Source organism: Diuraphis noxia, unplaced genomic scaffold (genome assembly GCF_037042655.1).
Source record: "Diuraphis noxia isolate RWA-SAM2 unplaced genomic scaffold, SU_Dnox_SAM2 contig0003, whole genome shotgun sequence".
Lineage (NCBI taxonomy): Eukaryota > Metazoa > Arthropoda > Insecta > Hemiptera > Aphididae > Diuraphis > Diuraphis noxia.
Window position 1 is genome coordinate 31,173,503 of NW_028301713.1, and position 122,734 is coordinate 31,296,236.

Below are 122,734 nucleotides of genomic sequence, written 5' to 3' on the forward strand. Positions count from 1 at the left end.
CTGTTATCGTTTTAACAAGCATTAAAATAAACTACTATTGTATAAGTTGTATTCTCCAAAAACTTAATTAGATTTTCGACGATGAAAGTACCTATTGGTTTTACTTGATATGTATTTTTACGATTGAAATTGAAACATGTTGTAATTATTATTGTAGGTATAATTTAATGTTTCTATTTATTATTCAATATACTTCCTCATTAATATTACGCATTAATAGTATTTGATACAAACTTGTAACATGTCAACATATTGTGTTTAAAAGTTGTCAAATAAGAGTTTCATATGATTATTTACAATTCTAATTTTCTATTTAGTACGTCACAAAGTGGTTTTTGTACTAAATATATTGCATTGTTATTTTGAAAGTATTAAGATACCCTTTTAAATAATTATCAAATACATATTTGTAATACAAAACTGATTGTGCGTAAAAATTCCCGGTTTTTTTTTTTTTTTTTAATTTTTTTATCCCGATTATTTAGAAAAATATTGAAATTTTTTTACTTTTTACCCTCCAAAGTACCAACTAGATTCACTTTCTGATCTAACAATGTACTGAAGTCGAAAATCTAAGTATTTTTACTGCCCCAAAACGTGATGACAGACACAAAAAAAACACATCATGGTAAAATCAATACATTCCTCGCTCCGCTCAGAATCTAAAATTCATAACATAGAGGAACATTTGTAGTAAAGGTGATATGGATGGTGGATATTTTGAACTTCAATAACGAAAGTAAAAACAATTAATTCATGATAAAAATAATTTTTTATTTATTATTTATTTGAAGTACCTACCTACAAAACTCATATTTTAAATATTTGCACTGATTATAGCTATAATAATTTATTATAATTTTTTTATTTTTTTATGCTATAAAATAATTTAAGGAATTCAAAAACCATAAGAATACCATACAGTAAAAGCTCTCTATAACGGACCATCTATATTAAACGCAATAATTCTCCTTATAATGGAAAATGTCAATGGTCCCGATGCAAATAATATATAAAATGTCTATGACAGAAAACTCTTTATAACGGAAAAATGTTTGGTCCCATGCGATTCCGTTATTGGTTTCACTGTACAAATTGAAATAAACAATTATTCTTATTCATTAAATTCATCTCTAATTCATCAAAACTTTCCATAGCATTCTTTTATTATATCACTTCCTTTTTCACCAATCATTATTGAAGCTGCGTTAGTGTTTACAGAAACAATTTTGGGCATAATTGAACTATCAATCAACCGCAATCCCATTATGCCTTTTACTCTTAATTTAAGGTCAACAACAGAATGGTGATCGTTTTCTGGACCCATTTTACAAGTACCAACAACATGATAAAAAGGAACTGCTAAGTTCTGAATAAAACAAATCCAATAATCTCGGGTGTTCCAAACATAATCAATACAATTCGGTAATTTCAACTCTTCTAATATTAGCCCAGCATCAATCATACTTTTTGTTTTGGATAATTTTACAACAAAATCAATACCTTTTAATAGAGTTTCTATTTCTTTATCACAAGTTAAATAGTTCAAAAATATTTTTGGATTATCAAATGGATCATTTGAGTTCAACATAACTCTACCAGTGCTTAATGGTTGTAATATAATTGGAGTCATAACTATTAGGTCACTTAACAAGTTTAATTCATCATATAAATCTGTTACTTCTTTAGCATATCCAAACATGTTTGTAAATACGTTTAATTTATTTGGAAAAGTGTTTGTTGAGTTAAACGGAATTCTGAATTTTAATATTTGTATATCAGGATACTCTAAATCGTCGTTAGATTTATAAAAAGTCATAAGCTTACTAAGGCCAAGTGATGATATATTTTGTGAATATAAGTTTAAATCTTTTTTCAAAAAGTCATTACTCTCCTTTATTATGTCTTCAATTGGTCTACATTTTCGATCTGTAAATACTAATACTGGAAGTGACATATGATCCTGTAAATTATAACCAACTGGTAGGTCTTTAATGGTAGGAATACCGTGATAATTTAAATGTTCTTTTGGCCCTATTCCAGAAAGCATAAGAAGCTGAGGACTTTTTATAGAACCAGCACATATTATCACTTCTTTTGTACAAAAAACTGATTTAATATCATCTAATGAACATTTAAATTTCACTCCCACTGCCACATCATTTTTAATTAAGATCTTAGTAACAATTGTATTTTTTGCTACATACAGATTTGGACGATCACTAGCTGGTATTAAAAATGCTTTTAATGTACTACATCGAAGGCCACAACGAGTAGTTGAATCAAAATTACCATATCCGATAACTGGTTCTTTTCTGTTTAAATCATTCACCTTAAATACATTCATCGATTCCTCTGATTTAGCGATAACATTATAAGCTGGATCGAATGTTTCTAATGGTGTAACAGTCAGTGGTCCTCCTCGTGAATGAATTTCCGAATCATATCTACAAATATCAACAAAATTTTCGGACTTTTTAAAATACGGTAGAACATCTTCATAGTCCCACCCATGACAACTATATTTATTTTTCCACTGTCCAAAATCTTCTACAGTACCACGCAAGTATATCATTGCATTAATTGAAGAAGATCCGCCTAGAGCAAGACCTCTAGATATAATACACCTCTCTTCTTCCATTCCTTTAAATAGAAAAGGGTTTTTTTCCGAAAAAAATGCCCAATCAAATTTTGTCCTTAGATGGTGGGTCCATAAAAAAGGATTTTCAGTTGATTCTGGTGGATCACCTCCAGCTTCTAGTAGTAAGATATTCCATTCGCGTATTTCACTTAAACGTGCTGCTACAGTTGCGCCAGCACTTCCACCTCCGACCACTATAAAATCGAATGTTATTTTTGTAGGATCTTGGCATAACTTAGGCGCGTAGTTGAATGGATAGTTAAGTGCATAATATCCATTTAGTACCTAGATAAATTAACCATTGTTATTAAACACAAATTAAATTGAATAAGTATACAGTGAATGTGTGAAACCTCAATATAATGGACACCCATGGGGAATTAAAGAATATCAACTATAGACTATAGAGAGTTGTCCATTATTGAGAAAACCTCTACATAATGGGCATTTTCGAAAAATAACTAAATATTCATTATGAGGAGATGTTTTAAAGAATTTGTTATACATTTGATTAGTTTGTAATAAATGTATTTCATAAGTATCTATTTTTTTTTTTTTTTTTTTTTTAAATAATAACAATATAATTATTAACATAAGTATAACATATCCTAGACTAAAAAACCGTCTCCGCTCAGAATCGTTTTTCATATACAATGATATTATATCATTGAATTCAAATTTAATACCATCCATTACAGTAATACTACACTTGTAACCTATACTGTACAGCAGAGTGACATCCACTTACCCACTACTTTTTTTTTTTAAATGTCAATTTTATTAGTATAGCTGATGTATTCCAAACACTGGTTTGTATAATCTATTGTTATTGTAGAAATATTTTCACGCAAATCGCTTTCTCGTGAAGTAAAAAGTAATTGGCTATTTGTAAAATAACAATTAACTTATTTTAAATAATTTTTTTTTTAAATTAAACTAATAAACACGTACCATATATAACACAGCGATTGCAGTCGTCTTAATACTCATAATAAAAATTTAAAAAAACATGAAATTGAAATTGTGTGGATTTAAAAAAGTTATATACTTTTCAAAGAGCTTAATTTTAATTTGAAAATAATATATCGTCATCCATATAATATTATATACAAAATATCCTGAAAGGATTGAAGTTATAACATAGTTTGAACTATTTCATATTATCCTATAATATATATATTAATGCCATGTAAGTTTCTACTTTTAAATCATTATTCATTAGTCATTCTTTACTAATAATTATTTCACATGTGGGTTTGTGTTTAATAATTGTCAAATAAGATTTCATGTTTCTATTTGTTTATTTACGATACAAAATAAATTTTGGTTTTTAACTATTCATGATTTTTAATTTAATTTTTTTTTAACTGTAAACAAAGAAGAGATAAGTAGGTAACTGCTCTGCTGTACAGTAAAAGTCAAGTGTATTTCGTCGCTGAATAGGATACAGTAAAAAAAAATGTGATAAATTTGAATTCAATGATCATGAAAAACGGTTCTAAACGGAGATGATCTGTCATCGGCCTATTATCATACATATAGTATATATAAATACAATTTACAATTAGTTATTATTTATTTTACTATCTACAGTAGAAAAATTAGAAACCATAAATAGATAAAACCAAAAAATAATTTTAATGTTTTGAAAATATTAATGTGTATAAAAAAATAAAATAAAAATAAATAAGTAAAAGTTTCACAGAAAAAATTTTACTCGATAAATTAAAGATTAAAATTAACTTCACTTGACACTTAGTAAAAAAGAGAGATTAATTTTTTCAAGCAACAATAACAAAGATTATTATAATAAATTATTTAAAAAATAAATTACCAAAATCGAAGAGTCAACAAATCATCATTTTTTGTTGGGTCTGGATGATACGAAAAGAAAATTAACTCAATTGCAAGATAATGATGATTAACTAAAAATAGCTTTAGTATTTTAAATGAATAATTTAAAATACAAATAACTAACTAATTAAGTTTAAAATGCTTAAATAATTAATTTTCAACTTAACTTTAACTTCTTAAAAGATTAAGCCCACACTTTTATAGCACTCGGGTCATTATAATGTTAATTTTATAATTATGTATAACAATTATAGGTACACATAAATACATAATTTATACAGCATCTTTTAATCATTAATATTTTTTTTAATTAATTGAATTCTTACTTTTAGTTTTCTCCATAATTATTTGAAATTGTTCCTCTTGACTTGACGGTTTTTTCTTCAGCTTCGTAGCATAATATTCCAGTAACTTCTCATAAAGTTATAAAATAACATTTTTGCATATTATATAAAATAACATGTTACTAGTTTAACGAACAACTGGTTGAAGAAAGACTGACAGAGTATTGTCAACGGGGTCATATACACTGTATCTATAAAAAAATTGTATAATAATTTTCAATTATTAAATATTTTCTCTTGAAAGTAAACGATCGACTGAAAAACTAATTTATACAATATGTTTACAAGTTACATATTATATCAAACAACTTTTGTATTTATTTTATACACGATTACCAGCGGCATCTAGTACGACTCGCACGATTACCCAATACCAAAAATAATCGTTTATAACCAGTGGCGGACTGGACGACGGGGATACCGGGAAATTTCCTGGTGGCCCGCTGCTGGTATAAAATAGGTATATATTTATTAATATTATAATGGTGAAATAATAAATTAAAATATTATCTAATAAGTAATAAGTATGTAATATAAAATATTATTAAACATAAAAACCTAGATTTCTGATTAGGTATTGGTATTTTAAAATGCGGGACTGGCTTGTGTTCGGCCAGACCAGGCTTACAGTAGGTTACAATAATAGTAGGTCACTGTAATGAATGGTATTAAAGTTGAATTCAATGATATAATATTATTGTGTACGAAAAACGAGATTTTGAGACGGTATATCTATAATATTACTATAGGTAGGCAATAGACATATTTTATAATATTAGTTGTGATCAAAGTAATTAATTTTAGTATTAGGCATCTGGCATTAGTATTTTCTACAGTAGGTTAAATTCATTTTTCTCCAAAAAAATACATTTGAAAATGTCATTGTGTGTATAAAATACAATAATATGTCAATATATTCTTAAAAGTTTCTTATATCCACGAATAATATTTATTTTTAAATTACAACAAAATAACCAAAATCGATATTATCGGATTTAATATGTAATTTCATCCAAATTTTTGTTTAATAATAATAAATTTATTTATTGCTAGTAGTTGATAAATGTGAACAAAGTGTATGGTTAACATATGAATTTGCTAGCTTTGCTCTATACACTGAGGTAATACCTCTTATCGTATAGCAAGAATACTAATCTAGATGTAATTAAAAAAATTTATTTTATTTAAAATAAAGAAATAAAAATTCACAATTTGAATATAAAATGTCTTAAGAAATAACTGTGTTTATATATTTTTTAGATTTGTTGGCCATAATAAGAACAATTTATGAGAATCTAAATTTTTAATTTTTAATCCTTAATTATAAAAACTGAACATTTCATAATTTTTTAATTACAATGATTGATAATTTTCAAGATATTGATACATTTTGTCAAAGTTCAAACTTTAAATGATTATAAAAAAAATTGTGCCTATGCATTTTTAATATTTTTCAACCGCTATAGTAACAATATATGAGGAGCCTTTCATTACCTTTTCACGCACTTTGGGACAACAAATACAATTTTATTGATATTTATAGAAAAAAAATTAAAAAACATGAAATTTTAAATTGCCGTAAACAGTTCAAAACAAGTACAAATATTTTGAAAATGTTTTTGTGTATAAAAAATGCTAATATAAACATTCAGTCAAAATTGCATGTATCTATGGTCATTTGTTTTAGAGTTACAACAAAAAATAAAAATAATTTTTCTTTTGTTTTTCACGGCACTTATGAAAACTACTGGGAAAACTACCAACTAGATTCACTACTTTCCTATTAGAAAAGATAATGTTGAAAAAAATCTAAGCATTTTTACTGTCCTAAAAGGTGATGACAGACACAAAAAAAATTTAAAAAACACACATCATTATAAAAACAATACGAATAAATTCAACGCTCCGCTCAGAATCTATTAGGTATTGTATAGACCGTTATAGCATCCACATAACGTATAAAAATATATTATATATTTAAAGGGCCGTTAGTATATTGAGGGCCTCTACAATTATGATTTTTCCATATAAGTGCCCGTATTACAATAGTTGAACTCCGGTTAAACCACGGAATTCGGCCGTTAAAATCAGTGGTTCAAGTATAAACGAGGTTAAAACTATAATTGTAAAACGGGTCCTAAACTCCTAAGTAGTGTAGGAAAACGTTATTTTCCCCAAGTTGATATATAAATACTTCATGAAATGAGCGATTTCACTAAGCGACTAAGCGGATGCATTAATAATATTATATAAATTTTATGACGTCTGTTATTCCGCGCGAATTTTAAATAAAACAGTGTTGCCAATATAATTTGACAGCGACTGAGATAGTAGGGTTATCACATCATTCAAATGTCACATCGGATATTAATTAACACTGTCGCTGCGGTGTCCGTGTCAGACGCGGCCAGTTTCCCGCCAAATTGTTGCTTACCCACAAAGCAATTTAGATATGCTGGTATTCCACTTTCAGTGTCCAATCTACCATAGCCAATCGCCGTGCTTGTTTTATCCGTTATCTGGCTTTGATTATCCGAGTTCCGAACTTCTGAAACGATAGTCATCGAGTATTAGCTCGTTTGCCGCCGATTTTGTTTCGCTTCATTCACAAGTCGCCACAAACAACGTTATAATAATTAATAGTCTTCAATCTATCGCAAATCGAACCGTCAATATTAGTGTTAGAAATTTTACAAGTTACTACCGATATACGCTATCATGGCTAAAGCTGGCTTCAGGGACTACGAAGCCGACAAGGGTAAAAAAATATCTTCTCGATTTTACTGCGTGCAGAGTACTTAATATTCCCTGTATTATTTCCAGCGAAACTTACTGAATTCCTGCAAAACTACCAGACATTGGATACCGATAACCAAAAGTATGCCAAGTATGCCGTACAGTTAGCCAAACTTGCACATCGCGAACAGGTAACTAAACTGAGTAGCGTCGCAACTTTATGCATAATATTCTGAATCCTCTTGTTTCTCCTACAGGTGTCTCTGTTTATTGAACTCGACGATTTAGACCATTTCGACAACGAGTTGGCCGATGCTGTGTCTGCAAATTGTCGTCGATACACTACCATGGTTGCTGATATTGTGCAAGATCTATTGCCAAATTATAAAGATCATGAAGTAAGTATATTAGTGACCACTCAACTAAGAATTATTTCCTAAAGAATTTGTAACTCATCTATTTCTTCTTATTCAAGCCTGAAAACAATGATGCTTTGGATGTCTATATTGAACACAGAATATTGGCCCAGCAAAGACAAAGAATGAGACAAGCTGATGAGAATATCGCTCCTACAAATAGATATCCTCCAGATTTAATGCGAAGATTGTAAGAAAATGATGTCATTAATATTAAAATTTAAAAGTATTACTATTATATTCTTGTTATGTTATGCTTTAGTGAAATATACTTTAAAGATCTAAGCACTAGGAAAGAATTACCTATACGTGATGTGAAAGCTAATAGCATTGGTAGATTAATATCTGTACGTGGAATTGTTATGAGGAGTACAGAAGTAAAACCTATGGTCGTAGTTGCTACTTATTCTTGTGATCTGTGTGGTGGGGAAACATATCAACCAGTATGTATTTACTATTTTATTTTATTATAATTTGTCTACAAAAAAAAATTCATTCAATCATGTTTAATAGGTAAATTCACTAACTTTCAAACCTTTAGAATTCTGTCCAAGTTCAGAATGTTCAACAAACAAACCAGGAAGTCGCTTGTACTTGCAAACTAGAGGATCTAAATTCATTAAATTTCAAGAGCTCAAAATTCAAGAACTGGTAAAATAATGTTTATTAAAAGTTGATGTAATATTATAAATTAAGTTTATAAGTTAAATATATTTTATGGATTTATTTAGAGTGATCAAGTTCCAGTAGGTAATATTCCACGTTCAATAACAGTGTTATGTAGAGGTGAAGCTACACGGCAAGCTGTACCAGGGGACCACATATCAGTAACTGGTATATTTTTACCTTTGGTTCGTTCTGGATTCCGACAAATTCAGCAAGGTTTATTATCTGATACTTATCTTGAAGCCCACGTGAGTAGTCTAAATTTTAAATCATAACAATTTAAATTATATAATATATAATCTGAATCTTGTAAAGTGTAATATCATTTTAATCTCTTAAAAGCAATATTTTGTAATAAATTGCTGTGATATTAAAAATCCAAAAAATCCAAAAAGGCAATTTACAAATTAATATCATTTAACATAATTTCTTAGTTTATGTTATTATTTATTATAAACTATTTTTCAGCTAAAATCAACTTACACATTGATTTGTTTAAAATGTTTACTTAATAGTTAACTAGTATAAAATTGCTTAGCTTTGTTTATCTATATAAAGTTATACATTTTATTAGCTTCCTGTTATTCATTTTTTTTTTCTATCATTACTATTAGAGTTAATCCAGAATAATTCTTGTTATATTGAACAATCATTAGTAAAAAGAAAACTGTCAAAAATATAATAAAATTAAATGTTTATAATTATAAAGGTACTTTATCTTTTACTACTTCGATTGTGCCATTATATTTTTAAAATTTTAAACACCTAATATTATAAATATAAATATATTTGTGTTAACAATAAAATTTAATATCAATATTAAATGTTGTTATTTATGTAACTGCTATTAACTATTAATTTATTTAATTGTTATTTATGGATTTTAGAATATTGAATGTTTAAATAAACTAAATGAAGAAAAACTTGGAGAAGGCGAACTATCTGAAGAAGAAGTTTTGGAATTGGCTGGTGATGATTTTTATACGAAATTAGCTGCAAGTTTGGCACCAGAAATATATGGCCATGAAGATATCAAAAAAGCCTTGTTATTACTTTTAGTTGGCGGTGTAGACAGAACACCTGATGGAATGAAAATTAGAGGTAACAATTAATTGTGTTCATAATATTTTGTCAATTGTCATACATCATTAAATTGGTTATTTTTACTTATATTGCTTACATGTCCTTGAGTTTAAAAAACTTCAAACAGAAATTAAAAAAAACTTTTAATAGTTGAGTTTTGAGCATAATTAAGTTTTAAGTATGATGGCAGAATTATATTAATTTTTAGTATGTTGTATACAAATTATCTTACTATTGTTTTCATATTTTAAAATATATTATTGTAAAATCTTCAAAAGTTTAAATAATATTCTAGTTTGGTTTTAAAAAAAATATTATTATTTGCAGAGTTTGTGGAAACCTAGATTCTCATATAGTATGCTACCTACAAAAAAATATTATATATCTGCTCTTATATGTCATATTGTACTCGAGTTCTAAAGATAAACAGCATGTTATAACAGCCATACAATACTACATTAAGAAATAGCTATTATTTACTTATATCAATCCAAAATAACTTTCAGATATAAAATTACTTTGGTCAGTGTTGTGTTCTTCCTTTAAACACTTTTGTTAGCAAACTTGTATTTGGTTAAAATATAAAAATCTATCATATGTAAAATATTTTTAATCTAATAAATAAAAATAATCATAAAGTGGGTACCTATAATAAGACTTAACTATAGATTTAAAAAAACATATCTGCATAGGTATTATAATATTTGTTGCTAATTAATTTTGATTCTTATTAGGAAGCATCAATATTTGTTTAATGGGAGACCCTGGTGTAGCAAAATCTCAGTTGCTCTCCTATATTGAACGTCTTGCTCGTCGTAGTCAGTATACTACTGGTCGAGGTTCTTCGGGTGTAGGTCTTACTGCTGCTGTGATGAAGGATCCTTTAACCAACGAAATGGTCTTAGAAGGTGGCGCTCTTGTATTAGCTGATCAAGGTGTATGTTGCATTGATGAATTTGATAAAATGGCCGAGTCTGATCGAACTGCTATTCATGAAGTAATGGAACAACAAACCATCTCAATTGCCAAAGTATATTTTTTAAATATTATTTTAAAAAATCAATTTGCTTATTAAAATCATTAATTTAATTGTATATAGGCTGGAATAATGACACGCTTGAATGCTCGTGTTAGTATATTGGCTGCAGCCAATCCTGCTTATGGAAGATATGATCCTAAACGTTCAATTGAAGCCAATATCCAACTTCCAGCAGCTTTGCTTTCACGTTTTGATTTATTGTGGTTAATTCAAGACAAACCCAATCGTGAAAATGATCTTAAGTAATAATACTTGTACCCTTGGAATTAAAATAAATAATAATAATTTAAAATTATTAAATAACATTAATAAACTGTCCTTTATGTAGATTGGCTCATCATATAACATATGTTCATACGCATAGTTGCCAACCTGAAACTAAAGTACAAGCATTAGATATGAGCTTAATGCGTCGTTATATTGATTTGTGTAAGAAGAAGACTCCTACTGTTCCTGTAGAGCTTACAGAATTTCTTGTCAATTCATATGTCGAATTGCGTAGAGACTCACGTAACAAAAAAGATACAACATTTACTTCAGCAAGAAATCTTTTGGCTATACTTAGATTATCTACAGCTTTAGCTAAGCTTAGATTATCAGATTTGGTGGAACGCGAAGATGTAGTTGAAGCTATGAGACTTTTAGAAATGTCTAAAATGTCTTTAACTCATGCTGATGAAAAATCTGCAAGGTATAATGCACAAATAATTTAACCCTAATATTTTGATAAATTAAAAATTTTTTTTAGAACTCCAAGTGTTGTGGACCTTATATTCAACGTAATAAGAGAATTAGCTGGAGGACGAACTGTTGTCAAAATGTCTGACATTAGAGAATATTGTACAAGCAAAGGATTCAACACATTACAAGTCGATAATTGCATTGAAGAATATGAAATGCTGAATGTGTGGCAGGTGAATCAAGCTAAGACTACAATTACTTTTATTTAAGTATTTTTCTTATATTTAATTTTTTTTGTCTCATTTTATATAACTGTAATACAATTAAAAGATTAAACTAACTTTTTTAAATCAATCAATATGAAAGTTATGTTATGATTTGTATTCAAAGTTTGTGTTTTAGTAACTAAGTACAACTTTTTTTTGTTTATGTATAACTTAATTCTTATTTTGCATCTTAGAAAAAATTATGTAACTGATAAATAGAATGCAAAATTAGGTTTCAATATAAATTGTTTTTTACCGTTAACAAACAGGACTTAACTGTAGACTAATTTTTATTAAGAATTTTTGCATACTTTAATTAAATTATTTAAATAATAAAGTACTTTATCAGATTACTATTATTTAAAATTAGTTGATTCTAATTGATCAGTGTTCCTTGTAATACACGCATGTATATACAAACATACATATACAAGTTATATGTACCTACTGTATACCTTATGTAGGAATTTATAAGCACTCTTCAATAAGTGTAGTTTTAATGTTATTCACAGTATTTATTTTATTATTATTAACCTTGTACTCTTACTATTTAAAAATGTAGGCATTATAATTTAACAGAGTTTTGAAAATTTCAATAAGTATGGTAGATCAATGACATAAGAAATATTAACAATATAATAAACAAGTACTTAAATTGTAATCTTTTCAAATATTACACACCAGTTACCCTGATCATAATAATAATCAATCACTTTACAGTTATACATTTGTTCACATAATAATTTCAATTCAAATTCTTCAAATACATGATAATATCTTAGATGTGTTTTAGATTCATTTTGTTGTTCTTTCTTTTGATTCAACTTCCACGGAACTAGCAAGTCATTATGTACAAAACTGGAACGGTTTTTATGTATTGGTAGATTAACATCAATTGATTCTACATGAAATTCTTTATTTAGTTCAGGTGTTGACTCCGCCTTAGGTTTATTAACTTTGCCCTGTTTTAAATAAGTAGAAAGGTTTTGATTTCTGCACTGTTCTTTAGCCCACACATATACAAGTGCTTGGCCTCCGACAACTAGTACTCTGTTTATTTCCTTTAAAGCTTTTAAACGTCGATCATTTGTGGCCAAATGATGAAGAACTGCTATACTAATACACAAATCTATGCAATTCGAACGTATTGGTAATTGAAGGCAATCGCAGTTGAATACTTGATAGTTATGATTTTTACATATTTGAGCTAATTGAGTACTTCGGTCACAACCTAACTAATTGATTACATATAAGGTAAATAATAGAATAATTTAAAAATATTATATATACTAGGTATATACCTGAAAAATATCAGAAGTATTAGTAAAATATTTAGCATTTCCACAACCAACATCTAAAACAATTGCACCCGGTTTAGATTTGCTTAAAAACTTAACAACATTTGGCCAAGGTTTCTGTCGTGTTTCACTAAAATGTGATGCTATATTTTCATAAACCTATAAAAAAAAAAAATCAAGTATTAAATCACAAGTATTATAGCTATTGTTAAAAGTATAAATAACATCATAGGTAAATCTCTTTTTTAACCATTTTAATAATTTAGTAATTGCAGCAATAAATCTCTATTAATACTATAAATAACACTTGAGAGGATGTCGGCACACTATTTGCTTTCTCTCTTTGGCCCACGCTCATCATAGACAAAACACATTTATGTAGAATCATTATTTCTATGTCCCTTAAACATAATTAAATGGTCCATTATTGGTCCTTTAAATTATATCTTATCCGTTAAATTAATACTTCTTTCATCCAACCCAACATTAGTATTGTAAATTCTAATTCATGTTTAAACTGAGATATCTTTAAAAAATAACTTTACTCTACAAAATCACTAATATTAAATATATAATAAATGTGTTAATTATATTATGTACACACGTTATGAACATGTTGTAATTCAAGTTCTGAAGCATTATTTTCGTTCAAAGACATAATTTCATTAGTAATCAACAAGCGTAGTACTATAAATCACTAAGGTGAAGAAAGTTATGACTCTGTTGTGATATAATGTAGATGACGTTTGAAGAATTTATGAACACTAGATTAATCAAATTCAAAATAAACCTGGAAATAGAAATGATTTTTGAATTAAAATAATGAACATTTTAAAAGAAACTGTTGCTCAAATGCAGCTGATAACTGATTAGTTCATGTGAAATATTATGATTCCGTTCCGTTCCACCTATGATAACAAAAACAGTGTTGCAAGTTTAGTGAAAAAATTATATTCAAAATACCCATCATTATTATTATTTATAATGTACTTTTTTTTTGTAAGAAAAGAACAGTCCGCGGTAAATCACTCGGACACTCAGTAGTCAGTAGTTAGTAGTTCAGTTTTCAGTAGTTCTGAGTTCAGTACTCACTACTCACCTACTGTGGTCATTGGACGCACTATTACATTTCAACTATTATATTATATATGTTACCGGCAATATGTGTAATTCCGTCATTACATAAAATACCGGTTGATTTTAGGCAAATTATTAAAAAAAATGATTTTAGGATAAAATACCTGGGCAATATATATATTTCCTACATTCCTAGACATTTTATAGAGTACCTAAATAACTTTTGGCAAAGTATTAAAATAGTTGAGATTAATTTCATAACAGTACCTATACTATATTAACATTATCACATTTTAAATTATGATAATATTGTGTACTATTTTGTTACAACATGTTTAGCTAGAATGACAACGAGAGTTACACAATACTTCGTTATTAACTAGTGTGACCATAATTATTTTATCCTAATGGGGGGCACTTTAAAAAAAGAGGTACGTAAAAAATGTAAATACATAATAATAGCATAAATACATTACATTTCATTTGATTTAAAATTATTTTTTATTGATAAACAAATCAGACAAACATTAGATACTACATATTTTAAAATGTTAAAGTTTTTACTTAAACAAATTTTAATTTACAATCACAATTACAGTTTTAATACTTATCCTTAGATACAATTTTTTTATTATTATCAATTCATGATTGCAAGTCTGATACAACGTCCTTTAGAGTGTAGAGTGTGGAATCATGAATTCATGATGCACCACTTCAATTTTCATAAAGGCGGGACCAAAGTGGGACATCTAGATATGCGGGACGCAACTCTGAAAAACGGGACAATCCCCCCTAATGGGGGACGTCTGGTCACACTATTTTTAACACACAAACATTTTTCACTTTGGCACCTTGTTTTACATATACATTTTGTAAACCCCTGGCCGCTGCCTGTTGGCTGTTGACTAGCAACAGATCGCAATGCAATTTCTTCAGCTGGTACCTCATCTGAATGCAATAGATTTTTTTGACAAACAGTGAACTGTGACCTAGCATATGATTGTCTTAAAGTTCCATTCTTGGTACCCAGTCGATAGAAACCATCATCTGTAATCTTTTAAAAAAATTCACAGTTAATAATAATAAAAATTTAGTTTAAAATATTTTTAATAATATGTACCTCGGTTACAACTGCTAGTATGTTTCGAGCATCTAAACGGCCTTTATCGACATCCGGTACTGGAATCCGAACTGTTGAACCAATCTCAACTGCAAGAAGTTTTTTGTCTGATAGTTTTTTCATTTTATCAGCCTGAATTTCTAAATTTTTCGTTGCATTTTTTCGTAAGTTAAGAGCATTTTCGTTATTTGTTTTAATTTTTGTAATTGTTGTATTTAAATCCTCTAATTCAATAATATTTGTAGTTTTAGCATTTGTAGTTGTTTCACTTTCTGTAATTGCTGTTAAATCTCCTTTTGTTTTAATATTTTCTACGACTTCTTCAGGTAAATTTGACGTATTTAATCCGATTTTAATTTTACACCCAAATAATGCTTCATAGGGAGTAGTTTTGATACCTGAATGATAAGCACTATTCTTCATAAACTGAATGAAACCTTGACTCCATTATGAAGTATTTTGTTCTTGCATCCATGTAGTTAGCATATTGTCTATGTCTTGGTTGGCACGTTCCACACTAACCTGGCTCTGGCTATGTCTGGGCTTGCCATGTACTATTTTAAGTTCAGGCCAAAGATCTTTGAGGCTTGAAACAATTTGATCAGCAAATTCTCTACCATTATCTGATCCAATTAGTGTACAAATATCAATGATATTATAAGCAACTAATTCAGCTCGTTTGAATTCTAAAGGTTTCAATATGACAAATTTTGTCAGGTGGTCCTGATAGACCATTATAAATCGATATTTACCATCAGGGTGCGATTGGAAATCAATAAGATCCACTTGGCATCGTGAATTAAATTCGTTAAAAACCATTGGCTTAACAACTATACCTTTTTTAATCCCTTTTGCTTTTGTTGGCAAGGTTCACATAAGCTCAAAAATAATTCTATTACACTTCGAGCTATATTTTTATACTTATTGGAAAGTTCTTTAATCATACGATCTCGTCCACCGTGGCCAATCGAAGAGTGACTATTTTTTAATACATTATACAACTCGCTTTCACGAATATAATACAGGATATTTTCATTTTCATTGACAGGAAAAATTAGTTTCTTATTGTCTTGTACCATCAATACATCATATCTAAATTAGAATTAATGTTGTATTTTATTTAAGAACAATAATAATAGTTAATTATTGATTATTATCAAAATATTAACGAAATCCCGAAAAATGTCGTAATATTTTAAACATATCACTCCAATAATTATAGTATAAAATTAATTAACACTTGGGTATTTACTTACCTTTTTGCAACCAAAAATCAAGAGGATTTTTTTTCGTTTTCAAACATCTCAGCATCAAAACTTCCTTTACCAACTCGTCGTATATCGTTTATCAGATAATAAAGTGTTATTTTTACTTATATTTGCCTTTAGTACATTTAATTCTGCATAAAACTGTTCAATTATGAAATATCGTAATTTGTATTATGATATAATATTATTAAATAATGATATTAATTTAATAATTAACTGTAGTTATACACTGAACACTTTACGGGTATACGTTGTTAACCCGTACTGAAAATAATTTGAAATTTTGAACACAAGATCAAATACCGAATATTGAATAACCGACAAATGAAACGTATTACAGGCTAATATAATGAGAACGATTAATTCGTTAACTATCGGTTATCTTCGTCAATATCTGTGGGTATTTCTAATCTAACCGAGAAAGTATTATTATTACCTGATTATGATTGGGCATTATATATAATAACTAGGAAATATGTGTATTATACAATTCGCCTGGTAATTTCAGTCATTTTATTAAATTTTATAAAATACCTAGGCATTACATGTAATGACGGAATTACACATATTGCCGGTTTACTGTAATAGTAATGAAACAAACTAAAAAATAGACAAGGTTGAGTGTTATGATTAAATTAGCTAGTATAATCTGGTTTACTAGAAGAATATTATGTTGAGGACTGGCAGGTTTGGTTCCAGGCTTTCAAATATGTCTTCAGATAGTTGGTTGCGAGGAAAAAACGCAGTTTGGTTCCCATGTTCGATTTTTCCAAAATGAGTGTTTTTAAGCTAAGTTCAGAATATTTCTATAAACATATGATAATCAGACATACAGACATACATTATAGAAACTAGATAGTCGATTTGGCATAGAATATAACAATAACGGTGGCCAATTCTTTATGCAAGGTTCACAGAAGCACTTAAATTTAAAACGATTGATGCAAAATCTTTGCCTTATTTATTAAATGAGTGCTGTAAATATTATTCGATAAGTACAGCACAACTAGATGGCAACAAATAAAGAAAATACATTAGATGTATATAAATATTGTTAAGCTAAATAAAAAATTAAAAACGTCACAAAATAAAACGTTTCGACATAGATAATTCAGACTTATTTTAAGCATCAGGTGACATGTAACGTGATGTTTTATTTTTGTAGACATATACATTAGCTGAGGTTTACACAAAAATAATATTATTATAATATTAATATTGCACTAACCTGTTGATTCTATAATCTATTTAATATTTTATAAGCATGAAATTAATATGACATGCTAAAAATATTGATAAGATATTGACATATATTGTATAAATTATCATCAAACCAATAAAGACTAATGCCAGTATTTCTAAATGCAGAATGATATGCATTATAATATTTGAAACACTAGTGCATGCACGTTTTTAGATATTTTATCACTGTCAACAAGGCACTACTCTACATCATAAACATTTTAGTATTTCACTATAAATTTAATGTCATGTTTTGGTGCAAGAATTTATTATGTCCCCTGAAAGGTGGTCATAAATATGCCGCAATTCTGACACTACTACAGCTCTTATTCAATATTATTATTGCACAAGCCTTAGGGTACCTTTTCGTTATAAATTAATTTTTCTGTTAAAAATACCTATTAAATTTACGATTGTCACGGTAAGGAGTACTTAGTGTGTGACATGAAACATAAAATAATAAGAATAAAAAATTCTATAAAATCACCCGATGAGTTCCTTTGAGAATTAGTTGAATTGCTTTCATAACTCTTATTCTATCAAACATATTTCCACTCGGACAAATATTTGCATCACAAGAATATGGTTAAACAATGAAATGGTTGGATACAAAGATAGTGTCATTGTAATTGTAAGAGTACTAAGAGTAAGGAAAATATCTCTTCTTCGAAAAATATAAAGCATCTAAGTTTAACTTTCTGTAACTAAAATCTAAAATAGTTAGAATTCGCACCAAAAAGCACCCACAGTACCTATATATAACATTCTGGAATTTTCAAGCCACTTAATATCAAATAATGCAACATATCAACAACAAGAAAGTTAAAAAAAAAAACAAGAGGTTATTGACATTTTGTTTTCATTACTATCCAAAGAATAAGCCGTTAAAAAGTTATCAAACTTATATTGACCAATCTTATAAAAATTCCTTGTCAAAGGATTAATTTTAGATTCAGAAAAGTTATCAACGATCGAACAATATTTTTTTAAGCCCATTTTTACATAGGCTTTTAAAAACCACTTCATTGCAAGTTGATTCATTTTTACTATTCCTGGTGTTAATTTGATGAAGTGCATAATTGGATATTCCAGACAATGTCCATCCTTGTAATCTTTATTCATACAGTCTTTATTGCAGTAATAAACCTAATCAAATAATATTAATATATTAATATATTTTCTAAAATTCCCAAAACAGTTTTAGATACATAATAATAGGTATACATAATAAAAATATAATTTTTAATTCAAGATTTTTATGTTGGCAAATAAATAAAAAAAATCATGATCTAAAATGTAATCTAAAACACATAATAATAGGTATACATACAAAAAATGTAATTTTTAATTTAAGATATTTATATTGGAACATTGGTAGATACATAACAAATCATCAAGTAATCTATAGAAAATTATTATCATGTAAGTACTGTTAGATGATTAACATTTGTTTAGATTTACACATCCTAATATTAGTAATATTATTAGTTATTACTTGTATGAGGTATAAAATAAACATATCAACAAACATTTTGGACAAAGAATGAAATCCAAATCATCCATTCTCATGCAATCATTATAATGATAGACTTCTACAAAATCTGAAAAAGGCCCACAAATTTAAGGTTCGTCTATGGCCACAACAACACTTAAAAATGAATAGGTAAACATAAGGATAAATAAAGTTATGCCATTGCTCAGTGAGTAAACAGGAATTTAATATTGAGGAGGGTAATGATCCAATATGCGACCTACAAATGTTACTCGACCTACCAATAAGATTATGTGGATCAACAGGTTTCTTTATCCCGGTTATTGTCTTTATGGGCATTTTATTCTTGTTCTCCAATTCTTACAATCATTAATACTTGTATTCACTGTCCTCAGTCAGTATAGTTCCGATTTCATTCGAGTGTGTTCGTTTTGTGAATTTTCATGTGAGTTTTATTTTATGCATGTGAATTTTTATGTTTTGACTCAACATGACATCTACTATTGATCATCTACATATACAGTCACATTTTTAGAAATTAAGTTACATGTGTTCAATATTTAAAAGACGGTTATTACAGGCCGATAATCCGATGACATGTATAAAGGTGAAAGACGGTGTTGTATGTAATGACCTACTTGTGGAATATGTGAGAAATTCTGATGGAATTATGAAAAAAGTCGTAACATTATGATGTACAAAACGGGGTTGCCAGACTTAACAATCAATTTGAAAAGATTATGAGGTTTTACCTATATTATGGATCTTAACGGCCGTTGTAATAGTCAGCTATCATTATGTGAAATAATGGAAATAGTTTGGTTCTGGGTTAATTTAGTTCTTAATTTTAGTTATACTGAGAAGTGGAATAAAAAAAGATTGGTTAAAATTATTTGTATTTTACGTTTATGACGTAGGTCATATATTGAACCGTTACCTTGGGGAGGGGGGTTATCATAATAATTACATATTATAAAATAAATATATAATAAATAGATGCATTAAGAGGGATGTCAGCGCTCTATTCGTTTCTTCTCTGGCCCATGCTCAACATCATAGATAAAATGTATTCACACAGAATCATTTTTTTGCTATGTTTTAAGTATCTTTGGCCAGTTCTTACAATGTCCGGTTAAGTGTCCGTTAACTTTAACTGGACATTGTAAGAACGGCCCTTAGAAAAAATCACCCATTAAAAAAAATTAAAGAATAATATTTTTGAGATAATGACATAGGTATGTCATTTGTCTAAATATTTTCTCAAAATAATTTAAACATCATTTAAATTAACAAATATTTCATTTATAGAATGAATGACACTGTTTTTGACGTTTTGGTTAGGTGCGGTCTAAAAAATATATCACATAAATACATGGTATAAATTTAAATGTGCCACAGCCATATTATTATCATATATAAAAACATTGATAATGCTAGTAGATATTTTTTTTATGAAAATATCGTTTTTAACTTTGGTCATTATACAGGATGAGGTAGAGGTGATTCATTCATTGATATTAAACATATGACATTCCTATACCTATTAACTAAGCATACGATTTTTGGCCAACATATCGAAGAGAGAAATAGCGGTTCTCACTCACACAGAAGTTTCTGGGCGATAAAAATATTAACATTTAATGTTTAAACAAGAGTGAAAATATTATTCAATTATTTTAAAATCAACATTGGCATCACTTCTGTTAGCTAATTATTGGCACATTTTACTATGTTGCCTTAATAAGTTTAATATTAATTAGGTAATTATAATTACACGTTGGATTACAAGTCGCTTAATTATATAGCAAACCATGTATTTTGTGTACAGATCAAACCAGAACTTCATTGAATTTGAAAAACTGGACGAATTTTTTGAACCAAAACACGACAAGTTTAGGTCTTATCAGAAATCAAATAGTCAGTTCTAGGCGCTAGGAAATTGTAAATTTTGCCTGGGTATAAATATTTGTATTATTAAGTATATTATGTGATTATAAATTAACTGGTTTCAGCAATTGTTTTTACTTTAGAGCTCTATTTAATATTATCAAGAGTACACCATCATGGTTATTCCAATTTCCAACTATATCTTCTAATAAAGTGTTGCTTTTTAATTTTAATTAAATAATCACTAAAAATTCGTAATTTAGTAGACGGTTGATGATACCTATATATATTTATTTTTAAATATAACTGTATATTATTTGAAAATAATTTTTTTGTAAAGATGAAACAATATATATTCGAATAATAATCGTATAAGACATACGTAAGTTATTTTTATTATACTAACGTGTAAGCTAATAAGTAGGTATATAGTGAATATTTATTAATTTATATATTATACAATTTTTGTTTTTTCAATAGTTTTATTGTCAAAGAACTTTTACCATCGCAATACGCCATTGATAAATTATGTTTTGCTGGCAGATTAAATCAGGCTGTCAAACATTTTACTATTGGGGCTGAAATTAAAACCACCAACCTTTGACTTTTTTTATACTTGCTATTGGTAAGCACCTAGGCAAATTTTAAAACAATAATACTCATATAAGTACCTATAATCCCGGCACTTTGGTAGAGACTATGGTTTCTATTCAGTACCTACGTTTCACTTTTACAATTGGCTTAAACATATGCCATATGGTGATGTTTTGTAATAATATTTGCCACAAAAAAATAGTAATAGTATTAGTTTATATACTACAAAAAAGTGTGTTAATGAAGATTTATTATGACTTATTATATTGCCATTTAGAAAAAATTGAGTAGGTGGAATGTCAAAATTATTATTGTTTTTATTGGACATGTGCTGGCAATGTAAAAAAAATATATTGGTAGGTGATAGAATCATTATAATTTATAATGGGATTTTATTTATTATTTATATTATTGTTAGAAAAAATATTTAAGAGGACGCCACATCCCGATGTGTTGTATCCATCTTATGCCAACGTTTAACACGCACAATTTTACTCTAACAATAATAAAATTGGAGTGAATTGTCTCATGATATAATTTCAAACTTAAATTATTATCTAGAGCATCTCTGAAGATTTTATTGATGTACATTTTATTTTTAAACGTTGCGATCATTTGAAAATTACTACATACAAATAAAGTCAAAATGTGCATCGTTCAAAAAATGTCATACCTTGCTTCTCAATAAAAATATTATTAAAAGAATTTGAGATATCCTAAAATCTAGAAAAGTAGGGCATCATTATTATCTAGGGTCTAGATAATAATCTTACCTTTCAATTTTACAAGAGGTCAATTCAGTTTAATTTTAGAAATTACAGAATAGAATGTATTATTGTGAACGCACAATTTGGTATGTTGTACGTTTGTAAGATGTTATAGACAAAGACAATACATAAGTTAAATTTAACAACAAATTTTTGTATTTTGTTTTTTTATAATAAAATAATATATTATAATTTTGAGTTATTAGGTATGTTATGTTACTTATGTACGATACTTGGGATAAAATTACAGAAGTATAAATTCTCTTACATGATATAGATTATAATCTATTTAGATTTTGAAAAAAATTATTTACGGGTTTGAACCTCCCTACACTATGATTATAATATACAATATACACTCACTGACCGCATAGATATGAGTATGACTTCAATTTCAAAGACATTTTTATCAACTGCGTATTTTCTCTCATCCCCGCACCGCCGCCAACACTACCTATATAGAAAGCAGACGGTATTAATTCGCAATCGATGGCGCCATGCAGCATATATACATTGCAGGCACCATATTCATTTTAAAAACATTGAAAAATAAAAATTATCAATATTCGCTGATCGTCGAAAATGTATGTATTATTATACTATTATGTATAATTATTAATTAATAATATTTGTTCCATTAAAATTTAAAGTATAAACTATAAAGTAGGTACAAATATTCGTATATATTTCCCTTTATATGTATAAGTCGTATGTGATAAACTGACAATTATTAACTAAGTTTTAACTAAGTTTTAACTGCTTTCAGTTAAATTGATAGTAATACATATTTTTAATTGTGACACTTAATAAACAGGGGTGGTTTGTTAATTAGCTGTATTAATCATAAACATCAACTAAGAGAAAATAATACAGAAAATATAATTACAAAATTGTTGTCATATTGAAGCACAATCATAAAAAAATTCAAATACAGATATTTTGCAAAAACAATAAAATGTTTATAATCAGTAAATATATACCTATAATACTGCATTATTTAATCGATACAACAATGATATTTTAATATATTTAATTTTAAATATTTGTAATTATATACCATATTATACAAACATTGGCAAAAAAAGTGGGGAACACCCTCCCATTGCTATGTGATGCCCATGCTCCATTAACTTATATGTAAAGCTGTGTTAGATTTCTAATTTTTTAGAATTTGATGAGTTTTTCATGTGCAATTCAGATTAATTTTTTGCCCATACAATCGATTAAATCTGCAGTTAAAAAGGCTTTTATGGAATTTTTAAAAATTTTAATAATAAAACGCATTAAGTAGTTTATATTAAATCAAATATTTTTATATAATCTTAAGTGCTTATTTCTTGTTACACCTAAAATGGCTAAATAAAAAATTATTTAAAAGAAATGTGCCAAAAACGTGTTTAATCATGATCTATTAAAATTAAAAATTTGCCTGCCTAATTATGTCTGTTATAATTAGGGCAACTGTATATTATGTGCATTGTAAATAAGTTGAAAATGATTATTATAATTCAGTTATTTTTTTTTTAAATTTAAAAATATTATATAATTGTGTAACCAGATGAAGTAATATTAATATATTATTTTTGATTGAAAAAACCCCATACATCATATACCTAAATCATAATCCATAAGTTATCTGCTATATGGCTTCTGTAAAAAACGGAATTACTAATTTGGTAGTTATCCACTAAAATTGTGTTTTATTTTCATGCAACTGATTCAAACAGATTCTTTAATAAACAATTTATAATATTGTAATTAATAATAGGTATAATATTTATAATCATTTATAATCAAAATATATCATTATACACAAATGAAACTATGTAGGTGTCGGAAGTTGCAGTTATCTCCACCACAGTTATGTAGAAAACAATAGGAGGTATTGTTGAGTCCCAATAAATGAGTGAAAAGTATAATAATATATTCTTAATAATTTAAAATTTTGGACAGTAATAAAAACTGATTTTCTTAAATAATGTAACATAATATTAATTAATCTGATTTAAATAAAAAAAATAAGAGCAACAATAATTCATTTAAATCATAATAATATAACTAGAAACTATTTAATTATTAATGAAGCTAATATAAAAGTAAGATATCAATCGATATTCATGGATGTTCACAAAGGCTTATTGCGTTTGTACTTATGCTATGTGCATTAATTATCATTTTAAGACAATCCTCATATAATCTAAATGGTCGTTTTACATTAGCATACAAAAGTTTAATGAATGAGTATAAATAATTTAAATGCTGAAAATGATCTTTTGGTTCTATTGACTCTGAAAATTTCACAAACTTGATGCACTCGGATGCCACAGTACCTTCCATACTAGAGTTCAGTATAATTCTATAAATATATAATAATCATAATATATACATAGATCTTGATTATAAAATTTAAATATGTAACATACAATGTAGAGAGTTTATATTGTATAAAGTGAAATGTTGGCCAATTCTTTATGCAAGGTTCGCAGTAGCACTTAAAGTTAAAACGATTTTTGCAAACTCTTTGTCTTGATTCTTTATCATGTATTTTAAACATAATTCCATAAGTACAGTACAACTAGACGGTTACAAATAAAAAAATACAAAAATACAAAAGGTATTAATATATAGGTTAGGTAATAAGGTAATACGATATCAAAAATCATGTCTTCTTGATTGTAGGACTTATGCAATACCTAAAGAGTAAAGATCATACAAAAATAATATAATTTTATTTTATGGTAATATTAATATATTATACTAGGTATCTTATTGTTCTTATAACCAACCTAAATTAGGTATATATTTTAAGTAGACGTTTCATGATGTGCAAAATTTAAAAACCAGGGTAATCGTAATAGTGTACCTCGGCAAATGAGCACCGCTCTGCTATATATTATTTTCGAGTGGGCTACTGCGCCTAATAGATGTGTTATTTCTGAATTCAATGATGAATAACAAAAAAAATCATTAACTTATATCCTTTGACGAAAAAACTAAATTTGAATCAGTTGAAACACTCATAAAATAAATAATTTGAATTTTCGGTAAACTTTTTTTTTTTAATTTAAGAAAGTAAAAACTAATGAGAAATCTTGAATTAAATTTTAAAATAAAAGTTGTATGAATATCAAACTTAGTAGTGGTTACTGGCTTTGACAAATTTTGTAAAAATTCCATCTTCAGGTGCTCATTAAATATTATTGTGGATTTACTTACGCTTAATTTTTTTTCCAATTTGCACAAAAACTTATGAGGAACCTTGTACTTAATTTTTACAAATGTTCATCGACAATAGCCTAATAAAAACTAAAAAAAAATTAATTTTATAAATAGCTCCAAAAGAATCAAATATTTTGAAACTCGAATGGTGTACTCGTATGAAAAATGCTATTATAAGCATCCACTAAAAATTTAAAGTATCTACTATTCTATAGTCTATACAATTATTGAATTATTATTATTTTTAGAGTCACACCGAAACGCAAAAATCAAAGAAAAGATGCTGAAATAGAAAATTAAAGAATTTTTACTGTTTCAAAAAGTGATTGCAGACACAAAAAAATAGGGTAAGTGATGAGTTCAATGATAAATATGATTGTATACTAAAAACGATTTTGAACAGCTTGTAAAGATGAAATAAATTTTACATAAAAATTCCCATTTTTCCTTAATTTTTTTTTTTTGTTTTCTTCGAGACTTTTGAAAACTATAAATAATTTTAAACTTCAACATTCTGAATATACGAACTAGATTCAGTTTCCTATTGTAAAAGATACGGAAATTGAAAATCAAAGCATTATTTCAACTACTTAATCATAGACAAAAATAAAAACCTAACAACCTAATTTAAGAACGTTCTTCTGAGTCTAAAACACAATTTTCATATAATATTTGAAACTTCAACACATTTACATTTAGATATTTTATCGCTGTTAATACCTTACCTGGCTTACCCCTACACAAACATCTTTTAGAAATGTCATGCATTGATATTAATAGTTTATTATACACATTTGAGAGGCTGGTGAACCACACTCTACACCAACAGCCCTTAATCAATATTATTATAGCACGAGTTTTAGAGTGTTTTTAGGTTACGAATTTATTAACCTTTTTATTAGAAATACCTATTATAATGATTATTATAGTCACAGTAGGTACCAAAGTGATGTGTGACCAACAATGAATCATAAAAAAAAAAAAGAATAAATAAACTGTATAATAATATAATAATATAATCACCTGAGTGCCTTTAGGAATTGGTTGAACTGCTTTCATAACTCTAATTCTATCAGTTATTTCTCCACTTCGCATTATATTTGCATCACAAGAATGGTTAAACAATGAAATGGTTGGATACAAAGTTAATGCAAATGGAGTAGAAAGTTGGCGTTCTATTCGAAAAGATATAGAAGGGGCATTGACGTTTAACTTTCTGCTATTTAAATCTAAAACAGTTAGAATTCGCACCAAGGAAGCACCCACAGTACCTATATGACATTCTGGAATTTTCAAGCCACTTAATACCAAATAATGCAACATATCAACAGCAATACAGTTAAAAAAAAACAAGAGGTCTATTGACATTTTGTTTTCATTACTTTCCAAAGAATAAGCCGTTAAAAAATTATTAGACTTATATTGACCACTCTCATCAAAACCCCTTGTTAAAGAATCAATTTTAGATTCAGAAAAATTGTCAACGATCGAACAATATTTTTTTAAGCCCATTTTTGTATAGGCTTTTAAAAACCACTTCATTGCAAGTTGATTCATTTTTACTATTCCTGGTGTTAATTTGATGAAATGCATAATTGGACATTCCAGATAATGTCCATCTTTGTAATCTTTATTCATACAGTCTTTATTGCAGTAATAAACCTAATTAAATAATATTAATATATTAACATATTTTCTATAATTTCCAAAACAGTTTTAGATACATAATAATAGGTATACATACTAAAAATATAATTTTTAATTCAAGATTTTAATGTTTGCAAATAAATAAAAAAAAATCATCAAGTAATTTATAGCGAAATATTATATAAGTATATTTAGATAGTTTAGATTTGTTAAGCTTATTTTTAAATTTTAAACTAAGCAAACAGAGATAAATTTATTGTATTTTCGATGTATTTAACGCATACCTATTACTTAATATTTTCACTTGAAATATATATGAAAAAAACATACCAAGAAACATTTTGGACAGTGATAAAGAGCCACGTTCAACTTCAGACAACCATTATAATGACAAACGGATGTATTATTTGAAAAAGGCCCACAAATGTAAGGTTCGTCTATGGCCACAACATCACCTAAAAATTAATAGTTAATATAAATCATTTACAAATAATATTTTTTCATTAAAAAACTTATTTTTTATTTAATAAATGAAATTATTCACAGGTAAGTATATTAGTACTTAGGTAACCTAACCTAATATAAGTGCAATTACCCAGGAACACTCATTTTTATTTATTTATTTTGTAACGTTTCTCGAGTTCCAAAACTATATTAGTTTAAAAAATAAAACTTTATTTAATAACATTGCTGAATTTGGCTGTATAATCAAGCACACTGCTTCTCAACTTTTTTATTATAGGGCCCCCTAAATTTAATGTAAAACTGTCAAGGCCCCTAAACATTTTATTATTATTTAATAACAGTAACCTAACACTATGGTCGGTTATAATATAACTCAATAAATTAGCGTATTTTTTGTCCCGATAATTTTTGAGAATTACTATAATATGTTATAAGGGTAATAAAGAATGACTTACATAAATTAAACAGCTATTTAATATCATTATTTATTGTTAATTAATCTTACAAATGACTAAAAACTAAATAATTTTATAAATAGCAGGTAGGTATAGGTTTCCTAATATATAATAACAAAAATAAAATGTTGAAATTTACGCCAAAATAAAAAAAAGTATGTTTTGTCTGACCACAGATTTGCATCCAATTGTTACCTGCGTAAACATTTTACATTAATAAAGATTACTTGGTTAATTCATATACCTATGTATTTTAAAATCGTCGTGTCTGTAACTCTGTAACGTATAATAAACTTATTTTTATAAGTGAATTATTCGTTTTAATTACAATAAAGACTAAGATGATATGTTAAAAAAAATCTTTTTTTATATTTTATAATAATTTATAAACAATGTGTTAGTACTATTAATTATTATTATCTATATAGGACATAGGTAGCCTATAGTTTTTCTTTTTATGAACAATTTGTAACAATTCTGATGTTCAAAAAATAACAAAAAATGTCTGGTACTTTCGAGATTTTCGCAACCTTAACTTTTTTTTACCGTTTAGGTACTATAAAAAAAAAACGCTTATATATTCCGTTCGCATGATATGACCTAACCTACTCATAATTTCACTTACCGGGGTTAATGTCGCGGGTGGCATAAACACCACGTCCCATATTCTCAGACATCTTCAGTTCCACAAAGGCCGATAGTGCAGGAATGTTTTTGTTTTTTCCACCAACCAGGTGTTCGACGGGAGGTGTTTTCATCGTCCGTTTCCGCTCAGTCAGCAGTTCCTCGCACTCAGTCGCAGCCTTTTCTACCGCCGTTCTGAACTTCCGTTTATTCTCCACAGACAAGTCCGACTCGTCCAGTCGTGTCAGGCAAATGGCGTAGCTCTCCTTCGCCTGTTCGACGAGGTCCAACATGCGTTCTGCGTGGCCGGCCCGCTCGTACAGCTTGTACGCGAGCTTGGAGGGGTAATTATTGGACCCTAAGGCACAACGCGCGTCATTCAGGCACCGCTCGTACTGGCCCATGTGGAAGTGCGCGGCCGACCGATTGGCCATCGCGAGCGCGTAGTACTCGGTGCTCGGATCGCAGCCCGTCAAACTCTTGGTGTACATGTCGGCGGCGGCCGCGTACAATTTGGCCTTGAAGAACACGTTGCCATTTTGTCGGAGGCTCGTCGACATGATGGGATGATCGTACTCAATGTCGACGTCCAACGTCGGGACCAGAATTTTATGTTTGCGAAGCAGGGCCCGCGTGAACATGAACCGGCTGTTTGCCGACTTCTGCTTGGACAGTTCCACGTAGACGTCGCCCAACACGTCGGACATCAGCAGCCGAGTGGAGTAGTGCAAAAAGTTGTTGTATTCCATATCCATGTCTTACGCGTTGTTCGTGATGCTCAGATCTCGATTCGCACCGAGCGCAAAACGCGTTGTCGCTCTCCGTGAGATGAAACGCTGAAAATTCATTTCAGATTTCATAATAGATACAAAAGTCAATCAATCGCAATACTGTACAAATGTCTATTATGACGGACTACTATACCCGCATATAACCGAATAAGAACAGAACAATCTTCAACTATAATAGGTACCTATATGTATAGCATGTAGATAAACTTATTAACCACATATATTTTCATCGAAATTATAATATATTTATGCAGTGTCACCCTGGGACCTAAAGGGCCCATGAGGCAATTTTTTCAAAGGACCTCTCAAAAATACCCCTTTAACTTTTTAGTTAGCAGCTTCGCTGTAGTAAAAAATGTTCAAAATGTTAACAATATCTATATTTATACAATATGTAACCACAAAATGTGATATGCATAAAAATTAATTAAATAACTTAACAGAACTAGATTGTTGTATTGTTCAATTTATATTAGTAGTCCTTTTAATAAATTTGGTCAGTTAGCCACATTTTCAATCAATTTTTCTCAATATTTCTAAAAATAAATTATCAGTACTGACGTAATATTTATATTATGTTTGGGTGACGCAGCTGTAATCAATGGCTTGGGTAGTTGGGTATCAGCAAGCAGTACGCACACGATCGGTAAATGTACGTTTGATTATACACTTGTATATTTAAACATTTTCAACAAATGAAATAAGGCCTCATCTTGAATAATACATTTATACAGGTGATAAGGGGTTATGTGTTCGAAAATGATATGTTCGAATAAAATGTGTTCGAAAAAGCATATGTTTGGATGAATTTTTGTTCGAATAGTTAAGCTCAATCTTAAGAACAAGCATATTATATCAAAATATTATTTATATACTGAAAAAAATTATTAAATATATAGATAAAAACAAGCATATTATATTAAAATATTATTTATTTATTTATTATTTATATAGTGAAAAAAATTATTAAATGTATAGGTCTATGTATATCGTCAAATAAAATAAACAAATGTATATACGAGTATATTCAAGTTAAAAGTTTAAATTGTACGCAATTCGGTGCGTAAATAATGTTAATTGTTAAATTGTCTTAAATAACCGTCTTTCCCTGGTTAACGGTATAATAGTTGGAATATACTATAGATAATAGATATCTTAATATCTATAATTTCAAAATAATAAATACAAAGTTTTCGAACAAAAATTCATTCGAACAAAAATTCATCCGAACATATGCTTTTTCGAACATTTTTCATTCGAACACATTTTATTCGAACATATCATTTTCGAACACGTAACCCGACACCAATACAGGTCGGGGCCTCGGAGGCGATCGCCTCCTAGCCACCTGGGCCAGGCTGACACTGTATTTACGCTTCTACTTAGAACATCCTAAGGTAATAATATATTTTATGCGGGTATACTTATTTATTGAAATTACATGTAATTACATATTTATATTACTACATGTTTTTTTTTATTAAGAAATTATAATATTGGTTTAATTGATATAATTATGCCTATATTACATTTTATTATTAAGAACTTACACGATTATCTATTTAAAGATTTTATTGCATGGACTTGACAGGAGTGCTCCTCTACTTTCGTTCTCCTCGTACTACGTAAGTCGCTTTGGTTGTTGTCGTCGTTCTTCAAATACTTATATCAAATAGAGTTGGTTGGTTAACGGTGGACATCACGACTCGTATCGAATGTCCTGCTGTCGGCTGTATTTAAGTAATTAGAAATGCCCTTCCACGATGATAATCATGCACATACTTACGTTAGACGGATGGGAGATCTATGGCGTTCTTCATCATTAGAAGTGAAGACATTTTTACACTAAGGTGTAATGTGATGAAACGCAGCACACATATCTATGTCATTTTATCCTATTTACTGCTAACGAGCTGTTTTTACAACGTTTCAGACAATAACAATATTGATCACGTAATTTAGTAATTATGCCTCATTACATTTTAAATATGCTTATAATTAAAAATTAATTTAATACAATTATTACGATTACATTACGAGCTATATTATCATTAGGGCTCGGATGTTTATGCACTTAAAAATACTGTAATATATGCATGCATTTATGCGCTAAAAATTATAAAATATGCACTTTTAGCCGATAAATATGCACAAAGAAATTTATTAAAATTCATAAAACAAAAATATTACTTTTTATTACCCAGTATAGTTATTTTTATATATTATTTTTTACTACAATTTAAAATACATTTTAATTATTTATTAATTATTATTTATTACATTATTAGCGTTACACTGTGCTACTATGGTTTTTTTAATTTGCTCAAATTTGTAACTGTTTCTGTTATGGGTAAGTAAGTTTTTGTAGCGTTTAAAACTTCGTTCTACATCAAATGATGTTATTGGAGCATATTTGAAAAATGTAAGATCCTCAACCTTTAAATCTCTTCTTCTATTCCTTCCATAGTATCAACTTCACCGGAATGTATTTTTGAAATTTTTACCAAAGTTTTAAATCCCTTATTTTTTTCAATTACGAAATATTGTAGGTATTATTTACTTTGCGGAAAGGAATGTTGGCTGCTAGGAACGCTCCGCTCATAATCCATGTAAAATGATGATTTTTTACCGACCCCATTGGAAATTAGTTGCTATGACTGAATTTGTTTCTGTCGATCAGCTGTACGAATATGTTTAGCCATCTTTAAATGTTGTATAAAAATTGTGTAGTTAATTTTGTTGTTGGTTAATTTAAGTTGTTTTTAAAAAAAATTTACTAAAATAAGTATAGTTTTGTTTTTAAAATCCCAAAATATGCAATTAAAATACAAAACCATTAAATATGCAAAAATATGCAAAATAAAAATAATATTATTTGATTCAGTAGAACATGACTAAAATTTGTATCCAGGTCAGCATTAAATTAGACAAATAGAAAATAATGTGCAATTTCATAGACATCCGAACCCTAATTATCATCCTTCACATCCTTGCGAAGAGTATTTTAAATTTCATTAATTACCTATTTTGTTTTTTGTTTTTTGTTTTTGTTTTTATTTTTTATTAATATATTCTGATTATATCGATAAATTTGGTGTAGTATAAGATTTATCCTCATATTATTAATCGTCTCATGATAGGTAGCATTTTGGGTCACGTAAATCAGTATTTTTAGACTTTTTCATATGCATTGGTACATCGCTTTGATAACATACATATCTATCACTTTTAATAATATATAGTTCAGTGGATAATTATTATTTATCGAAATTAAACAATATAGTTTTATCTGTATATAAGTACCTAATACGTAGTGTAATTATTAATATAAACACTGAGTACACAATCACTCATCTGGATCGAATGGTATTGATTTTAGTGATATAATACCATAAAACTAGCACGGAGGGCTAGTTATACCATCATAATACGATAAAACTTCATTAACTTTAATGTGATAACATTAAATATGTCACTCCTGAGCAAATTAAAATAACTGTACTATGTACCATAATATAAATCAAAATTATGTATAACACTCCATATTGTTTACAGTTCAATAACATTTTGTAATTATATGCGCCCATTTGGATCTTAACAACAAATATGAAAGGTCAATAATATAAGTACTAAGTAGGAGTAAAGTAGAAGTAGGAAGTAGAACCCAATTTTGATACTTCAGACTTTCTGCTCTCAGCACTCCTAATATGTTCATACTTTCATAGCCAACTTAAGCGTTTATATAGATATAGATATTAGATAGTTATTAAAACAACTAAACTCTAACTTTATTGCATTACATGGCTATTTCTAGGTTCACGAACATTTTTATTCTTATTATTCCATTAATATGAAAAGTGTTGCAACCTTCGGTACACCCAGAGGTGTGCCCAAGAATTTGATATCGGGGAGGGGGGGGGGATGTCATAAATTAAAATGTATTATTTTCAATCTTTATTATTATTCTAAAAAAAAAAATTTATAGATCCAAAATTCAGTCATAATTTATATGAAGACTAAAAAAAAAGGCCATGGGGGATATATCCCCCATAATTCCCCCTTCCCACGCCACTAGGTAGTAGGTAAACCCTGTGTATAATATATATATATATATATATTAGGTATACTGGTATACACTTAATAAAGCTCTATAGGATTCAGTGGATTGACCATTACAAAATGCACACACTCAACACTTTTCGACCCATCCAAATTATTATTCATTATTAAAATGACAGTTAGTTCTATAGTAACCATCAACATGCGATGCATTTATTAACATCCATCTTCCAAGGCAGTTGAGTATACTAATATAACAATAAACAATATAAATAAATATTAAATCATCTTATAAAATGGCACATAACTCTATTGGTAACATTGGTAAAATAACCTACTATAATATAAAAGCTTTGAATTAAACCTTTTTTAAATAAGGTAAAAAAAGTTTACGTTCCAAGCCCTTTTAATTATAATTTATTAAAAATTATTCACTTTAGTTATTTATTTCTATAATATTTCAGTAAATATATTATTAATATAATGTTGTGTTTCATTTATACTATTGCTAACCGCTATTTTTGATTTATTATATTATGTTGAATCGATGAATTCTCTCAGACTCTAGGTGTTTGACAAGGTGTTCCCTGACTTTATTAATGATATTACAGCACTAAAAATATAATTTAAGAATTATAGGGGTTAAGGGATTAAGATCTTTAAGGGCCCTGGAACTGATACTTTATGGTCCCCCAATTCCCCAAAAAATTAATTTTTATTATTATACATTTATACCCGTTTGAACACTATATTATTGCTGTATTAGTGTTATAGAAAATAATAATATATAAGATTAATATTACAGTAAAAATTATATTAATAGAAAACTCTCAAAAGTAGATCTCTCCTAATAGTAGACACTTTTAAATTCCCTGGAAAAATGTATGTACCTACGTAATACTATTTCTCAATAGTAAACAACTCCTTATAGTATAGACATTTCTTAATTCCTCATGACCTCATGGCTGTCCACTACTAATAGATTTCACTGTATAATAAAATAATAAAGCTAAAATCTAATTATTATTATCTATTTATAATACTATAATGGCAATTTATATAACTGTTTTTCTTTTTTTTAATTTTTGAAGAAAATTCTTTTAATGCGTAGATATTCAAATTTAAAGTTCTCTAATAAGTTATTTTCTGTAGAAAAAATCGTTAAGGATATTATCAGATTATCTTGTAATAGCGAATGCAAATATCTATTCTTGATTTTAATTCTCAATAGCTTAAAAAATCCAATGCAGTAGGTACAATTATAGGTATTATGTTTACAGCAATACAGCCTACGATAAAATATATTCTGATTGCAATTTGATTATTGAGAAAAATAGCTAACAATATTCGGCCAGAATGTGTAAGGTTATAGCGGCTTAGCGAAGATCTGCCAGCTAAAATGTATGTATATTGCTACCACAAAAAGGTACAGGTATGCATAATAAATAAATTAAATTAAAATATTCAGATCTATTATTACAATATCACCATAATATTTTAATTTTAATAAGTAACAAAGATTTCACGAATAACACAATCAAGTTTTTTTGAAATTATGTAATTTGTAAAATTTAACACGTGCAAAAATTATAGCCTTGTCCTAAATATTGTTTGAAATACGAAAATGCCACACAAAATGAAACATACAACACTTTGAATGTTGCATTTACAACTTGGTACCAATCTAAATTTTTTAACGTTTCATGTACACGTAGGTATTTAGTTACCTATTAAAATTAAAATATTACCTACGTATACATGAAACGTTAAAAAATTTAGATTGGTACCAAATTGTAAATGCAACATTCAAAGTGTTGTATTTTTCATTTTGTGTGGCATTTTCGTATTTAAAAACAATATTTAGGACAAGGCTATAATTTTTGCACGTGTTAAATTTTACAAATTACATAATTTCAAAAAAACTTTATTGTGTTATTCGTGACATTTTTTATTTTATCATCTCATTTGATCATTGATATATTTATGAATATATTGTAAAATAAAAACATTTAAATTATAAACAAAACATGCACACAGCACACATACAGGATTTAAATTTTGAGAAGCATTACAGCCACTCACAGCAGGCTATATAATGAATATGAATTACTATTATAAATATACTTTATTTTAATATTCCGGAATGCTTCTCGTGGGAGTTAAAAAGTAATAATAAATTATTTATTCATATACCTGTATGTGATGCAAAATAAGTGGGTACTGTTGCACACGTTAAGTGATATATTCAACAATATCCAATTTACTATGTAAGGAGTTTAGTTATCAGACTGTTGACCTAAACTGTAAACCTAACCTAAGAATGGCACACACTTAAATTTTTTTTAAAACAGGAAGTTTATTAGATTCCTACAGGTATCAATACATTGATTTGCTTTTATATGTGGTTATATAATATTCCTCGTAATATTCATTATTGATACCTATACTCGGTACAAACAAATTAATTTAAAAATGGTAATTTTTGATTTATTACGTTGAAAAATACATAAAAACAAAAATTTCCCTTAAGTCGTATTGAGGAACAATATTGTAGACTGCAGTAGTTGAGTAACTTATCAATTTTTAAATTTTTTTTTAAACATGTTTTTGCATGATTAACGGGATGGTTGGTACTTCAAAAAAAGTTGGATAAACCTCATTTTGAAGTTTTTTAAACATATTTTTTCTTATTATGTACAGTTTAAAATGAAAACATATGTGAAGTTATAATAATACATATAACTTTTATGTAATACATTTTATATTTTATAAATATTATTTCAACCAGTAACAATAAGCGTTTAAGTATAAAAACATTTAACTAACCAATTCTATCATTTATTTTTACACAGATTACCGTCACAACACAATGATATAAGAACTCGATGAATAAGTAATCAATCAATATCATTTTCATTTTCATATTATAGTCTAATTTTAGCCATATATATTATATTTCCAATATAACAATTATGTATAGTGTATATAATTTGGAAATATAATATATATAACAATAATTAGACTATACCAATCTTCAATCATATACACAGACTCTCTCAGTGCCCTCACAAACTTAGCAAATCCACAAAAAAACAACCCAATAGGCAACCTAATATTAAACATTATATTCTTATCCAAAAAAGACATCAGATTTCTATGGGTACCTGGACACAACAACATACCTGGTAACGAAATTGCAGACGAAATAGCCAAAAGAGCAACGAAAGAACCAACTGATTTCTGGAATATAACAACACATTTAGATACAAAACTCCATATAAACCTAACCTTGACCAAATCTGCCTTCAAGAATAGAGATCAGTACGAAACAACAAGCTAAGAGAAATAAAATCATCCACCCTCCCTTGGTTGCCTAACACATCACTCCCGCGTAGACATCAAATCGTACTCAACAGATTACGAATTGGCCGCACACGTTACACTCATGAACATCTAATGAGCAAAAAAGAACAACCTATATGCACCTCATGCAACACCGTGACTACTGTCAAACACCTTCTAACAGAATGCCTCCTAACAAAGGATGCCAGAGAAAAACTCATGCTCCCCAACAACCTATATGAAATACTAGCACCAAACACGGAAAGAACATCTTCACTCCTAGAACTTCTCAAAGAAACGAACCTTCTACAAAAAATATAACTATATATTTATTGATATCATATTATTTATCTTATATACTTTTCTTCTTTATACTCTAATATCATTATGTAAATATAATTAAACTGTAACATGTATTTCTTAAACGCCAATAACCCTGGTAGTTGAGGCGTATTTCTAAATAAAAAAAAAAAAAAATTAGACTATAATATGAAAATAATAAAGGTATTGAGTGATAACTTAGACATTGAGTGCCTAAGTCACTGTGTAAATATGACGGATAATAGGTGTAAAAAGAAATTAAACAATTGGTTAATTTAATATTGTTTGTGTTCTTCGACGAATTCTCTTTAATAATTTTGGCGATGTCCATCCTTCTTGTTCTCCAAGGAAATGGTCACAACTGAAATTAAATAATGTTATGCATTTATTGATGAAAAAGATAGAAATTATTAAATATCGTAAATAATCATACCCATAAAATAATTTAGGGCCAGAATGCTGATTTTTACCTTTGCCTCTTTTTTTGTTGGTGCTGTAAAGTATAAATTCATACCAATAATAACTGATTATTTTATAAACATTTTATCTGAGTTTACATTATATGAAATATTTAAAGGAATGAAAAAAAGTATTAAAATATTAGTTGTTAATAGAAGTATGCTACAATATAAAAAATTACCTCGTGCAACAAGAGCTTTTTTATGTACCGTACTTACCGTACTTACCGTATTAACGGTTTAATTTTGCCCTTGGCGCCAAATCTTAACGGCACAGCCTGGTTACCATATATCTTCGGTGACATAGGCCATTGGGTGACAAAATTTAAATTATATTGGGTTGTATTTACATTGAAAACTATATATTATTTTGCAGTGTTCATATTTTATTTTGAAGTTCTGCCTAATAACTTAATTTATTATACTACTGTTATTAAATTGACTGCAATTCAAGTTTTATTCTACACAATTTACTTAATCATATTAAATTTTTCCACATACCATGATTTTTTTTATCAAAATGACAAAATGTGCTCAAGTGTCTACTTCTGTCATTTCAAATATTTCCATTAGATCAATTTTGATTTTTAACAGTTTCAATCGTATCAAAACCTATGACATTTTGAGAATTTTTAATAATAGTTAATTATTAAATATTCGATTTGTAAGTGTTATTAGTCAAACTTCGTTAAATAAACGTATTTTTTTCTTTCTGAATTTTTTATCAAATCGCATACGCAGAAATATAGAATGTACCATTGCACCGCACTGTAATTTTATTTAGGTACCTCCACATATCCGTTCAGCGATAATATTAAATTATTTATAAATTAATAATACTTATGTTATAATATACCAGGTGATTCTTTTATCATTGAACACTCATTATTTTAAAAATTATTAATGTTTTAGAAAATATTATTTTACATAGTTTCAAGTTGTTCAAAAACCAACGTTTTTATAAAAAAACATTATTTTTAAATATTTTTTATCCTTATCATTTTTTTTACTTTTTTGAATGACAACATAGAGTTTTAAATTCATATTCCAGAGCAGAATATTTTTCTAAGTATTTTGATTCATAAAAATTGAATTTAGGACGTGTAGTTTACTCAGCAAAATGTTTGTCCACTACTCCGCTTGTTTAAACATTAAATACTTATAACTCATAAACTACTCGTCCTAAATTCGATTTTTATGAATCAAAATACTTAGAAAAATATTCTGCATTAGAATATGAAATTAAAATTATATGTTGTCATTCAAAAAAGTAAAACACTTAAAAAATGATAACGATAAAAATTATTTTAAAATTATTTTTTTTTATAAAAACGTTGGTTTTTGAACAACTGTAAAATAATATTTTCTAAAACATTAATAATTTTTGAAATAATGAGTGTTTAATGATAAAAGAATCACCTGGTATAATACTTGTAGGATTTAAAACTTAAATACAATTATAAACGTACATTTCGCCAGCCCCCCCAAGTATGATTTTTGAATTTTTTGTTTTTTGCTAAACTTTAGTGTGCCTTTAGTGTGAATTTGTGTGACTAATTTCAGAATTTGTCACACAAATTTACACTAATGGTACACTAAAGTTTAGCAAAAAAAAAAATTCAAAAATCATACTGGTTGGGGAGGGGGCTGGCGAAATGTACGTCAATTAAAATATTTTTTACTGTACAATGAATCTAATATATTATTAAAATTACTGGATACTACCGTCTACCAATTACCAACACTACAATATCTAATTCTAGGCCGATGTCACCGAAGGTATATTTCGTTTAGTAAAAAAAAATAAAAAAAATATCTACTTCTAAAATCAGTCAAATAATATACATATAAAAGTTTATCAAACTTTGTTTCAGATTTACGATTTTAAAAGTAACTACGCACCGTCACTTATTATCTCCGCAAATCGAGTAGGTAACAAGATAAAACAAATGTAAGTATATGAGAAAAATTTATATTTAAAATAAAAAACAATGTACATGTGGTATTCGCTTACAGCACTGGGACGCTACGAGCCTACGATGAGATTATAGGTATTATAAGTAGGTATTTTTTTCGTAAATTTTAATAAAGCATGTGAAAAACAAATTTTGACAAAAAAAAATAAATATTCAAAAACATCGATAGGTTGCCAAATTAAAATTATACCCAACTATCTCATGTCTACTATTATGATAGAATACTATTTCTAAATATAAATGTTTGGAAAAGTATAAACCACTTACAAATTACAATTTTAAAACCACTTTACAAATTACAATATATAGGTAGGTATATATTTTTAGAGGTGCAATATACATAAGTTGACATATATTTTTAATTTGAAAGAATTTTTAATCATAAATATAATGGTATATATGTATAGGTTTTACACTTCTTTTCTAATTATTCAATGAGTTATGAGGAATTGGAAAAAGACGTGAGATGTCATTGTTCTGGTGTCTTAACTCATAAGTCTTGGGCCTATCTTACAAATGTAAATGCCACTTGCTTTACAGTTAAACTTTACATAACATTTACCTACCAACCTACCTTTAAAGTATATTTTTTAATTTTTGTCGTACGTGTGTGGTGAAAACGTTGATGGAATTAACATTTTACTAAAGTTTTTGGTTTTTTTTTTATATGTATTTAAAATATGTATCATAAAAATCGATGCATAACGTCGTTGTAGGTAACTATCAGATTATGTATGTGACAAAAATACCTCTTGTAGCATTTTTAATATTAATAACCAAACGTTATATTGAAATTTTCAGCTCTAAAAATCACAACTTATATTTTTACATAAATCATAACAAAATTTTTAGGAGGTACCTAAATTTGTTAAGCAAGCAACTTTTTACACGCGTAAAGATAGGAAATTGTGACGAACCCAAGCCAATGTCATCAAGTGGTTATTTTATAGATACTCCAATATTTCCTTATAAACAACATTTTTTTGGATTTTGACATAATTGTTTTCAGTGGTTGTAGCTACAATAATTGATTATTTAATAATATTTGAATGATTTTTTTTCGTGTACTCCTTTAATATAGCTTAAGATATTCGTATCGAATCAATACACAATATTATTGTAATATTGTATATTACACTTACTTATTAGATTAAAAATGTTGAAAATGAAACTTTAAAAATTACCTATTGATTGATAAATAAAATATTGTAACATTATCTTACTTCTAAATATTTTAATAATCAAATATATATATATATATTATATATTATTAAATAATACATGTGTATCTAATCTATTATTAACTAAATATTTGAAAAAAAAAAATACTATTACTTTTAGTAAAAATAATGTTTACAAATTATAATAAAACTAACTATTATTAGTATTATCAATTAAAAAAAATGTAATAAATTCAACTTTACAACATCAGGTGTTTCATTTTTGAAAACCGTTACAACAACTAAAAACAAATCTTTATAAAACTGTAACTGAAACTTATGAATTAAAAAAAACTCGTACACTATTATTAATTTTGGGAGGGGGGTTTAAACTTCCAACCATCTCGTATACGCGCATGTTTGAGTTAATGAATAAAAATTGCAGTGAGCTTTGCACTAACTTTTTTTATGACATATTTTTTAGTCCACCAAAAATCAAATATAATTTTTAATTTACCTAAGTGTTTTAAATCAGATATTGACTCAGTGTTATAAAAAAATTTCTATAGTTTTTCGTATCAAAAAATGTCAAAATGTTGTCTGACAATAAATTATAATCGACCGACAAACATTAAACATTGTTTACTATCTATACTACAAAAATAAGCAGAGCGCATAGCCTATTATAAACACTTGGTAAATGTAGGCTCTGCTTGTATATGTAGTGTAGCGAGAAAACGCATTGGTATTATGCTATCTACCCATATTATGTTGTTTAATATTTATCACTTCTGCAAGTTAACGATCGCTTGTAGGTCGTTGGGAATTTATTGACAACTCGTTATGTTATGATAATAAGAGAGCAACAAAATTAACACCCACCAAAATGGACAAAAATGTATATATAAATATTATACAATTTTATAACTTCATGGTTTTTAATTAAATTAAAGTTATTCAATTAGAATTGGGATGGAAAAATCCAAAAATATTAATTAAGTGGATTGTATTATATTGAGCTATTGCGAGCAAGTGGCTCACAATATTAATTTCAGGTCTTATTTAGTAAGGTATGCCGTGCGGGGAGAACAGTTTTATAGATTAGGTATTTTATTATTAATGTGCTTATACTCATACAGTCATACATGTTATATATTTTATATAAAGTGTAAAATATAAAACGTAACCCGTAACCAAAAAAAAAATAGGTACAGTAAAAGTACTAATAAATTACAGAAAACTAAATTTTCAGTAGCCATTTTTGTGAGCACTATGACGCACTTTGTGCTGCACGAAATCTCAAAACAGTAAAATAAAGCACTACAAAAAATTATAATGTGCATCTATCACTTAAGATTTTATAGATTAAGGCAAAGTTCCATGTTCAATCAAGCTTATTGTTTATATTATGTAGGTAAGAAAATATTACTATTTTTTAAATTAACTTTTTGAGAAGAAAAATGTGGAAATTGTGTTATTTGGATGTAACAGATAAAATTAATTAATAGAAATCATCTTTTCTATAACTGTGTGTGTATCTTAAATATTCATTTAAAACACTTAACAGCTAGAGTAATATACATTATACAAAGCAAAATATTATGATTATGTAATTTGTAGTTATGGACATACCGATTGTGTAGCCAGTGTAATATGGATTTTAATCCTATAATGTTTGTAACTTGTAAGTACTGATTTAATTTTTAATTGATCAGTTAATTTCTTAATATAATTATAATGGAAGAAACTTCAAACTATCATGGATTAGTACCTACAAAAAAAGGAAAAGGAAAATGTATTATATAAAATGTCAAAAACTATTGGTGTTACTATTACGCCGTTATGGTTTTTAAAACAATATCTCCAAATATTGTCTACAATTCCTGCTAACTTGTCGGTGGATATAACATTTGAATATTTGATATTATCTGCGGTGGGGCGAGTGCCTCATCGTCACAACAGAATGGATATTTGGGGCATTGTACGGAAACTTATATATATATTTATTTTTATTTTGGAGTGTTAAGTACTAACTTATTATTGGTAAATAATATAAGTATAAGTGTACAAAGTTCATAATATATTAGATTATTATAGATGGAAAAATATATAAAAATTCTAATTTTCAAGTGTAGTGAGGAAAATATTTTTTTTGTAATAACTCTATAATAATATAATACATTGATTAGGTATGTACTATATTGGTCTGTTAATTTTTTTTGGCACACAACTATTGTTTACATGCCTTTAAAGACCACCAATATCATACCACGATTTGTTGTTATAGTTCTCCAATCTCTACCACGGAGGCACGGACTAAGATTAACCGTGATCTCTATATTATTATAGTCTACCAGCATGCTGCAGGCTCGTGTATCATTATTACTAAAATATTATAATACCATTGTATTAACGTGATCCGTGGTCACACTGTTTATTATTATTTTTTATGTGATACAGAAGTACAGTTGAGATAACACAACATTGGAATTTGAAACTCGTCAAAGAGTGGAGTATAGTTGCAACTTGCAGTATACGTTACTTGTACGTCGTAGACTGTTGTCGTTAGAGTCGATGCTATCAATATTCAATTTTCAATACCTACGTCTGTTTGCTGCCGATTATTTTGACTGTTTTGTCGGTACCTACTTGTTCATTTAATTTCTTCGTTAATTTTCAGTCGAAATAGTAGATTCCTTATCACGAAACACGTGTGTAATTTTAATCGTAGTTCTGTGATTGTCATGAAATTAGCACTGGGACAATAATTCTTGGTACTTGTTAGTAATGAACTCTGTAAAAAATACAACTAAAAGGTTTGCCAATAGAAAGTTCTACGCATTGCCCGATGATTATGTTAAAGTGACAAAACCGATACAGAAGTCCGCTGATCCGGTGAAGCTTTTAAAGTATGTGGACGAAAATGTCATTGGCAAGAATTCTACATTCTCTGGACCATACGGAAGAAGAAAAGGTAATTAGCTTTGTATTTGCATGCCAACTTTTAATATATAATTTAAATTTCATATTAAGTATCAAACCAGCTTCCCGAATTGTTGACATATTGTTATTAATGCATTAATAACCTAAAATGTACTTATTAATGTTCTCAATAACATGCTATAATTTCTAATCTCTACTTATTCAATAATCTGTTTTCATCTTCTTAGAACATATTATTAAGTATGGATGAGTGTTTTCAAATAATTGGTAAATAGGTAATCCTATATTGCCTTGTATATTGCTTTCTGGGTATTCAAATCTTTTACAATATTGTATTTATAAGTCCATTTATTTTCTCTTTTGTCTCACATGAATAAACATTGTAAATCATAGGATCTACAACAAGCATCCACATATTCTTTATTTTATCATAATTTTTAGAATGTAGGTACTTACCTATTTAAATTAATTTAATAAATATAAAGTAGGTAGTAACATTATATTTAAAGCTAAAATAAATAAGTTTAAAAACCAAGTCTAAATTGTTGTATCTTGTATTTTACTTAGATTGATTAAAATTCACTAATTTATTTCTTATAAATTTTAACTGTTTAAATAAATAACCTGTTTAAAGTTGAGTATTATTTACCTAGTCAATAAAAATCACTATTTTTAATCAATTAAAATTTGTTTTCATTTTTAATAATGATATGCTTGGTTAGTAAATAAGGCACCTAGGTAATATATTAGATATTTATGTAAAATTTAATAATTTACAACAATATTTTCATTTAAAATATTTTTACTTATTAGGTAGGGTAGCGAGAATAAAAAATAATTGATAATATTTGTCATTGTGAGACTTCAAGTTTCAGTTTGTTAGATAGTAAAAAATATATATTGAGTTTATTTTATCACATTTATTTGCATTTACCCAATATGTATAACTACGTTCTACTTATTAGAGTTAAATAAAATTTAGGAATGTTTAGGTAGGTACCGAGGTAGGTACTAGATACTAAACAATTTAACCCTACTAAATATTTAGAATCTAAAAATACACAAATTTATCTCAAAATCAATTCTTGACAATATATTCTATGTCCTGAATTTATCAAAATATATTGTCCATATTATCTATATTAGGTACTGACGTTCTGTTAATGTTCATGTTCACTAATACCTTTTGGGATGTGGCTAGGCATTTATTTTTATTTTGAAGTACCTTGGTAAACAAATAATTGGTTTATTTTATAGGAATTATAATAATGTATAATACATATTATATATAAATATTTAATATTTTATAGCCATAATATTATTACTTTTTTAAACTAATGTTAGCCTACATTTTATGTATCTGTAACTTTAAAGTTTAAGTTTTAGTGTATACTCTATCTCAAAAGATAATCACTAATTCTACATCATAAATGATGGGATTGACAAGTCTAGAACCACATGCTCGCGGATTTTTCAGTTGTCAGATTGTAGATTCTTTTAACAGTGAACATTATCTTGATATCTTATGCCCCTTGTGTACATGCATACTACACCTGCATGTGTTGTATCCGTCTTACAAGTGTGTAACATAACAAATTATCTTTAATTTTTATAGGAGGTCAATTCACTCTAAATTTTAAACTAATGGAGCTAAATGTGATATGCTGAGCGTAAAATTTGCTAGGTTACACACTTGTAAGACAGAGACAACACATGTGGGTGTAGTTTCCATTTTATAAAAATCTTCTTCTTAATAACATAAAAAATTAATTCTGTTCTGTCCTAGTTCAAAAACTATGTGTTCTGGACCTGAAGCAACTTCCATCATAAAATAATACAGCCAAATTCAAAATTATAGGCACCTATTATATGAATAAATAAAGTGTTCACTTTCCGCAGAGAATAGATAAATCTCGAGATAAATTAATTTTGTAAAATATATTTTATTCGTCTCTTTCCTCAGAATATGAAAGTATCTTAGTATTACAAGATGTCTAATTTTTGTGTTCAAAATGTATTTCTTCAAAAAAAAAAAAACATCAATATAATATAATTAACCTATAAAAAAAAAGTGATTTATATAATTTTTATATACATATAAGTAAATACCTAATGGACATAAATTACCCAAAAAGGCAAAAATGATCTATTTAATATAAAAAGTTATAAGTTTTAATAAAAATCAATCAAATGTAAACAATTCAATACAATATAAACAAATTTTATCATTGAAACAATTAAAAAAGTTATTTTTAGTATTTACATATTCAAATGTTTGTTTTCTTTATGATTATCATAATTAATAACAAATAACAAGTGGTTTAATTGACAGTAAATAGGTACCTACTTATTAATCAAAGTGGCATACCACATACAGTTTATAATTGAGTCTTCATATATTGATAGAAATATGTGAAATATTTCTGTGATCTCCTGACTAAAAAAAATGTACTCAAAATAATTTGTGGTTTAACTATATCCCTTTTATCAACTGCCACTAATGGGTGTCTTCTATTCCAAAACTCTATGAATATTATTTTGTGCCATCACCATATACTCTTTTTTTTTTTTTTTTTTTTTTTATTTTATAATAAGACATTCCTAGCCTATAAGGCTATCTACATCTATGGATAAATAACATAATTTTTTTTTTTTTTGACTAATTTTAACATGATATAAGTATTTACAATTACAATTAAGAGCGATAATTACAGTAGTGACTAGTTATTTAATAGCATTATCGAATAAGATCGTGCGGGCGACCGCGTTTTAGTCGTCTTTGAGGTGGTTGACGTATGTGTAAGTTGAAGTATATTGAGCCAGTTGATTTTTGGAGTGAACTATGGAAATTTTCTGCTAGAGCTTTTATATGATCTTGAATTTTTATGATTCGGAGGTCTTTATGTAGATTTTCGTTGCGTATGAACCATGGTGCGTTTGTTATTATTCTTAATACTTTGTTTTGGAAAATTTGTATTTTTCTTAAGTGTGTCACTGAGCAGTTTCCCCAGATAGGACAAGCATAGGTAATTAGTGAGCGTAATAATTGCTTGTAAATTAATATTGAGCATTTTTTTTGTATAACTGATTTTTTGTTTAGGATAGGAAATAGCATTGAGAGGCGCTGTTATGCTTGTTGTAATTTAGAAGCTATGTGAGGCCCCCAGGACCATATACTCTTAATGTGCCAAATTTAGTACAAATTATGTATACCTATCTTATAAATAATAGTAGTAATAATAAAAACTCTATGTCCCTACACTAAAAGGCCTCTTCATTATGTGTTTTTGACGTATTTGTTTCTATTTTTATTTTCATGTACCTTGTACAATTTTTATTAATTCTAATTATATTTTTAAATACCTACTGAGCAAAGCATATTTTAGTATCAAAATTTACAACTATTGTGTTTTATTTTTCCTAAAAAAAATGTGTGCTCAAAAAATTGCTAGTAACCTAAAACTACTTGGATAATGCGTAAATTAGTATTATTATTTTATTATTAATTATTTAATTAGATATTATTATGATTAAGAGGTTGCCACACGGACATTTGTTATTTCTGTCTTACCTACATACAAAATGTCAAATTTTACATTCACAATAATACATTTTACTCTGTAATTTCTAAAATTAAGAATGTTATCTAGGGAATCTCTTAGAATTTTATTGATATTATTATTTTTAAGTAACTTATGGTCATTTTAAAATGTACAAAAAATAAAACATTTTAAGAATGGTCATAACTATTACTTAAAAATAATAATATCATTAAAATCCTCCGAGATGCCCTGAATAATATTCTTGTCTTAATATTTTATAAGAGGTAAATTCACTCTAATTTTAGAAATAACAGAGTGAAACTCTGTTTTACGGTTATTGTGAATATAAAATTGTCCACATTGCATGTTTATAAGTCGAAGACAACACATGCTGGAGGAGCTCCAGTATCTTAATAGTGATGTAGCTATAGTTAGTAAGTTATTATAGTTCTATAAACCTTTTTTAAAAACTATAATGTAAATAGTTACCTCAATATATAATGAAAACTAAACACCATATAAGGCAAACCATATATTAAATATACTATAATACTAAATAGTATGTTTATAGCTTGTGCAAAAATTAATATTAATATTAGCCATTTCTTAAAGAAATTCTTTGTATAAAAAATGTAATGATCAAATTAACAAATAATTTTGGAATTATCTTCAGTTTTATTGGTGAGAACTAAACTTGTTTGTTTAGATATATATATAGGTACAAACCATATTCTTCAAATCTTATTGCTAAAAGATTTAAAGTTATGTAATTATTCAGCATGGTTTTCCAAAAAAATTTAGAGAAATCTTTTGATTTATATAATAAATAATCCCAATATCTAATCAATCAAATTATTTGCGCATTTAAGGTTTCATTATAGCAACATTACGGACACTACCATAAATTAATTTTTAACATCTGGATTCTAATCTTTTAGTTGAAACAATTAAATTACCTATCCAATAGCAAATTTAAATAATTACATTTTATGAATTTTGATAGATGAATAGTTTAATTATTAAAAAATGTATTTATTTCATAGCTTAGATTTTTTTTATTTGAAATTAATTTGATTATTTCATTGGATTTAATTTAACATTTTATATTTTAAAAATCTAAAATTATTTACACAAATTTTCTTTTAAATCAATGGGTTATTCTTTTTTTGTTTTTGTTTTTAAGGATGTTTTTTGTAAACCTGTTAATTGTCTGTAAATGTAATTTAAATGACTACATCCAGTTTTTTTTTAAAACTAGTTTTTTTGTTGACAAATTTAAATTATTGCTTATATTGAACAATATTTGTATTTATTTTGTTTGTTTTTTTTATAATAAGAATGTATTTACTTTTAAAAGTATCTTATATTTGTTTTTCTTATTTCAGTATTTTGTAAAAAATGTCAATGTTTTAATCAAATTTTGTTTTAAATATTTGAAATAAAATATATTAAATACCTATTTTAGGTATTATAGTTTCATATAAATTTCTTGCTTAATTGCTTGTAATCTTTAAATTGACTCTGATTTCAAACTTTTTTTAATAATATATGTATGATGTAGGTATAGTGAATAATATAAATAAACAAAATGTTAATAGTTAGGTAGGAATAAAATAATAAAAATGGTATAGGTACAATTTTAATTTTCTAGTAATCAAATTTCTTACCATATATAAGTTATTCTTATCATGATGGAATTCTTATTTTTAAAGAAAAATACATCTAAAAATATGTTAACCAAGCATCTATTAAAATTCTATCATGAATGAAATATCACCTGGGAATCCTGACTTAAAATATTCGTATAAAATTTAATATAAGTTTTAATTTATCTAGTGTAAAAGTGAATGCCTACTTTATAATTTATACATTCACTCTAAATCTCTCACCGTCTCACTTATTTTCTAAATACATATTTGTACATAATTAAATGTATTGTATAATTTTATACTTGTTAGTATTAAGAGGATATCAACGCACTATTTGTTTTCTCTCTCTGAACCAGTTCAACATAGACAAAACGCATTTACACTAAATCGTTTTTTCTATATTTTTAAGTAATTTTAGAGTAAAATCACCTATTACAAAAAATATAGAAAATAAAATTTTTGAAGATTTAAACATAATTTAAGTTTACAACATTCTTTTGTTCATTTTGAAAGTCGAATAAAAAATCAAATAACAATAAAAAAATATAATATTGATATGTCATTCCCTCAAAAATATTATTCTCTATATTTTTGTGATGAGTGATTTTACTCTAAGTTTAAGATTACTTAAAAACATAGAAAAAACGATTCTGCATAAAAATGTGTTTTGCCTATGTTGCGTGTAGGCCAGAAAAAGGAAATAAATAACAAATAGTGCGCTGATATTCTCTTAAATAATAATAATAATTCGTTTTAGAGAAGCAGATTCTCCACTGAATGATGCAATTAACAACCGAGAACTTCTCTAGCCTTTATGTGTAATAATAGTTTAATATTATATTTAATATTTATCTGTTATATTGGTCCTTTATCTTTTTCTAAACTATATATTGAGCACTAGCCCTTTATGTAAAGTAAATTAAAATAAATATGATATCATACTTTGTGCTAAAATCTTATAAGTTCAATAAGTACCTGCCATAATATGGCATATGGTATATTATAATATTATATCCATGTTTAAAAATAACTACCTATTAAATTGTTTCATAATATTTTTACAATTAATAGTTTATAAATGTAATACTTTAAAATGTGGTTTTTATTAACTTTTTACTGACTAAGAATTCGTCAAGTTATTACTATTATGAACATCATGTTAAAATAAACAATTCATTTCCTGTTATTAGTGTATACATATGCCAATATGTTAAATTATTAATTATTTATTCTTGAATTTTTAAATAATCTGCATAACATACAGAACAATATTTGTATTAATCCATGTTAAACTGATGTATCAATTTATATAAAAATATTCTTACAAGAATTATTTAATTTAATTAATAATGAACTAATGTTTAATGCTAAAGGTGTCATATAGCAATCCATTCGGAAAAATATATGATTATCAAAATAAAACAAATTGAAATAAATTTTTTTTTCGCAATAAAATGTTCTCTTTCAGAAAATATGCTTAGCATTACACAGTACTTTTTCTTACGCCTCTATGACTTACCAATTTATAAGTCTATAAATAGCTCAAAAAGAATAAAGAAAAATTGATCTGAATATTTTAACATGTAAGAAATGATAGCCTAGATATGCTGTGAAAATTTTAGGAATCATCAATTGAGTTACACTAAGCTTAACTAATTTGCAAACAGATCCTCCACTGCTGTCGGTTTTAACTAGGAAAAAAAAAGCTAATTAAAACTAATTAATTTTGTTTAATACTGATTTCCCGAGAAAATGTTTTTACTTATTTTTTTTTTTTTTTTTTGGTTTTCTCTAATTTATTTGAAAAGTGCTGAGAATTTTTTACTGTTAACTCCCCTCCGGAAAAATTTACCAACTACATAGCTAACTAAATCTAATTTTCTGGCAGAAATTATCCCTATAGTTTAAAATTGAAGCATTTTTAATCCTCCATGAGCTAGGAAAAAAAATCATTGTAAGATAAAAACATTTTATCGTTCAGAATCTAAAAATTAATTTGTTTACAAGTCATATTTATAACCGAGCCTGTCTGAAATGTTGATCCAGGGACCGCCTCTGCACATTCAGTGGCCAACAGTGTTTTCCAGTTCGTTTTGCCATAAGATTGACACAAAAAAAAGGAAATTTATTACATACTATATAACAGGGATGGGCAACTGGCGGCCCGCGTACCTTTTTTATCTGGCCCGCGCTACATTTTCAAATTACTTCATATAGAACCTCATCCTCAAGAATCACATTAAATAATAATTGTAAATATAAATAAAGATAAAAAATAAATGTTAGTACATTTGAAGGACCTTTTTTTTTATTTTTGCTTTCTCCTATGCACTGCGGTCCGCTAGATTTTAAAGTACTTAAAAGTGGCCCTCTAGTTACTTTGAGTTGCCCAAGCCTGATATATAAGAACATTAAGAACTATTTAATCACCAATAGCTTAATTTATAAATATAAAGTAGGTTGATAGTGTGATAATTTGAATTATATTATATAACATATTAGCCATTGTATGGGTGTAAACGTATGGTTGCTGCAGGTTATATTATTATAATATACGGGCTGATTAAAAAACGTGAAAAAAAAATGGTGATGATTTTTAAGAATCGTATTATGGTATCCTTTCTATTTAGGTAACATGACATTGTATTTCCTATCGAATATCTGATCAACCCGTATTTGTATACTTTATTACTTTTTAGTAACATGATATTAAAAAGTGACTGTATGGATACAACTATTAAATATTTATTGTGTTTACACCTTCTATTGTCTACCTATTCTATACACTTTTTTCAAATATTTTTTTGTTATAATATACAGATTATCGGTCATTACCATAAACAATTACAATAAATAAATAAAATACTAATACACCTACAATATACGTATGACATCATCAGTTAACGCCAGAGTTTATTTATAATCTATGATAACTGATAAAATGCACACGAAAAATGTTATCACCTACCAATAGAATTATTAATTGTGTTGATCCCGTAGGCTACCTATTCTCACATGACATCCCTTAGTCCGTAATTCAGGTGAAGTAGTTTAATGAAGTATAATAGATCTCACTGTCTTAGCCACTGTAAATTACTCTATTCTAATTTAATTAGAGAAGTAAGTACTAAACTAATCACAATTCCTGTAAATCTAACTTCTAAGCTTTTTTTGTTTACCTAAGCTAAAAAAGAATACTCTGTTATAGAGTTACTCATCTAATGTGACCAATTTATATCGATAATACATATATCTAAATATCTGAAGTTAATTTTTTAATAGCCATAAATGATAGTAAATGTAATAAATAAATATACGTTTTAAAGTTTAGTCAGGGGTTCATAAAAAAGTTTTTTTAGTAGGTGAACTGGTATGGATATGAGGACACGTAAGCACGCCGTGACACATAAATCTAACCTAATCAAATTTAGTAGCGAAAACTTATGAATGTACATAACATATATAGATATTTATGTAAATTTTTTAATGGAGATTATACTTTTTTAAATTTGTTCGCTTATATAGTTAGCTATAAAAATAAATATTAGGCGCCATACTGTTATAAAATTGTTTATTTAAATATTATATTGGTTGTTCCATTTTTATTTTGTTTTATAAATAACCGAATAAATAACTTACCACCCACATCTTATATTTTAATATAATCTCAAAGTGAAATTTTACAAATTGGAAAATTATGCCAACTAATAAATAATATCTGTACAATTAATGTTAATATAGGTATACTGTAACAAAAAATTCTTTGGGATTTCTTCCATGCTTAGGAAATAATTATAATATCCGGCAGGTTTTAACTAATTTAAAGGCTTAACAAACTTTGATCAAGTAATTTTTTTTATTTATCAAATGACTTATTATTCACATATTTTTATTTTGTAATCAATATGTCACTTTAAAAACAATATTAATTTAATCACAATTCATAAGACACGTTCATCATTAATAACAATGTTTCAGGGCAGGTATAGATATTTATTTATTTATTTCACCCAGTTATCCTGGTAACCTTTTTCATTTTGAAAAAGTTAATTTTTGATTTGTAAGTTCTAGTCTGAATATAATTTAAAATATATTATTGTTGTTCACAATGTTCACATGATATATATGATTTTTCTCATATTTTTGATTATCAAAAAAAAAAATACTCAATGAATTAGTTTTTCTTATGGAAATAACTATAAAAGCTATTGATATAGACACTTGTATACATTTTTCAAAATACTTATTTCTAAATTCAATTTTTGATTATATTTAGATCTTAACTTGTATTATTTTAACAATGCCGGTATTAGAATTTAATCACTTGTTCATAGTTAAGTATTCAGCTAATCGTAGTACGCCAAATATTATTAGTGTTATACTGTTATTACCTACAGTTAACACGACTGCTTTAAATAATCCAAACAATGTTTGTAGATACGTGCGAATTTATATGTGTTTACAGCGAACAACTGCGTTTTTATCGGAGAGAAATTTATTTGTCTGGGGCATAAAAATAATATTATTGACATTTTTTCGAACTATATAAGAACGAATTTATGTTTTACCATCACGTTTTAAGTGTGGGATGATCATACGCAAGGTTCTAATATATATTAAAGTACCTGACCTTTATAAGTTTATAACAATTACGTGGGTAATTGTAGGATGTTATTCCGCAGTAAATACAATTTTTCAGTTTTGTGTAAAATACGGATGAGTTAACTAAATTTTAACACATTTTTAATAATTAAATTAATGATAGGTGATAGCTATATATAAGTAATATTGATTATAAGTACACAATATAGTACTAATTTATCTTTATGAATACAATATGTGTTCGTAATTTGTTATGACAAGTAATTACTGAAAAAATGTATATTATTTTTACATTCAGGACTTATCAATTAACAATAATAAATTAATCTATTTGTCATTTTTTTGCCTACACATTTGATCATATTAATTATTTTATTATTTGTATGTGTTTCCTATTTATAAAATAGAAAATAGAAAACTGTATGGCTATAAAGGTAAAGAAATAATAGAATTTGGTATAAAATTAGATAGTCAGTTTTAACAAATTTGAAATTATGTTGTATTTCAGATTTCTAATGAATGACTATCGGTCTTTCCGTGTTAATTTATAAATGTATACTTAGTTCAAGGGCATATAAACTTTTATTACAACGCTTTATTTGTTTATTTGTCATTTAAATTTTATATCAGTAAAATATTATTGAGATGGAAAACTTAAAATTAGCTTATTATTTGTATACTTACAAAATAAATGTTTTTAACACTAAACACAAATTATTTATTATGATTTACAATTACATCTCGACCAATAGTTTAAGTTTCAAATAATTTTACTTTACTTAGATAGGTTTACTAAGCATGGAGACATTTTTTTTTTGTTTAAAGGTAAAGGTCGACTGTTGATAATAAGCTGTTTACTCTGTTTTTGCTAATCAAGGTCTATTGAGAAATTCATTATGCATAATATTATAGTTGATAAGTAAAATTGCACTAGGTACGAATAATAATTTATAGCCACTAAACAGTAATCTGTGGTATAGAACGTTGTTTAAACTCAGACACTCTGTTATTGAGTTATAGAATATATTATCAAGACACAAGTGTCACTTCTTAGTCACTTAAAAAACAAATTGAATTATGAACCCTATTATTTTTTTATGTACCCCTACCATTTCATTATGCTGATAAATATTTTTTACGAAAATCAATACAATTTATAAAACATTGAGGTATTTTTAAGAAAACAATTTTCTTCTTAATTATTATATTTATTATCTATAATACCTATTGATAAAATTGATTAATCTCCAAGTTTAATATTTTGTTGTTTATACCTATTCTCTTAATAGTTTTTTTAATCTCAAAATTAAGTGTACAAATGTATTTTATATATTTAATAATGCTCTTCACTTTAAGGCTCTATTTTTCAGATTTCAGAATGGTAAATAAAAAACAATATATTAGGTCAGTGTTAATTGCGTAATTATTTGTATTTATACGTATATTTTAGTTTCTAATAAATTATAACACTTTCCGTGTAATGAAAGATTATATCAGATGATCTTACAGTAATATATTACTTTAGAATTATGTGTATTTATTTTATTGATTAAATAATAAATTCTTCCAAAATCTGAGCACTCTGTTCTTAACGCTCTATGCAAAGTTGCAAATATATGCAGTGTTAAGTTCTAGCTTCTATAGATTTAAACTTTGAGCAAATCAATATCATACGATACGTACCTAACCAATTACATTTATTTTTAGTTAAGTATTATCATTGATTATAAATACATATATAATACATATACATATATAATTAGTATTTATAATTAATGGTATTATACACTGTAATTATCTATATACGTATAATATAATGTAGGTACGCTTAGAATTTTGTCTTTTTTTGTAACCATTTATAATAATATGTATATGTCAAAGTAGTGTATGATTATAATAATATTTTTATACTAGTGGGAAGTACCTTTATTATTTTGTCTACCTAGTGCATAATTATTATTTTATAATTTATAATAATAATTAATAATAATGAACTAGTCAGATTGTAATAAATCCAGTATGATATTCTCAATTATAAACTATTTTTTTGTATTCTTGAAATTTTCTCTAGAGTTTAAATAATTGAACATTAAGTATATAAGGATATCGATTTTTCAGTAATAGTATTTAAAAATACACCAAAGTAGGTTTGATTAGAATTTAAATAACGTAGGTACTTCAAACTATTAAATTGTAGTTTTATAAACGATTTAATTATTTTTATACGCGCGGAAAATTATAATAATAAAAATACCATTTAAATGTCTAACCGCTACGAACTACGTCAGACTTCCAGAATTATTGATATATAATAACTTTCCTTTGACTTAAATGTGTATTATAATTTTTTATTTTTTATTTATCTACATACGTAATAAAAAAAATGATTTCCAAACATTAATAGTTAATACATTAAAGGGATTCGATACCGTTATTTTCTGTCTTAATCCAACACGCATGAATCATGATTGTAGACGTGTTCTCCTCAAACTTAAGATTGATCTAATGAAGCCATATGAATTCTTAAAATTTGTCGTCAAGACTTCTTGAGATTGATTTCCCCATATTTAAAATATTATTCCCCAAATCCTACAAACTTTATATTAAAAAGGATTAATCATAACATTTTTATATTTTAATTTTTGGAGAAGTTAAAATCAAATAATCCGAAATGTGGAGGAAAGTCAATCTAAAATAGACTTGGACGACAAATTCAATTCTATTTTCAAAACTCTTATCGCTTCACTTTATCAATCGATAAGTTAAGCAATTAACATGGCCAAAATATATGGCATGCACTCTGCACTCCTGTTTATTGTTTGAGACTAAGACAGAAAATCACGGTATTGATTCTCCTTAAAGGATTATGAAAATAATATTGAATGTGTTTGTATCATAGTAATTAGTAGTTGTTAAAAAAAAATGTAAATATTATATTTTGTAGTAAAATACATTGTTGGTTTTCAAATTTTTCAAATTATAAATATACCTACATATTTATTAGAAAAAATAATGTTGCCAACATTTGGCAAAAGTATTTATTTTTCGATTAAATAACTTTGTAAAAAGCTAATATTAATCAAAAAATAGTCTGATATAATATGTTATATGCATCTGTTTATAATGTTACATACAAAAACTACTGTTATTGTATTATATAATATCGCTAGACCATAACTGAAAATAAAATTAAACATTTTTTTTTAATATGAATAATAGACGCTTATCAGTTATCATTTTTATATTAAAAATATAAGAACTCTTAAACTACTTCTAAAAATTGTTGAGGGGGCATCCCCAGTTAGCCTTGCTTTACCTTAACTAGATTTATTTACAAAACCTCAAATACATATTTTGTTTTACGTGTTTCGATAAAATTGTATTATATATCATGATAATTTTGAGTGTATATATTAACTCTGCATGTAGAGGCAGCTGGTATAAACAGATGGTGTGCTGCAGGGAATCGTTGGTAATTACGCAGTTATAATATAACGTCCTGTGTAAATACAACGGAGGAAACTGAAAACTTTAGGTTAACGATAACATTAATATAATTTGACTGGAATGTGTTTTAAAACATTCGAAGAAAAAATTGTATTCTGTATTGCGTAGAATCTTTTTTTTTCAGAAATGATTGTGCGTATACATGATATAATATGATTGTCAATCTTAATAAGAAACATTGTAAAGAATGTCATATTATTTTATGTTTATTATCAGTCGGCCGATTAAAATTATAAAAAAGATCGATGACCACTTTTAATTAATACGTAATTTATATCTATTAAAGTATAAATGTGGTATTAAGAAATCAATTAAACAATTTATAGGGTTTTTATATGTATAGTATATAATATGTAGTATAGCATGTACTATATATTACATGCGTTTTTAGATTTAATGCACCTCATGTCTTAATAGTATTTTAAAATAAAATTATTTTGTAGAATGTTACTCGATTTTATTTTCATAATAATATATAGGTAATGGACTTTAAAAAATAATATATATTTAAAAAATTTTTCACCAGGGTTTTTTTTTATAATTTAATACTTAATAATTTTAAATGCCTCTAATATCTTTTTTAAATCAATGTAACTACATATTATTATTTCAATTTGGTCGTTTACAATATCGCCATTTAAGTTTTGAGGATTAAGGGTTGCCAATATTTTAGGTATAAGTACTAAATGTCTTCGTTTTGCCACTATATTATAATATAAACTATAGTTATAAATAATAAAAATATATTTAATACCTATAAATATTATATTTTACATTGGCGTTTATCGTTAATGAAATCTCTATAAGCGAGATAATAAGTTTAACCATTAAAAATACTCAATTATAAAACTAAAAAAAGCGGATAAGTCGTAGATATAGCTCTGCTGTACAATAGGTTACAAGCAGTGGGTTACTGATGTAATGGATAGAATTAAATTTCAATCCAATGATATTATATCATTGTATACGAAAAAAAATTCTGAGCGGAGACGATTTATCTGTCTAGGGTATATTATAGATTATTAAAAATCTTCAAATTTTACATTTAAAAAGAAAATTGTTTATGAATTTCTAGCTTACAAATAAATTTTTACCGATATTAATTTAAAAAAAACTAATTATCATTGAAAATTGCAAATAATACCTATGAATAGTTCAACTTAATTCGACATTTTTTGAAAATTTCGTGTTGGATAAAATATACTTATATAAACATTCGGTGAAAATTTCATGTATCTATTGCCATTTGTTAAAGTTATATCAAAAACCAAAATCGATTTTATCAAAAACTGATTGTGCGTAAAAATTCCCGTTTTTTCCTTAATTTTTAGTTTGTTTATCCCTATAATTAAGAAAAATATTAGAAACTTTTCACTTTCTGATCTAACAAGGTACTGAAGTCGAAAATCGAAGCATATTTAATGCCTCAAAACATGATGATTGACACAAAAAAAAAAAAAAAAAATACAAAAACTATAACATCCTTAGTACGTTCAACTTAAGATTTAAATGTAAATCGTATAATCCTGAATCATTTCTAAATAATATGCAGTTAAAATTCGTAAAACCTTAATGCATACATAACTTATATACCTAATTCATTTATGTAAATAATTACTTCTATATTTTATTTATTTATAAATATAAACGTGAACCATAAACTTTACTTCGATCGTTATTTATTATGTATTGTGTATTTGTTGTGTACTTATTAGTTTTTACTATACTCTCTATGAAGCGCAGTTCCAAAAAGCTATGTCGTCTAATTTTTTCGGTGACTTCGGCAATACCGATATCAGGATATAATTCATCGAATAAAATAGTCGAATTTGTAGCTTATGCACAGTTTTTAACCTTATCACGTCTTACAAATAACATTGACACAATAAAAACTATGTTCGATATTAAATTGTATGAATACAATTTTTAATTGATAGTATTTTGCACTCGCTCAAAGTCTAAAATGCCTGTTTTCTTAGTCTATTATTATGATCTTGTTAATCTGGTTAATGTTAGAATTGTCCGTTAAGTGGGTAACCATACATAATATAATATATAGGTTCACGAATCAGAAAAGGGTGTTTAATTCAGTCAATTATAATAAGTATAATATTAATTTACAATAGGTCATTCTGTTATATGTCGGTAAAAAGTATTTATTATATGGTTCCGTTCTTACGATTTGGTCGGTAAGAAAAAATAGGAGCGAACATTTGTTGTATTCTATAACAATGAAATACTGCTGCAGTAGTATGAGAACCGCAAGATAAGCTATAATAATGACGTATAGGTATAATGTGTTTACATAATCCTTTTTATATTATGAGTGAATCGAGGAATGGCGTATTGGTATGACAACAATGTGTATTTTTTATTTTATTTTTGTCGATCATCACGTTTTAGAGAAAATATTTTACTTCAAATTTCAAATCTGAAAGTAGGTTTTTTTGTAGCAAATTTGCATTTATATTCTTAGAGATGTGTAAAATTAGGATTTTCCAAATACTTATATCTTAATAATAAATAGTGAAAAAAAATTACTATGATAAACCAGAATATTAACGCAATACTTGTTTACAAAAACATTTTGGTTCATAAATCGTATTACTGTGTTCACTAAATATTATTTATTACAATTTTCCAAACACGAAATTTAATTTAAAAATTAATGTTTGGTTTTGAGATTTTTGTAGGTAGAAGTTTTAAAATCTTTAAATATTAATTTTTTAAAGTTGATTAGTAATTTTTTTGTTTCTCGGTAAAAACTTTAAAACTTTAACATCTTACAGCAGTTAAAAAATATCGAAAACAATTCAATTTTTTAAGTTTTTACATAAATTATTCCTCAAATAAAATTTTAATCATTCAGTTATATAATTGAAAAAATATTGATCACGGAGTCTGATATTTTCAATATTTTGGATACTATCTATTATTTTCTATATACAATTAAATATTCTAAATAGGTTAACATTTTGTACTATCTACTCATATTACATATTTCAAAAACACATCATCTAACTTGTTAATTGTTATGATAGACTTGTATTGTACGAATAATAAATGAATACAATTTGTATTCGTCTTAATGTACGTGCAATTTTTTGGAACACATTTTAAATAAAATCAACCTATCGAAATCGAAAAATATATTAAATAATAATAGGTATTAATTAATTTTAAAATATCCTTTGAAATATATTATGTTGATCTCCAATCTGACTCATTTGCTAATAAATGTTCTTTCATACGTCGCGTCATACCTTTATAATGATTTATCATTGATTTCAAATTTAACACATCCATCATGGATGTCCTACTCACAAAACCAATTATATGCAGACAAAGGCCTCTAATTTTTCCCCCTACAATTTTTAAAGTTGATACCTATCTCGATGTTTTTTAATTATATATATTTGCTATTTTGTATGATTATTTAACGATATTTTATTTTAGAACATTCAAGTATCGCATTTAATCACTAATATTTAATTCAAACTTTTAACTATTAAGTTACCAAAAATTGAGCCATCATAGTCGATGACTGAAGGCTAATAAAAAAAAAGTTACCAAAAAATTTTTTATTTGGTAAAAAAACAAGACTACCTGTGCAATATACATTATATAAACAACATTATTTAATTGTTATGCAATTAGTTTCATTTTCATTAATTAAATGTAGAAAACATGTATTCATCAAAACTAACCATTTATTAAACATTGGTTCATTCAAAGTTAATTTATACCTTTTACCTATATGTTTGGTTTGTATCAAATAATATAATAATAATATTTTTTGGATGTTCATGAAATAGTTTAATAAAATTTGTTTATTTTGTAAATTATTATCGTAATGCTTACAAAAAAGTTTTAAGTTTTTGGTTAATAAAATAATTGTAAAAACGGTAAAAATGTATTGTTTGAAATTTTGAATGTTAAAATTATCATATAATTATACAAAATGACAAACATAGGTAGGTACTAAACTTACATTCTTTAAAACTATAATAAATAGATTTGTATTAAAGTTTTTATCAAGGTATATCGTATTTATAATTTCTTCAATTTTCTATACATCTACCTACTCAATGCAAATGCTTCTGTGATAAGCTCTATTGAATTATGTGTCCTGCAAAGGCGCTCATTATTTTAAATGACATGGGTATGCATGTTGTGTAAACACAATATTACTAAATATGTTATGCTTATTTGTCTGTATATATATAGTTGTGTACTGTGACTACGCAGCTTCTGGGAAATCACTGCAATTTATTGAAGACTACATTCTTAAAGAAGTATTGCCCGTCTACGGTAACACACATACGACAACGAACGTCACTTCGCTACAGTCTACTCTATACAGGTAAAAATATAATATATTATATCCATTAAAATAATTGACACCTAGTACTTACCATGATATACCTGTTAGATTTCGTTAAATATAAAAATACACCCTCTGTTTATTATATTGAATGTGTGTATAAGGTTCAGTAAACAATTTCTGTTTGCGAATTATATGACAATGGTATTTTTTGGGTTTCCCGATAATAATTAATTCACTAAGGGTGTTTTTATCGAGTAAACAATTATTATTTAAGCTAAATTTAAAACATAATCATTATATTATATTGTCATAGACACGAAGCCCGTGATATCGTTCGTAATGCCGTCCATGCTTCAGAAGAGGACGCGGTTATATTCGTCGGGAGTGGATGTACTGGCGCCGTTCATAAATTGATACACGCCATGGACTTTGCATCTGATGAAATCAAACCAATAGTCCTGGTCGGTCCTTACGAACACCATTCGAACTTATTGCCTTGGAGAGAAATTGGCGCTACGGTAATTATGTGGAATGAGAGTTTAGTAGCTGTAGATAGATCTTTGTGTATTTTATACACGCCATACGGAAGCAATAATAATATTATTGTTTAATGTCGTAAATTGTTTCATCTCTACCGCTGTCGTACTTGTTGAATTTTAATACGATTTCGACGGCCGTGAAAATCTGTATTAACTATTAAGTATACACTTACACTATATAAATAATATGTCTCATTTCGTTGACGAAGGTATCGATGTACATCTATAGACAATTATATATCTAATTTTGATCATACAGAATATGTAGTGATTATATTAACGTAAATCAAAACGATGGGAGAAGAATCACTCTGTGGAGTATACTATAGGCTAGGCATCTATTAAGTAGTAGAAGTGGATAGTAATCCGTTTCGTCACAATAGACGCTATTTTATTATATGAGGACAATTCCGGTATTTGGTAATGAAATATAAAAATAACCTTGGTCAAGAATAATTTTGTTTCTACTGTTCGCGCCTTGATGGTCGTATCTAAAACAACATGTTTTTATTATAATTGTTGCTCCAGTCGTTGTCAAATAATAGTGATTACGATTTACGACTTGGCGCTATTTCAATCGTTTAAAATATGTATTATGATATTTGATTGCATGCCAAAATGTCCGTTTTTCGATTGATTAGAGCTGTTCTCGTGTTTCCTTCGAAAATGTTTCTTGTATAAAAAAACGTGATTTACGATTATTGTCAAAATATATAGTTAAATAGAAAAAAAAACATTTATTGTTTAGAATTTAATGTCAAACGGCTTGACAATTTTCCAACGAAAACATCTTACTTACTATTACTTTCCTTCCCCCCCCCCTGTATAATAACCGTTCCGAATTAAATAGTTCTAAATTTTACTTGCGACCTTTTATTTCCTACGTTCCAATCCTGATTTTATTTAATTTTTTTAACAATCAGTGATTATGGATTATATAATTATTTTTCAACTTCTTAGGTCATTCGCATAGCGGAAACTAAAGAAGGTTTTATCGATCTCGTCGATCTCGAAAATAAACTCCGATTGTATCAGACAGTTAGTCCAGGAGCTCAAGTAATTGGTTGTTTTTCCGCCGCCTCCAATATTACCGGAATACTCGCCGACGATATTGCAACCACGTTGATTTTACACCAGTATGGAGCACTGGCATTTTGGGATTATGCATCTGCAGGTAATGATTAAAGTTATTGTAGTTTTGGCTTTAAAAAAAATATATATTTATATATTCTAAATGGAATGATGCCGCTAACGGCCTTAAGGTTTTGTGATTTATATGTTTATATTTTTATACTATTTATACTTAAATTTTATAACCGTGTAAATATTTACAAGAACTAAAATAAATATATTTCATATATGATGTATATAGCACATAATTCTGATGCAAACCAACTATTAATTAAGTATAAAACACTTTCTACGATTGATGTAAATATGTATTTTTTCAAATAATCGTAGTTTGTGTTTGTTAAATTGTTCCCTCTAATTTCTGAAATTTACATTATATTTATTTTTAACTGAACTTTTATGATGTTTATTACAAAATATCCCAATGGCCAAAATAAAAGAACAATAGGTATGATGAGCAAATCAATACAAATAAAGTAGACAAAATAATAATAATATAACCAAATAAAAAATAAAAATATATTATTATTGCATAATAATTTATCATACAACTTTTTGTAGAAGATTAGCTTGAAAACTCAACTTAATGTTATAGGTACTACAAAGCTATATTATATTTTATTTTTTTTAAACACACGTGTATTCAATTTTTTATAGGTTTTTAAAACTTCCTTAATCTATTGCACCTAGTTATTTTTTTTAAACAATGACTAAGTCAACTACAATAAATAACTCATTTGTATAGATGCATTATGTTAAGTTATTACTCAAAGCGTCCATGATGATAAGAAATCTTCAAAATCGTTATTCGTCAACAAAATGATAATATTGTTTGTAAATTTTAATCTATATTGTGTCATACCTATTATATTATAGTAGTAGTATTTAATGTGGTAATGTTTATTTAAGACCCACTAACTCAAGTAGCATGTGTGCATTTTCATTATATTTTTTTTATAGCTCCATATGTGGTTTTGGACATGAATCCTTTGTTTCCAGCCAATGACCAAGCCGTATATAAAGATGCTATATTTTTCTCTGGTCATAAATTTGTAGGCGGAATACAAACACCAGGTTTGTAAAACTATACTAGAATGCATATACTCTTATGGTTGTTTAATAAAGAAATGTATGTACTGTACAGGTGTATTGGTGGCCAAAAAAAAACTTTTTAAAAACAAGGTGCCAAATGGTAGTGGTGGTGGTGCAGTATTTTTTGTCTCAAGAAAAGATCACAGATACTTAAAAGTAAATATAGACTATAGTTGAGTTGGGTTGTGTGTGTATCATAGGTGGACACTTGTGGAGGATTAACTCTCTCTCTAGACATTTGTTTTGCCTTTTCCCAAAATGTTATTGAATTTTTCATCTGTGGATCATGTAAATAGAAATCAAGGAGCCGGCTATTTGGCTTAATATAATTCTAACCTACCCTCTAAAAAAAAAATTGAACTAGCTATCCACCTATTGTATATACCTAAGATACCTATGGTACCTAAAATATATTATGTATACTAATTCTAGGATACAGAATTACGAGAAGAAGGTGGAACTGGGGCTATTGTGGAATCCGTGCGTTTGGGTTTAGCATTACAGCTCAAACAAAATATTGGGGTACCATTCATTATGGGCAGGGAAGAAAAAATTACCAAGTAAATAATACATCTAATTTTCAGTCATTAAAAAATATTTAATGTTTTTGATAGTTAACATTATTAAAAATATTAGCTAAATATAATTAGTAATAACTACTAGGTATTGAACTAAGGTTTTATCCAACACATTTTTCAAATTTAACTAGTGTCATACAAATATTACTGGTTTAAGATTAAACAAAAAAAACTTATTTAGAAATCTTTTTTGTACTCTATATCTACTCTAATGTATATAGTATATTGTATATACCAGGGGTGGCAACTTGAATATATCCACAAGCCACATGGATATATATAATGATATCAAGAGTCTAAATGTCTAAATTTTATAATTTTTATAATTTTATCGTTTGTAAGTAAGTATTGGTTTTTTTTAATAAAATGATAGTCGTATACGACTATAAAGCTATCCACAAATTGGCCACTCCTGGAGTCTTGGTATATACATTTATAGCACACAAATAGATAATAAATTAAAGATATCATGCTGTTTGAAAACTTAACAGTCTTATTCAGTTAACAAATTATATTTAATTTTTTTTTAGTTTTCAAGAGTCTTCAAAAATAAACTGTTGTACACTTAGTAAGAAATATTATAAATCATTTACATATTTTAACTATAGGTGCCATGCAGTGTCGGATCTAAAAATTATGCATCCCGAGGCACAACATAATATGATCACCCCTAAATGATATGGTTATGAGTTTTAAATTTTAAATTTACACCTTTCGATGATTAGCGCCCAGGACATGAGTCCAGGATTGCTCTCACCCCTTAGATCCGATACTGATACCATTACTAATAGCCATCTAGATCTAGAATTATGATTATATAGTAATTTTGCTTAGATCTTGGTGCAATTTTTAAATTTCTTAATATTATTACTTTTTTATAAAAATTAATTATTATTTATTACATTTAGGATATTTCTGTTGTTTCTCTTTAATATTTGAATTTAATGAAATAGTTAACAAATACTGTAGAGTATTAGAATTCTAACTTAAATAGTAAGAATTAATAAAAGATTTAATAGGTAATGCTTATACTCTGTTCAGCAAGAGAACACAACTGTGGATCCTCCTGCGCCACCCTGATTATGAAACTGGTCTCCAAATGCGGGATATTGTGTCAGAGAACCAGTTTTAGTCAGCGTGCAACATGTTTTTTTGCCGAATAGAGTATAGTAATAGCCATAATAAATAATCTTAAATTATGTATTTAATAGTTACAGATTCGGATAAAATAAAATCAGTATTTTTATTTGAAATATGAGTTAATTATTCTCTATTCACTACTTTAAACTTTTAGAATATTAGAAGAACTATCCTATTTATATACATTCTAAAATTATGCGCAATAACTTATAGGTGTGGTTATAGTTATTTTTGAAAAGTGCATATTATTGTTATAGTGTATATTCTTTATGGCCTCTAAAAATAACATCACCAATATATTGGTTGAATTATTAGAAACATAATTAATATAAGTTAGTCATAAATTATAATGGTATGTGATTAGAATAAGAATTAAATATTGGTATAGGTATGCACCATGTATAAATTAATACAATTATTTTTTAATTTGTACATATTATAGTTTTTTAATATGAATTAAATATTATCAAATATCAGTGATCTTGAAATAATTATAGAAAAAAAAAATGGATTTATTTTACATTATTATGGTGAACCCTATTTCTTATCAGATATTATTATATTAATAATAAACCTTTTTTTTCTTTATTCCAGAATGGTATTAAGTTTTTTGCAAACTATGCCGGAAATAATAGTCTTAGGTAATTGCTCGCAAACAGTGAGACGGCTACCGATTTTTTCAATGTTGGTGCGGCATCCTCGTGGTGCATTTTTACATCATAACTTTGTGTGCGCCATCCTCAACGATGTATTTGGTGTACAGGCCCGTGGTGGTTGTGCTTGTGCTGGACCATATGCTCAAGACCTTTTGGGTATCAGTGACACTCTGGCTATAGAATATGAAAATATGTTATTAGAAGATGACCGTCTGGATCGGCACCACTTGCGCCGGCATGAAGAACATTCACCATTTGAGATGCTCAGGCCTGGTTTTGTTCGTATATCTTTGCCATTCTTCATGTCTGATAATGAAATATCGTATGTACTTGAAGCTCTGAAAATGGTGGCCACTGAAGGCTGGAAACTATTGCCACAATATACGCTGAATCCAGAGACAGGTGAATGGAAACACCACACTAACAATGTTTTTCGTGATCGTAAGTGGTTAGGATCAATTCGGTACACTGATGGTAAACTATCAGTGCCGGAACGTAAGATTTCCGTACAAAATACATGTCCAGCCGATTATGCTGAATGTTTGAAAACAGCAAGAAACACATTCAACAAAGCAAGAAAAGTAAGTTTTTTGATTGTGATTGTCTTATTTTTTATTGATGACTAACAATATTTATATTAATATTTTTTTTTTTTATTCTATTTTTGTAGATGGCAAAACGATTTCCATTGCCAGATCAGAGGAGTATGTTTACAGAAAATGCTGAGAAGTTACGTTGGTTCATGTTGCCAAGTGAAGCTCAAGACTTATTGTTGGGACATTCGTCCAGCCATATTAAACAATGTGTCCCGTTTTCACCAACAATCTACCATGGATCGCCTTGTACTTCTGAATCATCAAATGTTTCTACTCCAAATTCATCTTTAGCGAGATACAACAGTTTATCTGCCTTAGATCATGGGTATTGTTATATAAATATGCTTTTATAGTGTTCCTTACATTATGAAAAATTAATATTGCTAGTTTAAGATTAATCTTGCCTAATTTTATACATTATCCATCAAAAAGTTAATATTATGAATGGTTCAATTTCCCCAATTACCCAAATGTTACCATGTAACCATAACTTGTTAAGAAAGACAATAAATAGAAAATAATTATTTACTTCCTGAAAAACAATTAAGAAGAATATAGTTAATTATTTATAATCAAAACAAATAATGATATTAAATAATATATATTATTATTTATTAGGTATTCAAATTTAAGTGTTTAAAATGTTTTTGATGTTTTGGAATCAACTCTATTTTCCACGACTTAGTATAAATTAAAAATTATATACGATTTACTAAATGTAATAAAAAAAATTAATCTAGATTTTATTACATCAAAACATAATACAAGATACAGTATTTTATACAATATTGATAATATATTATTTCATGTTTTATCCTGTGCAACATGTTATACTGTTGAAATTTGATTATATGAGAAAACTCCCAGACTGCATCATTTGTTTTTATAAAAAGTACATAGTTTATAATTGATAAGCAAAATAAATGTAAGACTGATAACCTGCAAATATGACTTCCTTAATAAACTAATTATAATAATTCACTTTGAAGAATAGATATCAATAAAAATAATATATCCTTATAATTTACAATTAAAATAATTATAAAAGGTTAGGCAACTCAAATAATTTAATTTTTTGTTCTTAGTAGGTAAATTAAATTATATTTTAAACTTAGAAATAATTGAATCTATTTTTTAATCAAATAATTGCATTTTTTGTTTTAGTTTATCTGTTCGTATGAGATCTTCGAGTGGTAGTTCAGATATGTTACTGCCTAAAAAACACTTGAGTCCTGTTGGACTAGTTTCTCAAAGAGAAAGATGTTACAGTTTAGGTTCAAATCCTGATCAGTTTAAAAGGTTACGTGAACGACAGTGTTCTTGCAGTAGTCAAACTGAATTAAGTGATTCTGAATCACGCACATCTTGCAATGATATACAGCATGATGAAAGCATCCAAGCTTATGTACAAGAAATGACAAAAGAATTTGTTACAGAAATTAAATCTGAACTGCGTGAAGTTATAGCTACTGTTGACAATGCATTGTCAGAGAGTTCAGAAAGTTTGAATGTTATAGATAAGCATAATAACATTTCCAAAAGTATTTGCAAAACTATGCCTAGAAATAACTCAGTTCCAGTAATAACTACCACACCATGTGAAAATGGCCTTGAGGAAAAAGTCATCACGCGTTTGTCTGAATTTGCTTCAGAAATGAAATCGGAAATACATGATATGGTTAGCTCTGTTTTAGCTTCTTCATCTTCTTTGTCGGATGAGAATACAGACACCATAATGGAAAAAGAAACGGATTCAGAGAGTGACAAAGAAAACAATTTAAAACATCCAAATCTTAGCTCAACAGATAGTGGTATAAACATTAAGACAGAACCAACTGAAATTAATTTGAAAAAGTTTAAATCTGAATGTATTGTAAATATGAATTATGAGAAAAATGTAGATTTTGCTGTGGCTAGGTGGTATTGTCCAGCAAAGCCCATTTGGAAACCAACAATTGAAGTGAGTATTTGATATTAAGAATGTTATTTCAGTAGTTGAACTGTATTGGAATACATATTCTATTCTATTCTATTATGTTATGTAAAATGTATACAAAATACAAAAACTAAATTTTAAATCATTATTTAAAATTAAAGGCTATTAGAGAATTTAAAATGATTCGAGATGGAGATCGTATAATGGTTTGCTTATCGGGTGGAAAAGATTCATTATCATTACTTCATACACTTCATCAGTATCAATATTATGCTTCATCAAAAGGTATACATTTCACATTGGGAGCCGCTACAGTTGATCCTGGCAGTGCGGCTTATAATCCTAAGCCCCTTATACCATACTTAAAAGCATTAGGAGTTCATTATTTATATGAAGAACAAAGTAAGTAGTTTTATAATTGAATAAGCGTTTACTTAATGTACAAATAAATGTACATATTATATTTGTTGACAGAGATTCTTGAACAAGCTGCATCTACTGAGTGCCGCTCAATTTGTAGTTTTTGTAGTCGTATGAAACGAGGACGTTTGTACTCCACTGCACGAGCAAATGGTTATAATGTTCTGGCTCTTGGTCAACATTTGGATGATCTGGCTGAAAGTTTTTTAATGTCGACATTTCATAATGGTCGATTGAGATCAATGAAAGCTCATTATGCAATTAATGAACGCGATCTCCGTGTGATCAGACCATTTGTTTATGTCAGAGAAAAAATGTTACGTCAATTTGCAGAGACTAAAAAATTACCTGTCATCTCAGAAAATTGTCCGGCATGCTTTGAAGCTCCCAAGGTAAATACTGGTTATAGTATTTTAATAGTTCTAAATGACGATAAAATTATTACAATTTAAAATTAATTAAATAATGATTTTTTTCTGTTGAAGTTAATACAAAATTTATATTTCTGCGCTTTTTGTTAAAATTTTAGGAACGCCACCGAACAAAGCAATTACTTGCTCAACAAGAAATATTGTTCCCACACTTGTTTGCATCATTACGCTCAGCATTACGGCCCTTAATTAGTTTTCGGCAAACGGGCGAAGAAACCAAAGCATACCATCGCATGACTGGATTTGACTATCTATGTGAAAAAGATTCAGAAGAAGAACCATGACAACCAAAAATGACTTAATTTACCATTTTTTTCTTACTATTACAATTTAAAAAAATTTAAGACATTTGAAATATTTCCTTCATGTATGTTTGTTATATCTAATGATTATTGTTTGTTCTTTTATTTATTTATATTTTTTGTTAAGTTATACGATGCTTATGAGTAAGTATGCTTAAGCTGTAAAATACGTATTATTATTATTTAAAGAAAAAGATCTTAGTAATATTTACTTATATCTAATTTATAATTATAAATTATAATTAATATAAGACATGTAAGTTATTTTTTTATGGTACTTGTATGTTTCCATACTAAGTGTAACTATTTGACACTATTGAATCATTACATATAACATACCTACCTTAAAAAATGTAGACAGATATTAAATTAATAAATATGGTTTATTGTTATTTTTGTTTAATACTATAGATTGATTGTATAAATCTTTGTCAAAACTAATGATGATGGATAAAATACAATATAATAATTAAAATTCTGTAGGTATGTTTAAAATTTTGAAAAAAAAACATTAATTTGGTGTATACGATTAATACAATTTCAAACTATGTGTCAACTAAAAGTATAAAAATTATTTATTTATTTATTTTTTTTTGTACTTATGTGGAATGTGTAATTTTTTTCAATTTTGTTATTTTTTTCTTTTATTTGGTTTATAACCACTAATTTTAAGAACATAAATACAATTTCAGTTTATGTAAGTTATTGTTTTGAACTATAAATTATATTTTTTAAATAGACGTTAGCCACTATAAGCATTTTTACTATGAAATGTTACAGCTTTAAGTAATTTGACACAGTATTCAATTTTAAGGATCCTTGGTTAATGTTGATTTTAATAAATAATAATAAATTATGCATTATTAAAATTGTGTGTTGTATAGCCGTATAGGTGTATACTATATAGGTACCTACTCTTGTAATAATCATACAAATACAAATTTACGTAAACGTCACTGAAACTCACAAATGAACTTTTTGTCTTTTAATGTGTTGTTCTCGACTTTTGTACTTGTTAAAGTAAAACGATAGCCAATATAGGATACAAATCTCGGCAAGTACAGTTTCATTACTGAACTCAAGCAGTATCATTGTTTACTAAGTATAATAATTTGTCATTGATTTTAAATTTATAATAAAACATTAAAACATCACATTATTATTCAGACTTTAAGAAGAAATTCAACCTAAACAAGATGACATACTCGTAATAATACTAAGAACGGTCTGTATTACTAAATCCCATCCATTGTTATTAATTTGCACTGAAAGTAATGTAAAATAAAATTATACTATGATATTTAAAATATGACGGAAAACTGTTTGCCATTTTATTGAAATGTAAAATTAGCTAAAACAAATTTATTCGATTTGATAGTATTCCAAGGTATTTCTGAATATTTTCAAAACAATATCGCCATATCGGTACTTTCAAAGCCAGTTGTGACGATAACAATAAATATCTACATTGAATAACATCGAGTTCTACATTCAATATTATATTATTAGATCAATGGGTTTCACTGGTGTCAGCTTTTTCAATTTTATGCATTTCAATAAAATTTTAAATTAAACATTATATTTTAGTTGCTACCTTAAGAGGACGTGATATCGCACGTGTTGTCTCCGTCTTACAAGTGCATAATATAGCAAATTTTACGCTCAGCAGAACACGTGTAGCTCTGTTAGTCTAAAATTTAGAGTAAATTGGCCTCGGACAAAATTTAAAGGTAACATTATTATCTAGACGACCTCATGTAGGCTTTGTATTATATTTTAATTTTGAATCGAGTTACGTGTATTTTAAAATTGTAAATAATTTTTAGTTTTTACATCTTAAAATACATTGTTTATTTTCTGTCGAAATATGAATAGTTGATCTTAAATACCTTCAAATAGTAGACTTTTCCCGGTATAAACTATACAGGGCGTCCCGCGAGGATTTACCTATTGCGATATCTTACGAAATAATAGATATATCAGAATTCTGATTTTATAATCAGTTTCACGTGGATAAAAACTACAGTTATTTCATTTTTTAATTTATTTTAATGTAAAAAAAGTTAAAAAATATTTTTTATTATTTAATTATTTTCAAAAATTGACCATAGCAATTTTGTAGAGTTTATTTTTCTGAAAATATTGAAGTTTCAAAATTTTATTTTCATTAATTTCCTGATTTTACGGAATACGGAAAGTATTCGGCCGGCCGTATGGGAATGCGCGTGGCGCTGCGGGTCACAAGTTTGATAACATAACAGTGTCAAATAATTCGCAATTTTTCACGAAACTAAAAAAAAAATTAAAAATCAGGAAATTAATGAAAATAAAATTTTGAAACGTCAATATTTTCGGAAAAATAAACTCTACAAAATTGTTATGGACAATTTTTTTTTTGAAAATAAAAAAATACATTTTTTAACTTTTTTACCAAAACGTTAAAATATGAAATAATTGTAGTTCTTATCCCTGTGAGTCTTATTATACAACCAGAATTTCGATATCACCATTATTTCGGGAGATATCGCAATGGGAAAATCCTCACGGGACACCCTGTAAATTGGTAAATTGTCTACACCTTCAACCCTCTGAGTAGCGTTCTAAATTTCAGTGATACTCTCAGTCCTGTATTTAGGAGTTTCACTGTAATATGAATAGTAAAAATTAGGTATTTTAAATAACACTCGTTAATAAAAAATTATGTTTAGCCTCAGTAATTATTTTTGCATAGGTTTTTGCAAATTCCAAAGACGGCCCATGCCCATTTACCATAATATACATGTAGTATACATGCGTATTACGTTATTACATACTTAATATATTATAATATTATACATTCACATTGTCAGCTTTGTATTATAGGCACTTATCATTTATTTATAAATTTTATTACTTAAAGTTATTGTGCTCAGTGCCTACTTGTTATCTTAATTAATATATAGGTAGGCCTATTTAGATTTTGGCATACCTACCTGTTGTCGCTCGAACATGAATTTATACCTGCATATATAATTAGTACCGATAAACACCTACACTCTACATAGGCATAACACCGCATAACCAAAATAATTAATAGAGTAATAACACTAATAACAACACACCCTGCGTTCCCACATCACTTTAAAACAGGTATAGTAAATCCTAATCGTCGTATATGTATGACACTATAGCGTTCATTTTTTGAACAACGTGTCGATTTATATTTGTCCAAATATTTCATCACTCCATAGTGTTCAACATAATACGATACAGGTACAAACCATTAGTATAATATAATTTAGCTGTTTGAAAATACGAATGCATTGATTAGATAAACTTTTCTCGAGTGGTATCAACCCACAGTGCGCATATTATAGTACATACACCCATATTTGTTCTCTCTAACTCTTATCTGTCCGCGTGAGGCTACATCATCAGATACAAGTTTTATGTGACGATTTTTTTAGCACACGGCCGACGGCTTTTGTAGATTGCGGTCGCATACCCATACCTACCTAAAGTTACCTCTTATACCGAATGGCGAATAATTGTTGTTATTATTTAGCTGCGTGCTTAGCACTATACGCGTGTTCGACGGTCGCTCAAAACAACTTTAACGATCCTTACGGCCAACAAAATGTTCAACTACCTTATTGGCAACAGGCCCAGCAAAGGCCTCAGGACATCATCGACCAACAGTTCAGCCGTCCATTCTACGGTTTCCAGGAAACCCAACGACAGACGCAGCAGCAACAACAACAACAACAACAACAACAACAACAACAGCAACTACAACAACAGCAACTACAACAACAGCAACTACAACAACAGCAGCAACGATTACAACAGCAGCAGCAGCAACGATTACAACAGCAACAGCAACAGCAATTACAACAACAGCGGTTGCAACAAACGCGATTATCACAGCAACAGACGTCTATGCGAAATCCGAATTTAAATCAAAATCCAACATTTTTTCAGGGGAGACAAAATTACAGTAAGTTACAGTTATTTTTCCTTTTTACATAATATAAGTACGCATACAATTTAAAACATGTTATTTCAATATGGTTACGTCGTAGTGCACAGGCAGGGCGTAGGTATATATGGGAACTACATGCAGAGAGGAAGTATTAAAAAAATATATACTTATTGACTATTGTTAATGCGTTAGTAGATTATTATTTAAAAACTACAAGTCGAATGACACAATGAGTTAGGTGAGGCTAAACCGGGTGCCATGCCACTTAGATTAATTGTTATATAGGCAAGTCGAATATTATTATTATTATTAATGATCCACTAGGTACCTACCTATATTCTAATGGAGCAAACACTATTTATTTTTATTCAATTTTCAACGTGGATCCAAAAACAATCAATTATAGTACCTACTACACTATAAAATATTATCGTGTTTCCTCTACAGACATTTGAACAAATTCATTTGATAATCTAGTACCCATCATATTAAAAAATTCAATCGAGACTATTTACAACGTTTTATTTTAAAATATTGTAGTTGAAAATAATTTATATTACTTACAGCCTAAATATTATACAAGATAACTCAATATAATAATATTATGAATTCTGATTGATATTTAACATGGATTTGATATAATTTAATAATAAAAAACTGTAGGACTTTATGATGCCTAACGATTAATGAGTTGCATTTTCTATATAATATATAATATTATACGGATAGTTAATAAATACCTATATATTTTAAAATCAAACAACAATTGGAGTGTCAATTTGAATTTTGGAAACAAAAATAACATTTAGTCTGTACATCGCACCTAATTCATGTGAATTAAACAAAATAACTTCAAACTGCTAGGTACATATAGGTAATTCAATTTTTTCTAAGAGAACTCGCGTATTCTAATGGAATAAATTTGTTCAACTTAAATGAAATTTTTTTATTACACACTTACACTTGTAAGCACTATATAGTATATCGATTATTGTACAATACCTATTCAACAAAAAATTAAACACAATTGCATTTTAAACAAAATTACCATCACATGAAAAGATAAATTATTTAATAAGAATGAAAATACATGCAAAACTAAGAGAAGAACTAAACATAAACCATGACCATGAGTCATAGCTCATGACATCGGAACAAGTCTTGATCCAAATCCAGACAGCGAAGCACCATACATTTTTTCAAAGCTTCACAAATTCTCCAATTACTATAAGATTTTAAAATTAACAACTATAATTATTCATTTTTATGTACTTTATATATTATATTTATTTTTGTTTTTTCTAGTATGATATTTAATGTAATGCTAATAGCTTCAGATGTCGAAGCAGAAATTATTAATAATTTTAAGATAAAAAAATAAATATTTTATACTAAATAGTAAATGGGTAACTATTTAATGTAATGTATTGTTAAATTAGTTAAGAGGTACTTATCGAGTAATATAAATTTTGAATATTACTTTTACGGCCATAATAAACATAATATTATAACGTCTGTAGCGGTATACTGCTATTAGTACCTACTATTATAGCAGAGTATTATTATTTTAACATACAAATTACTTGCCACCATTTAAACATTACTTAAAATATGCTCTGTACTCTGTAATTACTCTGTAATTAATACCGAAAATTAGTATATATTCAACACGCATGCGCCGTGCTTGGAGTGCCATGTGCACATCCTCCCAATAAATTGATGTGAATACTTTTGGAAGTTATAACTAGATTTCTCGGGTCTTATCTATATTATTTGTAATTGTCATACAATATTATTCTTGGTTTGTATAATATAATACTACCTATATATTTAAATATCTGAAACATGTATATTATATATTTAAATTTAATACCAACGAAATAGTATGATATTATTATTATAGTTCCAATTATGAGTTCCAGTCAAAAGTTTACATCAGTTGAGTAATATTGATACTATGTGTGATTAATGCGTAATTAGATTATAATATACGAGTATATAGTAATGTATATGGTGTGTCATATAGTTATGTTTCTGTTTATCTCTAAACATAAGCTCACTGCTCAGTAAAACTATGAGTATGACGTAACCATGACAAATTCCATCACTGAAAACAATACGTAACAGATTTTATACTTAAACCGTTTCCTGTTGTAGTTTGTATTTACACAGTGACAAAATCATAAAACACCTAATATCCTATTCCCGTGTCTTGGCTATATCTACACTTTTCAGTGTATTTACTTTTATGCTACCTATCTAAAAACGTGGCTATGATTCAACTTGTCTATCATACTTATACATATTGATTAATTATTTTTATTAGTTCATAAAATATTGTTAACCCATACCTACTTTTTATCATTTACACATGATTATAAATTATAATAATATTGAACGTTTCTTAAGCATTTCAAACTATACTACTTACCTTTGCGTTTTTAGATTAACTGTTAAAATATCTGCGGACTGACTCATTTTTATGAATAATGTATATATATATGTAGGCAAAAATTCGAAACTGATATAATTATTATATACATTAAGTATATAATTATACGTAGCTTTACCGAAAAAAAATGTAACTTGATATATAAGTATAGGAATTAAAAATGTTAATACATAAGAATTATTAAGTGCCTATTTCTTACTTTTATAGTTTATTAAATACTGTACTATGTAAACTATACACAACACACAGTGTATATACCCACTAAAATATCTATATATTAAGCTTAATTTTATATTACAGATAGTTTCGCGTCCAGATATGCACCTCCTACTTTAAGACTGCAAGCGGGTTCAGCTCCATACGTTTTAACCGAAGAGAGATTGGCGGAAATCCGAGAAGAGTTCATGTACTGGTATTTCGATAGAGGCGGTGATAACGACCTAGGAGACTATCAAACCGACATACATGGATCTATGCCTCAGATTCACAAAAATTTTAATTTTCAATTACCGTTCTTTGGCTTTCGATTCAACTACACTCGGGTGTCGATGAATGGTTATTTAGAATTCAGTGATCCACCGAAACATTACCGTTATCCGCTGTCATTTCCGATCAAAGAGTGGCCGAAAAGAAACGACCCTTCCTTCATCGGCATATTCTTCAGCAAGTGTCGGATTGGTTCACTTAGAAATGATGACATTGACCGACGCAGGCCTGGAGTTTATTTCCGCATGGAGAGGGATTTGCAGGCTAGAACCGATCAATTCGGAGTGGAAATGAGAGAAAGATTAATGTGGGATATTCGCGAAGGTGTAGTCGGTGCTGACTCGTTCGTACCCAAACATTCAGCTATTATTACGTGGAAAAACATGTCATTTGCCGGAGGAATTGACAATTCCCTTTACAAGGTAAACTTCACGAGCAATGCGCAATAATATAGATTTATTTAATTATTGAGTGCTTCGTAGTTTTATTATAAATATCACTAGGTACCGGCTCGAAAAAAAAATCATTTTTTTTTAATTTCAGACTAATACGTTTCAAATGGTCTTAGCCACTGACGAAGTATTCACTTATGCCATATTCAACTACGCAGACATGCAATGGACTAGTCATACAGAAGCCGGTGGTGATACGACTGGTGGCGAAGGGGGAGTGCCAGCTTTTGTGAGTTATTTGAAAAATCTGTTTCAATGTTTCTATAATACCATGTTGAAACAATATTTAATAATTATTATTATGCTTTAGGTGGGATTCAATGCTGGCAATGGAACTAGGAGTTTCGAGTATTATCCTTATTCGCAAAGATCGACCATTAGAGACTTGGTAGGTCGTGGTTGGGCGAATAATTTTCCTGGTCGACATATATTCAGAATCGACGAAAACATTATGTTAGGAACGTGTAACAAAGATATCGGTCAGTATATCAGTTGTAAATAGTAATTTAAAAATGTATTTAATATATACTTTTTGTAGAGTAGGTACAATTTTGTTAATGCTTTTAAAGTTTTTAGTTATAAACTTAAAAAGTGAATACTTAAATTTATTTTGAAATTCGATATTTTTAAGTGCCAAATTTTTGTGCAGAAATGTGTTTGAAATTTCATTTCTCGTGCATAAATAATAACCCATATATATTATATATATAACTTCAAAAGAGAATATTTTTAAAAGTTTAAATGTTTAAAGTATGAGCTTTTGAAATATACCGAACTGTATAATATAATATGTAATATTTCTTGTATAAATGAGTGATTGTTAGACATTATTTATTCGAAAAGTGTTCATCTATGGGTACTTATAAAATATAACTTATAATTCTCTATGAAATTACATTTGGTTATTTCAAATGATGTACAACACGTTATTCCAACTAATATGATCAATTGAAATTTTAAATCATGATTCACATACCTAATTAGTAATTATAACCAAAACGTTATTATTAAGTAAATGTCCGATCAATCATCTGAAAATCAAAATGATATCTACAAAAGTATTTAAATACTTAATTGATGACTTAAGTCCTGTTAAAAGTTTCTAAGATATAAAATATGCTTTGCGGTGTGTATAGCTGGTACGAATTTGCCGTTGGTTTTCGCACCGGAAAGTGGCAACATGTTGGGCGGTACTGTCGTCAACATAACCGGACCGTGCTTCGAGCCCGGTGACAAAGTACGATGCAAGTAAGTAACTCGTTTTTAATTATCTATCGAATTAAGTTGAGTGAAATATGATTCAAGTATTTTATATAAATCACTTTAGATTTGACACAGAGGAAGTAGTTGGCACCGTAGTGAATAGAAACCGCGCGGTTTGCATCCAGCCGTTTTTGATGGCCGAAGGTTATGTAATATTTGACGTGGCAATTGGTGACGAAAAATACAATTGGAAAGGGAAATACTTTGTGGGTATGATGATATCGGACGGAAATATGTGTTTTTATGTTATGTTTGGTTTTGTTCACATACCTTATGTCTCTTTCACATTTTCCTACAGAGACTCCAGCCACGGCTACCGAAAGAATTCGGTTCCAAGACGCAGCGATACGGGAAAGAAAACCTAAAGAAATAAAAATTACGTGGGAAAAGCAAAATCTTACTACGAATTTTGACGCTCAAATACAGATATCGCTTTACGGTTATAGAGAAGTAACAATCGCACCAGAACTCGTATTCATCGATGTCATAGCGGTAAGCGATCGTTTACCCATCATAACCTGTATAGGTTTTCATATTTTCGTTTCAATTAATTATACCTGTACAATTTAATTTTGTTGTATACGAGTAGACAAATATTCCCAATTCGGGTGAATACATCATAAGTCCGTCTACTTTCGAAGACCGCGACAACGTACAAAACCTAGATTTGACGTTTGGATTTTTGCAAATACAACTGTCCAATCCGACGACGTACTCCGGCATATCGATTTCTCCGTAACCGTATTTTTATTTAATAATATAATATATTTTTATACTCGTAACATCGTTCAAACGAATTTGGTAAAAACGGATTAACCGTATTGCATGTGTGACCATGAAGTGGCCTGCTTCTTGTCCAAATAACACCGCGGGTCAATTGTGTGTTAGATAATCCCAATTTTTAAGAAATTGTAAATTTATTCTTAGGATTTTTGGCAATCTGTTTAAAGAGCTTTCAAAATTACCTTTGGGGCCATATCCATACTACCTCCCCCCCTATCTTGACCATATTACATCTGAACGATTTTAAGTTTAGAGCTTAATTTGTGAGTAACTATAAATTCCTCATAGCTAAGTCGTGGCCTATATAAACTTAATAAAGAGACTAATTTCACACTACAGCTCCTCTCCTTATAGAAATTAAGTTCTACAACTAATAATTCAGGGAGAGGGGGGCTAGTGTGAAGATAGCCCAAGTTATTTTGATTGTTTCTCCGTACCTATATAACCTTATAAATTAGTAAAATAAATTTACAATAAAGTACGTATACTTACAAGTTGAGCTTTTAAAGTTACGAATGGCCCGGTATAATTTTGACTAGCAGGGGCAGGGGTGGGTCAACTGCACACGATTAGTTTTGACGTTCACCGTCGTTACTTGTGTTGTTATACATATAGGATACTGTGGAGCAAGCCCGTGCCTCTGGGGTGGTATTTCGCGCCGCAATGGGAACGGTGGCACGGGTCTTCTTGGCCCGAGAAACTCTGCGACAATTGGATTAAGAACGATAGGTATCTGAAAAACTTTGCGGCTGAGATATTCCAGTGCCCTTGCACGCTGGAGCACGCGCTCGTCGACCGGGGCCGGTTCTTGCCCGACGCCGACTGCGACCGGGACGCCAACCCTCAGTGTCTGTACAACAAGGGTGCCGTGCACTGTGTCACGACCGGGGCGCCGAGCATGGAGGGTTCGGAGCAGCAGTGTTGCTACGACAAAAACAATTACCTCATGTTGTCTTACGACCAGCAGTGGGGTTCGAGGCCGCGGAGGTCGCACAACCTGGGATTCTTGCCGTGGACCGAAGCCAACAAGGTGATTTCCGACGGAAAACGCCCACATATCCGAACAGAACGATTTCTAACCACGAACAATTGACGGTTTACAGGTACCGACGCTGTCCCAGTGGTTCCACGACATGAGCCCGTTTTTCCCGTGTTGCCTGTGGCAGGAAGAGCAGGCGGTCGGCTGCGAAACTTACCGTTTTGAACGACGTCCGTCTCAAGATTGCGTCGCGTATCAATCGCCATACGTGGGTGCGTAGAACTGACATATTGTTACTATAATAGTATAATACTACGGGTAAAATAGTAGGTACCTCGTCGAACTGGTCGATGATTTGAGTCAAAAATGAATTAATTATTGTTTTACGCTCTATTATCCGCAATACTGGTTCGTATCGAATGAACCACGTCGAAATTCTCACCACGTTTGCCTTTCACTGGCTTTCAACAGTATCATACATTAATAATGGCTCATATGCTATAGCCTGTAGTAGGTATACATTCGAATAACATGTACATAACAATAAGGTACCTTCCCTATAATAGTATAGTACAATAATACCTATATATATAATGCCTATATAGTATACATATAATAAGCAGTATATAGTGTAAACAAATATTAATTTTAAAGGCCAATAACCTTTGTTGTTGAGACTCATTTAAAATTTAAAAAAAAAATAAGCAGTACCTATAATGCGAATATCGGAATATATGATAATTTATAGTATCAAAGATTTGATAATTAATATACAAAAGTAGGTATTAATTATTAATAATGTAGGGGATACGTTATTTTTATGTATTTTATTATTGGCACAAGAAATAAGTACCAACCAAATCGATACTTATGTTTGTCGGAAATCGAAAGATACGATAAGATTTGAAAACAAAATGCAACCATACATCTGAAAACAGTGAAAACATAAACGAATCGAAACTAAAATAAAACGAATCCGAATACCTACATCATATCGCAAATGTAAAAATGCATAACTATCTAAGTTAAGTGAATATAACCGATGTGTTGATGTGATACCATTGATCGCGTAACTCGTAGGTTTTAATCAAGGTGTGGTGTTATCACACGATATTATTGTTTTCATACACATTCAAATATTTTATCGACAAAATTTAGGTAGTTTAAGAATATTCTGCATTTTAAATAAGAGAAAAATGTATTCAAATATAATTACAATTGTGAAAATCATAAAAGTCAAAAATTGGATTTTACATAAAAATTGCCCCAATTCACTTGGTCACTCTATAGAACCCTACAGGTGGTGTCGAGCTGACGCAAACATAATAAAATCATAGTATTAAGGATTTGTGTCTCATTGTTAAAGTATACATATTTATTCAGCTAATTACGTAATAATTCTAAAAGTTATAAATTAATAATTATCATAAAATTATAACTAGACATCGATCATATTAATATACAAAATATATTACATACCAATAACCTAACCTGATATATTACAGCTACCGTCTTTGGCGATCCTCACGTGATTACTTTTGACGATCTGGAGTACACTTTCAATGGCAAAGGCGAGTTCGTGTTGGTTCACGTGGATTCGGAAAAGTTCAAATTCGACGTGCAGGGCAGATTCGAACAGTTACCGGACAATATATACGGTCCGGTAAAGGCCACAACGCTGACGTCCGTAGTGTCTCGCGACAATACTTCCACCGTGATTGAAGTCCGATTACGGCCCAGAGAAGCCCAGTGGAGATATAGAATGGATGTTTTTGCCGACGGTAAACGAGTGTATTTCGACAGACCGGCGTTGAAGGTGCAACATTTTCACGGTAAACTTTGAATATATTATTATTATTATTTATTATTATCATCATCGCCGTTATGCATCGGTGTTAGCATTAGTGTGTACGGCGGTCGAAAGCGATTATCTGAATCGATTATTATTTATCGAACCGTTGTTTACCTACCATCATTATGCAATAATATATAATTTTTTTAAATTCGTTTCAAGGAGTGACCGTTTACGCACCTTCCTACGTTTTAAACCAGTCCGAAATCGTGGTCATGTTTCAGTCTGGCGCTGGGTTGGAAGTGTTGGAAAACAAAGGATTCATGACAACTCGCGTGTATTTGCCCTGGCAGTTTATTGTAAATATTTAATTACTACAATTAATCCATTCCAATGAATATAATATATGGTCGCTACCGGATAAAGAATAGATATACACTTGTGTATTTTTATTTTTATTTTTTTTTTTAAACGTAGAATCGAACCAGAGGATTGTTTGGTAATTGGAGTTTTGATCAGTCCGATGATTTTACCCAACCTGATGGCACAATAGTACAACCTAATACGTTCGATTTCGAATCAGTACACAAACAGTACGCTTCAAATTGTGAGTTATATAATATTATGAATAGTATAACGACGATATTTATTGATTTTATTAACTATTATTCGTTATTTTGTTATAAAAGTATGTTATCAATTATTATTTTTTTCTCAGGGATATTAGAAGACAGAGACGAAAAGGACAAAGGCGGTGCATTATTCTTCCGGGAATACGGACGAACGGCTAGTTATTATGCGAACCGAACGTTTGAGCCTGTTTTCGAGCCCACGCCGGAACTCATTATACCGGCTAACCGATCTTCTGACATACAGAAAGCCAACGAACTTTGCGGTGACTCTTACCAATGTAAATACGATTATGCGGTCAGCCTCAATAGGGATTTGGCTTTTTACACGTTGCAATATCAAGACGGGTATGTCAACACGAAAAAGATGAGCAAACAGAGAGGTAATATAAATAATAAATCTTAATTTAGAGTCACACCTTACCAATATACACACCTATATTGGCTACCTATTGGTGGATTGTCTGATGACAAATAATACATAATATTTTTCTTACTTAATATGCATTGTTGTGTAGTGATATCGTGTGGAGTATTGGAAACTCCACGTTTTGGACGAAAAAGTAACTTTTTGTTTGTGCCCAACACCAAGGTGACGTTCGAGTGTAATCAAGAATTCGTATTGATTGGCGACCAAAGAAGATCTTGCTCGTCCGACGGTAAATGGGACATACCGGAATACGGGTACACGGAATGCTTGCGTAAGTGCCAACTATTGACGTTTTTAACTCGTGATAAAAATATTAAACGGTTGGCTTTCAAGTTAAAACAATCGTATGTAGGTCGTCATATAATTATAGACAGTGATCTAGAGGGCCCCGGCTAGGAAATACATTGATAGACAATATTCTTAATGTTTACATTATGTTCGCCATTAATTCGACGAAGTGTTTGCTTACGCATGAACATTTTAGATCTGCTCAATTTCTTTCATTGCAGTATCTACTTACATTAAACTGTTTTTTTTAAATTAAAATTAAAAGTTAGTAATCTATAGATACAACCCGGACAATATACAAAATACATACAATAAACATAAACATATAGGTATTCTATACATTTAATTTTACTTCAAATTGAAAGTCTGTGGGTGTAATCATTTTTATTCATTAAAAAGAAAGAATAAATAATTCTATTTATTGATAAGTGACTAGTGAGTGCTGGGATTTTAGCGGTTTTGTTGATATTAAAGGCTTACAATATTTGAGTGTTTCTTCATCTACAACGCGTATTTTAAGACTTTACATCAACTTTTTTTAAACAGTATTTTAGTCTACTGTTTACACATATATAATAGGTAGGTAGATACGATAATGCAGACGATACTTACCATTTTTTTTTTTTTTTTACTTACCATTATACTTACATTGTTTGCTATAATAGTATTAACTGGGAAATTATACAATTCGAAGAAAGGAAATTATTTAGTCATCACTTGGGAAAAATTTAATATGATTAGACGTTACCGATATCTTAGCGTAAAAAAATCTAACAAATAAAGTTTTTATTAACCTAACCAACCTGTTGAATGTTTCTATGATTAACGTATGTTTAAAATACCAGAAAAATTTAACGTATATTTGTTACTATTCGCTTAGCAATGAAATATTATAATCAGTGGAACATTGGCAGGGAGCCAGGGAACCCTCCAAGCGTCTAAACAAGTAGCAATATTTTATACCTTATTTTTTCTTAGATTCCTAGAGACAAAATGGTCATTTTTATTCAATAGATCATATTGTAAAAATATTATAAAAATATGCTATATCAAAAAAATTGTCCATATATAAATATATTTTTATTTTTTTTGAGGAGGGCTAATCTTGCCTAACCACAGGGCAAACCTCCCTGAATACGTCACTGATTATAATGATATAAATTGCTAATATACTATAGATATGTAGTACATATAGTCATATTGACAAACAATTATTGACATTTAAGTTAGATACTACTGCATTTGTAATACGTTCTTGATTTATGATTATCTATAAGCAAAAAGTCTTATCGACTTGAAATTTAATATCTCGTAGGCTACAGTGGTTATTATCGCGTTGAATGTTTCTGGGGTTTAACCCCCTTTAAAATATTGTCTTTATTATTATTGCAATCTAACTACGAAACATATAATATGTGACATGACATCAGTGGCGTATTTGAGGGAGGCGATTGCAATCGTTTTTCCACGTGTTTACAAATTAAAACCGTCTCTATACTACAATAATAAAATGGCAAAATTAAATCATCAAATAAAAAATTTAATTTGATGAAAATGTAGGTTTTTGAGTTGTATAATATCTTTAAATACCTGATACTCTAGATAGATGGGATTTTGATCACTATTCAGAGGTATTCGTAGATAGTTTGTAGTTTTTCATAAAAATCGTCCGCTATTTGGAAGGGAATAGAGATAACAAATTTTTTTTATACGGAATATTTTAAATCACACTATAATTTTTACATATACGCGGCAACAATGTATACTTAATTAAACATGATTTTTAAGAGATGAAATTAATATAGAAAAAATAAATTATTAACCATTATTAATTATACAAATAGGTAAATCTTTAGGTTAATTTTCCTTATAATATGCAAATTAATAATAAAATAATTCAAATACCGATAACTTGAAATATAAAAGTAACATTATTAAAAAAAAAGAAGGTATGAGAAGTTTTAAAATAGTTAATACATTTTGCAGATTAAATTATTTGACTTATAGATTATTCTCATTTAAAACTGATAAACGAAACAATCACAACTATAAAATTTAAGGAATACACACAAAATACTGGATGAAAGTGTTATTAGTTAGTAATCACTAATTAGTATCTATTACCTATACTCGTATATATAATATCATAAAATACATGACGCACTTGGAATCCTTACGTTAAGGGGGGGGGGAGGGTTCACTGCAGCATACAATTTAAATATTATAATTGTCCGCCACCTCTGAGCTTAGCTTATCAGATACGCCACTGACTGTCACCGATACATGAAACCATTATAAAACATGATATAATAATATTATTACAATATTATAAAAAATTCAATAATACACAATTTGAGAGTGATTATTTGATGTGATGGCGTGGTGTAAAGGTCACATCGAGTACGAGTCGCGAAGCGCGTGGACGACGATCGCTCTGATTGCGGGCCTCATGGTACCGCTTCTGGTAGGCATTTGCTGCGTGGTGTCGCAAGTGTACCGGCGCAGCGGCCGGCTGAGCCTGCGGTACCAGTCGGCGCGGGCGGCCAAGAGACGCCACTCGGTGCTGGCCCTGAGCACGGTCGACCTGTCGTCGGTGGGCGTGGCGGCCAAGAGAAACGGGCGCCGCGGCGACGACGGCGAAAACGTTGGCGACGGCGACGGCGAGTCGTCCACCGACGAGGATCCGGTCAGTTCGGTGCCCAGCTCCACGAACCCGCGCCGATCGTACGACGCCGTGTACCGGACGCACGAGCCGCTGCCCGGCAAACCGGAAGTGGACTTCGACCACGACAAGGTCTGGGACCTGGACGCCGAGTACGAGGGACAGCTGGACAAGGTGGACAAGAGGACGGCCATTTACGTGCCTGGGTCGCCGACGTTTCCAGAGCCGCCACCGCTTCAGCCGATGGAGCCCGAAGCGGGCGCATCGTGGCGGTCGCCCGCCGGACCATCAGTGGCGGTCCAAAAACAGATTTTGCCGTCCAGATTCAAAGACTCGTTTTGAATATAGAAAAATAATCGTTTTCTTTTGTGTGTATATGTGTGTATAAAAGGACGAAATTTCATTCCAAACATGAAACGGCGGCGGTACTATATAATAATACAACATTACCTAATAATAGTATGATCAAAAGATATAAACAACAATGATATTGCATTATTATTATTATTATCGGACTCGTTCATGCGTGTGTACAAAATTTAATGTTATATTATAATATTTACGCAAAGAGCCAAAGACGAACACTGCTCAGTGGTCTTAAGTCAGGGTAATTTAATTTAATTTAATTTAATTTAATCAGGGAAATCAATCGGAATCCGTTATACGACCCTCAAACTCGTTAAAATTCAAAATTTCAACACCCGATACACGCGTTAAACCAAAATTAATTATTTCAAAAATACCTTAATATTAATTTTATAATAATGTGATATTATCATATTTTAATTTTAATCATCCCGGTCAAATCGAACATTTTATTTTTTTATTTTAAGCATTTTGCGATAGTAATATTATGTAAATATGTATAATAGGTATTATATGTAATTTGGATTTTGTAATTGATGTTTGATATAAAAATTATTTTAAAAACGATTGGTATCAATAAATTTCCTCGTTATCGAATCGTCATTGTATGCTTCGTTTCATCTATTTGTTCGGTAGTAGTAATCAGTAATACTTTAAAAATTTAAAATATTCCAACGAATATCCTAAAATCTAAATGATTACATTGAACATAGTATTATGTAATATAGACATATAGTTTTTATATTAAGTTTTTGCTGAACTACTTAACACCCGTACCAACGGTTATGAGTTCGGCGAGCGCCCAAACGTTTGTGTAAATATTTTATTTCGGTTCGTTTGAACTCCCGAATCGATGACAGTAGCTGCACAATTTTGATTTGATTATACACTGATAACATACCTGAAATAGTGTTATGTCGAGGCTCCTCTCCGGCCACGTCGTTCAGATAATTAGGCGAACCACATTTACACTTTAAATTATGATAATATTTAAAAAAAATGTACACAACAGTCAACAATATATATAGGTATTACTATAAAAAAAATTCTCTTCTAAATTTTTTCTTCGACAACCGTAAAATTTCAATAATCATAGCAATCCTAGCGAGTCCTGCTCAGTCAAATACAACAAATTGTTGTGGCCAATTACATAGGCGGAGCCAGCCTTCACGTTCAGGGGGTGCAAATATTTTTATTCCTCCACCTCCAAAAACAAAAAAAAATTAAATAAAAAATTAACACTATACTTTATTATATTCATAATAATATTACATCACAAAAATAATTATATACAATGCCAATCTCACAATATCTGCATACAACGTTTGTACCTACTCCACACTAAATTGTCTGTGCGTTTAGGGGGTGCCACCGCATACCCTGCACACCGGCCCCTGGCTCCGCCTATGGCCAATTATCTTACATTTGATTATTGTATTATATTATTTTAAACCTCGGCAATCATGTGGAATGAAAATTCGGCTTTCGATATTTTCGTTATTAAGTATACGTATATAATGTGTATAAATATTTTATCATAATATTGTTTATAAACACCAATTGTAAATACGTTTTCAATTTTGTATGACTATTTTACTGCGATTGAGCACCCATGTATGATTTAACGATTAAGTTATTTTAATTAAATCGCAATCATTTTCATTTCACATGAACTGTGTTTTGTTTCTTTTCAAGTATATATATATATTTTATTTTTTGTACATTTGACACGACGTTAGCAAGTTGTTTATAGGTATCATCGCCAAACGAATTTTATCTTAAAACCAAAAATAAAATTATCTCTAAAATGGTTTATTTAGGATAAATGAGAAAATATGCAAATAGCTTTTAATAGGTTATAAATTTGCGATGGGAATTGACTGAGTTCTTCAGTTCCACATTCGTCCCATCCGTGCAAAGTAACAAATTGCCAAATGATCCCCAAAAACAGGAAACAATAAAAACCACAAATCAGAATTTACGATACAATTAAAATTTCACAATAAACACAATAGTATATAAAGTATAAAGCTATAGTCTTTATATACCTCTCTAACTTTAGGGTTCTCGATTGACTCAGAGTGATGAGTACGCGTACCTATTAATTTCTTATATTTACAAACAGATGCCAACTCTAACTGATGCGAGTGCAAAGGGCTTTTTATCCGCAGAAACGAATAAATACGATTAGCAGATCACGTTTAATTCCGTTGGTTTAAAGATTATAGTAAATCGACCTATTGTGAACCTTGATGGTAAGAACATTATCTGTGTTTGTATGTGGGTTTTTTACGATAACTTAGTTTTTAAGTGAGTTATGAGCATTTTTAATTCACGCTTTTTTATGTACGCAAACTTGCTACAAAATTGAACTATCGTAAAAACCTACAAACATTGATAATGTTTTTAACACCAAGTTTCGTAATAGGCCGATTCACTCTAATTTTTAAACTAACGGAGCTAAACGTGATCTGCTGAGCGTAAATTTTCAATGTTATGCACTTGTAGGACGGAGACAACAAATGGTTGTGTATAGCGTCCTCCTAATGTATTGGAAACTATACCAATTGGAACGATTCCATAAAAAAACGAATATTCCCATTATTATAATATTATGTAGAACTGCACCGTGCAATCACAACTACGATTTAGGTATATCATCGTTAAACAAATGTATTATGGAGTCGATAAATATTAAGACAAGTGACTGCACAAATATAATTTCGTTGGGACCTAATCAATGAGTATAATTATTAGTCATACTAGTCATTACTATTTATAAATGTAGTGGGCAAATGGATAAGCATGAAGTGGTGGCAGTGGTAATAATAAGAATTCGGGATTAATATTAGTAGACTTTAGATAAACAAACGAACAAAACGGTGAAAAAATACATACTCCTATAAATTATTTTTAAATATATAATTTTTGTTCCGAAAAATAATTAATCTTAGTGAATAAAAATCTCAAAATAGAAAAATATCGTTTTTTGTACTCTCTATATCCAACGATGACGGAAAAGTATAAAATAATATATAGGTTAGGTAGTAAAAAAAGTTTCTTATCGATCGTCGTTCGCCGCACTGAGTATAGATGACCAGTGAGTCAGGTAAATGATTATTGTCCGGGTGGTGCTACCGCTGCGCAACTTTTTCGATTTCTCAAGCGAGTGTTAAAATAATACTATAATATTAAGCGTACACGCTACAAAATAAAATGATTAATCGCGCTGTCGACACTCGCGCAACAGGTCATCAAGAGTTTTCGTCGAGGGCCCTGGTGAAGATCGTACCGATCATGTTGCTCCTGTTGGGGCCGCTGTTCCTCATTCTGGTATGCGTCGGTTACCGGGTGTTTGTCAAGACCAAGAAAGCACAGGCAAATAAGTGAGTACCGTCCTCAGCACCAGACCCTCCAGACCCACCCACAAACCTTAATCGGGCGGTGGAGGGGCAAATCATCACTCGGGGACTATTTTTTAAAATTCGTTTCGTTTTCTTGGTTGACATATTCAGTCGATTGCGAGGCTTGTCGAGACGACACTCACGGCAATCGCGCGATGATGCTCTTGACCAAAGCGGTGGCGAAGAATTGCAGCAACAGGACGATGAGGGGATGACGGATACGGTCGAGGAAAATCGTCAGAGAGAAACGGAAATCAACTGAAAACCGGCAAGCGGTTTTCGGACTTCAAAAGCCATGTCATCAATATATATTTATAATATATTTAGATATAATTTTGTTCCACTTTGTAATAATTAGTTTTAATTTTTTCAACAATTTTTAAATATATAATATAATATAATAATGTCGATTTCAAAATATTATTATATGTTGGTCATAAAACATAAATACAAAAATACATGGTTTTACGTAAAATAAATATTTAACATATTTATAAATACACAATAATAATATAAATAAAAGTATACAAGCATAAAAAAAAGGATAATAATGAAAAATAATATGCCGAAAAAATCAGGTCTGTTTTTGCGATATAAATATGTGTATATTGTTAGTACGTATACGTAAAGAGTAATTTATTTGATATTTTGATTAAAAAATTACACGAGGTTAATGTTTTTGTTATCGTTTATATTCAATACAACCAATAATCTATGTATGTATATATTATGTAATAGTCGATCGACCGTCAAAATACTGCAGAGATCATCACGGTTCATTACGTCTCAATCGATCGAATTAATAATAATAATAATAATAATAATAATAAAAAAAAATGTTATTTTGAATTCACTCTCAAATAGGATCGCATAAAAATAAGTCTACGATAAGATATATCACAACCTGTCGGTGAAAAATACTCTGAACAGTCTGAACTGCACATCGTTACTATATCAAACGGGAAATTTCGTCCCGACGGTTCGCTGTCCGTCGTCATCTGGACTTAATTAGCGTACGCGTCATTTAATTCCGCGACCGTATACCTGGTAATTGGTAAGCGTGGTCAAAATAGTGACACATGCACGAGTTATGGTCGGACGGGGTGATCTGTTGGTAGAAGGGGCAAGAACACGGCGACGCGACGTATCGTATGTATAACGAGCGTATTGTTAATAATATTGTCGAAAGGTAAACATTTAAATAAAAAATCCCTATTAAATACTTAAATTAATGGACAGCGTGGTAAATTTATAACTGGAAGGAACTTTAACAACGAAAAAAACGGGCAAGGGAATAACAATTATTAAATTTTAGATAAATTTGGTAAAATTATTATTAAAATATATGTCTTAAACGTTTTGAAATCACAGATCAACAGTTATGAACAAATTAACGAAAAACAAATATCGTTACTAGAACATTAATAATTTTAAAGACTCAATAACATATTATGTAAATATAATATAGGTACCTATTATAATATATATTATCTAAATAACTTTTTGAAATATATACGACTATTCGATCTGATGAAAAAATATTTGTTCAAAATAACATATAATATACTACAATATTATTATACTCTCTTACTATGAATATATAATAAAATATATAATTTTTATAACATGAACATATTTATTATATTAATTTTATAAAATGGTAATCTGTTGAATTATTATATTATTATCAAGTTTTTTTTTTTTATCGAAATATATATTGCATATGTACAATGTACGTGTTTATTGTATAACGAATGTTTTAACGAAAGTCACAACCTAAGTTATAACCATTGATTTCATAGTCTCGTTCAAGACTATTCAAGTAAAAAGTAAACAACCATCATCTAGCACCGTTCTAAGGAATAAAATATATTTAACTGTGAAAAAAGCGATTATACTAATTATTGTCGTATTGCACGAAAATAGTTAATCGCCCCACAAGTCGAGAGAAGTGAGATATACTATAACAACAACCGGAAAGGGTTAAAGTGGAATTGACGAGAAAAAAGAAGTATGTACGTAAGTAGGTTTTTCGCTCAGTTCCGCTGTTGCTGCAACAGTCGCTTTTCCCACTCCTCCCTGCGCTGCTGTATGCGCTTGAACCTGGGCACGACTTCGGCGGCCGCCGCTGCCGCCGCAACTGTCCGGTTCTCGTTGACGTCCACCACCACGTGCTCGCCGTGGCGGTTATCGTTGTCCACCACAACGACGACCACACGGTCCTCGGACGCCACTGCGACCTGCTGTTCCACCGGCCACTCGTTGTTTGCGGTCATCGCATTATTGTCGCCGTCACCGTCGTCACCACGGTCGACCTCGGCCGACAACAACAACAATTCCGGTTCACCGTCTTTGCCCAACTTCAGCGACCGCCGGGCGAATACCTTGAGCAGTTCGGGTTGCTGTTGGTCGTCACGCTTCTTCCTCCGCACCACCACGTCGGCCGCGGTGCCTCCTCCGCCGTTGTAGAGTTTGGATGGACGCGGAGCGGGCACCGGGCGCAGGTGTTGTTGACTACCGTCGGTACCGCTTACTTGGTGTTCCGAGTCGCTTGAACTGTAACTCCGATGCCGTTCATCGGCGATTATCGATACCGCCACAGCCGAATCGATCGACTCGTCCAGAGCGGCACTGGACACGCTGTCCGACGACGACGATTTCTGGACGGACGACGCGTCGCCACTGGACGTGGAGTCGTCATCCGTGGTGGCCGCCTGGTGCGAGTGATGCTGTCCGAGGCTAAACGACTGCTTGATCGGCGCGAACGTGTCCGGCTCGAAAACGTCCTCGGCGGGAGCCACTGACGGCACGGTGACGAGATGATGCTGTGGACCGTAATCGGGTGGCATGTCTGGTGGATACGACAGCTGCATGCGGCTGGCCGGCGGCGGTTCTTCGCGTTGTCGTGGCCTCGCACCAGTCGCCTCGTCGAACAGGAACCGATCCACGTCCACGTCTTCGGTGGATGCGGACTTGGCGGCGGCAGCTTTTTTCTTGGTGCTTCGACGTGACAACAAGCGATGGAAAAAGCCCTCTTCGCGCCGCGGAACGTTCTCCACGGAAATTTCGTCCACCGACGTATCCAAGTCACAGGACCCGACTGTCGAGACAGTGGCGGCGCAAGCAGTGTCGGTGATAGCGACAGGCACCGCAGTAGTGATGACTGTATGGTTTGTAGTAGTAGTGGTGGAGGTGGTGGTGGAGGTGTTGGTGGTGGTGGTGGTGGAGGTGGTAGTTTTAGTGTTTGAGGTGATGGTGCTGATGGTGGTGGTGCCATCTGCAAAAAAAATAGATAAACACGTGTAGTAAATAATAGTGAGTGCAAGGTAAAAAAAAATTTTTAATTTAAATCTGAAAAATCCGCGTGGCGTGGAATAACGAAAGAAAAAAGCAATAATAATTATTATAAAGTATATAGGCACATCTAAGCGTCGGCCCAAACACGAACGCGCGAGAGTTGATCTACCTATATCTAAATCTTATCCAGCAATAACATGAAATTTTAGAACGGCACTAGCAATGCATTTTTCCATCGACTAGTCATTGTTATTGCAGTTTTCATCGTTGCGTAGTCCACGGAACCGCCGCATAGGGGACACAGGTCCTCTTCGCTGATGGCGGACAGTCTTTTTCTCGTCGACGCCAAATCGTCGTCGCCACAGAAGTTACTACTCCTCGGTTCACAGTTGCTACCACTACTCGCACTAGTATTACACACGAAGTAACTCTCCAGAAACGCCAAATACCCTTCGGGATAAGCGTACAAATTCAGTCTAATTCTACCTTGAGTCACGTCGATTTGTCGTGGTTGTTGTTGTTGTTGTGGCGGTGGTGATGGTGGTATAATTGGTGGTGATTGAGGTCGTTTGCGGATCGAAAACGGAGGAGAAATCTTGTTAAATCCGACAGGGCGGACGGACGAACTCCGCACGAAATACGGGAGCGTGTCGTTTCGAACGCGATATGCGCCGGAACGGCTACGGCTGAGGCAACCGCAAAGCCGAAAAGCGCGGGACCGTCTATTCGGTGGTATTTTATGTTTCGGTTTAGCAAAAGCGTTATTTTTTGACGGCCGTTTAGCTTTGAATTTGCTTGGATAATAAGCGGAATAGCTTTGGCCGTAATTGTATATACCTGCTGTGTCGGCAGTCTGAGGCTTGGTTTCGGGTGAAGTTGACCGGCCTGAGTGCTCTTCGTTCACTTCAGGCGTCGCGGGAAGAGCATTCGTCACAGACAGCTGAGTGTAAAACATCGATGATTATACGTATCGTTGATATATTAATATCAATACAGTGAAATTTCCATAATTTGACGTCTCACGGGATACAAAGAAATTCGTTTATTACAGAAAAATGTGTTAAATAGAATTAAATTAATTTGGTACTCAAAAATATTTCGTTAAACAAAATATTTTGTAAAATGGAAATTTCATTGTATTTGAAAATTAAAAATAACACAATTGTATTATCAAGACTTACAGGTTTTTTGCTGCGAGGGTTGCCGTGCTTTCTTTTGGGTCTGATTGCCATTCGGTGTTTAGCTACGTCATGACTAAGAGGAACGCTTGTCGAATAGTCACCGTCTGCAAAAAGTATAACCATAGGTTCACATTACTAATACATACATCAATATAACAATAAAAATATTAAATGACGCTCGTGACGTTTACCCGAACTGTCAAGATGAGTTTGAGACGTGCGCTTGTCGTGTAACGATATTTTGGACGAATGTCGAGAATTGTGTGCTCCAAAAGAATCCTTTAAGAAAGATAGTATTTATTAAAAATAACAGTATAATTTTTATTTTTTAAACGTTTTTGTTCAAAAAGGAATTTTAAAAGGACGCCACACCGGCATGTGTTGTCTTCGTCTTTTAAGTGCATAACGTGGTAAATTTTATGCTCAGCAGTTCCAATTTAGCTCCGTCATTTTACAACTTAGAGTAAATTGACCTCTTATAAGAATTAATGGTAATATTATTATCTAGGTTTTCATAGAGGCTTTTTATTATATTTCAATTTTGAAGCGAGTTATGAGTATTTTAAGATATACAAGCAATTCACAGTGTCAGTTTTAAAAATACTCATAAGTTGCTTCAAAATTGAAATATAATAAAAAGCCTCTGTGAAAACCTAGATAATAATGTTACCTTTAATTCTTATAAGAGGTCAATTTACTCTAAGTTGTAAACTAACTAACTGCTGAGCATAAAATTTGCCATGTTACGCACTTGAAAGACGAAGACAACACATGCAGGTGTGGCGTCCTCTTAATTTAAACAATCTATTGATAAAATGTGATATAACACGTGTTATTTGTTTTTACAATTAGTTATAACTAGTGAAATTATTAATTATTAAAAATTTTGTTGGAATGCTTAAAAAAATTCCAAGACATTTTCAATAGGTTTTAGTTAGAAGGAAGTCGTAAACTTATGTGTAGCTCTGTCTAACAAGGAAAATCTATGAATTGAATTCTTACTATAGTTAATATAAGAACAAATTTTCTTAATATCGAACTTGTAATGAATAATATACACTAAGTGAGTGAAGTTTTTTTTATAATTTTTTATTAAAATGAGTTAACAGTACATAAATAATAAGTTTTTTCATATTCATAAAACTCGTTTTCTTCTTCACTTTTATTGCTTCAACTTTCGATCCTAACTATATAGAGTTAGATCCCCTTGTCCTACAACTGTATAGAGAACTACCCCAGCTCATCAACATATTTTTTACTCGTCACAACAATATTGTTGTGTCATTCTTTATTCTGTCTATCGATTATGTCTCTATCTGTCTATTCTGCCTTCATCTCACCCTAAACCGTTTTAAAATTTAAATATGAGAAAGAAAACTTTTCATTCGAGTAGTTTATACTGTCCTTGATAATAAGTATTTTTTTTTTCTAATATTATTAATAAACAATTGTGAGGATCCAATACGTTTAGGTATGCAATGTTGGATGTGTGTTGTACAGAGTTAATAGACGGTACACCGTTTTCTTGATAATTAATGTTATTACATAACCTCTAACAACAAATGTAAACTACATAAGAGTATAAGACATTACTAATGTGAAATTAAATTGCTCTAATTTATTAACGCGTAAATGTATACTTCGAAGAAAAAGATTTATGCCTTTGTGCTTGGCACGTTTTTTTTAATGTATCGAACATTCGAATACATATTAAATGAATGATACGAGTATATATTTAAATATTTTCAAATTTGAGTTGATTTGTATTCAACTGTATATTAGTTATACATATATTGAGTATTTTAATAATAATTACTAAATTTAATGTACATTTATCATGCGTGGACAGTAAATTTTATTATACTGAAACCAAATTTAAAATAGATTTTAGCTATAATATAATAAGTGTCATACTTCGTCCATTTCAGAACTGCCCATACTAAGGAGTGACCCATCACTGCATGTGCTATGTGAAGATTTAGTTATCAGCTCCTGGTAATAAATTTTCAAATACCATTATTTATTAGAATAAGTTTGACAAAAAAGTTTAAGCTATATAGTTTTACTTTGCTCAATCGGAGATCGTTGCCAGTCGCAATAGTAGGAGAATGCATTGATGGACTTCGTGGGAGTCCTAAATCTTCATTGTCCATATCAAAACTATCATCGTCATCTTGAATTTTTCTTCGTCTTCTTACTGCTTCTAGCAATTCAGCCTTTTTGTAAGTTAAAATAATTTTATTACAAAAAATTACACATTCGAATACAATTTTAGTATGGTATTAAACATAAATTTGTTATTCTATGGATAATATTATAATAATATTATAATCATAATACATCCGCTTATAATCTGTTCGTGTATTTAAATCAGTTTAACTCTGAATTATAATTTTTTGCAACTGTGCACTTCAGTAATTACTGTGCAGTTTAGTGGTAATATGATAAGTAAAAATGAATTATCTATTTTTTGATAATAACTTCTAAAAGGAACCGATAAACAGGAACAGATTTATACTATATTTTTGGATTCCATTGATTATCAAAGACAACTTATAATTACAATTAAATATTAAAGACTAACATCAAGTAAATATATTATTAAAATTATCAAATTGTTTTCATTTTTAACTATTAGTATTTAATTATTCGTAAGGAATATTCAAAAAAACTTCAATTGTTGCCATAATATTATACATAATTTTAAAGTTCTTCGTAAAGTATGAGGTACAAGTTTAAAAACATAAATAATTATTATTTGTATATAGAATCAACTATCAAGTTTATAATAGCATTAATATCAACAGACATAGGAGGTATCACAACAGGGCGTTACACATGGTGGTTTGCTATACAGAAATGATTAAAGGTCACGGTCAGCTGGGTTCCCGCAATTCTCCCTATCCGAAATGCTTCGGGCCATTGTAATGTCTGGTACACATACTAAATATAATAGGTCGTTAATGCACTGACGCGCGCATCAACCTCGCTTATCTAATTTTAATCGAGAGAAAATATATAATGCACGCAAACTAATAAATATGATATTATTATGGTTCCAGGTTGATTTCAGATAAGTATTTTTAACTATATAGAACTGTATTTTTTTTTAAATTTTTATTATTTAACTTAATCAAAACAATAATTTACTTACTTGAGCCATATTTTTTTAAGCGAACATAAAATAAACTTATTTGTTCAAAAGTTATGACGATACTAATTCAGAGTTTCAGTTTCTGTTAGACAGTAAATCTGAATAGACATACAACACTACATCATTCATACGACTTTATATTTTATATAAATATACATAATTCATCGAACGCTGCATGGCAGTATGTGATTTGTTTAAAAAATATCAGAAAAAACAAGTGTTTGACAAATTAAACGGAAATTAGCTATTGTGCTTTGCACTATTTAAAAAAATAAAACGAACAATACTAATGACTGTAATGTATTGAAAACAATGATAAAATGTACTAAGATAATGTGAATATAAATATAATATTCTAAAATACCCATAATACATTAATACCTATAGTAACGAAATCATATTTTTTGCGTATATTATTACATAATAAAAATAAATTCTATATAATAATTATTATAAAAATCAAGAATGGAATTTTTAATTACCTGTATATTGGCTTGAGGAAATCCTAACCGCGGCACGGATACAGCAGATTCAGAATCGGATTGACCAGAATGTTGTTCAGGGTTGAACACACTGTCGTGGCTAACGCTTAGTATAGTGGAGTGTAAGCTTCTATAATTAATTTAAAAACTTCATTAAAAAGTTGACCTGGAGCATGAAAGACGAAGAAAGAAGTTTATTATTTGTACATACCGCCTCCTGGTAAATGGTTCGTCAATCAGCTGACTAGTCGAACGACTTCTGGATGTATCCAAACTAGGTGGTTCTACAATATTTTCACATGATTTGACTTCGTTGGGCTCAGGGCTCTGAGCTTTACGTCTGAATATTCGACGTAGACGTCTAAGTGGATTAAATCGACGTACTTTGGGTTCTATAAATATTTTTACAATTTGAAGATATCATTTAAATGGATTTTTTGTAATAATTTTTTAATAAATTTACCTGGTCTCTGGACCACATGTTCCGATTGCGGTGATGATTCCCGCACACAAGACATAGTGTGTAAATAGCATATAGTTTATTTTATATTTTTCGTAGCATTTGGCTATAATAAAAAACAATAAAGATTAATCGATTTGATAAAAGTCTTTGAACATTTATTTAAAAAAAAGCACATTAATCTTTATTTAATTCGTGAGATTAACGTCATTATGTACTTCAATAAATTTAGGTTTCTCTGTTCGCCAAATACGAAAAACATATGGCTCCCTATTGTGTATTAGTATACATTATATACATTGAACATTTCTTTTCGACTGAACTATGTTATAGAAAAAAGAAAACACAGATTTATGTGCCGTTACTTTTAAAACTATAGTCAATCTACCAAAATATAAAACCATGCCAAAATAATAAACTAAATAAACTAAATATAAACCAAATCAATGGAAAGACAAGCGAATACAATATAATATATAGCTTACGCTTTCATAAACAATTGTCTCATAAAAAATGAAACATTTAATTGGATTAAAAATTAGACTTGGTAGTGTTGATGATTGTTGTCTATTGATGTATTAACCGCGTGTCTGTATTACATTACATTGAGAATGTTAATACTTTAGGATTTGATTGATTTAAAAAAATATATAATAAAAGCAACATAAAATCAAACTTTGTGCATCAATATCAAGGCATAACCTTACCAACTTAGTAATGACTTATAAGAAATTCGTATGAATCATTAACATACAAAATAACAATTATGTTTATATACACTTATTGGTTTTTACCTAAATATAGGCATTATACGCAAGTAACTATATTATATATTACACTATGGTATATATGGTATATATATATATAGGGTGTCCCGTGAGGATTTCCCCGTTGTGATATTTCACGAAATAATGGAGATATCAAAAATATTAGTTTTGTTATAAGACTCGCTGCAGGGATAGAACTATAATTACTTCATTTTTAAATTTAATTTAAATGTTTTGTTAAAATTTAAGATATATATATTTATATTTAATTATTTCCAAAAATATTAAAGATAGCCATTTTGTAGTTTATTTTTCTGAAAATATTGACGTTTTAAAATTTCATTTTCATTTATTTCCTGGTTTTTAATAGTTTTTCTAGGTTTGAAGAAATAAAATATGATTATAACTAGGCACATTGAAAGTGTTAGGCCGCCAGGCCGGTCGTACGAGAATGCGAGCGGCGTAGCGTGTTACATGTTTGATAACACTATATGGTGTTATAATTCGTAATTTTTCTCAAAACAAAAAAAAAATTAAATGAAGAAAATAATGAAAATAAAATTTTGAAACGTTAATATTTTCATAAAAATAAACTCTACAAAATGGCTATAGTTGATTTTTTTTGGAAATAATTAAATAAAAATATGTATTTTAAACTTTTTTTACCAAAACATTAAAATATGAAATAATTTTTGTTCTTATTCCTGAGAGTTTTATTACAAAACCAGAATTTCGATATCTTCATATTTTAGGAGATATCACAATGGGTAAATCCTCGCGGGACACCTGTATACATATATTTTTTTAATAGTGAATAGGACAACAGCTTATAAAGGTTACAGGCGTTAAAAAAGTAGGTAATTTAATTTTAAATTTAACGGACATACTTTATTACATTTTCTGGTAATTGGAATACTTATACTCTAAAGATGAAAAAAATAATTGTATATTAGGTAGTTAGTACCTAATTCACGATAAAAAATTTTAGTTTAAGTCAATAATATTTTATAATTGTATTATATATTTTTTTTTTTTATTATTAAGAATAAGCCCTCGGCGACATCGGCCATTGGGAATAATTGTATATTATATTATGTTTACATGTGGTTAATAATTATGAGTGGGCCGTTGTTTTATCGATAGCCCATAATATTATACAAGTAGGTAACACAGGAAAACATAACAGCAAGAGCCACCCAATATATATTTTATATATTATATATATCTCACAGTTTTTATATAATTCATTGTTCATTTATTGACATCAGTTTATTAGTTAAAATATTTTTGTAGCATATTATCAATATAAAATACATATAATAAAATATAAATAAAGGATCTGTTTAATCCTAGATAATATAATCTTGCTAACAATCTTTTGTAATGTATTCATATTGTTTTATACTATTATAATATTGAGGTATCTATATAATTTTTAAATTTTACAATATTTAAGCCCTAAAGTACTTTGCAATTTATAAATTACCTAACAAAATAAATTAAAATTGTAGGTTTTACTTTGGGGTTTTGATTTTAATAAATTATCGACTTCTACTGCCCTACTTTTAAGTAAACATAGGTATTTTATTCTAAAATTAATTTATCATAATAATCTATTTGGATAATATATTATTATAAATTATAACCCTACAAAGTTTCAATATTAAAAAAAAATATATTATTACGTAAGATTTAATTATTTAAAAAACTATAAAAAACTTTTATGAAACTATTTATACTACTGTTTTTTTTAAAATGTTATTTGAGGTTTTTGAAATTAACAAGAAAATGAACATGTTTTCTTAAAAAAAGTGAACGTACAACACAACTATTGATTTATTTTTACGAATTGAACGTTAACTTCATATAAATGAATTACATTTTAGATTCTAAACGGAGCGAAGAATGTATTGATTTTACTATGATGTGTGTGTATTTTTTTTGTCTGTCATCACGTTTTGGGGCAGTAAAAATGCTTCGACTTTCGACTTCAGTACCTTCTTAGATCAGAAAGTGAATCTAGTTGGTCCTTTTTGAGGTTAAAAGTAAAAATTTATCAATATCATATATCAATATTTTTCTTAATAATCGGGATAAACAAACTAAAAATTAAGGAAAAAACAGGAATTTTTACGCACAATCAATTTTCGACAAAATCGATTTTGGTTTTTGATTACCTATGTAACTTTAAAACAAATGACCATCGATACATAAAATTTTCTTCGAATGTTTATATAAGTATTTTCTATCCACCATGCAATTTTCAAAAATTTTCGACCCAAGTCGAACTATTCATAGGCATATGCAATTTTCGATCATTATTAGTTTTTTTTAAATTAATATCGATAAAAATTTATTTGTTGGATAGAAAACTTTAAAAATTGAATACAAGGCTCTTAACATATTGTTTCAATAGCAGTTGAAAAATAAAATAAATTCATAGTCACAATTTTTTTTTATAAGCATTCAAAGTTTGAATTTTGATGAAATAAGTAAAAATGACGAAAATTCGCAAATTATTTTTATTTAGAAATTCATAAAAAATTCTTATAATTTAATAAAAATTTATTACAAGATTTCTTACAAGTTTGTCAATCTTTAACATAAAAAAAAATCCACCAGAAAGTCAAATTAAGTTTTTTTTTTATTAAGAATAAAGGCTTCGACAGCAGAGGTCATTAGCCTGGAAAAGTTTCACATTGTACAATTAAAATTAAGTTTTTACAACAATGGATTTTTACAACTAGATTTCTCATTTAGCGATTTTCTTATTTTGGCGTAACTCTAAAACAAATGACCGCAGATACAGACTTTAAATTTTCACTGAATGTTTATATAGGCATTTTCTATATTTGATAAAATTTTAAAAATATTTTGATTAGTTTGGAACTGTTTACTGACATTTTAATTTTTCAACTTTGTTAGTTTTTTTTTCTATTAAGGTCAATAAAATGTTATTGGTTGGGTCAAAAAATTTTAAAATTTAATAAAAGGCTTCCAACATATCGTTTATTTAAGTCAAGTAGTTTTGTTTTTAAAATGTTTAAAATGTCAATATTATTTTTATGATTATTAGTTAATTAATTTGAATCCAAATAACTTTTTAATTTTTCATTGCCACGTTTTCCGTTATATTTTGTGTATTATATTATAATTTACCTATCTTAAAATGATGGATATAGTGATATAGTGATATATATATATGTATATTATATAGTGATTACTTCTATTATAAATACACAGCTGATACAATAAGACCCAAGTAAAATCATCCGTAAGTCTATCGGTACTAGGTATATTAAAGACACAGAAAATAACTGATACTGAAACTATTTTATGTTAGTGTATCACAGTTCAATTATAATTCATATAATATACATTTTTTATATCATGATATATATATATCCTCATAAAAATAATTTTTCATAAGCTGAGGAAAATATATAGGTATATAATAAGTACCTACTCATAGGGGGAAACTCGTACATATTAAGATACTATACAAATAAGACTCAAAATCATTTATTTATAAATAATTGTTGTTCAATATTTTATAACAACAATCAATAATTAAATTAGATTTTGATCCCTAGTAGATTAGATTACGTTATACTTACTATTAATATATCCTTACTTCAAGGAAATTCTATAGCGGTAAACGTTTGAAACGTTTGATGACGGAGAAATTCAGACTATTTGCTAAACGAATCTTTAAACGTTGGCAATCATTGTATACGCTATAATCCAGTGTTAGCAGGCTTTAGTTATAGTAACCAGAACCGTGGTTTATGAATTTAAACCTTACAAACGTTTCATACATTAGCATTTGTATTGTAAAACGTTTCCGCAATAGAATTTCCTCTTTGTTAACATTAGATAAACATAAAATAATGAAGTCTTTTAAATAATTTACAGATAATTTAATACAATTTCCATTATCATAAATACAAAAAAAATGTATGAATTTATTTCTACAGCGATAGTTAGAAATTTAGACGAAATACTAAATTCTAAGCGTTGTGTTTAAAAATATAGTTAAGGTGTTCAATATATTCAACAAGTAATAATAAGAATTAAAACATGATAATCACAAAAACACAGGTCCCTAAAATGGTTACTAAAACCTTTTTTATGAATACTATGTATTTTATTATACTCATGTCTCACATCATAATTATTATATTCTAATATAACATATTATTTAACTATTGATAAGTAGTAATAATCAATTATTGTAAAAATTATAGTTACAGATAATTATTATGACAATAAATTGAAATGTCTCTACTAATTTACAGTTTGAACATTATTGGTAAAATAAGTTACTGCTTTAAGACATAATAAAATGTATCCCTCATGAGATATGATTTATATATTATATACTTATTATAAGTTAAATTTTTTAATCCAATTTATAAAACATAACTACTACTAAACATGATAATATAATAAATTTATTTTATTTTGTTTTACATATAGTTTTATTTATTTATTTCACTAATATCAACAGAAATTTTAAAATTGGTATTTTAAATTAAAACTTAAAAAAATAGAAAATCAGGAAATTTAAAATGTACATAATGTAATAATTACATTATTTATGAATAGGGTACGGAGCAAAGCGGTAATGTTTAACAGTCCGAATTGTGAACCCACTTTCTCTTTTTTATAGTTGTGATTATAATGTATAGAAATGACATCTTTTAATTTTCATCATTGTGTTGTTTTTATTTTTAGAGAATTTGCAATTGTTATGTCAAAATAAAAAAACTCAAATCATGTAATAACTAACAACATTAGAAAACAATTCTTCAATCCAGAAAATTGGAAATGATATGAAGAGTGAATTTTCACTTATAAAATATTATACCTATTAAAGTATTAAATAATGATACAAACACTTACAATCGTCTAGATGTGGAAATATTAAATTAAAAATAGAATTATCATTTGAAAAGAAGAGAAGAACATCATTATTTTTAAATTGTCTAATAATTTTATCAAGATCTGTTATTATTAGAATCATTGTTGATATACTAATCACTATTAACATAATATTAATACAATTCACATGACACATATTTGCATAAATGATAATTATTATAATTTATAACACAATATAAACTCAGTTCAATAATGTAATTAATGATAAACTGATAACTATGAATATCAAGGCGCGGTAATATAATAGTATAATAACTAATTTTTAATTATACGCAGGATATACCAATAAGTTACGTATATAAAAACATGTTTCAATGAAGAAATAAGTTTAGCGATTTACATTGTTACTATGGTTATAACGTACAAATGTTATGTCAATCAATTTAAATGAAACCATTATAAACGTATAACAGACATACAGTGCAAAACTCATAAGTATTACTCATTTTCAGGTATGTATTTTTGTTAATAAACATAATTTTTTTTTTTCAATAACTTATAATTAAAGTATGATATCTATAAATTAGTCATTTGCATCTTTCTTGCATGACCTGATTAATTGTTACTTGAATTCAAAGGTCTATAGATTTTTTTATTTCCTGCAAGAATAAAAAAAATACAATGGCTGATGGTGAAAAGTCGTAAGATGATTTTTCCATACATATGTATTCACATCTAAAGTTGTATAGTTTCCATTCAAACTACACTTAGAGAAACATTAGATTTTCCCGTGGTTCATTGGAGCAACTGTAATTGTTTCGCCCATAATTTATCTTATTCAGAAAACTACCAACTCTGAAGATAATGTAAAGTTATGGGCTGAGAAAAGGAGGAAAGAAGAAGAACATTACAAACATAAGTGGGATTAGACAAGATTTTACTAACGATTTTAATTAAATAAATTGTATTTTGATTAATTTTATACACATAAATAAATGTTGTTGTATACTAATAATATAATGAATTTTATAACAGAAAACAAATAACTGATTATTTTTTTTTAAAGGTATCAACATTTTTATGTTAAAGTATAGAAAAGGAACAAAGAACTATCTATAGTAGGACAAACTCGTGACACTGCTTCCAGGTCAAGTCATTAATACTCAAATAGAAATATAGAAATTATAATGATACCAAAATTTTTCATAAAATTATAAATGTTAGGAACACCTGAAAACCACTTACTGTTTATTTAAGTGACTAGAATTGGCCATATAAGGACCAAAACAGAGTTCGTAAATTCGTCCGTGGCCATGGCTTGACCTTTAGTAACTTTTTCTATAGGTATTTATTAGTTTTTTACCTACCTTTCTAAACAATATATTATGTTATATTTTTATTTTATTATTAAGAGTAAAGGCTTCAACAGCTAGATCGGTATATGTTATTCTAGTAGAGTAAACTAGCTTTTAAATTTATATGTGACTATTTAATATTAAGTATATTTACCAAATAATTAATTATTTATTATATTTACAATTGTATTCAATAAATAATGATTCTATTTCTAAATTTAATATTCAATTACACGTAAAAAAATATCTACTATACAACTGCACTACCGTCTACCATGCATAACATTTAATTTGAGTGAATAACTCAATTATTTTACCTTCAATAAATTAATTTTGATTTTGTAAATATTTATTAATTTAAAATATATTACAATAAGTGATCAACAATTAAGTATAAAATCAAATTAGCCAAAAATCAGTTATAATTTAAATTATAATATCAATTTGTCCTTCATCTAAAGTGCAGCTGTGAGAAACTTGCCAAATATGTATTATAGGTTAAACACATGGCGATTGTATTTAGACACAGTATTTTACGTTTCATAACAATGTTTTTATATATATATATATAGAACCAGTCACGCCCGCACAGTTTTAATCCAACTACGTTGTAAAACGAGTCGAACGACTATTTTAAAAACAATCCAATGTTTTTCTATATAATCACTCGATAGAGATAGGTGGATTGGACGGATATGATCATGGTTACCGGAAGTATGTATCAGTAATGTTAAACAACCCATATCTTCCTTCCGGCTTTTGTATAATATAAAATCCAAAAATGCAAAAATGTATTTTTTTCTTTAAAAATAAGAATTTAAATCAAATGTTTATATTGTTTCTATAATAAAAGAATAATTAGATAACATTTGTGAATAATAGATTAAATTCAATTTTTAAATTTTAGAGCACACTGCACACCCGTTGTCTCAGTCTTGCACACATAGCTTATTGCATAATCCATTTTAATTTTTTTTTAAGGTAAAATTATTATCATATTTCTTGATATTTTAATTTAAAAAAGCAATTTAAGATAATTTTAAAAATTTACAAAATATTTACAGTTCTAAAAAGCTCGTAACTTGTTTTTAAAATATCAAAATAAAAACCTCCAAGATGTCCTAGATAAAAATCTTTAATTTTTATTATTGATTAATTCACTGTAATTTTAAAAATAACAGTAAAATGGATTTTTGTGAATGCACAATTTGCTATGTTGTACATTTGTATAGCGGAGACAACTGCACGTATGGGTGTACTTATCTCTTATAGAAAAGAGTATTATTAAAAAATAAATAAACACATAGGTAATTGATTATTTTACCGTACCATATTTTTAAGATATATATTTTAAAAAATAAAGTGTATTATTGTTAATTTGTTCAGCAAATAAATAATATTAAAGTAAAAGATATGTGATTATGTGAACTTGAATCATCATGAAACTAAATAACAAATACATTGGGTTAGAAAAAATGTATAAACAAGCACTATCAGTAATATGCATACAGATCTGTAAAAAGAACAATTATAGATATTTTAATTACATTATTTGAATTAACATAATACATATTAAAGACTAAATTATTTATGGTAATAACTTGTAGGTATGAATACTATACAACTTAATTCTTGAGACAGTTAATAGTTTGTATTAATTAAATTTTTATTTTTCAAAAAGTTGGTACAATAGTCAATAATAATCGAAATTTATATGTAAATAAATTAAATATACTAGCAAAGCATGCTCGTAAAATAATATTGACTTGTATATTAAATACCAGAAATACAGTTATAATAAGCGCATCGCCCACTAGGTTTTATTTTTTACTGGGTCGTAATAGCAATAATAAAATAATAAGTAGAAAAATCTCGAGACGTGCGTTATCATATAAACGTGCAGGCAACTGACTCAGTGATGTTTAAACCAGATCAAATTACAACAAGGAACAGAATGGAGGTTCCAATGAAATTTAAGTAACCCATTTTTTTAGATATAACTATAGCACTGAACTGCTTTTAATGTTTAGTTATATTATGTTATATAATAAATTAATAAATACTTTACGATTAGATTTTTAGAAATTAAAATTCATAGACAATTATTCTGCTTAGAAATATTAAATTTAAAATGTATGCAATCTTTCAAAAATGTTAATATAACGATAGTCTACCATTAAAAGTATCATCATGTACCTTTATTAGGCATGATCTTTGAAATGATTACTTTACAATACGAGCAGCAACTGAGCAAGTGGCTTATATTAAATAGTCAATTCTTGAGTGAAGAAACCATCCATTATTCATTAGTGGAACTAAAAAATGATGTTGAGAGGTTTATGTTAGTCGCTTAGAGGTCATCAACGAAACAAAGTTGATCAATTTAGTTATTTCGATTAGGTATATATTTAATAATGCATGTTTAATGAATGGTTTAATTCAAATAAATTACGATAAACTTATAACATTTGTCATGGTTTTAAAGCATTTTTACACTATACACAAATATACCTGTTTGGTTATTTTATATGTTATTTTACAATTGATTATAATAATGTTGTATTTAAATAAAATTGATTACTTACAGTAATCAATATTATCTTAAGACGAAGTAAGAAAAAAATATAAGTTTTATTGCACATCTCCAAAAATGACAAATTTTATTTATAATAATTTTAAGATTAACCAAATCTAATTTATTCAAATATTACAACTCGTACATGCAGGCATTCGATACTTTATGCAACCTATAGACAGGGATAGATCTTACAAATACTGCCGGAAATCCTCACGAATATCGGATAACATGGTGTATATACCACCACTGTATACCACGTATGTTGTATATAATGAAACTGTGAAACTCATAAAGTCATAAGTATAACCTAACAGTGATAAGTGATAAGTTTAAATTTACTTGTTGATTTGTATCAAAAGATAATATTATAATAACATAAATAAATTAAATAAGTACAGGAATTTTCAGACATTTTTACTCCATATTTATACATTGGTACAAAATATTATTTAGTATCAGAACATAGACAATCAGGAATGTATAATTATTTTTACTTAAGTCTGTTATGTCAGCACTGCAAATGTTGGCAACATGACAAAAAATTTAAAGATAAAAAATAAATGGGGGAAAAGTTAGAAAATTCAAACGCATAATATACAATATACTTTTTTATAATATAATATTACCGAGAATATTATAATTAATAATAATATTTAATAGTTAATAATAGATGATAATATCAAAATAAATATTATGTACACAATAGCTAACAGTAATTTTAAAGCATAAATATTTTACTAAAAATAATACATATTTTAAAGTTATAGACAAGACATTTTCGAGTTACAGCTCCGTGTGACCGTGTTATTATAAGATTTAATTTCTATAGGAAATCGGTGTACAAATCATTGGAAATCTAATATAATCAACAATTTTATGTAGCGGTTTACCCTTATGTTATAACATCGTAAAATATGTTATGACGAGTTAAATACAAATCAGATATACGTCTACTGTCTAGTATACTTATATATTATATATTATATAATATATATATCAATATATAATAATGAAAATACTTAGTTTTCAAATTCATTGATAATGATTATATATTATTTACATAATGATTTATGTAAAAACTAACTCTGAAAAAAGGGGTCTATCGAGCTATCAGTTCGCTCAAAATCATAATTTCGATATCATTATTCAAAATTTATTTTTGAACTATCGTATAATTCAACACTAACATTATATTCTATTCAATGAAAATATACAACGTGAAAATTATCGAAAACTACTTTACAGCAGATTAAGTTCCTCGGTTTTTTTCTCGTAGATTTTCCGACCTTCAGACTTTCTACATCTACAGATATGATACATTTTGGTATGTGATTTAATTGTTGTCCTATATTTTTTAATATAACTTATAAGATTTAAGTTAAACTAAGAGTGTAAAATAGATTTTAAATACCTAGCAAAAGCTATGATTGTAAAAAAAACAAAAATTATAAATATATTTACGTGGCTTGGTGAGGCGCGGTCGTACGCTCTATCTGCGGAAACGCACTGAGCGTAAGTACCGGCCGCAGTTGCTAGCTCCCGGATGGGTGACCACCCGGGATTTTTAGCAACATATCCTCACCACACATACACAAACACGTGTTACAACCCTACCAACTCAAAAACCTACAAACATGTATACAAAAATAACTCCTACCGTACCACCCCCACACCCAATGGCCTATGTTGCCGCGGGTTCCCCTAAAAAAAAAAAATAAAAAAATAAAATATATTTACTAGCTTCAGCTCGATCATTGAGCCTGCATTATTAGTTTAGCGAACTGTGCTAATAACGAATTGTACACATTGTACTTTCTGCAATCGATCTTCACACATGTTCAGTATCAGCATAAGTAATAACTAATAAGTATCAGACATTTATATATGGATAAATGTTATGTTAACATTAATTTACCATATTATAATAAATAACTATTAATACTTCCAAAATTATCTCTTTTTTGAACTAATTATGTAATTATACCATACTAAAATAATTATTAATTTAAAATTAGTGGTTATCTATATATTATAATCTAATAGATCTAATTTTGATGAACCTACCTACTTAGATAGGTACATGAATTATTATTATTAATTATTTATTTTATTTTTAATTAGTAGCTGCTTAAATGCAGGGAATACCCAAAAGTTATTTGAACTGGTTATCTACTAAAATTGAAAATTATATAATTTAATAATAAAAATATCAAGTGGAACCTCGATAACTCAAATCTGTTGGTGCGAAAAAAAAATTTGAGTTATCAAAAATTGGACTTAAAGAAGTTCTAGTTTTCAAGGTTATACTGTATGTTTAACTAAGACAATGATAAAAAATAAACATTATTATCGAGGGCTTCTTATAGGTTTTTATTATATTTTAATTTAAAAGCGAGTTATGAGTATTTTAAGATATATAAGTCTTTATATTGTATTATTACGCCAATACTCCAATAATAAATGTTTCTCTTATGTATAAATATGTATATTAATACCTCGTAAAATTTATTAGTTAAAAATTCTATAAAATACTATAATGCGTTCATTTTCCAAAGTCGGAGGCTTTCCAAACCGGCTGGCCTCCCTCCACACGTCATACAATGTTATAATATTTTAGTTTAATTTGTTAAAATTACTGATTATAAATAATTATTACAGATTGTAATTATAATTTTGTCTTAAAAATAAAAAAAACGTTATACTTTTTGGTTTTATAATTATTCAAGAATAATATGGGATTTATTGATTTACCAAGACCAATTTGTTTTCAAAAAAATGGATAAATCGATTCCATAAAAACCTATATACTCAAATATCGAACCTATAAGAAAAAACTGAAAATTATTTCTACCAGTTTTTATAAATTTAAAGCTTAGAAAAATCGATAAATAGGTATTATAATGAATATAAACAGTAACTAGTGAAGTCGATACAAAATCAGCCAAATACTAAATTAGAAAAGTGGGCATAGAAATTACCAGTGGAATTACCAAAGGAGTCCTATGCAAAACTCTCGATTCAAATTTTAATGAAAAATCAAATTTTTAAAATTTTTGTTCAAAACTAATTGTATAAATATTTATTGTAGGTACCTATATTATACAAAATATAGAAGATTTTAAATCTTAAAAAATAATCTCATCTTTCAATTATTCAAATTTGTATACCTAACATACAAGTAATAATAGAATATGTAAAGTTAAGGTATATTTATATTAAATAGGTAATAATATAAAATAGAATTGTATGATATAATATCTATAATTATTATGGTAGTTTTGATATTTTCAGACACTTGCTCTTTTATCTATGGAGAATGCATTGACTTCAACAATAACATTTAACAAAATCATAACTGAGTTTGCATTTTTGCAATGCTCAAAAGTCAAAACACATAACAATATTAACTTATAAAATATAATTTTTTTAATTAAATAATACTGTAATAAAACATGTAAACACTGCATTATTAATACCAAAATGCTATGACTCTTGATATTTAATAATTTATGATAAATTGTATTATTGGAACTTGGAAGTAATAAAAAGGGTCCGGACAAACATTTAATACAGGAGCTCAGAATTTGATATGGAGGCCCTGCTTCTATTATATTATTACGGAATAAACTAGCACCAACACAACCAAAGACAAATAAATAATAATCAGTTGTCGCCAAATAAGTTTTTCAACAATAAATTTTTCCTGCCAACTAATTCCTGGTTGGCTGGTTGTCTTTATTAAGTGATAGGTGGAAAGGTTCAAGAGATAAAAAAATGTTAAAAATTGTCCAAATAAAAATACGTAACAATACAATAATACAAAAATTATTCATACCTATGTCATACTTTGCAAAAATTATTTGAATTATAAATATAAACTTAGAAGTTTACAGGAAAAATATATGAGAAGAATCTGGAATGACATAAATCCAGCTAAAACTAGATATCTCAGAAAAAGTCAAATAACTAATAGGTAATGTCTGAAAATATACTTCTTAATTTGATAAAATATTAGATTAAGGGTGTCAGTTTTTTCAATTTTCTGCATTTCAATAAAATTTTAAATGAAACATTATATTTTAGTTGGTATCTTAAGAGAACATTATACCCGCATGTGTTGTCCCCGTCTTACAAGAGGCGTAACATACCAAATTTTAAGCTCAGCAGATCACATTTAGCCGGGCATTTAGCTCCATGAATTAAAAATTTAGAGTGAATTGACCTCTTATAATATTAAAGGTGACATTATTATTGAGGGCTTCTCATAAACTTTTTATTATATTTTAGTTTTAAAGCGAGTTATGAGTATTTTAAAATTGTAATTTTTTTGTATATCTTAAAATACTCATAACTCGCTTTTAAATTAAAATATAATAAAAACCTATAAGAAGCCCTCGATAATAATGTTTATTTTTTATCATTGTCTTAGTTAAACATACAGTATAACCTTGAAAACTAGAACTTCTTTAAGTCCAATTTTTGATAACTCAAATTTTTTTTTCGCACCAACAGATTTGAGTTATCGAGGTTCCACTTGATATTTTTATTATTAAATTAAATACTCATTTAAGATACCAAAGATTGCTAAAATTATCTGAGTATAAGTATTTCAACATCAAATGAGGTTACTAAATATCATTAACTTACTTAATTGTGAAGATCATTAACAGTTTAATCCATTAGGTACTTAATATAGGCATATAGGTAATAACGAGGGTAATAACTAGAAAATCTAAGAACAGCATACTGTCTTTAGAGGAAAATATTATGTTTATTTTAATGAATTTATTTATTTTAACAAGTACCAAGTATCTTAATTCAATAGTGAAAATACTAGCACAGCTATATTGCTAAATAATGAAAATTACCTTGAATTTATAACTGTATTCCAAGATAATATAACTTTTATTTACATTGTAACATGTTCAAAAATATTTTTATCTAAGCAAATATTAGTTTGAAACTAAGTTTCTTTTACCTATTTACTTTATGTAACAAGTTATTTTTTTTTTATTATAACCTATATTGTATGTAGCCTGGTATTGAAGTACAACTTAAAAACAATTTAGATACCAACTTAATTTTAAATCTGTGCTATTAGGTTCATATTGAATAATCACTACACCTATTAATAAACCTAAATATCGGTTATTCTAACATAGGAACCATAGGGTTCTTTAATTGAAATAAACATAAAATCGCCTTCTAGTAATTTTAACAAGTATAAAGAAAAGTAATATGAGTAATTATAAAATATTTTGATGCAATACCATTGTTGTCAGACAGACATCGCCTATTTTACTAAAATATATTCTGTACCTACAGAATACTTTACACACAATACATGGTTATTGGGGTATTTGTAAACAAATAACAACTATCAAAAAAAAATCCTTACCTTAAGTTTAAAAACATATCTGCTGATCCAAATTTGATTCATAATAATCATTGGAAAATGAAAATATTATTACCAGAGTTACACGATTAATGAATTTTCTATTAACTTTAACACAGACCTAAACAACTACACTATACATTTAACAGTTAAACATTTTAAATAGAAATCAACAAGAAAAAAAAATGTTCAATAATAATTATTATACTTTAAAACAAACTACAAAAAAAATTAAAAAAATAAATTACACCAACACACTTGCACGAGACGCACGGACCGACTGCAAATGATAAAAAAAAAAATGAGAAACAAAAACATAACGGGTCGTTCACAGCTGCATTTTCAGTGTCGCCAAATGTGTTCAGCAACTCCATAATTATTGTACTAAAACCTTATTCATGAACATTAATATTGTACTGTGAATATTTTTCATCATTATGTTATTATTGTTATTAATACCTATTTTATAATGAACCCCAACGGCCCAACATAATGTGTGTACTGTGTAGTCCGAAATTTGAATTGTGTATTACGGATGTATTACAGATTCAGTCTTATTTATTTATTTAAATACTAATAAATAAGACTGTAGAAATCTGAAATACAGACTAGAATGACTAGATATAAGTAGGTACCAACTAATAGGTTATAGGTAGTATCTGTATGTCCAATATACAACTCAAATTTTCGAAAAAATAATATTTTCTAGTTTTCTATTTAGTAATCAAAAAATGTGAAGTACGAATTTTCATAAAAAATAAGGGCTATTAATAGGTACTATAATAATATTATTCTTCCGCGTGCACTAAACTACACGAAATTAAACAAGATGTTTTCTCATGGCCTCATCCAACACACCTTCCTAGAAAATTCGAAGTTATACTAATAAGACTACGGATCGGCCACACCAAGATCACTCACAGTTATTTAAGGAGTAAAAACGATCCCCCGATATGCACAACTTGCGGCACGTACCTATCAGTCAAACACATTATGACTGAATGTCTATCATATACCGATTCAAGATTGGAATCAAATCTCCCTGAACACCTGGCAGAATCACTTGGCCACAACAACTCTTCACTCGCAGCCACCTTCAACTTCATTTCATTGGCAGAACTTCAAAACAAAATTTAAAAAAAAAAAAAAAAAAATGCATAAGAAATGTAAAAACTGTAAATTATAGATGTAAATAATGTAATTTCATTGTTCCCAACGGCCGATGTCGCCGAGGGCTTATTCTTAATAAAATAATAATAATAATAATAATATTATTCATTCTAAAATATTGGACACCGTTGAATGCTCATTATTATAGGTAGGTATTGTTTAAATTAAAAATAACAAAAGATAATTTAATATTCTAAACTATTGATGCGCTCATTGATATATGGATAGGTGTATAGTTAATATAGGGCATAATATTTTAGAAGTATTGTTTTAAGTTCATTGAACATATTAATAAGAATAATAATTTTGGATATTTTATTTTTCCCAAATATTTATTGAAAGTTACCTTTTTGACTTATTCATACCGAATATCTAAACAGACATTTTCGAATATTGATACCAAAACTAACCATTTGGTTAGTGGTCATTGGGGTCTTGATGTATATTAAAAGTTTCCAAGTAGGTACATACGTTGTAGGTACGTATCTACCTATAGTACCTACCACTTTAATATTGTATTGATAACAATTTTAATTATTATAAGTGAACAATCTGCAGAAAATTGAATTTTAAGTTTCCAAAGTAATCCTTATTATAATAATATATACAATAACATTTTTTATAATAATATTTGAATTTCAAATCTTGACAAAATTCGTCACTCATTGTTTTTTTTAGTTTTCCTAGTATCTTTGAAAATTATTAAGAATTTTTAACTAAAATAAGGATAAACGAAAATTTATATACGAAACCTGTTTTTGACAAAATAGAATTCATTTTTTTGGTATATATCGAATACTAAAAAGCGGGAAAGTGGATGTCGCTCTGCTGTACAGTAGGTTACAAGTGGGTTACTGTAATGGATGGAATTAAATTTGAATCCAATGATATTATATCATTGTATACGAAAAACTATTCTGAGCGAAAACGGTTTATCTGTCTAGGATATATTTTAGATTATTGAACATTTTCAAATCTTAGATTTAAAAAGAAAAATGTTTATGTTGTCAAAATTCAAACTTTGAATGCTTATAAAAAAAAATTGTGACTATGAATTTATTTTATTTTTCAACTGCTATTGTAACAATATGTTAAGAGCCTTGTATTCAATTTTTAAGGTTTTCTATCCAACAAATAAATTTGTATCGATATTAATTTAAAAAAAACTAATAATGATCGAAAATTGCATATTGCCTATGAATAGTTCGACTTAGGTCGAACATTTTTGAAAATTGCATGGTGGATAGAAAATACTTATATAAATATGCGAAGAAAATTTTATGTATCGATGGTCATTTGTTTTATAGTGACATAATCAAAAACCAAAATCGATTTTGTCGAAAATTGATTATGCGTAAAAATTCCTGTTTTTTCCTTAATTTTTAGTTTGTTTATCCCGATTATTAAGAAAAATATTGATATATGATATTGATAAATTTTTACTTTTAACCTCCATAAGGACCAACTAGGTTCACTTTCTGATCTAAGAAGGTACTGAAGTCGAAAGTCGAAGCATTTTTACTGCCCCAAAACGTGATGACAGACACAAAAAAAACAACACACACATCGCTCCACTCAGAATCTAAAATGTAGATATCTAAATAATTTAAAAATCTTTCTGAGGTATTTATGGCAAGAAAAAATTTCAATTATTTTAGTTTTTTTTTTAAATTATCACCGATAAATAATTTTTCGATCGTTGAATAAGTTTAAAATTTTTAATTGTTTCTTTTTATATCTAAAATTTTAATATTTAATACTAAATATCTTATAGGCTCATAAGTTTGTCTGCTGTAACCAAACAATTTATATGTTTTGACAGTTAAGACGTCATAAAAAACGTATGTCGGAAAATTCTATATTGTTTTTAAAACATTCAATTTGTTATATCTACGACTATCGGACTATCTTCAAAATATTTAAATTACGATGCTTAAAAATACAAGTTTTAAAACTTGACTTTAAAAGGGTTTTTATCAGTATATACGTATACTTGTCTTGGTATTTGGTAGCATATTCTTCATCAATATCTTTTTAATGTTTACTCATTGGTAACATTTTAAACAAGTCAAAATCATCAATTTCTGAATGTATGCAATAAAAATTATTTAACAACTTATTGTCATACAATTATTACACAAAATATGATTACTCTGCAACTAAACATAGATTTGAGATAGTATTTATTTTGTTGTAGTTTTTATGAGAACCGACTTTCACAAACCTTACTACCATATATGTTGCAATTATATTAAAACTAATCGTATTTTTTAAATCGAATAAATACTTTATATAATATTATAATACATTTATAGTATATAGCATACCTATAAGGTGTATTGATAGTGCCTGTAGTGCATTGTTATAATATTGATAAGAGTTTAAATAATAAAACAAAATAGAGACAAATTAATTCCAATCATTAAATGCATTTTACTATGTGGTTACCAGGAAATTATTTTAAGAGGTAATATGAAAGAGGCATGGACCCTCCTCATACAAAATTCTTAGCTACGGCCCTGCACTACCCTTATATCGTACAGTTGGATAGAATCAAGTTTAGAACGCCAAAAATATATTTTTATATCCTATATAATATATATATTATATATAATATATTATTAGCTATATTCGGTGGGTAGGAATTAGCAATGACAATAATGTATTTAAAAATATAATTTTTTTTTAGATCCCTGTTGTCCCTGTATAGTCTATACTAGTCATTCGTAATATAAAGACAACAGATTACAGATATAAAGCCATACAGTCATATATAGATACATGATAATAGATATGCTGTGATTTGTATATTATGATCCATCCATATACCATTATCACTCCTACTTATAACGATTTTGTGAGTCATCAATAATAGTGAAAACAGTATTTGACCTTTTCCTGCAACATTTTCCGACAAGTCACAAATTATATTAAAGATTTAGTAAAATAATCATACCAAGCAGAAAATAATTTTTACTTAATCAAATATCGATGAAAATATGTGTAGGTAGTTATTTTGTGACTTACCCTATCCACTCCCTCCGGAAAAAAAACATCTCTGCTAATACATATCTATTCCTGCATTAAAGATTTTAATTCATATGTTTATCATATAACCTGACTTTGTCCGGAAAAAAATGAACAAACATAAAATACGGATGTATACAGTTCTGTACCTATCTATCTTAGTTCAATTGGAAATTGGCGTCGGTATACCCTGCTTTGTGAAATAATTTGAATTTTGATCGAGCATTGGGCATAATTCACCAGTGACGGATTGGATATAGGTATCTTAGAATATTTTTAGCAACTGGTCGATGTGTCGGTCGATTTTTTTTTTTAATTGTATTTTTGTAACTAACGGAAACCTTAGTATATTATATAAAGAATAAAATCATTCAATTTCGTTAGCTAAAACGAAATGCATATGTAAACCACCCGCCTATATATAATAGCAATCTATTTAGCGATGGAAAACCATAGCAATGAACACTTCCCAAGTCTCAAGACTCAAGTAATATGTGTGTTCAATAAGGTGTAATTGGTTTAATGGTTTCTAAATCTATAAGCCCCACACGGCCACACAAATGACCATTTAAATTCATATGATATATAAACATATAATATATGTATACAGTGTATTCGCTAATTTAGGGAACACTGATTTCTCGGCAGGATTATTTCGGAATAAATCGATTTTTTTGTAAGCTAGTGGTATATGAATATACATTTTCAGATAAATTAAAAATTTTTACCATCTAGGTACGCGCATGCACAATACAACTTGCATTTTGTAAATGGCAACCGGTATTTTCGATACCAAATTCGGATAGACTGAATTTATTTAAGTCATTTTGACCGATTAACCATGGCTCTAAAACAAGAATTGACTGAATGAGAGCCAATCATGTCCTTAAAAAATATGGTCCTATATTTTTAGTTTTATAATTTTCTTATAATTTAGTTATAATATATTAATATCACCCTGCTCTTTTCCTATAATTTATTGTACATAATATCTGTGAACTAGTATGTGATTAAAATATATTATATCATCATTCATCATATAATATCTGTGTAGCTAAAAAGTCGTATTTAAGATATAAGTAATGTTTGCGAGGGGTGGAGTGTGTGAGGGCAATAGCCTCCCTACAGGTCTGTGCTAACTGCTAAGTAATAATCGTGCACTTGGAACGCAGTTTTTAAATCGTTGGATTGAGCTCATCCACTTAATTTTTCCCAATACGGGAACTGGTCTCAAAAAAAAAAATGACTCGACGTTATTTGGAGTTTGGACCATTGATAAATTATAAATAATTATCTATACATAACTATATGAATATGATTATTTATTGGAAAAATATGAACATTAATAGATATAACAAATAAGTATACATTGTAATAATGACAAATGACAATGCCAGTTGTTTACCAATCAGTTTGTAAATCAGAGTATACATATTAATTAGTATAATCGTTATTATTACAATAATAAGTCAAGGATACATCTAAATTCTAAATTGAATATTGTAATAGTATAAAAAATACTTAATAGTATTATAATACCTATTGAATTGGCTATTGAACAGTTTAGCTTGTAAAACTATTTATGGTATCTAGTATATTATAATCTAATACCTATACAATATTATACAATATTATACTATGCATAAATACGTACCGTAATATTGGCTACATTTAATATTATATTATTTATTGTTATGTACATATAATAGCAGTTTACGACTTTTTGGACGTACCTATAAGGATTTTTTCCAACTTCAAACACCCGCTCAATATAATACCTACCTATTCCTATATTATAATTAGATATTTATGTAACTAGTTTTTTTTTTTTAGATATTTTAATTGAAAACATAGGAGTACATGACATACAATATTGTTCCGTTTTACCACAATCATCATGAAATAACTAAATTTTGTACTTTTATAATGTTTATTACAATTTCGAGTTTGACCACATTATCGTGACTCGTCACTCGCGAGCCACCAACAATCGGCAACCACCACTATTATTACGTATATTTATATTATTATTTGTCCACGACAACGCCGACGCGTGTTTTTTAGGTCAGCTATAATCCTACCACTGCATGTTGCCGTGTGTCTATAATATACCATATTATGGTGTTAAAACCGCGGAACATGACATAACCCAAGAGTCGAATTTCTGAATATAACAGTATTTATACTCTAATAATAACTTCTACATAGGTATATTACTACAATTGAAGGTTTGCAGTATATATATGTGTATATAGGTATACCTATATCTACCTAAACACTGAACATTGCAGGCGTCTGGCGTCTGGCAGTGTCTCTGTTTCTGTCGTCAGGTCGAAAATCGTTATGTGTGCCACTACCATTCCATTTTGTGTGTTAGAATAACGAAATGTTTACGGCACGTTAATAATATTATAATAACGATATATGACGCCACCGTGGTCGGACTAAATTTGGCCAGAGGTGTGAAAACTATTATGTGTGGAATGCAGAGGTTCTCAAACTTTTTTTTATCACCTACCACAATAATATTATAGGTACATATCCACATGTGTATTACGTTATTTACGATTTAATAAATTATTTGCGTGTACTAAGTACCACTTACAATAACATGAATTTTTCAAAATAATAAACCAGTAAAATATTAAGTACTAATTATTACTATAATGTTTAATTTATCCTTAATCTGTTAAGTTTAATGTTACTTTTACTCATAAAACAGTTATTATATTTGTCGTTTAATTTATCGTTTTGCAACAGGATTACCACAAATTTATAAATATTTTTATGTAAACACAATCTTTTATTTATTCCCTATTGTACTATATGTTATATTGGCGCAGGTCAATTGTAATATTACATTACTGCAGGCACACGGGTATCACAGTTTGAGCACCTCTATTTCAGTGTGTATAATCAGCGAAAAAATTGGACAAAACAAGGTAGGAGGTGTTGAATTACCTGTCCTGTTGTTCCGTGCGTTGATATAGGAATATCGAATAGGTACATACCTATTATTTATATAATAAATAACAACAAAAAATAAAATAAACGTTAATTTACCGATTTTATACGATTTCATGGTTAGGCAAGAAAGGGAGTAATCGACTGGCATGTCAAATAAAACCATAACATTTAAATATAATTATGTAGTTTGCATTGTTTGCAGTCCTATAATAGTCCATATTCTGTTAGTAAATCACTGTAGACAAACGAAAAAAATTCTCAGTGATGCTTTTCAAAAGAATCGAAAAAAACAGAAATAAATTATTAAGGAAATGGTAAATTTTCGCGTAAAACCAGTATTTGATAAAATCTGTTTCCTCAAAAGTAGTATATATATAGTTCAAGAGAAGCTAGGAATTTAAATGGTAATGGAATTTCTACTAAATTCTTACTATTTCTAGCAAGTTTAGAAATAAAGTTTACCTTACTATATTGGTTAGACCAGTGGCTTATAGCCGAGGGCTTTTGGGTATATGAATTATAACTTCTAAAATAATAAATAAAGACAGAAGAGTTGCTCAAAATAATTAGAAATGTCATAATAGTATGTTGTCTGGTTCAGCGGTGTTATGTTATCCTAGACTCTAGAGGATAGTAGGCCACTGTTCTTAGCTGGGTTTGGGCCGATGCCTTGTAACTTTAAAGTGGTACATATTGATATACAGACGATATAGTTAATATAGTAATGTGACGTAATAGAATTATGTGTGACAGATGCGTCAATTGGAGTAAAATGCTATAATCATTGTGTAGTATCAGCAAGCATCTTGAATAATATTTTTAATTCAGTTACGGCATTAAATTATAGTTAGGTATAGTCGTGTGCCCAGTAGTATATATACCATACCAAGTACCCACCCGTTGCCACTGTACCAGTAAGTTAACGGCCGCATTAAATTGGCTCTGTTACTTCGTTGGTCGACTACGTATCTACGTGTTGACAATAGGCTCCCTCGTAATTAAATATATTTTGTGTTTAACCTGTCGATACTATTATATATAGCCAAGTGTTTAACTAATTTGTAGTTCATCACAAGAAAAATAATATTATTTTTGTGTTCAATAGTCAAATAGTATTAGTAGTTTATAAAGTATTACCTAGTAGTATATTACAGATATATACTGCGTATAGTGTGTACACTATACGTACCTATTGATACTTTTGAGCAAGTTTAGAGGGAGAAAAAGTGTTTACAGAATAAAAAAGAAAAAGAAATAAATATCGTTGTAAAACCAATACATTCCTCGCTCCGCTCAGAATCTAATAACAAAAAACTTGTCAAAATATCTCATATTCAAAATCATGTTTTATGGTTAAAATTTTGAATTTTGAAAATTCAAGTCCAATGCGCCGTGTAAGAATTCTTCCCAATTCCCATTTCTAACAAAAAAAAAATTCTTAAAATCTATAATCATGCATTGCATGAGAGTTTTTCTATGTTTTTGCTCTAATTTTAAATGAAATTTTAATGCATTAAGTCAAAATTTATTGTGTGCAATATCTAAACTATAATTTATAAGCCACCGTCATTAAAATTATATATGTATTACAATTTAAAATTTAAACTTAACAAATTATAATGTATTACAATTTACAAATTGTAATGTGTATACAATATAAATATTGACAATATTTATATTGTATACACACT

The 122,734-nt window shown here is 28.4% G+C and overlaps 7 protein-coding genes and 2 pseudogenes across 10 annotated transcripts; 4 read left to right on the top strand and 5 right to left on the bottom strand.

Moving 5' to 3' along the window:
- Positions 1-753: 753 nt before the first annotated feature.
- On the bottom strand, positions 754-3,796 carry LOC107167108 (glucose dehydrogenase [FAD, quinone]-like). Its single transcript, XM_089222884.1, has 2 exons — positions 3,593-3,796; positions 754-2,926 (listed from the first exon to the last, which is right to left on the bottom strand). Exons 1-2 carry the CDS (start codon positions 3,629-3,631, stop codon positions 1,142-1,144), a joined length of 1,824 nt encoding a protein of 607 aa, XP_089079010.1. The 5' UTR covers positions 3,632-3,796; the 3' UTR covers positions 754-1,141.
- Positions 3,797-7,291: 3,495 nt separating this feature from the next.
- On the top strand, positions 7,292-12,079 carry Mcm7 (minichromosome maintenance 7). Its single transcript, XM_015520826.2, has 12 exons — positions 7,292-7,597; positions 7,663-7,766; positions 7,833-7,973; positions 8,051-8,181; positions 8,254-8,434; positions 8,505-8,642; positions 8,723-8,905; positions 9,545-9,758; positions 10,475-10,770; positions 10,840-11,021; positions 11,108-11,470; positions 11,528-12,079. Exons 1-12 carry the CDS (start codon positions 7,558-7,560, stop codon positions 11,727-11,729), a joined length of 2,175 nt encoding a protein of 724 aa, XP_015376312.1. The 5' UTR covers positions 7,292-7,557; the 3' UTR covers positions 11,730-12,079.
- A 283-nt stretch (positions 12,080-12,362) lies between these two features.
- Positions 12,363-13,887, bottom strand: LOC107170661 (tRNA (carboxymethyluridine(34)-5-O)-methyltransferase alkbh8-like). Its single transcript, XM_015520827.2, has 3 exons — positions 13,629-13,887; positions 13,028-13,183; positions 12,363-12,961 (listed from the first exon to the last, which is right to left on the bottom strand). The coding sequence occupies exons 1-3, from the start codon at positions 13,680-13,682 to the stop codon at positions 12,377-12,379; spliced, it is 795 nt and encodes a 264-aa protein (XP_015376313.1). The 5' UTR covers positions 13,683-13,887; the 3' UTR covers positions 12,363-12,376.
- An 832-nt stretch (positions 13,888-14,719) lies between these two features.
- On the bottom strand, positions 14,720-16,784 carry LOC149057225 (KRAB domain-containing protein 2-like; annotated as a pseudogene). The gene is made up of 3 exons (XR_016191009.1): positions 16,478-16,784; positions 15,222-16,313; positions 14,720-15,155 (listed from the first exon to the last, which is right to left on the bottom strand). The product of XR_016191009.1 is annotated as a KRAB domain-containing protein 2-like (transcript).
- A 7,450-nt stretch (positions 16,785-24,234) lies between these two features.
- Positions 24,235-31,573, bottom strand: LOC107163255 (protein-lysine N-methyltransferase SMYD4-like). Of its 2 annotated transcripts, none has more exons than XM_089222978.1 (7): positions 31,455-31,573; positions 31,223-31,402; positions 28,883-29,717; positions 27,668-27,792; positions 26,714-27,352; positions 24,895-25,046; positions 24,235-24,827 (listed from the first exon to the last, which is right to left on the bottom strand). In XM_089222978.1, the coding sequence occupies exons 3-7, from the start codon at positions 29,634-29,636 to the stop codon at positions 24,587-24,589; spliced, it is 1,911 nt and encodes a 636-aa protein (XP_089079104.1). In that variant the 5' UTR covers positions 29,637-29,717; positions 31,223-31,402; positions 31,455-31,573; the 3' UTR covers positions 24,235-24,586. The 2 variants fall into 2 exon arrangements, with proteins under 2 accessions (XP_089079104.1, XP_089079103.1); XM_089222977.1 differs by having other exon boundaries at positions 31,459-31,544.
- An 11,912-nt stretch (positions 31,574-43,485) lies between these two features.
- Positions 43,486-71,349, top strand: LOC107163265 (uncharacterized). The gene is made up of 13 exons (XM_015510593.2): positions 43,486-43,962; positions 61,459-61,594; positions 61,872-62,076; positions 63,058-63,271; positions 64,189-64,302; positions 64,373-64,476; positions 64,753-64,880; positions 66,633-67,275; positions 67,365-67,615; positions 68,455-69,250; positions 69,388-69,628; positions 69,701-70,038; positions 70,176-71,349. The coding sequence occupies exons 1-13, from the start codon at positions 43,776-43,778 to the stop codon at positions 70,359-70,361; spliced, it is 3,543 nt and encodes a 1,180-aa protein (XP_015366079.2). The 5' UTR covers positions 43,486-43,775; the 3' UTR covers positions 70,362-71,349.
- A 2,426-nt stretch (positions 71,350-73,775) lies between these two features.
- On the top strand, positions 73,776-90,730 carry LOC107163263 (sushi domain containing 2 mesh). Of its 2 annotated transcripts, XM_015510590.2 has the most exons (17): positions 73,784-74,355; positions 77,093-77,700; positions 77,822-77,959; positions 78,041-78,209; positions 78,867-78,978; positions 79,058-79,203; positions 79,292-79,485; positions 79,583-79,728; positions 80,392-80,806; positions 80,880-81,027; positions 82,261-82,587; positions 82,770-82,906; positions 83,025-83,154; positions 83,266-83,559; positions 83,695-83,877; positions 90,173-90,308; positions 90,438-90,730. In XM_015510590.2, the coding sequence occupies exons 1-17, from the start codon at positions 73,896-73,898 to the stop codon at positions 90,586-90,588; spliced, it is 3,894 nt and encodes a 1,297-aa protein (XP_015366076.2). In that variant the 5' UTR covers positions 73,784-73,895; the 3' UTR covers positions 90,589-90,730. The 2 variants fall into 2 exon arrangements, with proteins under 2 accessions (XP_015366075.2, XP_015366076.2); XM_015510589.2 differs by lacking the exons at positions 90,173-90,308; positions 90,438-90,730 and adding an exon at positions 86,285-88,589 and having other exon boundaries at positions 73,776-74,355.
- On the bottom strand, positions 90,628-114,168 carry LOC107163268 (uncharacterized). Its single transcript, XM_015510599.2, has 10 exons — positions 113,883-114,168; positions 98,904-99,006; positions 98,652-98,832; positions 98,441-98,570; positions 96,871-97,020; positions 96,719-96,796; positions 94,996-95,083; positions 94,805-94,908; positions 94,461-94,563; positions 90,628-93,603 (listed from the first exon to the last, which is right to left on the bottom strand). Exons 2-10 carry the CDS (start codon positions 98,956-98,958, stop codon positions 92,363-92,365), a joined length of 2,130 nt encoding a protein of 709 aa, XP_015366085.2. The 5' UTR covers positions 98,959-99,006; positions 113,883-114,168; the 3' UTR covers positions 90,628-92,362.
- Positions 105,176-105,480, top strand: LOC149057226 (uncharacterized; annotated as a pseudogene).
- Positions 114,169-122,734: the final 8,566 nt, after the last annotated feature.

Excerpts from the sequence above, each read along its gene's own strand:
- LOC107167108 (XM_089222884.1), bottom strand. The coding sequence starts at position 3,631 with ATGAGTATTAAGACGACTGCAATCGCTGTGTTATATATG. Across the intron at positions 2,927-3,592 it reads CAATCGCTGTGTTATATATG|GTACTAAATGGATATTATGC; the intron begins GTACGTGTTTAT and ends TAATTTATCTAG.
- LOC107163268 (XM_015510599.2), bottom strand. The coding sequence starts at position 98,958 with ATGTCTTGTGTGCGGGAATCATCACCGCAATCGGAACATGTGGTCCAG. Across the intron at positions 96,797-96,870 it reads ACGATCTCCGATTGAGCAAA|GAGCTGATAACTAAATCTTC; the intron begins GTAAAACTATAT and ends ATTTATTACCAG. Across the intron at positions 94,909-94,995 it reads AACTCATCTTGACAGTTCGG|ACGGTGACTATTCGACAAGC; the intron begins GTAAACGTCACG and ends TACTTTTTGCAG.
- LOC107163265 (XM_015510593.2), top strand. The coding sequence starts at position 43,776 with ATGAACTCTGTAAAAAATACAACTAAAAGGTTTGCCAATAGAAAGTTC. Across the intron at positions 62,077-63,057 it reads GGAGAGAAATTGGCGCTACG|GTCATTCGCATAGCGGAAAC; the intron begins GTAATTATGTGG and ends TCAACTTCTTAG. Across the intron at positions 69,629-69,700 it reads TTATTTATATGAAGAACAAA|AGATTCTTGAACAAGCTGCA; the intron begins GTAAGTAGTTTT and ends ATTTGTTGACAG.
- LOC107170661 (XM_015520827.2), bottom strand. The coding sequence starts at position 13,682 with ATGTCTTTGAACGAAAATAATGCTTCAGAACTTGAATTACAACATGTT. Across the intron at positions 13,184-13,628 it reads AATTACAACATGTTCATAAC|GTTTATGAAAATATAGCATC; the intron begins GTGTGTACATAA and ends TTTTTTTTATAG. Across the intron at positions 12,962-13,027 it reads ATACTTCTGATATTTTTCAG|TTAGGTTGTGACCGAAGTAC; the intron begins GTATATACCTAG and ends GTAATCAATTAG.
- Mcm7 (XM_015520826.2), top strand. The coding sequence starts at position 7,558 with ATGGCTAAAGCTGGCTTCAGGGACTACGAAGCCGACAAGG. Across the intron at positions 8,435-8,504 it reads GTGGGGAAACATATCAACCA|GTAAATTCACTAACTTTCAA; the intron begins GTATGTATTTAC and ends CATGTTTAATAG. Across the intron at positions 8,906-9,544 it reads ATACTTATCTTGAAGCCCAC|AATATTGAATGTTTAAATAA; the intron begins GTGAGTAGTCTA and ends TATGGATTTTAG.
- LOC107163255 (XM_089222978.1), bottom strand. The coding sequence starts at position 29,636 with ATGGATATGGAATACAACAACTTTTTGCACTACTCCACTCGGCTGCTG. Across the intron at positions 27,353-27,667 it reads ACTGTCCAAAATGTTTCTTG|GTTTATTACTGCAATAAAGA; the intron begins GTATGTTTTTTT and ends TTATTTAATTAG. Across the intron at positions 24,828-24,894 it reads CAATATAAACTCTCTACATT|AATTATACTGAACTCTAGTA; the intron begins GTATGTTACATA and ends ATATATTTATAG.
- LOC107163263 (XM_015510589.2), top strand. The coding sequence starts at position 73,896 with ATGGCGAATAATTGTTGTTATTATTTAGCTGCGTGCTTAGCACTATAC. Across the intron at positions 78,210-78,866 it reads AACGTGTAACAAAGATATCG|CTGGTACGAATTTGCCGTTG; the intron begins GTCAGTATATCA and ends CGGTGTGTATAG. Across the intron at positions 79,486-79,582 it reads TATTCATCGATGTCATAGCG|ACAAATATTCCCAATTCGGG; the intron begins GTAAGCGATCGT and ends GTATACGAGTAG.